At 42.3% G+C, this 144,179-nt stretch overlaps 1 non-coding gene across 1 annotated transcript; it reads right to left on the reverse strand.

The window, feature by feature from the left end:
- Positions 1-15,847: 15,847 nt before the first annotated feature.
- Trnar-acg (transfer RNA arginine (anticodon ACG)) lies at positions 15,848-15,920 on the reverse strand. The gene has a single exon. It is a non-coding gene; the product is annotated as a tRNA-Arg (tRNA).
- Between the last annotated feature and the right edge of the window lie 128,259 nt (positions 15,921-144,179).

Consider the following 144,179-nt stretch of genomic DNA (forward strand, 5'->3'; position numbering starts at 1 on the left):
CACTGTAAATCTAAGTCCAGTCCAGCCACAAATTAACGGAGGAAGCCAATTAAGAACGCATTCGCTTCTGAACACGTTTGACTAAAAAACCGTGTTTCAGATTTCTGTCAAGTGCGTTTGTTCTGTTGTTATAAGCAGGTGAAGTTAGGGATAGGAAATCATTAGCACTACCTGTGAAAGAAATACTCTAACTCGAAAACGAAAAAAGAAATCACAATTCGCAGACACGGTTTTTTAGAAAAACTATCTGACAGTAAGTTGGCCAAATTTCAGCCAAATTGGTTCACGGGTTGCCGACTTGGAGTTTAAAACGTACCCTCAACTTGTTCTGATTTTCATTTCGAGAAAACAGTGGAAAAAGATTTTTGGCGGCGTGTTACCCGCGACGAGATTATAACAGATTATAACACCAAAGCTGTCAATGTTGATGTATACCAGAGAAGGGACAACAATAGTGACAGCAGGAAAAGTTAAAAACGAAACCCGACAACAGATGAACAATTTGTTTCAAAGGCTCTGCTCTGTTCGATCCTTTCTGATGTCGAAAAAGCTTCATTAGTTATCTGCAACAGGCAGTTTTCATTTTCGCACCGGACAAGCCAAGTTGAGCCAAGCCCACTTTTACTCGATACATGTTTTAAAAGTTCGACACTTCCCTGGAAAAATCGACAACAAACCGCTTCCTGGAGTTATTCTTGAAGCTTCTTTCCCGCTACAATAGACTTTGAAAACAGTACTTCGTCCGATTTTTATATGGCGCGGGACCACTCGTGACTTCGTCTCTCGCTTGGCTGCTTCGTTGCCTAAAAAGCTCGCTCCGATCGCTAACGAACTCGTAAAACTAGATTCCGCGGTAGTTTCAATGGGTTTTTCAGGAGCTTTGCCATCTTTTAGCCATTTTTCTTGATTGTAGTAGGAGCCCTTGTCGCGCTCTGCTAATTTCGAAGCCCACTCTTTGGCGGCAAAACGATTTTATCGTCTTCTTTTGCCTTGGGGTCGAGGACGAAAACGGACAAGCTATTTTTTCTTCTTTCAAACTCCAGGGAAAAACAGTGACCAATATACTTGTAAACCACGATTTCTGTCAAATTGCGTGATTAGCTTGGTTCAACAGCGGCATGCGTATCAAGTATGACAGGACTTGTCAACGATCAATTAAAATAACTAGCGTAAAAAAAAATCTTGAATTCAGAATTTTGGAAATCTAGAATCTTGCTGTAAGTCATTTTATTCTAATCTTTGTAAGCGTGATCCTCTTAGCCCATCTGAAGACACGTTTAACTCTTTTTAAAATGATCCTGAAATGCCAAAACTCTCCGATAATGATGTTCAAATTTGCAAGGGAAAACCAACGGTTGAAGAGTGTTATAAAAGTCTTCAGCTGTTTGAAAGTAAGAAGTCACCAGGCAACGACGGACTGACAGTCCAATTTTAGAGGGCTTTTTGGGGCCTCTCAGGACAGCTATTAGTAGACAGCTTAAACTACTCTTATGATGATGGTGAGCCGTCAAACTCTCAGAAAGAAGCTATTATTACCCTAATAGAAAAGAAGGACAAAGACAAAAGGGACCTATCAAACTGGAGACCGATTTCGCCTTTTAATGTTGATGTTAAAATAGGTTCAAAAACCATTGCCAAGAGATTGCAGAATGTTTTACGAAACATCATACATTTCAATCAATGTGCATATGTGAAGGGTACAACCATTTTTGACGCGGTCAAAACCATAGAGGACGTTATGGAATTTTCAAAGAGATACAGTTTTGACGGAAGAATGGTTTGCTTAGATTTCAAAAAGGCTTTTGACACAGTTAGTCGGGACTTCTTATTTCGAACTTTATCCGTTTTTGGTTTTGGACCATCTTTTATCCAATGGATGCACACTTTTTACAAGAATGTCTCGAGTTGTGTCTTAAATAATGGCTTTGCAACTTCATCCTTTGCCGTTGAAAGAGGAGTAAGATAGGGAGACCCTCTCTCTCTTATTTATTATGGCATTAGAAGTTTTTTTGTGTTAACATACGTAACAGTAATGGCATTCGTGGTATTAAAGTCGATAATGAAGAGATCAAAGTAAGTCTTTTCGCAGATGACCTCACTAGTTTTTTAAACGATGATCTCTCTCTAACAAACTTCCTTAAACTTATAGAAGATTATGGAACCTGCCCTGGCCTAAAGGTTAACCACGAAAAGACACAGCTTTTGCTACTAGGTAACCAGCCGTAACCTGACCTGTACCGACAAGAAGCCGCTCTGAACAACATAAAAATTAAACGATCAGTTAAAATTTTAGGAGTACATTTTACTTATGACATTCACGAAAAGCAAAAGCGAAACATCAATGAATTAATCAGCTCCATTCAACTTAAGCTATGAATCTGGAGGTGGAGGGATCTGATTATCATAGGGAGAATTCAAATTGTCAAAACCTTTATTATCCCTATCCTCTTATATCGCACGAGCTTGATATCATTGGATAAAGATTTTGTGAAAGAAGCAAACAAAATTATCTTTGATTTTATCTGGAAAGGGAAGGATAAAGTTAAACGCTCTGCACTTATTAGTGATATCGAAGATGGAAGACTTAAAGCCCCACATTTAAGTTCCATAATTGAAACACAAAGAGTATTTTGCTGCAAGAAATTGGCAAATGATCCACCGAGTGGATGGAAAATAATCTTTTGTCATTGTCTGAAACCTGTTGGTGTTAAATTAGTCTTATGTTGGGACTTTGATTTGAAGAAATTGCCTATCAAATTACCAGCCTCTTATGAAGAATGCTTAAAATTTTTTGCAAAGTGCTCTGCTGTAAATAATTTAAATGCACTGGATTTAAATGGAAAAGACTTTTCAAAAGTAATCTTATGGTGACAAGTCTGTGTATTTTCGAAATTTCGCTGAGAAAGGGATCTTTCGAGTGGGTGATTAAATCTCGCATAAAAATGAATTTACAATCAAAAGCGAGTTGAGAGTCTTGAACCTTTCGCATTTGGATGGCTTTATGCTTGTCTCTTTAATAGACGCTCTACCAACTCAATGGCGTGAATCGTTGAAAACCTGCATCTCTACAGGTGACACACCATTCAATTTGCGTGATGACATTAAGTTACGCTTAAGTGGTCAAATTGTTTTACTTGAAAAAGCGTATTCGAAAATTGTTTATAAAGAACTTCGAAACAGAATCGTCACTCCACCAACTGCTTAACTTAAGTTTAATGCTCATTTTGTCAATGACACTTTGAATTGGAAAAAATTTATAGCTTGCCATATCGTGTTGCCTTGGATACAAAGACTCGTGAATTTCAGTATAAATTACTAAACAGATGCCTTGTGACAAATACCTTCCTATGCAAAATAGGTATTATGCCATCTCCAGCGTGCTCCTTATGTGGTGAATCGGACGAATCCCTCAAACATCTTTTCCTGTCTTGTCACTATACAAAGAATTTATGGTCAAAGGTTATAAAATGGCTTGTTGATCATATAGTCAAGATTGAAAATCTTTCAGACAAAGATATACTGAGTTGGACTCTAGGATGTGAGAACGAGATATTTGTAAATCATATTTTATTACTGGCAAAACAATGTCTATACTCTTGTGGACAGAACAAATATTCTCCCTCCATTAGAGTTGTTTATTCCAAAATTAATAATGTTTTCTTAATCCAGACAATGACCGCTTAGTCAAACAATAAGTTGAAGACCCACAATATGAAACGGAGCAAATATCAGATATATCAGATTAGCATACGATCGTTTCGCCGCTTACTTCATTTATTATTAATCTTTTTTTTTTTTACATGCAAATAGAAAATAAGGTACTGGGGTTTTTTGTTTCCTTTTTGTCAGTATGTAATTGTGTGTTAGTGTACAATGTATATATGTTTAGTTTTCTTTTCCATTTTTTGTATTTTTCCTACGTGTTCACATGTCAGTGTGTAAAAAAAGAAAGAGAGAAGTCAGCCAAAATCTTGAATTTATGATTTTGGAAAGCCAGAATCTCGAAGTTAACAAAAATCTTGAATTCAATGCTAAACTCTTGAAGTCAGCCAACATCTTGAACTCAGGATTTTGAAAAGCCAAAATCTTGAATTCACACTTTTGGAAAGCCAAAATCTTAAGGTCAGCCAAAATCTTGAATTCAGGATTTTGAAACGCTAAAATCTTGAGGTCAGCCAAACTCTTGAATTCAAGATTTTCGTAAGCCAAAATCTTGAAATGAGGATTTCGAAAAACCAAAATCTTGAACTCAGCAAAAATCTTCAATTAAGGATTTTGGAAATCTAAAATCTTAAAGTCAACCAAAATCTTGACTTCTGGACTTTAGAAAGCCAAAACCTTCAAGTCAACAAAAATCTTGAACTCTGGACTTTAGAAAGCGAAAACCTTCAAGTCAGCCAAAATCTTGAATTTATGAGTTTGGAAAGCCAAAATCTCGAAGTCAGCAAAAATCTTCAATTAAGGATTTTGGAAATCTAAAATCTTAAAGTCAACCAAAATCTTGACTTCTGGACTTTAGAAAGCCAAAACCTTCAAGTCAACCAAAATCTTGAACTCTGGACTTTAGAAAGCGAAAACCTTCAAGTCAGCCAAAATCTTGAATTTATGAGTTTGGAAAGCCAAAATCTCGAAGTCAGCAAAAATCTTGAATTCAAGATTTTAAAAGGCTAAAGTCTTGAAGTCAGCCAAAATCTTGAATTCACGATTTTGGAACGCTAAATTCTTGAAGTCAGCCCATTACGGAACGGCGCCTGTAGATCCGCGTCGCGAGCAAAATCGCGGGTCCCATGACTATTTTTGCGGTCACAAAGGAAGCCGACGCATGTCGCGTCCTTTGATTCAAGACTCAAATGTTAGCGTATTGTTTCCACGATACAAAGGTAATTTAACTTAAGAAAATCAATAGATCGAAGCTTTCGCGCTACTCTCTGTTTGATAAGGAAATGCAAACGGTCAACTTGATAAATATTCTGACTTCATAAAATGTTTTAACGATTTAGGCCAGTAAATGTATAAAATTTCAGAAAAACAATTCAGGAAGTCGAACAGTTTTGAACTGCGGTAGAAGTTGTTTTTATCAGTATGCAAATCACCTACCCAATCACTTACTTTCCATCGAACTGAAATATCCTGTCTTTTTTTACCACTTTTCGATTTGATTCGTTTCATTTTATATTATTTTGTGCAAGCTGAGTTCTTTCATGCGAATTTACGCTTTCAAAAGGAAAAACTTCGAGGAAACGTCGTGTTTACAACCACGGCAAATTGTATCTATTTCGCTTCACTTACGCTTATATGCAAATTACTGTTCATCTGCCGAATTTCGCTGGAGACAAAAATGTCGATTTTGAATTCCCAGATGCTTGCCTTTTTGGGCACCCTTTTTATTTTGGCTATCAAGATTTTAAAAGCGATCCTTCAGACTTTTCATGCCAACGTTTTAATGCAAGAAAGTTATGAGAAATGCTGCAACTGATTAAAGTCATGCAACACGCTTTAAGACCGCATAACTTGATCTTTCTTTTATCTTTTTTTCTTCTATTGTCTCCAAAAAAATAACGACGTTTCACCAATTTCCACATACAAATAATAAGAGACATTTGATTGACAAAAATTTGCATTTACTAGCGACGCCTTTCTACAGGCGCGATTCCGTAATGCAACATCTTAAATTCACGATTTTCAAAGTCTGAAATCTTGAAGTCAGCCAAAATCTAAAATTCACGATTTTGGAAACCCAAACCCTTGAGGTGAGCCAAACATCTTAAATTCAGGACTCTGGAACGCTACAATCTTAAAGTCAGGCAAAATGTAGAGTTCAGGATTCCGAAAAGCTACGACCTTGAAGTCAGCCAAAATCTTAATTCTCGATTTTCAAATCCAAAATCTTCCACTCAGCCAGAATCTTGTATTCATGATTTTCAAAAGCCCAAATCTTGAATTTAGGATTTTGGAACGCTGAAATCTTGAAGTTAGCAAAATTCTTAAAATCCGGATTTTGGAACATGAAAATTTTGAAGTCAGCCGAAGTCTTGAATTCAGGATTTTGGAACGCTAAAATCTTGAAGTTAGCCAAAATGTTGAATTCGGGATTTTGGAAAGCCAAAACCTTGAAGTTATCCAACATCTTAAATTCATGATTTTAGAAAGCCAGAATCTTTAAGTCAGACAAAATGTTGAATTCGGGATTTTGGAAACCTAAAATTTTAAATGTTAAAGTCAGGATTTTTTGACGCTAAAATCTTGAAATCAACAAAATCTTGAATTCATGATTTATGAAAACCAAAATCTCGAAGGAAGCCAAAATCATGATTTCGGGATTTTGGAAGGCTTAAATGTTGAAGTAAGCCAAAATCTTGAATTCAGGATTTTAGAAAGCCGAAATCTTCAAGTCAGCCAAAGTCTTAAATTCAGGATTGTGGAAAGCCAAAATCTTGAAGTCACCCAAAATAATGAATTCAGGATTTTGGATAGCGAAAATCTTGAATTGTGGCAAAATCGTGATATTAAGATTTTGAAACGCTAAAATCTTGCACACACGATTTTGGAAAGGCGAAATCTTAAAGTCAGCCAATATCTTCAATCTAAAATTGTGGAAAGCCAAAATCTTTAAGTCAGCTAAAATCTTTAATTCGGGTTTTTTTAAAGCCAAAATCTTAAAATAAGCCAAAAACCTTGAATTCAGAACTTTAAAAAGCCAAAATCTTGAAGTCACCAAAACCTGGAAGTGAGCCAACATCTTAAATTGACGATTTTGGGAGGATTAAATCTTGTGGAAAGGAAAACTCTTCCATTCACGATTGTGGAAAGAAAAAATATTGAAGAGAGCCAAAATCTTGAATTCAGGATTTTGGACAACCATAATCTTGAATTTAGATTTTGGAAAGCCAAAATCTTGAATTCAGGATTTTGGAAGGCAAAATGTTGATGTCAGCAAAAATCTTGAATTCAGAATTTTGGAAAGCTAAAATCTTGAAGCCACCAAAATCTTCAAGTGAGCCAACATCTTAAATTCAGGATTTTGGAAAGCCGAAATTCTGAAGTCAGCCGAAATTTTCAATTCAGGGGTTTAAAAAGCTAAGATCTTGAAGTCAATTTAAATCTTGATTTCACAATTTTGGAAAGCCGAAATCTTGAAATCAGCAAAAATCTTGAATTTAGGATTTTGTAAAGCCAAAATCTTGATTTCAGCCAAAATCTTAAATTCAGGATTTTTGGGAACAAATATCTTGAAGTATGCCAAAATGTTGAATTCATCTTTTTGGCAGGTAATATCTTAAAGTCAGCCAAAATCTTGAATTCAGGCTTTTTCTAAGACAAAATCTTGAATTTCCGATTTTGGAAAGCTAAAGTCTTGTAGTCACCCAAAAATTTCAATTAAGGACTTTGGAACGCTAAAATCTTGAAGTCGCCCAAAATCTTGAATTCGCGATTTTGGAAATGCAAAATCTTAAAGTCAGCCAAAATCTTGAATTCAGGATTTTGGATCGCTAACATCTTAAACTAAGCCGAAATCTTCAATTCAGGATTTAAGAACGCTAAAATCTTGCAGTCAGCAAAAATCTTGAATTCAGGATTTTGGAAATCCAAAATCTCGAAGTCAGCAAAAAACTTGAATTCAGGATTTTGGAAGGCTAAAATCTTCAAGTTAGCGAAAATCTTGAACTCAGAATTTTGGAAGGCTAAAATCTTGAAGTAAGCCCAAATCCTCAATTCATGATTGCGGGAAGCCAAAATCTTGAAGTCAGCCAAAATCATCAATTCAGGAGTTTGGAAAGCTATAACCTCGAAGTCAGCCAAAATCTTGGATCCAGGATTTTGAAAAGCAAAAACTTTGAAGTCCGCCAGACTCTTGAATTCAGGCTTTTTCTAAGACAAATCCTGAATTACCGATTTTGGAAAGACAAAGTCTTGTGGTCACCCAAAAACTTCAATTAAGGACTTTGGAACGCTAAAATCTAGAAGTCAACCAAAATCTTCAATTGAGGATTTTGGAAATCTAAAATCTTAAAGCCAGCCAAAATCTTGAATTGAAGATTTTAAAAAGCAAAGATCGTGAATTTATGATTATGTAAAGCAAAAATCTTGAATTCAGCATTTTGGAAGACCAAAATCTTTAAGGCACACAAAGTTTTGAATTCATTTTTTTGCAAAGCGAAAATTTTGAAGTCGGGCAAATCTTGTATTCAGGATTTTGGAACGCTAAACTCTTGAAGTCAACTAGAATCTTCAATTCCGGTTTTAAAGAGCTATAATCTTAAATCAGCCAAAATCTTGAATCCAGGTTATGGAAAGCCTTAATCTTTTATTAATTATTTTGGAAAGCCAAAATCTTGAAGTCAGAAAAAATCTTAAATTCAGTCGGCCAAAATCTTGGATTTACACTTTTCCAAAGCCAAAATGTTGAATTCAGTATTTTGAAAAGCCGAAATCTTGAAGTCAGCCAAAATTTTGACTTTATGATTTTGGTAAGCCAAAATCTTGAATTCAGAACTTTGGAAAGCCAAAATCTTGAAGTCAGCAAAACCTTGAAGTGAGCCAACATCTTAAAATCACGATTCTGGAAGGATGAAATCTTGAAGTCAGGCAAATCTTAAATTCAGCTAAAATCGTCCAGTCAGCCAAAATCGAAATTTTGAAGTCAGCCAAAATTTTCAATTCCGGGTTTTAAAAAGCTAAAATCTTGAAGTCAATTGAAATCTTGATTTCACAATTTTGGAAAGCCGAGATCTTGATTTCAGCTAAAATCTTAAGTTCAGGATTTTTGTGAGCAAATATCTTGAAGTCTGCCAAAATGTTGAATTCATCATTTTGGCAGGTAATAGCTTAAAGTCAGCTAAAATCTTGAATTTAGTAATTTGAAACACCAAAAGTCTTGAAGTCAGCCGAAATCTCGAATTCACAATTTTTGAAAGCCAAAATCTTAAAGAAACCTAAGTTGTTGAATTCAGGATGTTGGAAAACAAAAATCTTGAAGTTAACCAAACTCTTCAATTCAGAGTTTTCGATCAGCCAAAATCTTGAAATAAGGCTTTTGGAAAGCCAAAATGTTGAAATCAGCCAAAACCTTGAATTCATGATTTTGGAAAGCCAAAATCTTGAAGTCAGAAAAAATCTTAAATTCAGTCGGCCAAAATCTTGGATTTACACTTTTCCAAAGCCAAAATGTTGAATTCAGTATTTTGAAAAGCCGAAATCTTGAAGTCAGCCAAAATTTTGACTTTATGATTTTGGTAAGCCAAAATCTTGAATTCAGAACTTTGGAAAGCCAAAATCTTGAAGTCAGCAAAACCTTGAAGTCAGCCAAAATTTTGAATTCGGGATTTTGGAAACCCAAAATCTTAAAGTTATCCAAAATCTTGAATTCAAGATTTTGGAAACACAAAATCTTGAAGACAGCAAAAATGTGGAATTCAGGATTTTGGAAAGTTAAAATTTTAAAGTCAGCAAAAATCTTGAGGACAGGATTTTTTAACTCTAAAATCTTGAAGTCTGCCAAAATCTTAAATTTAGGATTTTGTAAAGGCAAAATCTTGAAATCAGGATTTTGGAAGGAAAAACATTGAAGTCAGCCAGAATCTTGAAATCGCGATTTTGTAAAGCCAAAATCTCGAGGTCTGGCAAAATGTTCAATTCAGGACTTCGAAAGCCAAAATCTTGAACTCACGATTTTGGAAAGCTAAAATCTTCAAGTCAGCCAACATCTTGAATTCAGGATTGTGGAAAGCCAAATCTTGAAGTCAGCCAAAATCTTGATTCAAGGATTTTGGAAAGCCAAAGTCTTGAAGTCAGAAAAAATCTTGAACTCAGGATTTTGGAACGCTAAAATCTTGAAGTCAGCTTAATCGTTGAATTTAGGATTTTTGAAAGCTAAAATCTTTAAGTCCGTCAAAATCTAAAATTCACGATTTTTGAAAGCCAAAGACTTGAAGTCACCCAAAATCTTGAATTGAGGATTTTGGATAGCCAAAATTTTGAAGTAGGCAAAAATGTGGAATTCAAAATTTTAGAAAGCTAAACTCTTGAAGTCAGCCAAAATGTAAAATTCGGGATTTTCCAAAGGTAATATCTTGAAATCAGCAAAAATCTTCAATTCAAGATTTTGGAACGCTAAAATCTTGAAGTTATCCAAAATCTTGAAGTCACCCAAAATCTTGAATTGAGGATTTTGGCAAGCTAAAATATTAAGGACAGCAAAAATCTTGAAGTCAGGATATTGGAACGCCAAAATTTTGAAGTCAGCCAAAATCTTGAATTTTGGATTTTTGAACGCAAAAATATTGAAGTCAGCCAAAATCTTAAATTCAGGATTTTGGAAATCCAAAATCTTGAAATCAACCAAAACCTTAAATCCACAAATTTCGAAATCCAAAATCTTGAGTTCATGATTTTGAAAAACCAAAATTTCCAAGTCAGGAAAAATCTCTATTTCAGGATTTTGGCAAGCCACAAACTTGAATTCATGATTTTGGAAAGCAAAAACCTGGAAGTCAGCGAAAAACCTCGAATTCAGGATTTTGGAAGGCTAAAATCTTGAAGTAAGCCAAAAAGTTGACTTCATGATTGTGGAACGCTAAAATCTTCAAGTCAGCCAAAATCTTCAATTGAGGATTTTGGAAATCTAAAATATTAAAGTTAGCCAAAATCTTGAATTCATGATTTTGTAAAGCCAAAATCTTAAAGTCAGGCAAAGTCTTGATTTGAGGATTTGGGAACGATAGAATCTAGATGTCAGCAAAAATCTTGAATTCAGGATTTTCGAAAGCCGATATCTTGAAGTCGGCCAAAATCTTGAAAGGAGGATTTTGAACAGCTAAAATTTTAATGTAAGCCAAAATCTTGATTTCAGGATTTGGGAAACCCAAAATCTTGAGGTTACCAAAACGTGAACTGAGCCAACATCTAAAATTTACGATTTTGGCACGCTAAAATCTTGAAGTAGGCCAAAATGATGAATTCATGATTTTGGAAAGCCAATATCTTGAATTCACGATTTTTGAAAGCCAAAATCTTAAAGTCAGCCAAATCTTGAATTCAAGATTTTGGAACGTTACCATTTTGATGTGAATTCAATTTTGATTGATTTCATGATTGTGTAAACCCAAAATCCCAAAGTTAGCACAACTCTTGCATTCAGGATTTTGAAAAGCCAAAATGTTAAAGGGAGCCAAAATCTTGAATTCAACATTTTGGAAACCCAAAAACTTGAAGTCAGCCAAAATGTTGAATTCAGGATTTTGAAACGCTGAAATCTTGTCGTCAGCCAAAATCTCGAATTCAAGAATTTGGAACGCGAAAATCTGGCGTTCAAGAATCTGGAACGCGCAAATCTTGAAGCCAGCCGAAATCTTGAATTAAGGATTTTGGAACACTAAAATCTTGAAGTCAGTAAAAATCTTGAATTCATGAATTTGGAACGCGAAAGTCTGGAAGTCAGCCGAAATCTTGAAGTTAGCCAAAATCTTGAATTCAAGAATTTGGAAACTCATGAATTCAGCCGAATCTTGAATTCAGGATTTTAGAACTCTGAAATCTTGAGGGCAGTCAAACCCTTGCATTCAGAATTTTGGAACGCTAAAATCTTTAAGTCAACCAAAATCTTGAATTTATGCTTTTGCAAAGCCAAACTCTTGAAGTCGGCCAAAATCGTGCATTCTTGATTGTGAAACGCTAAGATCTTGAAGTCAACCAGAATCTTTAATTCAGGATTTTGAAAGCTAAGATCTTGAAGTCAGCCAAAATCTTGAAATCATCATTTTGGAAAGCGATAATATGGAAGTCAGCAAAAATCTTGAATTCGGATTTCGGAAGGCTAAAATCTTAAAGTAAGCCAAAATCTTATATTTAAGATTTTGAAAAGCCAAAATCTTGAATTCACGATTTTGAAAACCCAAAATCTTGAATTCACTATTTTGGAAAGCCCAAAATCTTGAATTCACTATTTTGGAAAGCCCAAATCTTGAACTCAATCAAAATCATGAAGTCAACCAAAATTTTAAATTCATGATTTTGGTAAGCCAGAATCTTGAGTTGAGGATTTTGGAAAGCCAAAATCTTGAACTCAGCCAAAATGTTTCATTCAGGATTTTGAAAGGCTAAAATTTTGCAGTCAGACAAGATCTGATTTCAGGATTTTGGAAAGACAAAATCTCGAAGTCAGCAAAAATCTTGAATTCAAGGTTTGGGAGAGCAAAAATCCTAAAGTCAGTTAAAATCTTGAATTCAGGATTTTAGTTCGCTAAAATCTTGAGGTTGTCCAAAATGTTGAATTCAGGATTTTGAAAGCCAAAGTCTTAAAATTTGCCAAAATAGTGAGTTTAGAATTTGAAAACGCCAAAATCTTGAAGTCAGCTAAAATCTTGAATTCAGAATTTTTGAACGCTAAAATCTTGAAGGCGGCCAAAATCTTAAATTTACGATGTTGTATAGCCAAAATATTCAATGCAGGATTTTTCAACACTAAAATCTTAGTTAGCCAAAATCTTGAATTCACGATTTTGGAAATCCAAACTATTGAAGTCTGCCAAAATCTTTAATTCAGGACTTTGGAACGCTAAGATCTTGAACTCAGCGAAAATCTTTAATTCAGGATTTTAGAAATCTAACATCTGCACGTTTGCCAAAATCTTGAATTCAGGATTTTGGAAAGCGAAAATCTTCAATTCAAGAAACTCTAAAAAACTCTAAAAAGGAACTCTAAAATCATGAAGTCAGCCGAAATCTTGAATTCATGATTTTCGAAAACCAAAATCTTGAGGTCAGCTAAATTGTTGAATTTCGGAGTTCATGAAGTCAGCCAATATCTTGAATTCGGTATTTTTTAAAGCCAAAATCTTGAACTAAGCCAAAATGTAGATTTCAGGATTTTGTGACGCTAAAATCTTGAAGTTAGCAAACATCTTCAATTCAAGATTTTAGAACGCTATAATCTTGCAGTCAGCTAAAATCTTGAAATCAACACGTTGGAAGGCCAAAATTTTGTATTAAGGATTCTGGAACACTAAAATCTTGAAGTCAACAGAAATCTTGAATTCAGGTTTTTGAAAAGCCAGAATTCTGAGGTTAGCCAAAATCTTGATTTCAGGATTTTGGAACTCTAAAATCTTGAATTCAGGATTGTGGAAAACTAAAATCTTGAGGTCACCCACATTTTTAAATTCACGATTTTGAATAGCAAAAATCTTGAAGTCAGCCAAGATCTTGAATTTAGGACTATTTAAAGTAGACAGACTGCAAATTATCTTAGTTGCTAAAAAATATATATCTACGTGTCGCAACTTTTCATCAGTAGGATGCCTAAAATGCGTGCAATTCCACAATTGGTTTCGGCTCCATTAAATCGTATACCAATTGCAGAACATTTTAGGAGGAGCCACCCACCATGTTCGTTTATTAAAGTCTAAATTCTACTTTGCGTTATTTATAAGTGAGGAAAATAACGCAAAGTAAAATTAAGACGTTAATAAACGAACTACGATTTTGGATTTTGGAATACAAAATGCTAAGGTCGGCCACAATCTTTAATTCAGGATTTTAGAAAGCCAAATCTTCACGTCACCTAAAACCTTGAATTCAGGATTTTGGCACGCTAAAATTTTGATCTCAGCCAAAATCTTGATTTCAGGAGTTTGGTAAGCCAAATTCATAACGTCAGCCAAAATCTTGAAATCAGGACTTTGGAAGGCCAGAATCTTGAATTGAGGATTTTGGAATGCTAAGGTCTTAAGCTCATCAGAGATCTTGAATTCAGGGTTTTGAAAAGCCACAATTTTGATCTTAGCCAAAATCTTAAAATAAAAGTTTTGGAAAGCCAAAATGCTGAAGTTAGCCAAAATCTTGAATTCACGATTTTGGAAAACCAAAAACTTGAAGTAAGCTAGATTCTTGACTTCAGGATTTTGGACCGCTAAAATCTTGAAGGGAGGCAAAATCTTGAATTCAGGAATTTGGAACACTAAACTCTTCAAGTCAGGCAACATCAAAAATTCAAGATTTTAGAAAGCTAAAATCTTGAAGTTAGCTTAAATCTTGAATTCACGATTTTGGAACGCAAAAATCTTGAAGTAAGCCAAAATCTTCAATTCATAATTTTGGAATGCAAAAATCTTGAATACATATCTGAGCTACTTAATAAGCCTAAATATACCAGCAATCTTAAATCTCAGTCTCAACATCTGCTTAGTCTTCCTAAATCCAGAACTGTTACCTATGGCGATAGAGCATTTTCTGTATGTGCTCCTAAGCTATGGAATGAACTGCCTTTTCACTTGCGCATGTCGTAAAATATACAAGCATTTAAATAAGGACTGAATACAAAGCTTTTTAAAATGGCCTATCTTTAGATGGGCATTTGCTTTATTATTTTGCATATTATTATGTGTTTTCTTTTGTTTTCTATTTTTTTTTTGTAGTGTGTAAGATGTAATCAGTAATTGTTTTTTAATTATATATAATTGTAGAAATTAGAATAATAGGATGAAATTGTAAAGCGCTATGAATAAATGGTATTAATAGCGCTATATAAATGAATTATATTATTATTATTATTATTATTATATCTTAGTCTGCCAAAATCTTGAATTTTGGATTTTTGAAAGCCAAAAACTTCAATTCATCCAAAATATTGAATTCAGGCTTTTGGAACGCTAAAATCTTGAAGTCGGCCATAATCTTGATTTCAGGATTTTAGAAAGCCAAAATCTTAAAGTCAGCCAAATTCTTAAATTCAGGATTTTGGAACGCTCAAATCTAGAAGTCCGCCAAAATCGTGAATTCGGAATGTTTAAAAGCCAAAATCTTAAAGTAAGCTAAAATCTTGAATTTAGGATTTTGGAACGCTAAGTTCTTCAAGTCAGCCCAAATCTTGAATTAAGGCTTTTGAAAAGCCAAAATCTTGAAGTCAGGATTTTGAAACGCTAAAATCTTGAAGTCAGCCAAAATCTTGAGTTCAGGATTTTGTAAAGTCAAAATATTAAAGTCAGCCAAAATCGTAAATTGAGGATTTTGGAACGCTCAAATCAAGAAGTCAGCCAAAATACCGAATTCTGGATTTTTGAAAGTTAAAATCTTAAGGTAAGCCAACATCTTGAATTCGGGATTTTGGAACGCTGAAATCTTAAAGTTAGCCCAAATCTTCAATTCATGATTTTGCAACGTTTTAATCTTCCAGTCAGCCATAATCTTCAATTCAGGATTCCAGAAATATAAAATGTTAATGTCAGGCAAAATCTTGAAATCAGGATTTTGGCACTCCAAAATCTTGAACTCAGCCAAAATCTGGAAGTCAGGAGTAGTATTAGTTGCCCCTTTGGCACTTAAAGGATGCCACCGCCTGTCAATCAAAGAATCTAAGATGGCGGCCAATGAGGTCATTCAAAATGGTGGATGATATCATCGTAGGTTGCTAGGGAGATGACATCATCATAGTTACTAAGTAGGAGGGGTAAGATGAGTTTATGAGTTTTTACGCTGCTATGTGTCAACTCGCTATCGATCGTTCTATCGGTATTTTACTGTACGTGTATCGATCGTGACCTGTCTTGTCGTAGATAGAACTAGGGGAATAGTGAGGGCTGTGTATCTTAAAGGTTTAGCAGTTGAATTCAGGTGAATGGGGCTAGTGGTGTCACCACTACGTTCGTTTAGCTTAGAAAGAGGTTTCCTCTGCTGTCTGCTATAGTAAAATGTATGGGAAATTTACACACAAGTGACCTCAAGAAAAAACATTGAAAATAACATGAACGGGGAAATAGCTCAATCGGTAAAGCGCTCACTTTGCAAGCGAGAGGTTCAGAGATCGAAACTCTGTGGTTCCACTTTTTTCTTCGGGTTAAACCAGAAAAAGAGTCGACTCTACCAGGACTTAAACCTGGAATCTCCTGATTCGTAGTCAGGCGCCTTATCCATTCGACCATAGAGTCATTTTAATGTTAAAAGAAGGCAGAGCGCTACCGTGTCTTTTATGAAAGAGAACCTGAAAGAGAAACGAAAGGATTTGAACGGGTGAGCTTAGAATTTAAATAAAGTGACGCCCCTACTAATGTCAACGCTTTGCACTAAACAAGTTCGCCTCCAAAGAGGAAGGAAAAAATAAAATAAAAAAGCATGGCTGAAGTCTATGATCGATAGGAACATAAACCACAGCGGTGAAATCGCCTCCGCCGGGGATTGAACCCGGGTCTTCTGCTCGACAAACAGAGATACTAAACCACTATACTACCGAGACTTTCTGAGTATTGGGCATGACTTTTATTCAGGTGTTGGCTCCTAAAACAGCCGTTTGTTGTTTGGTTTTGAGTTCTTAAATTCAGAACTAATACCACGGTTTCCGCTTACTTAAAAAAACGTATGGTCAAGCGCGTAAAAGGGTACGTTCTCATAATTTCCCATTTATCACCCTCATGTTTTTCCGAGTAATAAATAGCGATATGTTTTGCGGGAAAACCTTCAGGGTCCCTCCAAATCGTCTCGTGGACAGCAAACACGTACAAGTAATAATGACCATGGCCTTCTTTCTATTCTTTCTTCTAAAAGTTAGACACCTTCATGGGTTTCCCAGGTTCGCTGCGACAAATCTGCCAAAGTTGACGATAAATTAAATGTCAACCAAAATTTCGGCGTTCGCGGATGTTTGGTAATGTAAACATGTCTCTCGTTAATATGGTCAGGTTGCTCTTGAGTCAGGGTCGTTTCGTCTGTTTCAAACGGGGTAGCCATGGTTGGAAATAAGAATTTTTTTAACATTTTCAAAACGGAAATTTCCAAAACATGAAACGTGAGGTCATGTTTCATCAAAGTCAAAAGGCAGCAAAGTAATTAACTTGAAGCCGACAATGAGGGAGCGAAAAGCCGCTAATTTGCAATTAGATTAATCCTACCTCCAACCACACCAATCACCGCTTATTGCGCGTCAAATCGTCACAGCAACAGACCGTGTTTAAGGTAAGACCTTACAGGTGCTTCTTTCTTTTCGACAACCTTCAGCAGAAGCAGAACCACTTTCCAGCACAACGATTTCCTGATGAAGACTCTGCAACAACTTGCCTTACAAGCCGTTCCTAATCCTAGACTGATGGCCCGAACCTTTTTAGTACCATGGCAGCCGCTTGCGAAGCAGCTTGAAGCTCGTGATAATGAAGAACAACGAAACAAGTTTCACAAAGAACATCGCGTCAACTTCAGGTATGTTTGCAAAGAATCTCGTTTTATTCAAGCATGGTATTCAGGCAAAAACAGTTACCCAAGCGATGTTACGTTTTTAGACAAGTATTGGATACACTGTTTTGGATCAAAGATGTAGAGTGGTTAAGTGTCAAGACCAAAGTGTATCTTATGTTGTTAGAATGAAAAACGTGTTTTTAGACACGCTTATTGAATGTTATTTTTTTCTTGTTTTAGAAATGTTGTAAACGGGCTCAAACAGTTAAAAGAGTTAACGTATTGCCGAAAAACAAAATAGATGTATGTGAGAAGAGACAATTCTACCTGTTTGCAATGTAAAAGAGTTACACGAAATCGTTAAACTTAGACGGATGGCGCTTTAAATTACAAGGAAAATTTGTAGACAAAAACGCCGAAGAACGCAAAATGATTGTATTGTATCCTTCGCGTGCTCACCGTCGTTTAAACTTTTAAGATTTCTAAGAGTAAAAAATGTTTTTTCTTGCACAGAAAAACGTTACAAGCACTAAAAACTCCCAAGTTGTGTCACTCTGCTTTGCGGGTTTCGTTTAGCGACAATCTACCTGTACACATTGCATGAGACTCACGGTGGAAGGTGTCACGATTGAAGGACAAACGAAGTTAGATAGAAATCAAGATGTAGATTTTGAATTAGAAAGACAAAAGTGTGTTGCGCAAAATTTTGTTTTTAGAAAAACGTATACTCGAATCATTAGCTGTTTCTTTTCTATTATAGAAAATGTTGCCGTGATATTCGAAGTTTACCTATCTGTGGCTTCACAGAATGGGCGTATTCTGCGGAGCACTGTACTTGTAGGACACGAATTGCTTTACTTCATGTAACGATTGATGATTTGTGTTTATTGCAACAACCGTTTATTGAAAACATCGAGGAAGTACTTAAAAGTTTTGAAGGCACGTATTCACATTTAAGAGTAGATATGCCGTTTTTGTTTCGCGATCATGAATTCTATGATTTTTTATTGTAGACGCTGTCTTGGTGTGATAAAGAAATCGGAAAAGTTCTAGCATTTAAGATACATTGGTTTGACGACTCGTTAGAGTTTTGACACGGTCATAGAAATGCCTTTACCAACTATGTCGACCGCCATGTTTGGGTCTGGGATAATTATACTTTTTTTGTTTGTGTTTTAAATCGTGTTTGGCTGAATTAGACCAAAGGCATTTTTGCACGTTTTCAAAGTGGGTGAATACCTATGATGATGAATTTTGGTGTTCGCATTGTTTAAGATTAGCATTGACTGAACTTCTTATTGATCATATCACAATTCAGGTTGTCAATTCGGCTGTCAACCGAAAGTTAGAAGAAAATGTATGGAAAAATTGCAGTCGAAGTCTGCATTTTAAAAAGTTAAGATGCCGTGTTTTCCTGCAACTAAGCTTAGTTGAAATGAATAGTACTGTGCACATTGTGTTGCATCCTTTGAACATAAAATTAGAAGAATCATTGCGTAAAAAGTCTGTATTTTAAAAAGTTAAGTCAACGTGTTTTACCGCACCTAAGAAAAAATCATAATCTGCGGACCTCTGAGAAAACAATAACAAACTTATAATTTGGGTGAAACGGGAACATTGCGTAAAAAGTCTGCATTTTAAAACAAAAATGTAGACAAAAACAACTGAAAAATGTCTTTCCTCTTTATTTCAGAGGATATGACGGAGTGGTCGGCTAGTCAAGGCGATGAGTTAATGACTAGTAGTCAAGAAGAAGCTTGTTTGATCGGTGCTCGTAGGGTGGAACAGCAAGGTGGGAACCCCTTGTTTGGTGTGGATGTGGAAAGGGTTGGGGCTCCGCGATCGTGGCGTGAAGGGACGGTGGTTCAGTATCAATTGCAGTTAAGGCTTCGTCAATTGAGAGTACCGGAGGAGGATTTGTTAGGCGAAGCAATTACCGAGGCGTTCAGACAAGGTTTCGTAACGCGGTACGCGAACGTGGTTATGCACTGGCGAATTATTCCATGCAGTTTGCTGTCCATCACAGCAGCTGTACTCATGTGTGGACTCGAAGTCCTATCATCACATTAACCGATTGGCTTGAAAGTAACCAGAGGTCAAGAGAGTGGTTGGAGAAAGTGGCCAAACAGTTGAATTCCACAGGGGATTTAGATGCAACCGGGGGTGAATTTTATGCCCAGATGACGTTTGTCAAAAATCCCGGGCCAGGTGCTGGTCGCAAAGGTAAAAAACACAATCCTGGACGGATGTCCTGTGAAGCTCTGCTGAAGAAAAAGAACTGCATCATTTAGATCAAGAACAAAGACGAACTTTGTTGCGCTGGCGCAATAGTCACCCTTAAGCACAGAGTGGATAATGATCCGCAGTATCGTAATATAGTGTAAGGTCGTGGCCTTCAAGGTTTTTTAGCTAGTAAATTACATCGAGAAGAGGGTGCAGCGCAAGGCGTCTGTGGTCGGGAAGAGTTGAAGCAGTTTCAGGAGTATCTGGGTTTAGAGTATCAGCTGATTGTGTTGGAAGGGTTGAAAGGGACGATTTTGTTTAAAGACAAACAGTATGATCAGGCGCCGAACGTGATTGCCCTGCTGAAACACAGAACCACTATCATGGCGTGACGAGTATTCCAGCCCTCCTGAATAGAAGCTATTTTTGTCGCCACTGCGAGAAGGCATACAGCAACGAGGACAGTACTCATCATAACTGCATGGGGCAGAACTGCTCCGCCTGTCGTCGAGGAAATAAGACCTATCCTAACTTTGCTACGTGGTTGACTCTGGAAGTGTGTTGTGAGAGGTGTCATGTGAAGTTTTATGGCCGTGAATGTTTTGAGGGCGCACTTGCAAAAACAGCGTGGTTAGAAAAGTGTATGTGAACGGTTTAGAAAGTGTTTGGAATGTTCTAAGGTGTATGAGGTGAAAGGCAAGAACAAACATGTATGTTACCAAGTGTCGCAACTGCGGAGAAGTCACAGATGTCAATCATGACTGTTACATTCAGCCTAATATATAGATTTAGCCAGGGCTAAAAGCGAAGCTCCCGTTAATAAATTCATAATTTAAATCAAACAATAAACTTGTAATCCACAGATTAGGGCACATTCATTTGACTTTTGAGGCAAAGGCTAGGTGATTTTAGAGAAAAATAATTTGACAGTCCAAGAGTGAAACAAGTTTTACATCGAGTTATTAAATAGTCTCATTTGTACACCCAAAAATATGTTCGATGTTCGATCACAGTAGATTGTATTTGCATTAGCTGTTGCATCATAATGTGGCATTCACCAGTCTCTCCTAAATTGCTCCGTTAGAGAGACTATGGATAATTGGACAGGTTCGACAAGTTTAGTTTACTAGTAAATCTTGGCGACGAATCTGGGAGCGTGTAAACCAGCCTTTTAAACATACTTTTTCTCATCACGTCTCAGGTAAACAGTACTCTGAGGCCCTTTTTTTATCATACAGAACTCGGACAGAATTTGTTCTTTTTTTGCCCTATTTAAACCTATAATTCTGCAGTTTTTCACAATTTTGCAAGAGAATTTGCACTCATTCAATATCCACGACGATCAAAGCACGCGTTTCCTTTGCACAACAAATTATAGCATTGAATTATAAAACGTTTTCATGAAGAGAATTCTCAGATAATGCCGGGACTTTTCAGTTAGAAAAATCTGGTCCTATGTGATATGCAGGGTAATAATTACGGGCTTTTAATGAAAACGATAAAAAGAATTCCCAAAATCACTTTTCGGCCAGCCGGACGGGTTCTCACTTTTGACAGGCACCAAATTTGCAGTGCGACTAATAGAGTTACCATTTACGTTTCAACATGATAGAGAAATTGTTATGTTTAGGTTTTATTTCCCTTTATTTATTAAACCGTGTATGGTTTTGTTATGTGTAATCTTTAAAAGCGAGTGATATTTACGCGCGGAATTTACGCGCGGCGTTTTGAGTATTCCTGCATGCGATGTTTATGCTCGACTGGAAACAACCGGTGCAGCGATAAAAATTGCGAGAGGGACTACTAACAATCAATAAAATAAATATAATTCGGTGAAACATGTACAGAGACAATAATTTTCATTCACGAAGAGACGTATTGGGAGTAAAGTGTCTCTGAAAATCACGAGTCAGGCAAGCATAAGCTTATTTATGTTTTAAGCCGGCTCCCGGTGTTTGCTCTTTTTCAAGGTGAACTCAAGACAAGAAAATCGCTCAGAGCTTTCTGTTTACAGCCAAAATCGTAACTAAATAATCTTCGGAACCTTTTCTGAATTTGCGGCTCTTTAGAAGACCACTTTTTAGAGATAAGGATTCCGTGGTTAAATAAAGTTATTACTTACTTACTTAGATCATTGCTCGTGTATAAACTTAAGCCGCATAAACCATACGCTCGACTTCAGGAAACCGAAAAAAAAACACATCAAAGACAATAATTGCTCAGGCTTACCAGTCGAGATGCTGCTTCTGAAGGTCATCAAGTGTTCCAGAATCGCTTGAGACTTTTCAACCCTCTTACGCCTCAAGCAAGGGCGATTGAGTAAGCTCTTTTATGAAAACGATGCCATCCGAAATCGGATTTCCAATTACTTTGACAAGCGGTGCATTTGTAAACAAAAAGCGCAATAAACAAACCAGCCATGAATTACAGAACAATCTTGATAGCAGCTGTATTTCATTTTGTACACCAAGTAGAAAAAGACAGTTTAAAGCATCATAAGATGACACAAAACTCTGTCAGCTCCAGCTATCAGTAAGCAAGTTTCCAGACGCTGCATAAATTTTCCGCATGAACTCACCTGTCAAATTTTGACCAATAAGAACATAAGAATTGGACGTAGAGCGTGATCAATGCGTGACAGTGAGAAAAGTCAAAAGGGATTGCCTTCCCTGCATGTAAATGTAATAACCGGTTGAATTTTCGCGTCCGAGGTCAGTTCGAAATCAACATTTTAAAAGTGCTGCTCATGAACACGACTTATTTCATATGCTTTTTAAAAAAATTGAACTTAAGCCTGCGATCATTTGAAAAGTATCAACTTGTCAGCGGATACCTTCAAAAAAACACTCGAACTCGGTGGGTCGATACCTGAGCCCGCGATACGGTCAGGCGATACTGGTTTAGCAGAAACACATTTTTGACAGGTTTCAATTAATCAAAACATGGATGTACAATATCAGGTTGCAGGCTCCTAGACTAGCTAGAAAGTGTGGGATTAAACATTGGTATGCCTGTGGTGAGGACGGACGGAAGGTCGGGTAGTCTGTGTACGGTCACGTGATTGCCGAATTCTCTAGGATGGATAGATTTTCTAAGCTATTGGGCTTCCAATTGAGCCGGTGATCAAATAAAATATCAGCGCAAAACTTTAAACACTACGTGACCTCAATGGATAGATAAATGAGCCCGCGATACACTCAGGTGATGATGGTCAGCGTATACTCTAGTTTGACAGCTGTTAATTAACCTTTATTAGAATGGCGAATATTCGAATTAACAGACTACGAGTGTGAGTAAGACATATCCGTCCGGCATGTAGTGGAAAATGCCAGATCGTGAACCTGAGCGAACCTGAGCCCACGTTATTAGTTTTCTGATAGTGGTCTGCACATGTCCCATTTTGACAGCGGTCAATTGAACTTAATTTGGCTTGCCAATATAACTTTAAACGACTGTCAGCCAACTGACAGCCTTGCCCGGCGTAGTTTCGTTTTTATGTTGAATTGGTAAGTGTGGCATATTGTATCAGCTTATATGTAGAGGCAAAACGACTGGTCTTTCATATGAGCCCGCGAGATGGTCATGTGATAATTGTCAGCGGATGTCCGATTTTGACAGCTGGCAATCTAAACGTACTCATACGGATGGCTTACATACTGAAAGGCTAGTCAAGTTGTGCAAGATCTATTGTGACATTTGACATCGCCTTACATGAAGTGTGTGTACGGGTGGGCGGCCGTACGCTACGTCATAACCAAAAAATTTCTCGGTTGGATAGTTTACCAAATTTTCTTACCCATGGTGCTCCGCTGCGCGCGCGCTTCGCACTCGCAAGAGCTCCGCTATTAAAAAAGACAAAGGACAAAACCAAGCAGATCTCCGTGTCATTGAAGAAGACTCAAAAGCCTATGAAGACTCAGACAGTGAAGAACAAAGCAGTCGCCCTTCCAAACTGAAACCTCTGCTGTGTTTTGTGAATTTAGAGTGTAATTTGAATGAGGAGAAGGTATTTGAGGTTCATAGACGATTCATATGACGATGATGATACGTTTTTGGAAGCAGACACAGTCGAACAGTTTCTCGAAGATGCTAATTAAAAAACAGTGGTAGACGGGCAAGAACGGCAAGTGGTAGTGGTGGCGCATAATATGCGAGGGTTTGATGGAATGTTTATTCAAGGTACGTTGTATGAACAGGGTTGTAGTTTGGAAAAGGTTTTAAGTCAAGGGGCTAAAAATGTTGCCGTTTGAATAAGGTAATCTGGTGTTCTGCGACTCATTGAATTTCTTCAACATGGCTTTGGAAAAGCTACCTGCGACCTTCAACCTCCGAGAGCTTCACAAGGGGTACTTTCCATACACATGGATCCGTCCAAAGTATTGCAGCTATCGTGGCCCGTACCCTCCAGCAGACGCCTAATCCAGATCGTATGTCTGAGAAGAAAAGAAAGGCATTCTCAACCTGGCACAGAGAGAAAGTGGAAAGCTGAGCCATCTTTGACTATCAGAAAGAACTGAGCGCGTACCCCAAAAGTGACGTTCAAGTGTTGAAAGAAGCGTGTCTGGCCTTTGTGAGGCAAGTGGAAGACCTGACTGGTGTCAATCCATTAACCAATTGCGTCACCATTGCCAGTACAGCCTCTCATGTATGGTGAAACCAGATCTGATTGATTTGGAACCCCGCAACGGATGGCGTAAAAACCAAGTGAATCAAAGTCAGGAACCTATTGAATGGTTGGAATTTGAAGATTCCAAGGTCGGTGGTATGAGACGCATTCAGCATGTAAGAAATTCTTTGAACGGTGAAGTTGAGGTCTTGACCCCGGCGCAGACGTTTTGTGTGGATGGGTATGATCAGGAAACTTGGACAGTGTACGAGTTTCAAGGATTTTGGTTTCACGGATGTAAGCGGTGTTTTCCAGACAAGCGAAATATCTCAAGAAACTTTCACCCGGATCGAACCGAGGAAGAAGTTTATGAAGCCACTGTGAGAAAAGTGCAGATGTTGCGAGCGGCAGGTTACACGCTCGTGGAAATGTGGGAATGCGAGTACCAAGAAGAAAAGAAAACGAATGCAGCCCTGAAAGCCTTCCTGAGTCAGTACGAAGCCGTACCACCCTTGGAACCTAGAGACGCGTTCTTTGGAGGACGAACTGGGGCTACTACATTGTACGCGAAAGCTAAACCAGGAGAGGGGATTCTCTTTAAAGATTTCACAAGTTTGTACCCGTGGGTAAATAAGTACTGTGAGTATCCTGTTGGCTTTCCCGTGGTGTACCTGAATCCCTCCAATCAAGATATCCACAGCTACTTTTGACTCGCGCTCGTCGATGTGATTGCGCCCGAACGATTGTTCCACCCGGTCCCGCCTGTCCGAGAAGTTGGTAAACTGACGTTGCCGCTCTGTGCTAGCTGTGTCAAAGAAGAGCAAGAAAAACCTTGGCTGGAGCGAAGCAACATGTGTGGTCACAGCACGAAAGAAAGAACTCTGCGCGGTACGTGGACAACCCTTGAATCCGGTAGAGACAGGGTGTCACATCATCAACATCCTTGAAGTGTGGCATTTTACCCCGGAAAACAGACGTGTCGGCGTGTTTAAAGACTATGTCAATACCTGGTTGAAACTCAAACAAGAAAGCGCGGGATGGACAGCAGACTGTGTGACACCTTAGCATAAAGAAGAGTACGTGAAAGCCTATGAACAGCGTGAAGGGATCAAACTGGAGAATGTAGAAGAAACTACTGGGCGGAAAGCGATTGCCAAAATGCTTTTGAACAGGTAAGTCTGCAATTAACTTGCTATTTTTTTACCGCAAGGAAGGAAAAATTATAATCTGCGGACCTCGGAGAAAACAATAACAAATTTATATGCGTAAAAAGTCTGCATTTAAGTAAATTAACTTGCAGTGTTTTCCTGCAACGAAACTTAGCTGAAATAAACAATATCGTGTTGTAGGGTATGCACACTAGCAACTAAGATTTACAAAGAAATGTATGGGGATGTTGCGTAAAATATCTGCAATTAAGAAAAATAACTTGCATTGCTTTCCTCCAAATAAGATTGTCTCAAATACATTAAACTCTGTCCTCACAAAACAACAATGTAAAAACATGTAGGTGACAGTGTTTTACCGCAACAAAGGGAAAATTTATAATCCACGGACCTCTTAGAAAACAATAACAAACGTATAATTTGGGTGAAACTGATCGTTTTTTCCGTTTTTCTTTCTTGCAGCCTATGGGGAAAATTTGGCGAACGCCGAAACAAACCGCAGACCCATGTGATTACATCGTCCCACCAGTTGTTTAACATTCTCGATGATCCTGCCTACGAGATTTCCGCCGTACGTATATAGACTGAAGACGTGATGGAGCTCGTCACTACGATGGCTAAAGAAGAATACGAACGCAGCTTTAAGACCAATGTGTTTATCGCAGCCTTCACGACCTCCCATGCACGATTAAAGCTGTACGATGCTATGGATGCGTTGAAAGAACGGGTGCTCTATTACGATACCGAAAGTGTGATCTACCGGTGCCAACCTTGACAAGTCAAGTTACCTCTGGGACGATTTTTAGGTGAATTTAAAGACGAATTTGGTGGGGACCCCATTGTGGAATTTGTCAGTGGAGGCGCGAAAAATTACGGCTACCTTACACGCAGTGGCAAAACCGAATGTAAAGTTATGCTGCGTTGCAGAAACTGAATTACAAGACCATGAAAGAGAACATTCTGAAAGAATTGGATGACCCACAAGATCAGCGCACAAACATTGACATTGTAACACCCGATTTCTTTGATCGTAACCAAACGACCAAGAAAATTCGCCTGATTGAGAGAGACAAAAAGTACGGACTGGTCTTTGACAAACGGTTCATTGATCGAGCCACCCGCGTCTCCACACCGTACGGTTACAACTGGTTTAGAAACGAAGCGGAACTCTTTCTTTCTTTGTAGTGTTTTTTCCTCTAAAACTAGGTTAGGATCAGGTTGCATGGTGGCGCCCATCAAAGAACTTTTTGCATGCTTTCTGAACAAATTAGGTATTGTAACGTTTCATTGACAGGGAGGTGAAATGACAGAATAAACTAAGTTGTGACTCAAAGTCTTGTGTGGTCTATGACTATAAATAGAGGGCGTCCTAAGGGGTAACGCTTATTCTTTATCGACATTATGTCGAATATTTACTTAACCCTCGTGAGCGACGTGACCAAAAGCTATGCTGGTAATGTGGTCAATCAATTTAAAGTCAAACCTCAGTTAATGTTACCGGGACAAGGATGGAAAGTGTCGATTGCCTCGGCGATTCTCCCTAAAATGGCTTAATTTAAAAACTTACAGAGTGCCAATGTGAATTTAATGGAATTATGGTCTGAGACTGAAAAAGCAGGCCAATCCGATGTTTGGCAAAATGGTTATGCCAATGCAGACGATTTACGTGAATGGGAGAAAGCAGGCGCCTGTCATGAAGGGGTGGATTTTTTTAATACGGTGAAACATAGAATAGAAGAAACAGCGCACGCTACTTTGGATGATGGGTTTTGGTTCAGTTCAGCCCGTTAGCATACCTTAGCGTGGAACAAAGATGGAGTGTAACCGGAACTCGTCTTAACTCATAGTCATACGGATAATTTAATTTATATCTACAAACCGTTCGCGAAAACATTTCATTGGATAAAATCACAGACCAATCAAGCCGATAGCATGAGACCGAATTTGGAACATAGCTACCCCAATCATACTAAAGAAGCCAGTTCCTTGGAAACGGGAAAACCCAACAAAATTCTTGGCAATTGGCTTCATTTAAGTACTCTCTCCGATTGGCATTTTATTAACCTCAATCAAAGTTTTGAACAAGCCTTAAACCTCTACCCCAGACCCCTGGAAGTCACAGCCAAAGTAACCGCCGACAGCGTGACCGTCACGCAATCACTGGGTCAAGTGTACCATGCCCTAAAGGAAGACAGCGCTATGCGTTTACTCCCGTTCAAGAAACCTTTCAAGAGGTAAAAGACAATCATTGGGCTGAAGTGGAAATCACTCTCAAAGAATTGGATGGCAATCTAGTTCAATTTCAATCGGTTAGTCAATGTGTGCTTCAGTTACATTTTACTAAAAATTAAGACACTGTAAGTTTAAGAAAAACATGTTTTATTCTATAAAAAAGGCATTACAATTTGAGTTTTCTCTTGGCTTGCATAATTTTCTTCACCATGTGTTCTGTCATGGTTTTCTTGCCGGGTAACTTGGTAATGGTTTGGATCATCTTGTCATCGGCTTTCCACTTATCTTGCAAATTTTTGGCCTTGCTATACGCAGTCATGTTTTTTGGCAATTTCGTCTAAGCGGTTGATGCCTTTATCACCGCGTTTTAATCTTTTCTGTAAATGTGTGCCAGGACCAGCATATCTGTAAGAAGGAATGTAAAACTCTATGCCAGTTTTTTCAATGGCTTTTTGAATATCGAACTTTCCCCCCCTCCGTCGTTGCTTACTGCGAGTTTTCGTACGTCTCCTCTTACCACTCTTTGCCATCAAGTTTACGTTTTGTGGGTGTGCCAAAGGGTTTCCAACGAGGGGCTGGTGTTAACTTTTTTAACGCTCTTGCTGTGGTTTGTTTTAACGCAGATTTTGCTAAACCGTCTTGTTTTCGTTTTTCACTCTGGGATTTGCGTGTACGTCTTCTTATGGCTCTGAGACTGTCTCTGGCTAATTCACTCGGACTTTTCCAAGGAGATTCGCCTACCTGATCCGAAAGAGGTAATTCTGAAGCTAATTCTTCTGAAGACTTTTCAGCTGTCTTGTAAGTAGGCGAACCAGATGACGGTTTCCTTCTGGGTGTTTCGCTTTTGGGAGTCTCGGGTAATAAACGCTTTCCTTTGGACCCAGTTTTAAAGGAAAACTTGGGTTTTTCCGCTGGGCGGAGTGTGGGGAGACTGTTTTAGAGCCAGTGGAATGGGTGTTTTCGGAGTAGCAGCCACTGCTTTCCTTTTTATACCTTTTTGAATTGTCGCGAGATTTCCCCTGAATTGTTGGAAAGGGCCTACGGCTAAATTATGTTCATAATCGTCGTCTGTGTCGTCCTCATCACTCCCTATAGCACGTGTCCCTCTAGGCTGAAGAATTTTTTTCGTCCATTGTCGTAATTGTCGGTTCACCGATTTTAAACGTGGTTCTTTCCAAGTGTCAGGGGCTGAACTTTCCAGCAACAGTTCTTGTTGAGCGGCTAACCCGGCTGCTTTGGTCAAACGATTATCCTCTAAGAGATCTGATTTATATCGATCACGTAACTTTAAAAATTGCACAGAGTTTTCGACCGGTGTACTGGATATCCCGTCCATCCTTCTAATGTGACCTCTCGGTTGCTAACAGGGGTACTTATAGGTTTTTGGGGCGACACCTCTCTTTTATTTTCTGCCTAAACTCTTTGATTGTTTCAGCCAAGAGAAGAAAGTGGTTTAACAGACACAGCAATCGTTGTAGCAACAGACGCTTCATGTCTAGTAGCGGTATTGAGTTTTAGCGCAGCGATAACAACGGTTTAATTCTTTCCAAGCACCTGCTCCTATCTGTTGACTCATCAATTGTCTGCGCCTTTTTATACTCTGACGAGGATTCGCAATGAGACGAAGGTTTGAGGGCATGCACTGTTTTTCGGCCTGGACGTATTGCCCCACGCAAGGTATTCATAACCAGTTCACTCACAGCATTAATTTGATCGGCATTGGCATAGCGCAATTTTTGTTGCCGTTTGTGTTGGTTTGCTTCCTTTAAGTCATCGTTTAAAAAGGGGCTTTGCCTTGTCATACGGTTTGCCATCTTTAGGTCTGTCTCTTTTTGGTACGACGTCGCCTTTTATACTTCTTTTTCTTTAAGGATTTTAAGGCTTTCATTGTTCCATAATTGGCGGCCGCACCTAATCCACCCTAGCGGCGGCTTTTCCTCCTGCCACTAAAGCAGGAATGGCTGCGGCTAAGAAGGGTGCAATGCCTCCGCGTTGTCTTCCCACACCGGGTTTTCGCTTTCTGGTGGTACCGTGTCGTGCTTTTTTCATTTTGAACTACGGGATGTACAAATAGACTGACTTTTTATATCCTCGTCAAACGTATGCAGCAGAGGTCTGCCCTCACGTTTGGTTAAGTGGCTCCAAATCCGAAAACGGTCATCGGAGGCCGGGTGTAAATCTAACTTAAAATAGCCAAAGGGACGAGTTGTGAGTTTTAAAAATAATCGAAGCACTCGACGCCATTTTTCAGGGTACACTTGCAACAGTAAATGACATATGCTTGTCTTTTTCCTCGGCGATTTAAAACAAATCACATAGTGAGCGTTGTGGTTAATGGTTTTAGCAAATTTGCCAGGTGGAAAGAGATCTTGCGTGAGATACAGGGCGGTAATCCCGCCGTGATGCGAATCTTTGGTAAATAAATCTAAGATACGTTTATCATCGCCTGACTCTGCCATTAAATCATCCAAAATGAGAATCCCAGAATCCTTGAGGAGGAGAGCCCTTTGTAAAAAAGAACCTTGGATTGCTTTTTCATGCGATCAAATCGTGGTTGCCATCGGTCGTAACAATACACGACTTTTTTCGATGGCGGATGAAACAAGGTTTTTTCTTTTAGGAGTTGTTCTACCAGTTCACTCTTGCCGCTGCCTGAAGGGCCGGCAGTGATCACGCTAGCAGGTTGTCGAATCATTTTCGCCGTCTGTAATGTTGCACATTATCTTTTATACCTTGTAAAGCCTGTTTGGCTAAAAACGCTCCCATCTTTGCTAAACTAGGGGAAGGACCTGATAGTCCCGTAGCCACCCCTTCGGCTATTTTATCCACAAGACGCGTTTTTCGTCGAAATCTTGCATCCCTTTTTGACCATTTCGCTACACTCTACGACGTGTTCGCCCTATAGTGTTAGATACAAACGCGGAGACACAGACTGAATAAGCGTTTGCATCTGTTCCCTTAAATATGTTTCCCCCATGGTGTCTATATGTTCTTTAGGTCCTCCCACCTGCTCGCTTGCGTTAAACATCGCACAAAATGCCAATGATACCCATCCCACATGATCAAGAGAGTGAATGACCCACTCATTGAAGTTGTCTTGCCAATAACACCATTCTTGCTCGGCTAAAGCTTTCAGTACGTTTTGCACATCAACCCGAGTTAACATGATTGAAATAAACCACACAGTGACCAGTGACACATTTTTATTGATAAAAATAGCAAAAGGTGCTGTGGCTTACATTGGATTGTTGACAACTCAAGTCGCTCCTAGTGAGCGCTGTTTTAATTAAACGTTGAATCTTTTCACCGACTCGTCTATCATTCAACACTAAACTGTGCGAATGCCATTGTGCTAAAAAATCTTGAAAAGAGACATTCCTGGCTTTGGCTTTTAAAAACAAAAGAGCATAATGCCCGCAGGTATAACTATCCATGGCTTGCAAGGTTTGATCGCTGGTAATCACTTCTTTCCATTGTTTAAACCAAGCTTGTAAGGTGGGGTTTTTGTAACTAGAGAGTGGTAAACCATAAGTGTCAAACACTTGAGACACTCGATTTCGTGTCCAAATCGCCAGCCAATGTTCCCCGGGTTCTCCGGCAGGATCGGTGTTGACAATGTAAACATCACTTAAAAGTCTCCACTTAGGCACCGTGGGTAACTTGTCTGCTGGAAACACACCACGAAAATAAGGTTTTAATTCTGGATCTTCTCTGGCTAAGTAGTTGAAGACCGTATCACTCAGAGGTACGAACTCCATCTTAACTGTTGATGGAATAAAGAATGCCACCCCACTGGTCTTTTTCATAGATATTTTCATACTCGCTCCAGATTACCACGGTAATATTGTGACCCACCGCTGCGCGGAAGTCAATTTCATAGGGCACATTGCCTGTGAGTCTGGGGTTTCTGTAAGTAGGGTCATCCGCATCTCCTGCTACATTATTAAACGTGTACAAGATGCAATTTTTGCCTTGTCCCTAATCCCCTGGTAGCAGCATGGGTACTCTGTGGTGTTTGTAAGCCCCTGAAGCGTTCAGGAAGCGGTCATACCCTACTAAATCTTCTGCGGAAGAATTGCCCGTGAGTTCCAAAGCTCTGTATGGGTCCTCTTCGCCGTCAATTGACTGTCGAACTCTTGCGACTCCAAACTTTTCATAGGCATAGGGGTAATGTTGCAGACTGCCATTGTAATTGGTGGAATGCATTAAACCAATAATGACCTTAATGGGAACCTTGTTCAAGAAAACATTGTCTTGTGACCATCGGGTGCTGATGCCATCAAAGAATAGGTTCGAATTTCACTGCGAACTACAGGATACTGGACTTTCTTGGTTTTACTCAGGGTGCGTTCTTTCTGAGGGTTGTCCAATACACCCGCAACGTAACGGTCCGTATTATCCATGTGTCGATCCGTACGGATCGAACGAATCGACCACAGGGATATACGTTCTGTAAAGTGTGTTTTACGGTCCTTAAATCGCATCTTATTAGTGGGACGTAGAATATTTTCATGGCAAGGGTGGTTATATACGGTTTGTCGATCCGTACGGATGAACGGATCGACAACAAGTGTATACGTTCTGTAAAGAGTGTTTTACGCTCCGTAAATCGCATCTCATTAGTGGGACTTAGAATATTTTCATGGCAAGAGTAGGTATTTACCATTTTTCGATCTGTAAGGACGGTACGGACCGACGAAAGGGGTATACGGTCTTTAAAGAGATCTCTTCGGTCCGTAAAGTGCGCGAGGTTCACGTTGGCGATCATTGGGTCCCTATAACTTAGGAGGTAAATTAGAAGATAGATATTCAGTACTATGATGCTGTAAACTCGAGATAGTCTAATTGCAAATATTATAATAATTTTACATTGGCTGTTATGTATACTCAGTGTCCTAACTGCAATATTTTACAATCTCTTGGCTAAAATTCTATCGTAACAATACTGCATTACAGTGCTCACTTTCTTTACTTTTTGCCCTTTTCAGCACTCGTTTTTTTTGTAGTATTATATCAAGATAGCGATTTGCCATAGTCGGTAAGTAATTTGAAGACGCTGTAAACGTGACTAGGGAACAGTGATGCTTCTGAAGGTTGAGATGGAAGCGTGGTTGAAGCGAAAGTTCCGTGCCGCTGTTTGATAGGCTGCAGTAAAATGAATACTTTTTATTGGTCGATACCACATATACTTTGTCCAGTGAGATTTTTTTATTATTATTTTATTTCATTTGCTATTCCAAAGTACAACAATTACAATTATTATCACAAAGCATACATGCACAAACAGACTACACACCTAAGCACACGTGCAATTCCACAATCACCACACAAGGTATGCCTACTGTTATTTTACAAGTGCTATTCAAAAAAGAAGAAACTAATCATTTTTGTAAAAGAAGAAAAACTAACTAGATTACAAAGTCCATTTGTCCATTAATTTTTGTAAATTCTTATTCTTAGTGCAAATATATTTTTCTATTTCATATTTACCATTTATTCTAACTATAAAACTGTTTATGGTTGGGAGTAGTTCATTTCTTCTGCAACTCCATAAATATATTTTCCCTATAAGTATAAGATAATTAGGCAAGGGGCATTCAGAAGATAAACAGCCGATCCAAATTTCCTTTAATGTTAGGTGAACTAGTTGTTTTCGCAACACAAAATAATATGATTCAGTACATTTCCAGAATGAATTCGAATAAGGGCAGTCCCAAAAGAAATGTCTAGTAGTTTCTGATTCCCTTTCGCAAAAAGTGCACGAGTTGTCTGTCCTGTACCCAATCTTGAACAACTTTGAGTTGGTAAAAAGTATAGAATTACGTATTTTAAACTGGAAGGCTTTGACATAAGGTTCAAACGTGACAGGATGGGGCATGAGAAATGCCTTTCTGAGATCATAATGCATAATTTGGGAGAAAAGCCTTCTTTTTGAACAAAAAAGGATAATAATCTTTTGATTTCTTTTTTGCTATGTCGAAAACGCCGCCATTGATTTTAAAGGAAGGTATTACATTAAAGGTACTCGAATCCGAGCGATTAAGAACTTTTAAGTTGGTTGGTATTGAATGTCTCATACTAGTCCATTCAAGGAAGTTTGTCTTCTTAACATTTTTTGCGATCTGCTCGTAGGATTCCGTATTGCTGAGATCAAAATGTAAGTCTCCTATTTCCCAGATACCAATGTCGTAATATTTCTTGTAGAAAAAGGGCTTGTCGTCTACTCTAAAGTCTTGATTATTCCAAATTACATAATGCCAATCGTTATTAAGAGCATAATCTTCTCGGAGTTCTGACCACCATTTAAGTAGTTCTAAATAAAAGGTAGAGGTAATTTGAAGATCCTTAACATTATGATTGCATTTAAAAAGCATTAGACCTCCAGAATCTTTCAAGATGTATTCAGGGTAGTTTTTCCACGCGCCTGAGTTGTCACTAAATATTCGTTTAAGCCAGGAAAGACGGAGACATTTTATCAAACTTTCAATATCCACCATTTTGATGCCTCCTTCTTCATAATTATTTATTGTTGACGCTCTTGTTACTTTATCTTTACCTTTCCATAAAAACTTATATAATATATGATTTAAATCCTTGACAATGTGTTCCGGAGTAGGTAACAAAGAGGAGGTGTAAACGATCTTAGGTATAAGAAGTGATTTGATTAGAGTAACCTTTCCGTAGACAGAAAGCCCCCTTGAGGACCAGATATTGATTAGTTTTTTAATGTCGACGATTTTCTCTGAGAAATTCTTTGAGTGAGACAACTTATGGTCATAGGTAAAAAGGACACCAAGGGCTTTCATTGGCTCTGTGGGCCATTTGATTCCTAGAGGTTTATTTTCGCTGTTCTTCAGTGATCCTATCCACATTCCTTCTGTCTTTGAACTATTTACCTTTAAGCCAGAAAGCTCCTTGAACTTATCAAGCAGTTGGAAGAGTTTTTGAGCTGATTCTAAATAAGCGAGTACAGCAGTAGTGTCATCAGCGTATTGAAGAAGTTTGGTCTCTTCTTGATTTATTACTATTCTTTTTATTTCTTCGTTAGCTCTGATGGCGATCGCTAAGGTTTCCACGGCCAAAAGAAAGAGAGAGAGGGTCGCCCTGCCTGACGCCACGTGTCAGTTCAAAATAGTCTGAACGCAACCCATTATTTACCACACAACTTTTAATATTTGCGTAAAAAGTGTTGATCTAGCGCTTAAAATTTCGACCAAAATTAAAGACATCTAGACAATTATACAGGAAGTTCCATTCTAAAGAATCAAACGCTTTTTCAAAATCAATAAATATCAACAGACCAGGCATATTTTCCTTCTCTGTTAAATCCATGATATCGAAGATCGACCTAACCGTTTCACCAATATAGCGTTCTTTTACGTAACCAGTTTGGTTATGGTGGATTATAGAAGGAAGTACATCTTTTAATACTGTTGGCAATCACTTTTGATATTATCTTAGCGTCAACATTGACAAGTGATATGGGCCTCCAATTTTCTATTAATGTAATGTCCTGTGAGATTAATATACGGTCATTGTTCATTTATTCTATAACAAACTTTATTGTTTGGCGTAATATGAGATGTCAGTGATTGTAAACAAGAAAGAAAGTTATGATGGTAAGGCCTTTAAGAAGATGAGGGGTTTTTGTTGATCCGCCGATTCCACGTTGAAAATGACGTTTTGCTAGCCAGATTGTGCGCAAGAAAATGATGCGTAACAATGATAAGAGATGATGTGAGAAAAAATAAAATGTGAATAATAAATGCCCCGATGATATCTTAACAATGAGATGTGAAAAAATTATAAAGAAACAGAAAGGTGTGACAAGATCAAATGCTTAAAATTAGTAAACAGTCTATGGTGATTGGTTGCTACTATCGCACATATAGATTAACGCGTGGTTTCAAAAAACCATTTTCCCACTGTTGAATAATACTGAGAAACCATAACTCTGCTACTGTGGGAAGATGTCTTGGGTCAACGAATATAGAGAGACCATCAGATATCTGTCAAAGGCAGAAGTAATTGCAGAAAAAAGAGAACTTTGTGGCATCATCAATCGAGACGCCCTCTTCCCTCTAAGTAGCTGGCCGAGAGATTTGAGGTTGGCGTTCTGGAAAAAGCCCATCGGCGACAGAGAAACCTTTAAACTTATGCTGTTTTGCTTGGGCAATGGTTGCTCCCCGCCCTTGATATGCAGATGGATCCTCCTTTCTCAGACGTGGGCCCCTAAGAAAGCGGAGAAGAGGGCAAGGCAGCTAGACTTCGTCTTAAATAATGCAGAGGCAAAGAGAGGAACATGGTTCTACTTTGACCTAGACCACAACAAACTTTTGTATTTAATTGGAGTGACCGAAACAGTAATCCCAGCACCAACAAGATCCAGCAGAAAAACCTTGAAAATCCAAGAAAAATCATAAAAGAACAAAAAACCCTGCTCTACAGGACACAAAAAAGGGCTCTTTTAGGAGCCACCAAAACAATAAAAGTCTCTAACCAATGAGAGTACTTTTTAAGTAGTATTTGACGACTACACTTTGTTGTCAAAATATGTTTGCATCAACATTGCTATTTCATAAACATCAGACGATTGTTCTTACAGTTTTACTGTAGAAAAGTTACATAAGTACGCTTGCTTTTGTTTTTGGCGAATAGAAAGAGGAAACTTCAATTGATATAGAACATGTTTATCTTGGTTATACAAAGTACTGCGTGCTCATTGTGAAAAATTTCACAGCTTCTATAAAATGAGGCGATTGTTACATTTGAAGCGCGCGTGCCCTCGTTTGTGACATTGGAACGAGGAGCAGTTTTATAATGAATATTACATTTGTTTTGTGCAACAAACGTAGTAAGAAAAGCAAGCGGAGAACATTTGCATTTAAAGTGCGCTTGCTTTTGTTTTTGGCGTATAGAGAAGGAACATTAAATTTATATAGAGCATGCTTATCTCGGTTAGATGAAAAAAATACTACGTTTGAATATTACATTTTTGGTGCTTGCTTATCTTGCCTTTACATTCGGTGCGTGCTTATATTAATTAGTATATACACACTCAGTGATCTTGGTGATTTAAGCAATCTGATTGGTTCGCTATCTCGGACTATTCTACAATATTCACCTCCTAGCGAGTGGATAATGTGTGAGCTCGGTGTTTTTCACATTTTTTTAGAGAACGATCTTTTAAAAGTGGACAAAATCCTAGGGCTGACTTTTTTAAGGCAAGTACAGTCTTGGAAGGATTCAATACGCGATATTGTACGGCGTTTTTCAATTTACTGGAGCTGAGTTTTGTGCTCGATGGATTGTTTACAACTCCCGTGCATTCGCGTATAAGAAGCCGTTTCGTGAACTCAGCGTTTTCTAACAAGAAAATTTGGGCTCAAAAATCGAAGTTCATTTATGACAAACAAATTTAAAAGGAAACGTTTGCAGAAATTCTACGTTTCAAGTAAACAGGAAAAAGAATGATACAGGAAGACGACGTCTTACCTCGAGCAACCGAGCCACCATTTTTGTCAGCACTTCACGCGAAGAACGACACAACAAACCCTTTTGGTTATAAACTTGGCGTGTCAACAGAAAACAACAAAGCTCTACTTTTCTTCTCAGGTAAGGAAACAGTTCAAACTTTTAGCGTTTCCATTTAAGCCATTAAGCTGTTGTTTGCGAAATGATAAACTTGTGAATTGCCATGTTTGAAAATTCTGCAAAGATCTATTCTTAACCTTACGCGTGATTTGATCTGTCAATCAAATTGTACTTTTAAATGGTTTCCTCTCTGATTTTGTTGAGATCACTTCGTGTGTGTATACTAAAACAATTATTCTTTTTCAATCTCGGTGAATAGTGGCCTTAAGAATATTTACCTCGCCGCTTTCGCGGCTCGGTAAATATTTTGCCACTATTCACCTTGATTTCAAAGAATAATTGTTAATTATAAACTTATTGACACAAGCATAAAACTTAGAGCATGCATACCATGGTTTTTGGGTTGTTTTGATTTACAGAAGAAGGAAAATTACATTTGGAACGTGCCTTTCTTGGTTTTTGCGCTTGTGTTGGTTTATAGTTTATAGAACGAGGAATCTTACAGTTGGAGTGTGCCTTTCTTGGTTTTTGCACTTGTGTTTGTTTTTGGTTTATAGAACGAGGAATATTACATTTGGAGTGCGCCTTTCTTGGTTTTTGCACTTGTGTTGATTTATGGTTTATAGAACGAGGAATATTACATTTGGAGCGCAACTTTCTTGGTTTTTTGCGCTTGTGTTGGTTTATGGTTTTTAGAACGAGGAATATTACATTTGGAGTGCGCTTTTCTTGGTTTTTGCGCTTGTGTTAGTTTATAGTTTATAGAACGAGGAATGTTACAGTTGGAGTGTGCCTTTCTTGGTTTTTGCACTTGTTTTTGTTTTTGGTTTATAGAACAAGGAATATTACATTTGGAGTGCGCCTTTCTTGGTTTTCGCGCTTGTGTTGGTTTATGGTTTATAGAAAGAGGAATATTACATTTGGAGTGCTCTTTTCTTGGTTTTTGCGCTTGTGTTGGTTTATGGTTTATAGAACGAGGAATATTACATCTGGAGTGCGCCTTTCTTGCCATACGGACCGTACGGATCGAACGAACCTTATCGCATTGTGCCCTGATGTAATAATAAGATGCACGCTCCGTATGTCTACGGACCGTACGGATCAAACAAACCGTAACGCATTGTGCCATGATGTAATAATGAGATGCACGCTCCGTATGTCTACGGACCGTACGGATCGAACGAACCGTAACGCATTGTGAACTCATGTAATAATGAGATGCATGCTCCGTATGTGCTCAGCATACGGACCGTGAGTAATAGTTACGGTTTGTGCAGAACGTACGCTCCGTCAACTGCTCTTAACGGTCCGTAACAGTGCGGCAGTATTGGACATGACTGTTCTTTCTGCAGTCTAGAATTCACGGAGGCATTCAGGGTCACTTTTTTCATCCACACCGCACCAACCAATTCATTCTCTCCTAGGGTAGGAATCTTTTTGTTGACAGAGGTGGTGGTGTCTGGCGTACCAAAGAGAAACATGTTGCTGTCATTGAAATACAATTCCAAATCAATTTGCACTCCAGGTACAAGACATTTGCCTGTTCTGAACACAGCGATATGAGGTTTGATGCGTCTTTCCCAGCAAGCGACTGGTTAACGGTTTGAGCCCTGTTTTTCCATTCCAGTAATTAGGATTGGGTGTATCATCATCAGCAGCATTGGTCGGGGTCAGTGAATCACGTATATTCAATTCATTGACCCATCCTTGAGCAGCCAAGGTCGTTTCTCCTTCTTGGCGATTATAATTCTGCAGGGTTTCTAGGTAAGCTTTCTGGTGATACGCATTGTTTTCTTCTGTCTTCAAGACCCCATTGAAGGACGCATTCATTTGATTGAAGAGAGAATGAGCAAAATTGTTGACACAATACACGTATTTGGTGTTATTACCATCCGAGGCACCTGTTTCATTGGCGGAAAGGCCATTGGTGCCTGCTGTGTTCATACGTACTTTCACTTCCAGCTTGGTTTCATTGAGATCATAATAATCATCGCTGGAGGGAACCGTAAAGAGAATAGGGCGTCTTCCGGTATTGGCAGGTTTGAAAGGAATCCACCGTTTGGCTTCATACCTAAAGTCAATGCCAGGAACGTCAAACAGATTCAAAGAAATGTTGACAGACTGATAGCTTACACTCGTGTGCGTCGCTTTTTATACGTTTTCGGCCTTTTATCATCCAAGGATAGGTAACTTTATGCACTTTCCCTCCTTTTCGTTTTGCTCTTTGTCTAAGGGAACAAAGTATCATGGGGTCTACTCCATAAGGCTGATAGGAGGTCACAGCCCATGGATTCCTAGGGCTGAAAATAGTGCCCCCTCGCTGATAGGGTGAGTTGTGACGACCAATACATCGCTGATGTCTTACACGGAATTGAGGTTTTGAAAATGCCAATCCACATAACAGGATGAGAGAGAGATAGGATTGCCCATTCTCTATTTTGACTTTGAATAACGCGTTCCCTCCTAATACATCGCGTGGTGTAATACCGACAAAATGGTCTCCAAGCCACTGATACCGTTGATTGCTTCTGGTCGGTGGGGTGCGATCTGAATAGCTCACCTTGGGGAAGACATAGTCTAAATTCGGTCCTAATTGGTATTGGTTGGGTTTGTCTTTGAATAAGAGTCCAAACTTTTCGGCCAAATCCACATGAAAACCTACAGAGGATAAAGGTTGGACATTTAACTGGGCATCACGGGCAAACACATCTTCATGAGGCACCCCTTTCAAAATAAGCGTGTCTTCTTTCCATTCAAAGGTCGGTTTCCAAGTGGATTTCAAGGAGATGGTGGCTGCATTATTTCTGGAGGCTTTCCAGGCCGTCGAGGAAGCATTTAAATCTTCCATCATGGTTTGTTCCATATGAGTCACAATATTGTGCCATAATTGAATGCCTGAGGTGACAGGATACGAGGTTCCCATCTTTTTTTTGAGGGTCACGGTTTTGCCTTTGGCTTGAAAACCAATCAACCAATCATTCGAAGTGTCCTGATAACGTGAGGTAAGGGTGTAGCGATATTTCAGTAACGTGACGTCGTTATTGGTGTTAATGACGGCTGGACTTTGACCCACATCCGCGACAGACAAACTCCACAAACTGGCTTGCCATTGGTTGCCTTCTAAATTCAGTAGAACGGGTAAACGTACTTTAAAATTGTTGTTTTTATTGTGGGGGTATTTATCCGTGGGATCACTGATCAACGTGATACGAAATTCCTTCATAGCACTTGCAAATCTTTTTTCCACACCCAACTATTGCACTTTTTTGGCCACCCTTTCCAAGACACAAATACTTGTTTGCCTTTGCGTTTTAACACTTGATCAATGCGAAATAACAAATCATCCGGCAACGAGACTTTTTGAACATCCTCTTCGTAAATGTGCCTTTTATAGGGGTCCCGTTCCATTCCGTCGATTTATACGTGACCACAGGTTGGGTGGTATAAATATGTTGCACTAAGAACACTTCTTCGGTCCACACAGGCAAGTAGCCTTTCTAAAACGGACGAAATTTTTTATTCAATCTTACTTTATCTCCTACTTGACATTTGGGTTTTTTCACTTGCGTACCCTTTTTTGTACCATACAAACGATACCAAATCTCATGTTCGTTTTTAGCAGTGACATTGACCGGTTTCTCTTGACTACAACGATGAAACGAACGATTGTAAGTTTTGACGAGAGCGGGTAACACATTGAAATAGTTCAAAATGTTTTTCGCCGTAAAATAGCGAAACATTTTCGTTTTCAACGTTCGATTCCAATGTTCAACCACTGAGCCATGTGGGTCACCATGTGTAGAAAAATGATTCACACCCTGTTTCTTGAACAACGCTTTCACTTTTGCGTTATAAAATTCACCGCCAGAATCCGTCCGGCGAGGAGCTAACCTTGTCCATAGTCTTTCTAAGGCTTCGACCAAGGCGGTGGCACTTTTACTCTTTAACGGTTCAACCCACGCGTATTTGGAGAACACATCAATTACGGTGAGTAAATATTTGTAGCCCTTGTTGTATTTGGCTAATTTTTGAAAATCGACCAAGTCCATAACAAATTGTTGATTGATGCTAAAGACCTTGGTGGGTAAGGTAGGAAAACGTCGACGTCGAGGCTTATGCAGCGTATAACTCAGAAGCTGTTCCAGTTGTTGTTGTGCTTGGGCTTGGGGTATCTTGTGGGCTTTGGCGAACGCATTCACGCCTCCTAACGATCCTGGTTCTGAGGGATCGACATAGGCTGTTGATTGTTTTTGCGACATGATACAATAGATATTGCCCGACTAAATATGGAAATGAATACATCCAGACGGGATAGTGAGTCTTTAAATAGCGAAACACGATACAACGTTGGGAAGGAAACTGTTGGTCCAACCAGGTCATGTAAATCGCATAACGACCCCAACACGCTTGTTGGTTCATCATACATGTAAATAAAGGAACAGGAGGAAAAATGTTTTGAGGGATGACAGAGTCTTGACAAAATTGCAGGCAGATCCACACATGGCTTCTATATTGTAGATTACCCATGGTTGTATGACTGACTTTAAAACAAATCATCCCTTTATACATGAATACGATGACGTCAACATCTAAAAATAGACCTAACCCCTAACCCTACACCAAGAAATATAACCAATTTGCGATTTGTAAAACGTTTTAATTTCCACTAAAAATGAAAAGATCTTATGGTAGCTCCTTGTTTGAGTCCTTCTAGAAATTGTTCATGACAATTAGGCAGTTCAGGTTCATGATGCACATTCACTAATTGGGCAAAAAATCGTTCCAGGGCTGCGGTTAAAAGACAACCCTCCTGTTTTCTTTTACGGCAATAGGAGTCTAAACTGCAGACTTTTTCAGGCAAGTCGCCTAAAGGCCAAGGACCATAGACAGATTTAGCGATAGCTGCTTCGTTCTTCTCAAACTTTTCCGCTCCTGGGGGAGGTTTCCACTCGTCATGTTTCTGACTATTCACACATGCTTGAAACTCGTGGTTGGCAATACTCTGAACCTCTTTCCACCCTTCGGTTTTCTTGTAGGCTTTGGCAATTTCTGGACTCCAAAAAAAGGTACTTGGCAAGGTGTTCTTCCACGGATTACTTGGCTTTGTCTAAGCTTCGCATTGTTCGTTTTGCTTTTGGGTGGATTCAGCAAACTGATTCAGCCATTCTTGTTGGTCTTTCCACTTTTCCACGTTCTTCTCGGCTTGTTGTAACCACTCAGTTTGGGTCTGTTTCGTAGCAAACCTGAGCTGCTGAATGGGTTTCCTGTCAATAAAGAGTGGTGTGTGGATCCACTGAAAGTACTTACAGCGAGAATCTGCCGTAGCGGAAGCTCCACAGGTTAAGAAGACTTTCTTCGGGTTCCTTGCGGTTTTACTGAGTCGCATTTTAGGAATCAGCGAGCAATGACATTTTAACTGTCCCCATTTGGCATGCACTTCTTGATGAATAGTTTCTTTTAAGGCATGATAGACTTTCTTCTTATCCTTGATCTTGCCATAAAATCGAGGGCATGGATTGTTTCCTTCGATAAACAGAAACTGGGTGGTTAAAGGGTCCTCAGGAATAAAACAACCTGCGTTGACCATCTCAAGATCTCTGTTGAAACCTTCAGAACCCATGGTAGCGAATACTATGGATAATAAAAATACAACGACATTTATAAGAGAGTATTAAGTCCCCAGGGAGTTGAACATGTTGAGGTAATGACGTCATACTAGATCCCTAGGGGTCTTGGGCAAATCAAGACAAGTCTAATGAACTCACGTAGTCATGTTTTAATTTTCAAAAAACAATTTTACAGCACTTTAAGCAAACTTCTTAAGGAAACATAAATCCTCCAATGGTTTCCTCCACTTTAGGACGTTTCTGCATTCTTTCTTGTACCACATCATTCAAGCGTTTCTTTTAAGCAGAACGGGTGGCTGTTTTAGGGACATAGTTGGGTTTGCGTGGTTGATAAACCCACTGAAAATAACCACATCGCGTCTCCCTGGTCTTGGGACAGCTTAGGAACACTTTGTTCAGGTTTCTGCGAGTTTGACTCAGTTTCAGGATAGGGACTAATCCACAGTGACAGGCTAAGGTTCCCCACTGATTTAGTACTTTGGTATGAATCTCATTGCATAAGGCGTCTAAAACGTTCTGCTGGTTTTCCAAACTGCCAAAGTACACAACGTTGATGTCAGAGCACAAAAAAGGGCTGATGGCAGGGCAAAAAACCTACCCCACCCCCGTAGGTAAGATTTAAACCATTTCGGGGCGTCTTAGGGCATGTGGATCCTTGTTGAGAAAGGACAAAGTGGGTGTGCAGTGGTTTGCTTGCATCAAACAGGTACTCTTGCAAAGTCACTTGCTCCAAGTCTGCTGAAATGTCCAAGTCTGGCTGGGTTTCCATGGAACTAGGTCCACATTCAAGCGTGTCTTGAAACATCATCTCTTCATACGTTGGGAGCCACTCTGAACCACTCTGTCCTTTTAAGGATGGACCAGGCCTGGCAAGGTTTGTGGGTTCAGTTTTCAACTTCTCATAGGGAAATGAAAACTGGTTGGCTATCTGCACCATGGTGTCAATTTCGGAAGGGGTGTACATGAAACCAGCGTGTTCTTCCTCTGGGTTGATCTGTTTGACTGGAGCTTCCTCTAGCGTTTTAGTCACTTAGATTCCTGTAGAGGGAGTCTTTTTCTGCTTTTTCGCTTTCTTGTTCTTGACTTCACCCGTCAGTCTTTTTTTTAATTTCTCCATTTTGTCAGGTTCTGACATCAGAGACTGTGAAATCTTCAATGGTTTCACAGGCAGTTCTTGCAACTTGCACATACTGACTGATCTGATCATCAACGAGCTCGTTTATAGCCAACTCAAGTTCTTAGGGAATTGGACATGTCTGGACAATGATGTCAGTCCTATCACGTTCTTTCTAGGCAGGGTATAAAAAGAGTGGGTTACGTCATACGCTATTTTATTCAACACAATGTCTCAGCCAAGCGAATCCTCGTTTTATGTTACCCTTAATAGGAGTAAAACGCAGGAATTTCCTGACAATTCACCTTCCCATTTTCATTACCGTCTCCCTCAGACGTTATGGTTACCAGGCAAATGGAAAGTAGGGTTAGCGAGTTTGTTTTTACCTGGGACTCCCAACCCTATTCCTCATGTCGTTATTTCTCATACAACCGTGCGTCATGAAGCAGAACAACGCACCACCAAACCTTTTTCTTACCCATCTTTACTTCATCTCTACAAAGGCAGCTTTACCGACGTTTTATTTCAACAATATGCCAAAGCGTTCGGCATCAATTAATCGCAAGAGATTTTGTCCAAACTCAGAAAATCGGATTTGCAAGATGCATCGAGTGGTTTTGAATTTATATGTAGTCTTTCGCTGGATGGAGCAAGATTAAAACCAACAATTACCCACGGGCTATGCTTATACAAGCCCTAATGACGTCTGGTGAATGACGATTACCGCTGAAGACAATTACACAACATAGTTACTACGTTTTACGAAAATAGACACCACGAACCAAAAAAGTGTCCCCTATTTCGCCATCAATCTTCTACTAGCTCAACGGATTGGTTGGATCAAAGAAACAGCCGGTAATGTGTATGATGTAGGCTCCAATTTAATCATGGAACTTCAAAATAATTAAACCTCCACCAAACCTGATCCGGCGACCAGTAAGAATAGTAAATTTACGTTCACTAAACCCATTCATGCGGCAGATGGATTGGTCTATCTTTTCTCTACCTTTCTTTGGCAGTTTGTGAATTTAAATGAGGTTTTTGACAAAGCAATTCATCAACCCTATGAAACCCCTAAAACAGAAAACAATGTCTTCAAACCCTTGGATGACCAATGTCAAGTTATGGAAAACAGCCTCTGGACTGGACTTGGATGACTCCTTTGTGGACCTCCCTGTGTCTCCCCATTATTGGAAACCCACGACTCTCAGTGCGTCATTGTTAGAAGGGGTCAAGATTGTGGATGGGGTGTCGAACGGCGAATACAATGGAGAACTGGAGATGGATATGAGCTCCTTAACCCAAAACAACACCTATACTGTGGCTTTAGAATTGTATCAAAAAGATGAATGGTTTTTTAATCGTTCCAACTTCTCGGCTGAAGGAACGGGTTTGGATCAGTCAGTTATTTGACGGTTCAAAAACATACTCATGAGCAGAACAAAACGCATTTGATTTATTATCATACACTGAAGATTCAATTTACGAAATCTGTCAGAGGCAATGCCACCCTCAATGTTAAATTTGAAATTGGGTATCTACTGCTTGCTAAATACCCGGATGAATTGAAAGGACAACACTTTTTTAGTTCTGCATGGGGTGGAAGGTCATGTGGAACAAGTCCCTGATGTGTACGATGATCACCCAGTGATACACACCACCCACAAAGGACAGAGACCATTACCACCAGTACAGGAGACAAGAAGGCTGCCATCCCCCCAAAAATCATGGACAAGTCAACACACGTCCTCTGATTCTGTATTGTAATTTAACCAAAAGTGTATATGGCAACAACACTATCATGAAGGCTGACGCTTATAATAACGAAAAAACATTGATTGAATGTAACCCACTTCAATGTTATTCTCTGCGAAGTCATTTGGTTGTCATTTTGGAAGTCACCTTGACAGAATGGAATAAAAGTATACCGGACTTTAATCAAGATAGTCCCGTTATTGTGACCCCGTTTTTTAAAAAGAAACTGGAAGAGCCCCAAAGAAAATACATTAGGATTGAAGAGTCAGTGGACCATGACCTGTCTATTTAAGCTGAAGACAAGGATCATGTCTAATCAGAATGAGTGAGGTCGAGTGGATCAGTGTGGCTGGCAAATCACTTCTCTATTGCGCTGAACTTTTAGACAACATCAAACGTCTCAAAGAGTTATTGGAGAACACGCAGAGGGAAGTCACTAGACTCAAGATAGTGGTAAAAGAACCGCAGGATCAACATGGCTACGACACGATCCACTAAATTGGAAGTGTTGTTACGAAACATGGATCCTGGCCAATTTTCTTCCTACAAAGAATTTATGCGTGCTTTGCTGATTGAGGCCTTGACCAACACGAACTTTACCTTTGATGAACTAAATTACGACCTGTATGCTTTGAACAAAGAAATATTTAATCAACTGAACAGAGAAACCACAGACTTTTTTCGCTTAGTTTCAAACTGTAATTGACTATTATGCTCTTTGTAGGGTTTCTTTAAGAAGACTCGCTTGCTCCTGTTTCTGGGCTTCTGTTTTCGGATAGAAAAACGCATCCACCTTAGCAGTGTTCGTCCACCATCTTGGATCCCCCTAAATCGATATGATTCATCATCGATTGAGTGCGTTATAAAATAAAGACCATTTTTTTGTAACTACCGTCTTTTTGTTACTGCGCATGCGTTCTGCACGCTCGGTTTTCACTCCCCAATCGATCTATGTTCCCTAGAGAACGTTTCAAAACATTTTTACACAAGTTTGCCTACTGCGCATGCGTATTACCCAATTGATCATGGGACATCCCACATGTCTGACACTACACCTTCATACACCTATATAAACTCATCTTATCCCTTCTACTAATAACGAACATCACCCGAACCCGAAAAGTAAAAGGAAAAAGTAAAAGAAGGTGGAGCTGCTCGAGGCGCCGTTGCGTTACATTGTTACTCTAACTGTTATTTTATGACTTCCTCTCCCGCAGTGTCTCCCGTTCGAAAAAAACCTCCTTCAAAAGAAAATTTCAAGGAAAATGTCCCTACCTATTTTAGATATACCGGAGGCGAATTTACGATGATACAAATGGATGCTAATACAAGGAAGTTAGGAAAAGAAACGAGAGACATGGGATATAGTTTACATAATAATTCGGTGCTTTCATATAACGCTTCTTCGAGGTCGTTTTTTATTTTTTATTTTTTTTGTGAACGGTTAATTACTCGGATATTTTAACATAAACGTTATCAAAAGACATTTTCTTACTTCGTGATGTTTCCGAACATTACATAATGACCTTTAATTGAAGCAAAACCGGCGGCTGCAACATTTCTCCAAAAATTTGACTTATGCAAATTTCTGACATTTTTCCACTGGTGGTCACGAAACTTTTTATTTTGTAAAGGCGAATCCTGGGTACCCAGATTTTTTATTTCATATTCTCTTAATATCAGAGCTGAACTTTGTCCTAGCATACATTTTGGCTAGGTATCCCACATAGCGAGGTGAGTTTTTTGCCTCTAAAGTTGCTCTGTTTTTATCCATTTTAAAAAGTGCCATTGATGGTAGTTTTTAAAAAGCCATAAAAAATTCAAAATTAAGTTTATGGTTTAAAAATTACCATGGATAGAAAGAAAAGATAAAATTCTTTTAAACAAAAATATTTCTGTTTTATAGCTTTGAATCTTGCCTCGGTGCAGACGCGATAAAGTAGGTCATTTTTACTCTCATTTTTGCATAATTAATTGGGTAAAAACCACTATTTTCGTTTTTCCTCATTTTCTCGAAAACTATAGATTTTTCAAAGATAGTTCCCCAAAGGGGTTTTTCTAACAAATTATCAGAATTTTCGATTTTTTTGGCCTGGCCAGAGATTCTCGATATCTACAGTCATGGGCTCTTAAGTGAGGCAAAATCTAAAATTGACCAATTTTGAAACCTAAATTCTTAAGGTCATCCAAAATCTTGAATTCAGTAAACATCTTAAATTCATGATTTTGGAAATCCAAAACCTTGAAGTCAGCGAAAATCTTGAATTCATGATTCTGGAACGCCAAAATCTCGAAGGCAGCAAAAATCTTCAATTAAATATTCTAGAAGGCTATAATCTTGAAGACAGCCAGAGTCTTGCGTTCAGGATTTTGGAAAGCCAAAATTATGAGGTCAGCCAATATCTTGATTTCAGGATTTTGTAACGCTGAAATCTTGAAATCAGCCAAAATCTTCAAATCAAGACTTTAGAAGGCCAAAATTTTGAATTGAGGATTTTGGAATGCTAAAATATTTAACTCAGCAGAAATCTTGAATTCAGGGTTTTGAAAAGCCAAAATTTTGATCTTAGCCAAAATCTTGAAGTCAAATTTTTGGAAAGCCAAAATGCTGAAGTTAGCCACAATCTTAAATTAGCGATTTTAGAAAATCAAAAGCTCGAAGTCAGCGAAAATCTTGAAGTCAGAGAAAATCTTGAATTCAGGATTTTAAAACCCTAAAATCTTCAAGTCAGGTAAAATTTTGAATTCACGATTTTGGAAAGCCAAAATCTTGAATTCAGGATTTTGGAAGGCTAAAATTTTGAATGAGCCAGAATCTATATTTCAGGATTTTAGAAAGCTAAAATCTTCAAGTCAGCAAAAATCTTCAATTCACCCTTGTTGAAAGCCAAAATCTTGAGGTCGGGGAAAATCTTAAATTCAGGATTTTGGAGCGTTGAAATCTAGAAGTCAGCCAAAATCGTGAATTCAGAATTTTTGAAAGCCAAAATCTTAAAGTAAGCCAAAATGTTAAATTCAGGATTGTTGGAAGCCAAAATCTTAAAGTAAGCCAAAATCTTGAATTCATGATTTTCGAAAGCCAATCTTCAATTCACGTTTCTGGAGCGCTAAAATCTTGAAGTCATGGAAAATCTTCTATTGAGGAATTTGGAAATCTAAAATAAAGACGTCAGCCAAGATGCTTAATTCAGGATTTTAGAACGCTAAAATCTGAAAGTCAGCCAAAATCTTAACTTCAAGATTTTGGAACGCTAAAATCTTGAGGTCACCCAAAATCTTAAATTCAGGATTTCGGAAAGCCAAAATCTTGAAGTTAGCCAAAGGCTTGAATTTAAGATTTTGGAAAGCCAAACTCTTAAAACTACCAAAAATCTTAAATTCCCTTTTTTGGAAAGCCATAATCTTGAATTAAGAAGTTTGGAAAGCGAAAATCTTGAAGTCAGCCAAAATCTTTAGTTCCAGATTTTGGAACGCTAAACTCTTGAGGTCAGCAAAATCTTGAATTCAAAATTTTGGAACGCTTAAATCTTAAAGTGAGCCAAAATGTTGAATTCAGGATTTTGAAAAGCTAAAATCTTGAAATCAAGCAAAATCTTCAATTCATGATTGCGGAACGCTAAAATATTGAAGTCAGCCAAAATCTTCAATTCGTCTGTTTGAAACGCTAAGATCTTGAAGTCAGCCGAAATCTTCAAATCAGGATTTTGGAACGCTTAAATCTTGAAGTCAGCCAAAATCTTCAATTCAGCCGTTTGAAACGCTAAAATCTTGAAGTCATGCAAAATCTTGTAATCAGGATTTTGGAAAGCCAAAATTTTGAAATCAGCCACAATCTTGAAGTCAGCCAAAATCTTAAATTCAAGATTTTGGAAAGCCAAAATGACGATGTCAGACAAAATCTTAAAGTCAGGATTTTGGAAGCCAAAATCTTTAAGTCAGAGAAAATCTTCAATTGAGGATTTTGGGAAGCTAAAATGTTGAGCACTGCCAAAATCTTGAATTCAGCGAAAATCTTGAATTGAGGATTTTTGTATGCTAAAATCTTGAAGTCAGCCAAAATCTTTAATCATCGCACCTTCTTATTATAGCAATGCTTGTCTGGTGTATATTTAGGCTAATTATGCTATATTCTTCAGACGGCCTAGGATCAGGCGTTACAGATGTCCTTGTGCATATTTTTCGAACACGTCGGTATCCTTTTATCCATTACTAATTGGTGATTTTTTATTTCCATTGAATCCTGGACCCAATAGAATACCGGTGATTGTGTCAACACGCAGTAATCATAACCGTGAAACTCAACTGTCATCTTCGTCGCGGAATATTAGCAATTTAATTAGCGTTCGTCGTTATTCTGCCTTGACTCCGATTGTTGCAGTCAAACACTTGTCGCTGTATTTGCTTAATGCTCGTTCTGTTAAAAATAAGACCGCTGGCGATTTTGATTATGTAAGCGACTGCAAGGCTGACCTTGTTGCGATCACTCACACTTGGCTAACTACTGACGACACTGCTGTTAGAGCTAAATTGTTCTCGGTCGGATACAAAATTTCTGATCGCCCACATACTGGTCGTCGTGGTGGCGGAGTGGGCTTGATATACCGTGATTTGCTATCTGTCAGAAGGATTGATGCTGGCGAGAAAGAATCCTTTGAATACTCCGAAAGGACCATCTCATCACCTTCGCTCAATCTTCGGCTTGTTTTTCTTTATCGTCCACCTTTTTCAGGTGACCACAGAGTCTCAGCTAATGATTTCTCCACGGAGTTCTCTACCTACCTTGAAACCAGACTTCTCTCCAAAGAGCATTTTGTGATTGCTGTTGACTTTAATATCCACGTCGATGTCCCCCACGATCATGACTCACTCAAACTTTTAGATCTTTTACAGTCTGTCGGCCTACGCAAATTCAGGGTCACACACTTGATGTCGTTATCACCCGTTGCAGTGATGACATCTTAAATAAGGTCTCTGTTGTTGACCGCTTTATCTCTTACCTCGCATTTGTTTATTGTACACTTCTGCCAGAAAGACCTTGCGTGACTGCTAAGAACGTTGTCTACAGAAAGCTGAAATCTTTTGCTCTGACATCTCTTAAGCGGGACTTACCTGACTCCTCGTTATGCAGTGATCCACCGAATTTGCACGTGCATCTTCACTCAAAAGATCCACGTGACCTAGATGCTGTACCCAGCTACAACACTACACTTTCCAAACTCATTGATTGTCACGCTCCTCTTAAGACTAAGACTCTTAAAGTTAGTCCTGCCGTACCTTGGTACAACGACGAGATAAAGGCCGCTAAATGCTTGAGACGTAAGGCTGAGAGAACCTGGAGAACGAGATCTCTGTCTGGCTTCAATATATTCAAGTCTTACAGAAACCCAGTGACTTACCTCATGAACCAGGCCAGGCTGGCATTTTACACTAACTTTATTGATGAGAATAGCACAGACATAAAACGTTATTCAGAGGTACCGAACAACTCCTTGCTAGGAAAGAGGAGTTTTCGTTTCCCGATTATCAGGACAAATCAAAACTAACCAATTACATCGGCAGTTTTTTCGTTCGAAAGATAGATAGAAGTCAATCTTATAGTGATGCGGTAGACATCGATCCAAGCACGCGGAATGCGCTACCTCCTGATCAGGAAGTAGATGTTGCGCATGCTTTTCATTCCCTTCGACCTGTCTCGAAAAACGACGTCTCTGCACTCATCCGTAAGTCTGCTGTGACGTCCTGCCCGTTAGAGCCGATGTCGACTTCTGTGGTTGCTGGCTGCCTGAACGTGCTGTTGACTGTTGTTTCATGAATTATACATCTTTGGCTATCATACGGCCATTTCTCTGAGGAATGGAAAGCAGCTCTGGTTACTCCGATTTTTAAGAAACCTGGCCTAGACCCGACGCAGTTGAATAAGCTCCGCCCTGTCAGTAACTTGCACTTTAAATCAAAACTGACAAAGCGTGCTGTTTTCGACCAAATTCAGTCATATGAGTCGATTCGCCTTTTAACCAACCTCACAATCCGCTTACCGAGAGGGTCACAGCACAGAAACAGCGCTCCTGTAGGTACAGAATGATATTCTCACGAATATGAATTGCAAGCATGTAACCCTTCTAGTTCTCCTAGATTTGAGCGCAACAATTGACACTGTTGACCACAACATCCTACTCTGAATTGGTTAACGTCTTACCTTAACAACAGGTCGCAAGGAGTCTCGCTAAATGGCTTTACATCTGACAGTTTTAAGCTTCCTCATGACGTTCCACAAGGATTGGGTCTGGGGACATTGTTGTTTACCGTTTATTCCAGCAAACTCTTTGAAGTCATTAAATACTATCTACCTGCAGCATATGCCTATACTGATGACACTCAGCTTTACCTGCCGTTTAGTCCTGACTCGGCCACTAATCAGGATGGTCGTTGCCATGAAACGCCGTATATCGGACATTCGTACGTGGATGCTTACGGATAAGATCAAACTTAATAATGACAAAACCGAATTCATGTTGATTGGTACAAAACAGCAACTTTCCCAAGTAAATATTGATAGCCATTGACATTGCTCCTGCCACTGTGGGAAGAAATTCAGGGACACGGTTTGATTCTAACTTGAATCTCCAGGAACACATCCACAAAACCTGCAAATCTAGGTTTTTCTATTTATACAATATTGAGCGTATCCGAAAGTATTTGTCCCAGGAATGTACAAATGACAAAAATGAATGTACACGCATTTTGGTCCAGGATTTTATCATTGGTCGTATAGATTACTGCAAAGGCCTTTTATTTGGTTTACCCTCTGTTCATCGACGTAAACTGCAACGCTTGCAGAATGCAGCTCCTCGGCTTATATCTAATGTTCCTCGCTACAGTCAAAAAGCACTAGTACTAAGTTCGTTACATTGGCTTCCTGTCAATTTTCCTACTGATTTAAAAATACTTCTTGTTACTTTTAAAGCTATCTACGGTCATTCGCCTCGTTACCTGATCGATTTGATTACTATTAAAGAACAGCCGTGATATAATCTCGGTTCAGCTAGGGGTCTGAAAAAGACTTTAGAAGATCTTGCTTTGTCATGTGCTGCCCCTAATTTATGGAACAATCTGCCCCTTCACATCCGTCTTGAGAACAGTTTTGAACGTTTCAAATCTTTCCTTAAAACGCATCATTTTAGACTAGCTTTGATATGTAATGTTTTTAACCTACTATGTAATATATTTAGTGTTTTTATCTTTATTAGCGTTGTTTACTTTTAGCCTTAATTAATATGCTTATTTTAGTTTTTCTTTCTTTTTCTTTTAACCTGTACCTTTTGTTACGCGCTTTCAATTATATTTGGATGGAAAAGGCGCGTTATATATTTCTAATTGTTAGTCTTAGTCTGTTTACCATCAAAGCGAGATTTCGCAGCTCTTACGGTGAAATTCTCACTTAACCCCACAACGACTCGAAAGATGCACAAATTTTCAAAATAAAGTCGCACGTCTTTGAATCATCGTATTTAGTTAGTCTCACTCTGCTTATCATCAGAGCGACATTGTGGAGCTTTTACGGTGAAACTCTCACCTAACCCCATCTGGACTAAAAAGCTGACCACTTTGCAAAACTGCTGTGAGACGTCTAAAAATCATCGCTTACCGCTGGCCTTACTGAGCTTATCATCAGAGCGTCATTTTGGAGCTCTTACGGTGAAATGCTCACTTAACTCCACTACGACCCAAGAGATAGCCAGTTTTCAAATCACTGTCAGACGCCTCCAATCACCGTTTTTAGCTATTCTCACAGTGCTTATCATTATGGCCACGTTTCTGCGTTCTTAATGAGAAATATTCACTTAACCACATTAAAACTGAAAAGATGGCTAATTTGCAAGATACTGTCAGACGCTTCCAAATCATCGTTTTCATCTAGTCTCACAGTGCTAAACGTTAGAGAAGCATTTCCGAGTTCTTACAGTAAAATCCTCACTTAATCCCATTACGACCAAAAAGATAACCAATTTGCAAAATACTGTCACACGTCTCTAAATCATCGTTTTCAGCTAATCGTATGGTGCATATCATCAGAGCGACAGTTTGAAGCCCTTACGGTAAACTCCTCAATTAACTCTATTATGGCTAAAAAGGTGGCCAGTTTACAAAATACTATCACTTGCCTCTGAATCATTATTTCTAGGTAGTCTTTCTGTGCGCATCACGAGAGCGATATTTTAAAGCCCTTCCATTAAATTTATCACTTAACTCAATTACTACTCAAAAGGTTTCCAATTTGAAAAATGTCAGATGTCTCAAAATCATAGTTTTCAGCTAGTCTGACAGTGCTTCTCATCAGAGCGACTTTTTAAGGCTTTTACGATGAAATTCTCACTTAACCTCATTGCGACCCAAAAGATGGCCAATTTGCAAAATACTGTCACACAACTCTTTTATAGAGTCTTTATTGATATCAATTAGGCTGATACGTAATTACATTTCTGGAATAGCAAATGCTTTGATGATCAGTATTCTACGAATCAAAGTAAGGCCTCTCCAGCTCCAACTCTGTAGCGAGCCTCCAACATTTTGGTAGTTTTCCCGAAATTTCGATAAATGTAAGTCGTCGATAAACAACTTTCCCCAGTGCCCTAGCACTTCTTAAATCGAGGTTCTGCTGTACACATGTTTGTCAACAGCGATTTGTTCTAAGTGCGGGAGAAGTCATTCTCAGGCTGTTCAAAGACATTCACAAGTCGATTTCTTAGGTGCAAAGAAGAAACAACTTACAGACAACTTATTATTTTTAGGCCAAACGATTCGTTTCTTGCTGAGCCCGAAAATCGCATTAAAAAAGGGAAAGACGACGTAAAAGAGCGAGAGCGAGGTAAATTTCACTATATGTATAACCTCGACTCGGGGCTCTTTTCCCTGGCTTTCGAGAAAAGCCCCCTGGGGACGAGGTTGCTATATGTACTGTTCAGCGATTTTTTACCGGTATTCTTTATTTGCCTTGAATCATAGTTTATTAGTTGCAGAAATCTCCTCATATTTAAACTGAGACATCGTCAATATAAGCAGCGAACGTCACATCTTCGGAGACCCCGGCGAGTCGAAAGACTCCATTGGGAATCCTGTATAGTTTCTAGATCAGCCTGAGGAGACCTCTGGGATTTCCTGCTTAACATCCTAAATCAAAAAGGAGAGATGAAAAAAAAAAAATGTGAAATTATTTTCCACCAATAAAAAAGGAATACGATAACAGGTGACATTTGAAAGATTGCGAATTCCCCATTCCAGATTCCAGATTCCTTACCTTCCACAAACCCTCCAAAAATATGGCAGATATGAAATAATGTCTATGCTTCACCGCTTTCTCCCTTCTTCGCTAGATTAAAACCGGAGCCACATGGAAAGCAGTGATTGAAAGCATGCAGTCATTGGGAATGGACAATTTTCGAGTGACATATACCTGATTTTTTGCATTCTATTCTGGTAATCCCTCTGGACATTCGCGATGGAGAAACGCTGGCGAAATGGCCAAGTAAGGCAAGTTTCGCCATTTACCCCTCGACCGAAACTGAATGGCGGCCAAAACGTTTAACACTATTCAGTACACAAAATGATATGCTAGAGAGCTGGTAAGTGTGAGCCACTTTTTCTGACCTTTGAGATTTCATCCACTGAATTTGGCTAAAATCGCATGTCTCGCTAAACGGGTCAAAGTGTGTTTCCTCCGATTTTCTATACAAAAAAGTGTCGATGATTCTGACCTGTATTATTTTAAAGATAAAGGTTAAGTTAAAATAGCTAGCACATTGCAAGCTTTGGCACGCACTCTTTATCCTGAGCGATCGGTTGAATTTTGACAAAATTCGCGTATTTCACAAGCATCTCAGGTCCTTATGTGGTGGCGAAAGAAAATTCGCCAAAAAAATTTACAGAAGCGAATTTCTCCAGTCTAGCTTCATATTTGTTATGTACTTGTTAACAGAGGTCTACAGAAAAATTTTGCGTGAAGCCTATTGTGAACAAAACTCGATATGAGGATCTTACAGGGGATAGGCTCTCAATAGCTGAGTTTCTTAGGTAAAAGACTGAACATGAGAGACATTCTTAAATAATTGTCTCTTAAGAGCCAATGTCTGTAATTTTCGAAAATCGGTTGACAGTCGTGAATTTTTGAATTTCTTGATATTTTGCCCAAATAATCTCTATAGTACACTTAATTTGGAAATCACGTTAAAACTTGTAACGGTTTTTAATTTTTTCATTAATTGGGCAAAGTTTGAAAAACGCGAAATCGGCGCTCTTTCGAGTATGAAATTAGCCAAAATTAAGCATTTTCTCCGCGCTCGTACATAAAAACGGGATAACATCTCTAAATGAAATCAAGACACAAAATAAACACAGACTTGTACTTCATAATTCAACAATTACCTTTAGATAAGTTGTTGAAATGTGACTGCGTGGGCACATTACGGGAACCTCTTAAAATCTTTTGAAAAATGCTTTTCAATTTCATAGTTATAAAAAAGAACTAAGCAGATTAACACTTCACTTAAAAGTCAACGCTGTTAAGTTCTTGTAGTGTAAATATTGACCTTGAGTTTCTGCACCTAAAATAACGCCACTAGAAACGGCGTGCTAGCTCTGAATGGGACACTAGATCTATAAGCATTCACACTTACCACGGTCATTTCAACTGCAAGTGGCCGCAGTTTACTGAAATGCCCCGTCGTTAAGCCTCGTGATGAAAGCCTCGTGTGTGATTTGAGTCTGGTCACGCAACTGTACAGAAAAGGAAAAATCATCGCACAAGTCAACAAGAAAAAATAAAAAGACAATTACAACTGTTCTTTTTTTACAAGTTTTATAACGACTTCCCAATTCACATGTTGAACTAAACTTGATTTTAAGATATACGAGCCGAAACTCAAACCGAGAAAGAAAACAAATAGAGTAAGCATGGTCTGCAAAACTTTTCACACTAATTTAATTTTCTTTTATTTACACTTAGCCTTTGCTTGTAATAAACTAATCTTAACCCCGCTAGGCGTATAGACTTCTCTATCGCTTACCTCAGTATGAATTAAGGGATTTAGTTATACACGTACACCATTTGCAACATGAAGGTAGAGCAGGGAAATGGAAGCGAGTAAAACTGTTTAAAGAAAATGTATTGGCCAATGCTCCGCAAAAGAACATTCATGAAAAGAATAAGAAGTGTAAGGCTTGGACTTTCGTCGCTCAGAAAACGTCTGCGTATATCATTTTCTTCAGGCCACACAGAGTCATCAATCAATGTGCCTTTACAGACCCCTTTATGAGCAGCCAGGAGGCTGTTCTGAAACGCTACAACGTAATTGTGCTCCACCATCCGGAACCAAACATTTAGCGGAGGTGAGGAAAAACTTTTTTTTTCATGCGCCAATTTTTTGGATCAAACAAAGTCTGCTAGCTGTAAATGTAGTGACAGACGTGAATTATTGTACGTTAACTTTATTTATTTTTTTAACTTTATTTATTTAAATTTGGAAATATAACAAAAAAACAAATACATTGAGACTGGCCTGCAGTTAGCTAGGCTATTCGAGGCAGGCCAGGCTACATTATTGACTACAAACTAGACAAATACAAAGAAATTAGACGTTATATGAGTAAATATATTTACAGTAAATAAATACTATTCTACTTGAATACAAGGACAATATTTAAGTGAAATTTTAGAAATAAAGTAAAATGAAAATAAAGGACAAGAGAATTACTTTTTCATTTTCACAATAATCGTATCTACATCAATATAAGAGTCTTCAGTTTGAATGTTATCGAGTAGCATTGCTTTTAGTGATCTTTTAAAAGTTTTTTGGGGTCTTTCTTTAAGAATTTGACGTATCCCATTCCAAATTTTGACCCCAACACGCGAAAAAGCATTTCGTTTGACATTGAGTCGACATTCTTTGTATAAAAATGTTCAGAGGTCGAGGCACGAGTATTGTAAGTATGAACACTAGAAATTCGAGAGAAGAGTTTCAAAATATTATCCGGAGCAGTCTTTTTATTTACATGTATAGGGTTGATCCTACTGGAGAACCCAATGCCAACCAACCCACCCATCTCCTCCTCCTGCCCTAAACTTAAACAAGTTAAGTAGGCTTTTCGTGACGTTGGCATAGTCACCTGAGACCTCTTGTGATGTTTACTAAAATAATAGCCACCACCTTCGTAGCCTGTTCACAGGCCCTCTACTTTTTCTTTAGAGATCGTCGATCTATTTTCTCTTTGGAGATCGTCGATTTGGCGTATGAAAATAAAAACCGCGGAGGATTTATCGACCACTAGCGAAAGGGGCGCTCACTCGCGCGCTCGCTTTGCTCGCGTACTCGTCTATTTTCAAAAAACAAAGAAGTGTAAAAGCTGCACCTTCGTCGCTCAGAAAACGTCTAAGTATATCATTTTCTTCAGGCCATACGGAGTCATCAATCAATGTGCCTTTATACACCCCTTTATGAGCAGCCAGCAGGCTCTTCTGAAACGGCACCACGTGATTTGTTGCACCTCCACCCGGAAGCAAACATTTAGCGGTGGTGAGGAAACTCTTATTTTCATGCGCCAATTTTGTGGATCAAACAAAGACACCTAAAGTAAACGCAGAAACCTTACTTTTATCATTAGCATGATACGGTTGACGTTTGCTCATTGCCCTACCTAGTCACGGGACTTAAAAGTGAGCATACCAAGTGACTCACGACATCTTTTCTATAATCGCAATACATTCAGCATTACGGGGGCACAGGCGTCACCAACGAAGTTTGAATATATTTGAGATGCTATACGAACATACAACAAAGATTTGTAAACAGTTATACCGTAAAATAGTTATACCAGGAAAAATACTGTCACATTCGTCTGAATCATCGTTTCTAGGTAGCCTAACGGTGCTTATTACAAAAGCGACATTTTGGAGCCCTTACAAAGAAATGTCTCACTTAGCCTCACTAAGTCCAAAAACGTGGGCAATTTGCAAAATACTGTCACGCGTCTGAATAATCGTTTTCAGCTCGTCATATGGTGCTTATCATTAAAGCGACATTTTGGAGCTCCTACAGAGAAATCATAAGTTAACCGTATTACAACTCAAAAGATTGCCAATTTGCAAGATAATGTCAGACACCTCCAAATCATCATTTTCAGCTAATCTTACGGTACTTATCATCAGAAAGACATTTTGGACTTCTTACGGTGAAACCTTAACTAAACCCAATTACGACTCAAAAGATGGCCAATTTCCAAGATACTTCCAAGACACAGTCAGACGCCTCCAAATTATCGTTTCAGCTAGTCCTACGATGGTTATCATCAGTACGATACTTCGGAGCTCTTACGGTGAAATGTTCACTTACCAACATTACGACCGAAAACATGGCAAATTTGCAAATACTGTCATACGCTTCCAAAGAATCGTTTTTGGCCAGTTTCACAGTGTTTATCATAAGAGTGACATTTTGGAGCTCTTACGGTGAAATGCTCACTTTTGTGACCCCAAAGATGGCTAATTTGCAATATACTGTCACACGTATCTTTAGCCAGTCTTATGGTGCTTATCATAAGAGGGACACTTTGGAACTCTTACGGTGAAATCCTCGCTTAACCCTATTATGCCTCAAGAGATAGCCAATTTGCAAAATACTTTTCCGCCTCTAAAACATCGTTTTCTGCTAGCCTTATGGTGCTTTTCATTCGAGAAACATTTCGACCCAAAAGATTGTTACACGGCAAGAAACTGAGGTCATCGTTTTCAGCTTATCTTACTGTGTTTACCATCACCTTATCATTACAGCGATAATTTGAAGCTCTTACGATGAAATGCTCAATTAACGCCGTTACTAAACCAAAAGAAGGCCAATTTGAAAAATACTCTCACATGTCTCTAAATTATTGTTTCCAGATAGTCTTACTGTGCTTGTCACCAGAGCGACATTTTGGAGCTCTAACGGTGAAATGCTCACTTAACTTCATTTCGACCGAAACAATGGCAATTTTACCAAATACTATCACATGCCTCTGAATCACCGTTTCCAGGTAGTTTTACTGTCTGTATCACAATAGCGACATTTTGGAACCCTTAGATGAAATGCTCACTTAACCCTATTACAAACCAAAAGTAGGAAAATTTGAAAAATTCTCTCATCGTTTCTAGGTACTCTTTCTGTCCTTATCAGCAGAACAACATTTTGGAGCTCCAAAAATGCTCACTTAACCTCATTACGACTCAAGAGATGGGCAATTTGCAAAATACTGTCGCATGCCTCTGAATCATCGTTTCCAGATAGTCTTACTGTGCTTATCACCAGAGCGACATTTTGGAGCTCTTACGATGAAATGTTTAATTAAGCCTACTACAAAGCAAAAAAAGGTTCATTTGAAAAATACTCTTACATGCCTCAAATCGTCGTTTCTAGGTACTTATCACCAAATCATCGTTACTAGGTACTGTCACTGTCCCTATCACAAGAGCGACATTTTCGAGCTCTTACGGCGAAGTGCTCACTTTACCTCATTACAAAACAATAGATGGTCAATTGGAAAATACTTTCACACGCGTCTGAATAATTTTTTAAGTCAGCGAGTCTGCAGTTTACCCACGTATGAAAAATTTGCATCCTAAAATACAAATAAAGGAAGTAATTTTATTTGGCTGATTCAGCAAATGTCAATCAATCAAAAGAGTGAGCGGCAGACGTTCGTAGAAGGTTTGTATCAGGCTCTTTTTTCGTTTCGCCTTGCCCGCTGGAATGTTATTTACAAAGCCAGAATGTTATTTACAAAGCGAAACGAAAACTGAGCCTTAACCGTTTCATCACTGCAAAGATTGCCAATTTGGAATATACTGTCAGACGCCTCCAAATCATCGTTTTCAACTAGTCTTTCGATGGTTATCAGAGCTAAATTTTGGAGCTCTTACGGTAAAATGCTCACTTACCAACATTACGACGGAAGAGATGGCTAATTTGCAAGATACTATCAGACGCCTCCAAATCATTGTTTTCATTTAGTCTCACGGTGGCTATTATCAGAGCGACGACATTTTGGACCTCTTACGTTCAAATCCTCACTTTACCGCATTACCACTCAAGAAACCACCTAAAAGATGGCCAAAATGCAAGATACTTGTCGGACGCGTCTTGATAATCATTTTCATGCAGTTTGATGGTGCTTATCATGAGAGCGACATTTTGGACTCCTTAAGGTGAAATCTTAACTTAACCCTATTAAAACTCAAAAGATGGCCAATTTGCAAGATACTGTCATATGCTTCCAAAGAAGCGTTCTTAGCCAGTTTCACAGTGTTTATCATGAGACAGACATTTTGAAGCTCCTACGGTGAAATGCCCACATAAACTCATTGCGACCCAAAAGATAGCCAATTTACAGTATACTGTCACACGTGTCTTTAGCCAGTCTTATGGTGCTTATCATAAAAGGGACACTTCGGAACTCGTACGGAGAAATTCTCGCTTAACCTTATTACCCCTCAAGAGATGGCCAATTTGCAAAATACTTTTCCGCCTCTAAAACATCGTTTTCAGCTAGCCTTATAATGCTTTTCATTCGAGAAACAAATTGGAACTCTTCCGGTGAAATGCTCACTTGGCCACATTACGGTCCAAAAGATGGCTAACGGCAACTTACTGTCACAAGCCTTCAAGTCATCGTTTTTAGCTTATCTTACTGTGTTTATCATCAGCTTATCATAACAGTTATAATTTGGAGCTCATACGATGAAATGTTCACTTAACGCAATTTAAACCAAAGGGAGGCCGATTTGAAAATACTCTTAAATGCCCCTAAATCATTGTCGCTAGGTAGTCTTACTGTGCTTATCACCAGAGCAACATTTTGGACCTCTCACGATGAAATGCTCACTTAATCTCATTACGACCAAGGAGATGACCAATATGCAAAATACATTCGCACGCCTCTGAATCACCGTTTTTAGATAGTCTTACTGTGCTTATCACCAGAGCGACATTTCCGAGCTCTTACGGCAAAATGCTCACTTTACCTCATTACGAAATAATAGATGGTCAATTTGGAAAATACTGTCGCACGCGTCTGAATAACTGTCAAAAGGTAAAACTATTTTTTAAGTCGGCGAGAATGCAGTTTCCCCACGTATGAAAAATTTGTGTACTAAAAAAACAAATAACGGGCGTAATTTTGATTGGCCGATTCAGCAATTGTCAATCAATCAAAAAAGGGACGGGCAGACATTTCGTAAAAGATTTGTATAAGGATGTCTTTTTCGTTCCGCCGTGCCTGCCGGAATGTTATTTACAAGGGGAAACGAAAATTGAGCCTGATATTTGGTTAATCATTTTATGACTGCTGTGGGATACTTCGACGAGAAGATCACACTCGGCACAAATTACTAGTCCACGCGTCGTAGGTAAATCCTGTTTAATCCACCGTTTCCTTTCGCCGCTCCTTCACGAGCAAATACAAATTCATCGACGATACTCGATACTTGAAAAAACTTGTTCATGCAACCGCATCAAACTGAACTATCGAGCTACAAAGAAGAAAATAGAATCCACGCGAAAACATCGACGCTTAGGCTCTAAATTTTGTGACCGACTGCATTACAACTATGTCACGTGCTCGAAAACAAAGAAAATACATTAACATAATTAAAATTCGCGGGAAAAAGACACGACAACTACAAAGATTGCCAATTTGCAAGATACTGTCAGACGTTTCCAAATCATCGTTTTCAGCTAGTCTTTCGATGGTTATCAGAACTACATTTTGGAGCTCTTCCGGTGAAATGTTCATTTACCAACATTAGGACCGAAAAGATGGCCAATTTGCAAGATACTATTAGAGGCCTCCAAATCATTGCTTTCATTTTGTCCTACGGTGGCTATTATCAGAGCGACGACATTTTCGAGCTCTTACTTTCAAATCCTCACTTAACCCTATTGCCACCCAAGAGATGGCCAATTTGTAAAATAGGGTCACACGTCTCTGAATCAACGTTTTCAACAACTCTTAAGGTGCCTATCATCACAGCGATATAACCAAGCTGTTTCGGTGAAATCCTCACTAAACCGAGAAACGACCTAAAATATGGCCAAAATGCAAGATGCTTGTCGGACGCGTCTTAATAATCGTTTTCATGCAGTTTGATGGTCCTTATCATTAGAGCGACATTTTGGACCTCTTAAAGGGAAATCTTAACTTAATGCTATTACAACTCAAAAGATGGCCAATTTGCAAGATACTGTCAGACGCCTCCAACTCATCGTTTTCAGCTAGTCTTTCGACGGTTATCATCAGAGCGACATTTTGGGGCTCCTACGGTAAAATTCCCATTTAACACTATTACGACCCACGAAAGGGCCATTTTTCAAAGTACTTTCACACGCCTCTGAATTATCGTTTTTCTTATGGTGCTTCTCATCAAAGAGACGTTTTAACGTTTTGACGTTTCAATCTCATAACGAGCCAAAAGATGGCCAGTTGGAAAAATACTATCACATGCCCCTGAATCATCGTTCCTAGGTAGTCTAACCGTGCTTATTACAAAAGCGTTATTTTGAACCTCTTACCAAGAAAAGTCTCACTTAGCCTCATTAACTCCCAAAACGTGGGCAATTTGCAAAATACTGTCACGCGTCTAAATAATCGTTGTCAGCTGGTCAAATGGTTCTTATCATCAGGGCGACATTGTAAACCTCTTACGGTGAAATCTTAACTTAACCCTATTAACACTCACAAGACGGGCAATTTGCAAGATGCTGTCAGACGCCTCCAAATTATCGTTTAAGCTAGTCTTGCGATGCTTATATTCAGTGAGATATTTTGCAGCTCTAACGGTGAAATGCTCACTTACCAACATTACAACCAGAAAGATGGCCAGTTTGCAAGATACTGTGATACGCTTCCAAAGAATCGTTTTTAGCCAGTTTGACATTGCTTATCATGAGACTGACATGCTGGAGCTCTTGCGGTGAAATGCTCACTTAACTTGATTGCGACCCAAAAGTTAGCCAATTTACAATATACAGTCACACGCGTCTTTAGCCAGTCTTATGGTTGTTGTCATAACAGGGGCACTTGGAACTCTTACGGTGAAATACTCGCTTAACCTTATTACGCCTCAAGAGACGGCCAAATTGCAAAATACTTTTCCGCCACTAAAATATCGTTTTCAGCTAGCCTTTTTGTGCTTTTCATTCGAGAAAAAATTGAAACTCTTCTGGTGAAATGCTCAGTTGGCCACATTACGGCCCAAAAGATGGCTAATCGGCAAGATACTGTCACAAGCCTTCAAGTCATCATTTTTAGCTTATCTTACTGTTTATCATCAGCTTATCATTACAGCGACAATTTGGAGCTTTTCCGATGAAACATTCACTTAACGCAATTACAAACCAAAACAAGGCCAATTTGAAAAATACTCTCACATCCCTCTAAATCATGGTTTCTAAGTAGTCTTACTGTGCTTATCACCAGGGCGACAATTTGAAGCTCTAACGCCGGTGAAATGCTCACTTAGTTTCATTTCGACCCAAACGATGGCAATTTTACAAAATAGTGTCACATGCTTCTGTATCAGCGTTTCCAGGTAGTTTTTACTGTCCTTGTCACCAAAGCGACATTTTGGAGCTCTTAGGATGAAATGCTCACTTGACCCTATTACAAACCAAAAGTAGGCCAATTTGAAAAATATCCTTACATGCCCCTACATCATCGTCTCTAGGTAGTCTTACTGTGCTTATCACCAGAGCAACATTTTGGAGATCTTACGATGAAATCCTCACTTAACCTTATTACGACCCAAGACATGGCCAAGTTGCAAAATACACTCGCATGCCTCTGAATTACCGTTTATAGATAGTCTTACTGTGCTTATCACCAGGGCGATATTTTCGAGCTCTTAGGGCGAAATGCTTACCTTACCTCATTACGAAACAATAGATGGTCAATTTGGAAAATACTGTCACACGTGTCTGAATAACTGTCAAAAGGTAAAACCTTTTTTTAGGTCAGCGAGACTGCAGTTTTTCGACGTATGAAAAATTTGCATACTAAAGAAAACAAATAACAGAAGTAATTTTGGTTGGCCGATTCAGCCATTATCAATCAATCAAAAAGAGGGCGGCAGACATTTCGTCGAAGGTTTGTATCAGGCTGTTTTTTCGTTTTGCCTTGCCCGCCGGAAAGTTTTTTTTTAAAAGCAAAACTAATATTGAGCCTGATCTCAAGGTAATCATTTTATGACAGCAAAGATGGCCAATTTGCAAGATAGCCAGTTTGACATTGCCTATCATGAGACTGACATGTTGGAGCTCTTACGGTGAAATGCTCACTTAACTTCATTGCGAGTTAAAAGATGGCCAATCTTACAATATAATGTCACACGCGTGTTTAGCCAGTCTTATGGTTGTTATCACAAGAGGGACACTTGGAACTCTTACGGTGAGATACTCACTTAACCTTATTACGCCTCAAGAAACGGCCAAATTGCAAAATACTTTCCCGTCTCTAAAACATCGTTTTCAGCTAGCCTTATAGTGCTTTTCATTCGAGAAACAAATTGGAACTCTTCCGGTGAAATGCTCACTTGGCCACATTACGGCCCAAAAGATGGCTAATCGGCAAGATTCTGTCACAAGCCTTCAAGTCATCATTTTTAGCTTATCTTACTGTTTATCATCAGCTTATCATTACAGCGATAATTTGGAGCTCTTACGATGAAATGCTCAATTAACGCAATTACAAACCAAAGGAAGGCCAATTTGAAAAATATTCTCACATGCCTCTGAATCATCGTTTCTAGATAGTCTTACTGTGCTTATCACATTTTGAGGCTCTAACGGTGAAATGCTCATTTAGCTTCATTTCGACCCAAACGATGGCAATTTTACAAAATAGTGTCACATACCTCTGAATCATCGTTTGCAAGTGGTTTTACTGTCCGTATTACCACAGCGATGTTTTGGCGCTCTTAAAATGCTCACTTAAAAATATTACAAACCAGAACAAGGCCAATTTGAAAAATACTCCCACATGCCTTTAAATCATCGTTTCTACGTAGTCTTACTGTGCTTATCACCAGAGCAACATTTTGGAGCTCTTACGATGAAATGCTCACTTAACCTCATTACGACGCAAGAGATGGCCGATTTGCAAAATACCGTCGCATGCCTCTGAATCATCGTTTTTAGATAGTCTTACTGTGCTTATCACCAGAGCGACATTTTCGAGCTCTTACTGCAAAACCGTAACTTAACCCTATTACGAGTCCAAAGATGGTCAATTTGCAAGATACTGTCAGATGCCTTTAATTCTAAATTTTCAGCCAGTCTTATAATGGTGATCACGAGAGCGACATTTAAGATCTCTTATGGTTAACAGGCAGTCTCCCTAAAAGCGGTCCACTCGATTTCGCGACAAAAAATACTTGTCCTTTATTTTTTATCGATGAAGAAGGTTTAGTAGGTATATACTAAAATCGCTAGTTTTGCTGTCAAATTCTCATACTTAGCTCTGCCACAAGCCAAAAACGAATTGAGTCCGTCTCGGCTTCTCAGAGAGTGTTTCAAAGACTAAAATTGATGGATTTTGAAAAGCGTGTTGCAAACAAACGAATGGCCGCACAAAAAATCTGTTCAATTCAGTTTTTTAGTTAACGTTCGATAGTTCACAGGCTAAATAAAAATTTCTTTGATCAAAACACGTTCAAGTTACAGTGGTTCAAAGAATACCTATTTTGCAGGCTTAATCCAAACCCTGAAAGTAAAGTAGAGTTGAGGGAAAGTATCTCAAAAGTTGCGGCCTAAATCTGGTTTAAAAAACATATCCAAGTAAAGTTTTAGGCTTATTTTTTTTAGTATATAGGCTCAGACTTGCGGGTATCTTCTGTTTTTGCAACCAACAGTAGATTATAATCTGCCATTTTGTGTATTTGCATAATTACTGGCCATGTTAGATGTCATGATTGTACAGGTTAAAAGTTCCATGAAATAGCCTTTTTCGAAGCTTGAATTCGTCTCCGGCCTCTAAAAGAAAGTAATTAAGCTTCTTTAAGTACTTTTGAATCGAAAGAGATATATTAACAGGGATGGTCGTGCATGTTATTGATTACCACGATCAACTGGCGGGCGCCGTCGTCTTGTAACTACCTGCACTGAACAGTAAACAATGTTTTTAATAGAATTTTCTAGATCAGAAGTTGATCCAAGCTCTCTAAGTAATGAAAATAAATATCACTACCCCGGGACACAAAACATGTACAAGAAAGGCAACGTAGAATTTTAAGTTCTTTCCGCAATTTCAGAGTGAATTTCACCACGGTGCATAAATTATTGTAATAATCAGGCTGTTTAAAAACGTTTGGCACACAACAAAAACAATTACAGTTGACTCCCGATAACTCGAACCCTCGCTAACTCCAACCTCGCGCTAACTCGAACCAAAATCGATTTCCCCTGGATTTCCGCCATACATTTACTGTAATTTTACCCTCGGTAACTTCAACCCTCGATAACTCGAACTCCCGCTAATTCGAACCAATTTTCGTTTCCCCTCAGTTCATTTTCTATAAAATTTTACCCTCGAAAACTCGTACCATGTTTTGAGCGCTTAAAAAGTCGGGAAAAACAGTGTACTAGCGTCCGAAACATTGGATTTTGAAGTCCCATTGACGTGTTGCAGATATAGTTCACTAGTGGAGACTGATGTTGTTTCTCACAAATCTAACGTGAAACAGCTTTACTTCTCAAAACAGTAAAACGCAGGCTCTATTTAGACTATGTTTTGTTACGTTATACGTTGTGATTTATAATCTGAAAGTATCTTTCCAATTTCACTTATCATTTCTACAATAAAATTTGATTAAAATGTTCACTGTATAGTAAAAACTGTTTTTCAACTTACTTCCGGCTATTTTCTTCGAGCTCCCGATAACTCGAACTCCCGACAACTCGAACTTTTTTCAATTTCGCTTGAAGGGTCGAGTTATCGGGAGTCGACTGTAGTCATTTACCGTTTTATCTGTTCTCGGTAAATAAGACGCTTACTTTTACTTTAGATTCTTGATGGAAGAAGTCTATCTAGCCAGCTGAAGTTATGCAGTTTCGTTAATTTTCAAAATCAAATCATAGCGTGATTTGTCATGTAATGTTAAGGTCACGAGGCTACGTAACCCGTCGGCGGCCAAAATCTTCGTAATAAACGAAATTTCTGTTTCTCTCCAGAAAAAAATTCCCTTATTGAATGAGTTTTTCCCCCTTAATTTGCACAAATTGCGTATCACACCGAGGAATTTGTATTGGTTATGGATCATTCTACGGCATGGTACCACTGGCCTTATTAATCTTAGCCCACCCACGCTTTTTAACGCGCGACCCGATGAGGAGAGGCAGGCAACCTCTCCCTTGGAATCTCTTTTTGACTTGCCCCAACTCTCGGTCAGTCGAAAGTTCAGATCGATCGCACAGCAAAATACGCCTTGCATGCTATATTAATCCCTTCCTTTAAAACGTTTTCTAAAAACCAAGTAAGCAGAAGGCCAGCGAGCTGTAAGGTTGGCTTTAGGTGCTTTTTTCGAACCCTGTTTTATCCGTTCATTTCAAACCAGTTTTTTGTGATGACTATTTTGGCCTCTTATATGGTACATTTATAAAATCCATGCACAGTATAAAGGATTAGGGAGTTGACCTACCAACGCTTTTGCCCCAACCTGCCAGGTCGCTAATTGAAATTGGTGCACATGAGAATTCATTTCTCGGGCTTGACAAATTTGATTCTTGTTTTTCAAGTTTGTTGCTTAAAGAAGTGAAATCGCCAGTGCAACCATTTAGATTAGGAACCTGGTGGGATGGCCTGTGATGCCTGGTCTTTAATCTCTTATGCTGTCAACTTAGAATGACCCATATAAGAGGCCAAAATAGTTAGTACGACAAAAACGTTTCCAAAGAACGGATGCAATAATAGTCTTTAAAAAATGCACCTACAGGGAGTCTTGTAGTTTCCATGTATAGTATTTTAATGTGTCATCTTGTTGACATCCCGGTGACGTGATTTTGACGTTCTAAAGTAGAGAGGCCTGGCCGGGGGTTTTAGCTTTTCAGGTATCCGGGCTCACTTTTGTTCAGGTTTACGGAATTTTCGTGCCACGATAAGGATATAAATTATCTTTTTTTTCTAAATTTTTGATATTAAGACAATTTTTTTATGTAAATGTACGTTGTCATAGTGATCGAAATATGCTGACCAAAAGTTCGCATGGGCTGGCAAAAGAGGGAATCTGCCGGATTAGACTTGCATGACCGAATTGCAATGAACCGAAAGTTATACAGTTTATCTGGGTGTGTTGTTTCTCAGCAAACTGTTTCATAATCCCAATTTCTTCCAAACTGCACCAATATTGCTTGATGAAGCGTGTATGAAGTACCGTTCTTCCAGTTCAAGTAGCTTTCAGCGTGACAAAACTGGAGAATATATTCCAGTACTTGTTATAGGATCTGATGAGACACCTAAGCCCAAAAAAAATTAAGAAGTGCCCCTGTCAATTTCCATCTGCGTCCCCAAATTTTTCTTGATGAAGCTTAAAGCTAAAAAGTGTAAAGAGCCACGGCTGTGTTTCGTAAAACGACCCTCAGCTACCCCCTTTACGAATTGATCAACAAGCACTCAAAACAGTTCGTTCCCGGGGGCGGAGGTGTCTCCCCAGGAAATCGGTGCAGTGGACCTTGCGGCTATCTGCGTCGCTCTCCTACGTTCCGTCCTACAGTACAATGTTGCGTGGCTTGATATAACGCCCTTCCTGCCCATCTGGCTAGTTCAATAGAGCGGGTCCAAATGCGAGCTTTAAGGATAATATACCTTCGGAAGCTTTACAATTTGCTAGAGTCGTTAGAGAACAGGCGCAGTGGGCTCTGTATGAGCACTATAAGCAAAGGCAGGACCTTGTCAACCTGTGATGGTGTTGAAGGGCGGAGTCCATGCCGTGAAAGTAATGATTCATTCCCAATACAAATTCCTCGGTGTGATACGCATTTTGTGCAATTTAAGGAGGAAAAACTTATCAATTAGGGCTTTTTTTCTGGAGAGAAACGGAAATTTTGTTTATCACAAAGATTTTGACCGCCGACGGCGCCCGCCAGTTGATCGTGGCATGACCATCCCTGTTAATATATCTCTTTCGATTCAAAAGTACTCAAAGAAGCTTGATTACTTTCTTTTAGAGGCCGGAGACGAATTCAAGTGTCAAAAGAGGCAATTTCGTGGAACGTTTAACCTGTACAATCATTACACCTGACACGGCCAGTAATTATAAAAATACGCAAAATGGCAGATTATAATCTACTGTTGGTTGCAATCTCAGAAGATACCCCCAAGCCTGAGCCTATAAACCAAAAAAATAAGCTTAGAACTTTACTTTGATATGATTTTAAAACCAGATTTAGGCCGCAACTTTTGAGATATTTTTCCTTAATCTTCCTTACTTTCAGGGTTTTGAATTAAGCCTGCAAAATAGGTATTCTTTGAACCACTGTAACTTGAACATGTTTTGATCAAAGATATTTTTATTCTCCTGTGAACTATCGAATGTTAACTAAAAAAACTGAAATGAACAGATTTTTTGTGGGGGCATTCGTTTGTTTGTAAAGCTTTTTTGAAAATCCATCAATTTTAGTCTTTGAAACACTCTCTGAGAAGCTGAGACGGACTCAATTCTTTTTTGGTTTGTAGCAGAGCTAAGAATAAGAAATTGACAGCAAAAATAGCGATTTTAGTATATACCTACTAAAATCTTCACCGACAAAAAATAAAGGAAAAGTATATTTTGTCGCGAAATCGAGTGAACTGCTTTTAGGGAGACTGCCTCTTCAATGCTCACTTACCAACATTACTGTTTGACGTCTTCAAAGGATTGTTTTCAGCATGTTTCACAATCATTAGAGCGACAATTTTCTGAGGTCTTACTGTGAAATTCTTACTTAACACCATTACGACTTAAAAGATCGCCAGTTTTCAAAATACTGTCGCGCGCCTCTGTATCATCGTTCGGGGCACTCTAACAGTTCTTATCACCAGAGCGACATAATAGAGCCTCTCCGTTGAAATTCTCAATTAAGCGCGTTACTACTTAAAAGATGGCCAGTGCTCCTCTACGTCTCCAAATTATTGTTTTCACCTAGTCTTATGGTGGTTTTTATTAGAGCAACATTAATGAGCTCTTACCGAGAAATCCTTATTTTACGTTTTTTCAAAACCTGGCAAATTTGCAAAATAATGCCACGGGTCTTAATAATCGTTTCCAACCAGTCTTATGGTGCTTATCTATATTCTTTATTCTCAAAGACGGCAATCTTGAATAAGGAGCCAATAACAGACCATTGTCTTTTCCAACTGTTGCATCCAAAATGTGAGAAAATTATTTTGAGTCAATTCAATATCTACCTTAAAGACAACAAACGCCTTACGTCCCACCAAAGCACACTCTACAGAGACCTTAAATATCCAGCTCACGAATAGTGTATTTGAAGCAATGGACAAAAAGCAGATTACTGCTCTAGTCATACTAGACCTCTCGAAAGCTTTCGAGGGCATTGACCATGCAAGACTACTTCACAAACTCTCCATCGTAGGAGCCTCGCCCTCGACTGTCAACCGGATACTCTGCCAATCACCCATGAAGTTCCTACGTTGATGATTCGAAGTTATTCCTGTCTCTTCTGCTGACAGAACTGGATGCAGCTATTGAAAACCTGGAAGAAGATCTTCTCAGCGTAGCCCAGTGGCGCTGTGAGAATCACTTACTCTTAAACCTAGATAAAACCAAGCTCCTCTTCCTTGGAACCCGACAGATGTTAAACAGGCTACCACAGAACGTCAGCGTGTCATTTCTCGGCGCGACATTAAAACCTGCCGCCTCAGTCAAGGAGTTAGGAGTCTTTTTAGATCCTCACTTGACTTACAACCATCATATTTCAAAAACAGTCTCTTCCTTGTTTTTTTACCTATATCAAATAAATAGAGTTAAAGAAAACTTTGACAAAGAGAAACTTAAGCTGTTGATTACATCATTAGTTTTTAGCCTGGTCCAATACTTCAACTCAAACTTGAACAAATTATTGTAAATTCAGAACTTTGCGAGCAAAATTGTAACGAATTCTGGGAAATTTGACCACGTTCTTCCTCTAGTCCGCCAACTTAACTGGTTTTTTGTCAAACAATTACTCTATTATAGGGACTCAGTGTTAACTTACAAATATTTCAAGAACCTCGCACCTAAACATGTGGTAGAGAAACTAACTAAAGCCTTCAGCATCTATGTTCGCTACACCCGCAAGCGTGATTTATTAGAGATATTATTGTATAGAACTGCCTCTGGCCAACGCACATAGAGGAACTAGTATTTGGAACAATTTAGACAATGACATAAAGCAATGCGTTTCCTTGCAGTCTTTCAAGCAAGCTATGAAAGTGCAACTTTTAGAGCAAGTTTTTTCACAAAATTATTATTTTCTTATATTTATCATTTCTAACTCAAGTAGTTTAGTATTTGATAAATTCATACCATTGTAATTGGCGTTTGAAAACCTTTTGAGGATGATTCTATTACAATTTTATTCTTGAGCTCTTACAATGAAACCATAACTTAACTGTATTACAACTCAAAAGTTGGCTAATTTCCAAGATAGTGTCAGTCTCCTCCAAATCATAGTTTTCAACTAGTCTTACGGTAGTTATCACCAGAGAGACATTTGGAGCTCTTACGGTAAAATCTTTACTTTCTCCCAAGAGATGGCGAATTTGTGAAATAGTGTCACACGTCTCTTAATCATCGTTTTCAAGTAGTCATAAGGTGCTTATCATCAGAGCGATATTTTCAAGCTGCTAAACCCCAAAACGACCAAAAAGATGGCCAAGATGCAAGATATTGTCGGACAACTCCAATTCATTGTTTTCAGCCAGTCTTACTGCGGTTATCAGCTTATTATGAGGGTGGTATTTTTTTTTAATTCAAAACATTGCCATACACCTTTGAATCATCGTTTTCAGCTAGTCTTGTGGTCCTTATCATTAGAACGACTTTTTAGATTTCTTACGTTGAAATCTTCAGTTAAACTTATTACCACTCAAATAAAGGACAATTTGCATAATGCTGTCAGACGCCTCCAAATGTTGGTTTTTAGCCAGTTTCAAAGTACTTATGATTATATCCACATTTGTGGCTCTAACCGTGAAATGGTCACTTAACGCCATATGGACCCAAAAGATAACCAATATGCTAGAATACTCTCAGATGGCTCCAGTCTAACAGTATTTTTCATTAGAGCGACATTTTGAAGGTTCACCTGTGAAATTGCATCTTAAACTCATAAAGACTGAAACGATGGCTAATTTGCAAGATGCTCTAAGACGTCTTCGAATAATTGTTTTAAGCTAGTATTATCAAAGTGACATTTTGGAGCTCTTCTATTGAAATTCTCATTTAACTGCATTGCTCGAAAAGATGGCCAATTTGGAAAGTGCTCTCAGACGTGTGCGACCGATTTTTTTCAGCTAGTTTCACAGCTCATCAGATTGACATTTTTCCGTGGTCTTACAGTGAAATTCTCAGGTAGTCCCATTACGACTTAAGAGATGGGCAATTTTCAAAACACCTTCGCACACCTCTGAATTATGGTTTCGAGTTACTCTTACTGGGCTTATCAGTAAGTAACATTTTTGAGCTCCTCCATTAAAATTCTTTCTTAAGGGCGTTACTACTCAAACGATTGCCAATGCTACTCTATGTTTATAAATTATTGTTTTCAGCTACTGTAGTCTTATTGTACTTCTCATTGGACCGACAGTTTTGAGCTCTTACTATGAAATACTCACTTGAGCCCATTACGACCAATAATATAGCCAGTTGCAAATAGGGTCCTGACGCCTCCAAATCATCGTTTTGAGCTAGTATTGCTGTGCTCAGCTTATTATCAGACTGATATTTTGCAGCTCTTACGGTGAAATGCTCACTAAACCCTGTTACGACCCAAAAGATTGTCATTTTGCAAAATACTGTCACACACCTCTAAATCATTGTTTTGAGCTAGTCTTATGGTTCTTATCATTAGAGCGACACTTTGGAGCACCACGGTGAAATCTTTACATAACCTCATTACCACTCAAGACATGGCCAATTTACAAAATGAAGTCAAACACCCCCAAATTATTGTTTTCAGCCAGTCTCACAGTATTTATCATTAGCGCGACATTTTAAGGCTGTTACCGTGAAATCCTCACGTAACCCATAACGACCCAAGAGATGGCCAATTTACAAGACAGTGTCATATGCCTCCAAACATCGTTTTTGGGTATTTTCACAGTTTTTCTCAACAAAGCGACATTTTAAAGCTATTTTTGAAAAATCCTCAGTTAACCTCATAACGACTCAGAAAATGCTGCCAGGCGTTTTCAAATCATCGTTTTCAGCTAGTCTCACAGTGCTTATCATCACAGTGAAATCTTTGAGCTCGTACGGTAAAATCCTCACTTAACCTTATTACGTCCCAAGAGATGCTCAATTTGCAAAATACTGTCGCACACCTTTGAATCATCGTTTTCAGCTAGCCTTATGGTTCCTCTTATCACAGAAACATTTTTGAGGTCACACCGTGAAGTGCTCACTTTGCTCAATTACGACCCTCTGCTATCCTGTCAGTCAGTGTGATGACCAGCCACTGACCCTTCATCTCTACCAATGTGTGGCTAGTCGGGTTGACCTCCAACTCTTCTAGCCTTTCAGAAAATGTGTCCATCAGCACCAGGAATTCCTCTTTGGCCAATGTGTCGGGAACTATCTACTTCCTCCACCAAAGCCAGCCTGTCAGCCAGTGTGTTGCAAAGGAGTCTCGACCCCCACCTCTGCTAGCCTCTCAACGACAGTGTCGACTTTGTCTCTGTCCAATTGTATCGGCCTCCGCCTCTGGTGGACTGTAATCGAGAATGTCCCCAAGTGTCTCAGCCCTTAGATTACCCAGTGTGTCACCAAGAGTCTCCACCTTCGCCTCTGCTGAATTCTCAAACAGCGTGTCGACCAATGCCTGGACCTGCACATAGCCCAATGTGTCCACAAATGTCTTGGCCTCTGCCTCTGCTTGCGTGTGATCTAGCGTCTTGATCGGTAGGTTGGCCTCCACATCGCCCATTTTGTCGCAAAGTGTCTCGGCCTCCGTCTCTGTAAGCTTGTCTGCCACAGCGTCGACCAGTGTTTCGGCTTCTTCATTAATCAGTGTGTCACCAAGAGTCTTGACGTCCACCTCCACCGCCGCTAGTAAGTCAGCCAGTGTGTCGACCAGTGCATAATGCTCCACATCCCCCAGTGTGTAGTGAAATGCTCGGACTTTGCCTTTGCTAGAGTGATACCCAGCGTGTCGACCAGTGCCTTGGCCTGCACATCGCCCAGTGTGGGACCGAGAGTCTCGGCCTCCGCCCCTGCTAGTTTGTTACCCATCTGTCGACTAGTGCCTCAGTGTCCACATGGCCAAGTGTGTCCGCAATAGTCCTGGCCTCCACTACTGCTACCATGTCAGTCAGTGTGTCACCAAGTGCCTCGCTCTTCCCGTGTGCTAGAGTGTCAACCGGCGTGTCGACCAGTGCCTCGGCCTCCACCTTGCCCAATGTTTCGCCAAGTTTCTTGGCTTTCGCCTCTGCTAGCGCGTCAGCTACCTTTTGACTAGCCCCCTGGCGTCTACATCACCCAGTGTGGCGAAAAGTCTTTCAAACTCTGCCTCTGTTAGTGTGTCAGCCTCCAGATCGAAGGTGTCTCGGGTTGTACCTCTGCGAGCGTCTGCAAGCGTGTCAGGAAGCTTGTCGACCAGTGCCTCAGCCCCTACATCCATCAGTATTTCGACCAGTGAGTCTTCGACCACAACGCTAACTGTGTCGCCGAGTGTCTTTGCTTTCGCCTCCTCTAGCGTGTCGGGCAGCGTGTCCACTAGTGCCTCGGCGATCACATCTACTTGTGTGTCGGCAAGTGTCACGGCCTTCGCCTCTGCTGATTTTATAGCAAGCATGTCGACCATTGTCTCGGCCCTCACATCGCCCATTGTGTCGGAAGGTGTTCAGCCTCCCGCCTCTTCTAGCTCGGCAGCCAGCGTGTCGACCAGTGCCTTGCACTGCACATCGCTTAGTGTGTCGCCAAGTGCCTCTGCCTCCACCTCTAGTAGCTTGTTAGTCAGCGAGTTACCAATTGCCTCTGCGGCCACATCGCCTAGTATTTAGCCCAGTGTCTTGGCTTTCGCCTTGGCTAGCTTATCAGGTAGCCTCGCCTAAAGTAACCAGTGCTTGCCCCTACATCGCCCAAAGTGTTGCCAAGTTTCTCGGCCTCTTCCTCCGCAAAAGTGTAAGCCAGTCTGTGGACCAATAACTCAGTTTTCGCGACGCCCGGTGTGACGCAAAATGTCGCAGCCTTCTTCTGTGCTAGCGTGTCAGCCAGCTGTTGGACCAGTGCATCGCCCTTCACATGGCCCAGTTTTTCGCCGCGTTTCTCGGCCTCCGCCTATGCTTCCGTCTCATTCAGCGCGAAGATTAGTACCTCGGCCACCACATTGCCCATTGTGTATTAAAGAGTTTGTGTCTCTTTCAGCGTGTTAGCCAGCGTCTCGACCATCTCCTGTGCCTTCACTTCACCCAGTGTGTATGCTAAGTGTCGTAACCTTGGCCTCTTGTAGCGTCACAGCCAAGGAGTCGATTAGTGCCTTGGCCTCACAATCGCCCGGTTTGTTGTCAAGTGTCTTGGCCGCTACCTCTGCTACAGTGTTAGCCAGCGTGTCGAGCAGTGCCTTGGTCCACCACAACGCCCAGTGTTCGGACGAGTGACTCGTCGACCACATCGCCCAGTTTGCCGCCCAGAGTCTAGCCTCTGCTAGGGTGTTAGCCTGCCTTCGATTAGTGCTTCGACGGTTCTCTCCCCCAGTGTTTCGGCAAGAGTGCCGACCTCCGCCTCTGTCAGCCTGTGACCCAGCGTGTCGACTAGTGTCTCGTCCTTTACTTTGCCTATGGCCTCGCCCATTGTTTCAGCCTGTGCATCTGCTACTCTTCACCGCCTAGTGTGTCGAGAAGAGTTTCGTTTTTCGACAAAATACTCGGCGTCTGCTCATCGCCGAGTCTGTCGCAAATCGTCTCAACCTTTGCATCACCTACCATGTAAGTAATGTTGACAAGTGTATCGGCTTCCCTATTCCCCAGTGTGTAACAGCGTATCAACCAGACTCTCGAGCAATGCATCGGCCACCACCTTACCAAGTGTGTTGCCAAGAGTCGCAACCTCCGTCTCTAGTAACGTGTGAGGCTGTGCGTCGACTAATGCCTCTTCTTCCTGATGGCCTAGTGTGTCTCCAAGTAACGCATTCCGCGTCTTCACTCGTGTCAACCGGCGTGTCCCCTAGTGCCTCAGCGTTCGCATTACCTAGTGTGTCGCCAAGACTCTCGGCCTCCTCCTTTGCTAACGTGTCACCCAGCTTGTTGACCAATCCTTCGAATTTAACATCTCTCAGTTTGTCGCCAACAATTGTAGCCTCTGCCTTTGCTTGCGTGTCAGCCAGAGCGTCGACCACCTGCTCAGCCACCACACCGCCTACTATACCACCAATTGTCTCGGTTTCCATCTTTGCTAGAGTGTCAGCCAGCGTGTCGACTAGTGCTTGAGGCCCCCTCATCGCTCAGTGTGTCGCACAGTGTCTCGACGTTTGCCCCTATTAGTTTATCAGCCAGCTCTCGACTAGCGAGCGTCCACATCGCAAAGTGTGTCGGCAAGACTTCTAGCCTCGACTTGCGCTGCGGTGTCCGCCAGTGTGTTAACCAGTGCCTTGGCTTCTACATTGTCCATTGTACCTCTATCTTCTACTATGATAAAGTGTGAACCTGGGTGTCGAGATGCTTCTCCGTTTCAACCTTGGCCAATGTTTCGCCAGGTTTCTCGGCTTTCGCTTCCTGCTAGCGTGTCGACTAGCCTTTGACTAGTGCCTTCGCATCCACATTGTCTGGTGTGGCGAAAAGTCTCATGGCTTCCATCTGTTCGTGACAGGCAGTGCGTCGACTTTTACATCGCAGAGTGTGTGGCCAAGTTTCTTTGCCACCGAAACTGCTACCGTGTCAGCGAGCGTGTCGATCAGCGCCTCGCCCTATACATCGCCAAGTATGTTGGCAAGTGTCGTGGCCTTCACCTCTGGTAGCGTTTGACCCGTGGTGTTGACCAGTGCCTAGGCCAGCTTATCACCCAGTGTGCCGACAAGTGACTGGTCGAACACAGCCAACGTGTCAACCAGTGCTTTGGCACTATACTTACAAGTGTGTGACCAGGTGTCTCGCTTCCGCCTCCGCGAGATTGTCAGCCAACGTGTCGACCAGTACCATGAACCGCACATCGCCTAGTGTTTCGACCAGAGATTCGTCGACCACATCATCTAGTGTGTTACAAGGTGCCTCAACCTTGCTCTCTCCAATCGTGCCTTCTGGGGAGTCGACAAGTGTCTTGGCCCCCACATCGCCCAGTTTGTCGAGCAGTGAGTGGTCGACTACATCTCTCAGTGTGTCAGCAAGTTCGTTGGTCTTTACTGCTGCTAGCGTGTGAGGCAGCGTGTCGATTAAACTTTACAAATATGGTGTCCATGGAGACTTGCTAAATTGATGTAGAGATTATTCAACAGAACGTCAACAGCGTGTTGTAGTGAAAGAAGAGGCTTCCGACTGGTTATTTGTAACCTCTGGTGTCCCTAAAGGTTCTTTGTTGGGACCATTATTCTTCATAGTCTACATCAACGATACCGGGGGTAATTAGTAAGGACAGTTCAATTGCTCTGTATGCTGATGACAGTAAGATGTATAGGGTTATTAGTACTCAAGAAGATCTGTCTACTTTTCAAAGTGACATACACAAAATTTCAGATTGGTGTAAGATGAATAAGATGAGAATTAATACCAAGAAATATAAGATCATGCGAATAACCAGAAAAAAAGTCACCCTCAGTTGGGGAGTATAATATCGAAGGTCAACCTTTGGAAAGTGTTGACGTGTATAAAGATTTAGGATTATTTACTGCTAGTAATCTTTCATGGAAACAACACGTACATAAAATAACTGCTAAGGCTAATAGGGTTTTAGGGTTGGTTAAGAGGACTTTTAGGGACTTAAAGGATATTGATACCATGAACACACTTTATTGTAGTCTTGTGAGACCCTTATTAGAATGTTCATGCGAAACTTGGAACCCTCATACTAAACGTAACATTGATAAACTGGAGGCTGTTCAGCGAAGAGCTACCAGATGGATCGCTAGGTCTGATGATGATTATGATACTAGACTATCTAAGCTAAAATTGTTGTCATTATCTAATAGGAGGTTCACTAGAGATGTGACATTTTTTAAATGTAATTAATGGACATTATGATATTGACATTTCAAATAAGCTCATATTTTGTAAGGACAGAAATACAGGTTATAACTTGAGGAAAAATGACACACAGCACCTTGTTCCAAATTTTACTAGAACTGATGGTTTTAAATATAATTTTTTTTAACGTGTTGTAGATAAATGGGATGGTTTACCCAATCATATTAGAGAATCAAAAAGTATTGCAACTTTTAAAAGAAATGTTTTAAGCTTTATTAAGGATAACTAGAACATTTATATTTCTATATGTATATATTTTTCCTATATGTTAATTAGTGGGGGCATCCGTAGTATGGCGCATTGGTGCTTTTGGTTGTCTCCTTCTCCAAAACTTTTTTTTCTTTCTTTTTTCTTATAGTAGTGTTAGCTTATTTCATTTCATTATTTGCTTGTAATGCAGTGGAGTGAATCTGTAATAAATAAATTAGCCACCTCTGGTAGCTTGTCACCCAACCTGTCAAACATTGCTCCGGCCCCCACATCGCTAAACTATCGTCAGTTATATCGGCCTTTCGCCTTTGCTAGAGTCTGAGCCAGTGTGTCAGCTATCTACTTGGCCTTCACTATGCCAATGTGTCGTTAAGTGTCTCGGTCTCCTCTTCTGCCAACCTCTAAGCCCGCGTGACGACCAGTGGATATGCTTCCATATGCAATCGAAGTTGACCAAGTGTCTCGGCCTACGCCTCTCCTAAAAGTGTCAGCCAGTCTCTTGATAACTGCCTCGTGCCCTTTTTCTGTTCAAGTGTCAACAAGTCTTTCCACTAATGACTTGGCCTCCGTAACCTCCAGTGTGTTGATAAATTTACAATGGAGGACAAAAATCCTAGAAACGGTTATGGAAAACCTTCCTTCCACATCCTTAACTTATCAAATGTTCAGATGTAGCATAATGTACACTTCTCTAACCACTTGGATACCGCGTCTGGCCCTCCCCTTCCCCCTCCAAACAATGTTGGGATGAAGAAACAATTTTAGGACAGGGTAAAGTGTATAGGGGTGCACAAACTACAACATTGCTTAGGGGAGAGGGGGAAAGGGGGAAAAATTAAGGCAGATCGTGTTAATTGTCCTAAGAATTTTGTTCTCCATTGTCTGAATACTGCCTAACGCACAAAAGTGCTATTAACGTTTTGAAAAATAGAAAATAAACACCATAATAAGACAAGGAATTGTTATTTACAATGTGAAAGGATATATGGCGTGACCAAAAGTAATGTTTGCGCGAGCTTTAGCAGAGTTCGAAAACGGTATCGAGTGTGACGTTGTTCAACTTTCCATGAAAAATTACTCTTCGTCTGGTTTGGGAATAATTGCATGTACACGCAAGTATGGTTTTTACCCAACAAATCGCAGCCGAGAAAAGGGCTTTTGCCTGGTACCTGAGAACATACAGTAAATTTTCTTACCGAAGAATCGCTGACGAATGTGGAATATCAAAATCATCTGCGCACCGAATTTGCAGTAATGAGTTTCAACATGGAAGTTTGACGAGGATGCCAAGTGACAATAAGCAGGGAAGACCACGAAATGTAAGCGAAAGAAATATGCGTTTACTGATTCGTACCTTAAAGTCTTTTAGACGGAATAATGTACACGTTACTGTGAGAAGTTTAGTTGAAGAGAGTGGTCTTAGTTTTCAAGTGGCCAGTAGGAGGACGTATTCGCGCTATTTGAATGAACTTGGATACTATTATTTTTCGGCTCGGAGAAAGGGGATTCTTATTGACAATGATAAAAAGGTGCGACTGCAATTTTCACGTAAGATGAAGCAAGAGCTGATTAGAAATCCTGATTTCTGGAAAAATGAAATTTCCTTTTACTTGGACGGGGTATCGTTTGTTCACAAGTATAACCCGAAAAGTGGTGCGGCCTCTAACAGAGCCAGGATGTGGCGAAAACGAGAGGAAGGGCTTCAACTTACAACCAAGGGATGTAAAGATTTAGCGGGTGGACGGCGTTTGCATGTTATCGTCGCCATAGCATACGGAAAAGGAGTCATCTTAAAAGTGCCGTACGAGAAAATGACAGGTGAATTTTTTGCAACATTTATTCGGGAACATCTCAACCTTACTTTTGCAAAAGCTGGTCCAAAAGCAGATGGTCGACGCTTATTTGTTATGGACAACGACCCCTCACAGACCAGTCGGGCCGCGAAACTCGCCCTTGAAGATATTGAGGGAAGCTTTCATGAAATCCCACCCCGGTCACCAGATCTGAATCCCATAGAGAATATTTTCCATCTTGTTAAGCGCTACTTAGATCAGGAGGCAATCTCCAGAAACATTGTGAGGGAATCCTTTGATGAATTTAACGGTCGAGTTTTGGAAGCATTTGGGAATATTCCCGTTGAAACTATAGATAAGAGTATCTCTAGTATGAACCGAAGGATTACAGCTATTCTCGCCTCCAAGGGCGAAAGAATAAAATATTAATCACGCAATTGAATGTCACCTTTATACTATTTTTCTTATACTAAAACAATGAAGTCTCATTTTTCCGAACCACAGCTACTTTGATTGATAATCATGAATGAATGAACTTTTTACCTTACAAAATAGTTGCCACTTGTATTAAATCATAATGTGTTTTTGGAAAAGAGCACAGAATTGCGTTACATTGAGTCGGTGCTTTTTTTTAACATATAACATTTCTCGGACACAGTTCTCGGCTACATTATGTGAAATATCGCGCTAAAGAATGTTGATATATGATCCAGCTGTATAAAAACAGTAATAAAATGTTTCATTGCCACTGAATGTTGTACAAGTAATGTATAAAGCACATGGGTTTTGCGATTTACAACAGTTCTCGGGTTAAACATTTATAAAGAGATTGTTAACGTTTCATTTCTTTATTAGTTTAAGGCGAGAACTTTTGCCAAAATCGTTGTCCGCGTATAATTCCTTATCTAAAACCAATATTTACAGGGGGAACTCGAGCAAAAATAATTACAAGTACATAACTGGATTGGACGGGCCGTCAAAACAACGTAAAAAAAGTTTTTTAGCCCGAGAACTGTGACAACAGTTGTCTTTCGAATGACAAGTTTTAGTCACGCACGGTAAAAAGGGGTCACATCAGCCACGCAGTTCACGCAAAATAAATTTTGCGAGGCAAAATCTACACGGGGGAATATCCTCCTGTTCTGCATGTGGTATTTGCTTGCAGAAATTGAAAAAAACCCATCGGCAGCTCATCATTTCTGTATTCACGCGGTCGATCGCACCCCCTTTCACTAGCACCAACGGGGCATCTGAGGTCGCAAAAAACGGGGTATCTTTTGATAGCTCAATATCTTTGCTACATAAGTAAGTAAGTAAGTAAGTAAGTGAACTGTATCCCCTTCTAGAGCTTGCGGAAAATCGGCCCAGGCGATGATCTTAGGATGCCACCGAAAATCATTAAGATATATAATCTCGGCCTCTTCAGCACCTATCCAGGCAAATGAACCCGTTGCGGGATTCGAGAAAGCCTGGTAAATAACTTTTAGTGGCGATACAATAAACGATTTCCCGCAATTTGCAGGACCATGTATATAAACATTGCGATACTTCCCTCTACCTTTTTCCAGTGCACTGTAAATTGCATTGCAAAATGAACGCTTTTCGATCTCGTGGCGCTGGAGTAACTCTTCCGCAGCTGTAAGCCATCTCCCTTCACAACCCTCAATGCAGTCCCCGGTCAGCTCCTCTTCTAGCAGTTCAATGCAGGTTTTTTTAGACCGATTTAAAGGTGTTTCGGCCTCGGCAAATTCCTTCGCTAACTGAATCGCCTCATCGACCGCTTTACTTCCCCGGTTGGCAATAAATTCGGCCAACGCGGTTTTCCCTTCTCTAACTTGAGCCGCCGCTAAAGACACAAGCTCTAAGCGTGAGCTTATGGATTTGGCTTGCACCAGCTGACACACGTCAAAAGTGCTCAGGCGATCACCTCCTCTTTTCTTAGACTTACGGCGCTGTTGCTTAGCCTTCGCTTTCCTCTTTTTCGTGGCAACAGCAGATTCGGTTTGAGGAGGAACGTCCGTTGAATCTGGATAGCAAGGCGAGTGCAAAGCGTCCTTGTCTTCTTTCGTGACGTAACGGTACGCGCTGTAGTAGGTGGTGTGATTATCGCTGAAGTTCACCTTTATCCCGAAGTTCTCGTCTAAATACTTTCGTACTTGAAACCACCGGACCCTCTTTTCCAGTTTTATAGCCATGTGATAATAGTATAGATTCATCTCCTGCCCAGTTTCGGCATTATCTGTGTTGCGATGAGCCTCAATACACGTTACCCACTATTCAACTCTAACGCCAAAATTCTGCCAAGCTTGTAATACAGCATTGGAAAAACTTTCTTTAGAAAGAAACTTAACAGCATCTGCTCGACTATATGTAATTAAATACACAACGCGTTGTCTCCCAGCTTGCAGATATTCCATTTTTACTCTGCGATGGCGAATATCACGCTCTCGACAAAGACCGTTAGAATAATGCGCTAAGCCTGGGAACGAATTTCGAAGCACATGCCCCCTCCCCACCCACTTTTAGCCCTTTGGATACAATAACTAGATTTCAGGCATGAAAACCAGACAATCTCAGACTGTGAATTTAAATCACTCTCTTTTGCATTGACAAGGATGGTTTTAAGACATAAAAAACGAATAGATAATAATAATATAATGAAACGAAAAGACTCTTTGTATCATATATCACACCATGGTGTTCCCCTACCTGCCCCCATCTCCGACTCGTTTTCAAAACAGGCACACAATAAGGTACCTGCCATAGCCTACTTCTAAAAATGGAAACAGAGAATACTGGTCTCCCAACTTTTGACTATAAAATTCCTTCCAAATTTCATATATACCACCTGGAATGTTGTTCACACAATGGAGGAAAAAAATCCTTGGAACGGTTATGGAAAACCTTCCTTCCACATCCTTAACTTATCAAATGTTCAGATGTAGCATAATGTACACTTCTCTAACCACTTGGATACCGCGTCTGGCCCTCCCCTTCCCCCTCCAAACAATGTTGGGATGAAGAAACAATTTTAGGACAGGGTAAAGTGTATAGGGGTGCACAAACTACAACATTGCTTAGGGGAGAGGGGGAAAGGGAGAAAAATTAAGGCAGATCGTGTTAATTGTTCTAAGAATTTTGTCTTCCATTCTAGCATCTTTCCCTTCTGCTTGCTTGACTGCCAGAGTTTCAACCAGTGCTGCGACGTCCATTTAGCCTAGTTTGTCACCAATGTCTTGGCGTCTGCATTTGCTTACGTTTCAGCCAACGTGTCGACCTGTGCCGGGGCCTGCCGAGTGGCGCGTGTGTCGCCAGATGTCTCGGCCTTCGCATCTGCTAGCATGGCAGTATTGTCGACCACTACAATGGAGTACCTAGAGTGTCAGCTTTCTTTTCCATTACTACCTTGGCTTACACATCGCCCAGTTTTTCACCAGGTGTCCCGCCCTACACCTCCTCTACTACTGCTTCCGCCTTCACATCGCCCAGCTTGTTGCCAAGTGTCGCAGCCTCAACCTCTGCTAGCGTCTCACCCAGCTTCTCGACCTATGAAAAGGGCCTCTACGTTGCTTAGTTCCCGCATCGTTCATTGTGCAATTGTTTCTGTTTCCGCCAACTGCCGCGGCCTTCGCCTCTTGCAGGGTGTCAGGCAACGTGTTGTCCAGTGTACTTGCTTCTACATCGATGAGTGTGTTGCAAAGTGTCGCGGCCTCAGCTTCTGCTAGCGTGTCCGTCAGCTTCGATCACTGCGTCAACCTCTACATCGTTCATTGTGTCAAGTATCTCGGCCAACGCTCATGGAACCTTTATCACTCAGCTTGTCGAGCGTGCGTCAATCTCCACTTTGCCCATTGTGTTGAGAAGTATCTTGGTCTTCGCCGCTGCTTACGTGTCAGCCATCGTGTGAACTAGTGCCTTGGCCTCTAATTCGACCATTGTGTTGCAAGGTATCTCTGCCTGCCCGTTTGCTAAAGTGTCCTCTTACGTATCAACCAATGCCTCTTGCTTCACATTTCTTAGCGTGTCGCCAAGTCTCTCATGCTGCACATCGCTTATTGTGTCCCAAAGTTTTTCGACTTGTTTCTCTGCCAGCGGGGCAGCTACCGTGTCAACAAGTGCCTTGGCCTCGGGTACCTTCACCTCCGACTCTTCTAAAGTGTTGGCTAGTGTGTCGATTAGTTTGTAGGCCTTTACATCGCCCAGTGTGTTGCCAAATATCGCGTCTTCTAGCGTGGCGACTAGTGCCCCTACTTCACATAGTGTGTTGTTAAGTGTAAATTCCGTCGTGTCTGCAAGCTTTTCGACAGGGGTCTCTTCTTCCACATCACTTACTGTGTAGCAGGGTTTCCCGCCCTCCGCCCAGGCTAACGTGTCTGCCAGCGTGTCAACCAGTGCCTCTCCCCCCAGGTCGCCCAGTTTGTCGCCAAATGTTTCGGACTTAGCCTCTGCTATTCTGGCAGCCAACCTGTTGACTAATTTCTTTGCGTTGTGTCGTCACCTGTCCTACCGTCCGACCAGGGACTCGCCTTTCACATCGCGCACTGTATCGCAAGTTACCCGGCTTCGGCCTTTGTAGCGTCAAAGCTACAAGCTTTCGACTACTGGGTAGGCGTCCACATCGGCGAGTGTGTTGTTAAGTGTCGCGGCCATCTCCTTTTGTAGAGTGTAAGCCGGCGTGTCGTCCAATGGGTTGGCTCCCACAGCGCTCATTGTGACGCAAAGTTTCTCAGCCTCCGCCTCTGCTAGTTTTACACCCATTGTTTCGTCCATGCCCCTATATCGCCCAGTGTGTCGCAAAATGTGCCGGCCTTTGTCTCACCTAGCTTGTTACCCAGCGTGTCAACCAGTGCCTTGGCCTTGAAATTGACCAGTGTGTTGCCAAGTTTCTCGGCCTTTCTCTCTGCTATCTGTGTCACTCAGCGTGTGAAATAGAGCCTGTTCCTCCACATGGCCCAGTGTATTGCAAAGAGTCGCGGCCTTAGCTTCTCCCAGCTTGGTTGTCAGATGGTCGACCAGCGCCTCGCACTTCAGATCGCCCACTTTGTCAAAAATTTCAACCGCCTTTGTCTCTGCTTCCGTGTTAGCCAGCGTGTCAACTAATACCTCGGCGTGCTCATCGCTCAATATGTCCCCAATGGTGCCGGCTTCCGCTTCTTCTAGCGTGTCAGCATACTGTTCGATACTTGCCTCTGCCTCCAGATGTCCCAGAACTGGCCATGCGTCTCGGCCTACGCTTTTGCGAGAGTGTCAGCCAGTGCTTGGCCTCCATATCGCCCAGGGTTTCGCCAACTGTCTTGGTATCAGCCTCTTCTTTCGTCTCAGCTAGCGTGTCAACTAGTGTCCCGGCGTCTTTATCACCCAGTTTTTCGACAATTCTCTTGGCCCTCTGGTAGCCAGTCTACTAGCTTGTCGACCGGTGCCTTGGCCTCCACTTTGCTTAATGTGTCGCCAAGAGTCCCTGCCTCCGCCTCTGCTATCGTGTGAGGCAGCGATGGACTAGTGCTTTGGCGACCACTTTACACGGTGTTTTGCGAACTATCTTGGCCTTTGCCTTTGCTATAGTTTTAGCCACCGTGTTCACTACTGCCTCGACGTCTGCATCACCCAGTGTCTCGATAGTTTATCTCCCCCCGCCTCTGCTTGCGTGTCAGCCACCGTGTGGACTAGTGCCTTGGCCTCCACTTTGCTTACGTTGTGGGCTAGAGTGTGGGCATCTCGACCAGTTGCAGCCTTCGCCTCTTCATTTTTTACCAGCCTGGGCACAAACTGTGTATGGTTAAGACTGAAGCGCTCGTGAACACACTAGCTTACAGGGTAAGAGAGGTGGATTTCCAGGCCCTATGCTACACACTTGCCGAGCGTCTGCACTAGTTTTTCGACTAGTTCCTCGCCCTTCACATCAACCAGTGTGTTGCCAAGTGCCTTGGCTACCATATCTTTTTTTTTTTTAATTTTATTTCTTTTGCTATTCCAAAGTACAACAATTACAACAATTACAATTATTATCACAAAGCATACATGCACAAACTTACTACACACCTAAGCACACGTGCAATTCCGCAATTACACACAAGGTAATGCCTACTGTTATTTACAAGTGCTATTCAAAAAAGAAGAAAGTAAGCATTTTTTCAAAAGAAGAAAAACTACCTAGATTACAAAGTCCATTTGTCCATTAATTTTTGTAAATTCTTATTCTTAGTGAAAATATATTTTTCTATTTCATATTTACCGTTTATTCTAACTATTAAACTGTTTATGGTTGGGAGTAGTTCATTTCTTCTGCAACTCCATAAATATATTTTCCCTATAAGTATAAGATAATTAAGCAAGGGGCATTCAGAAGATAAAAAGCCGATCCAAATTTCCTTTAATGTTAGGTGAACTAGTTGTTTTCGCAACCCAAAATAATATGATTCAACACATTTCCAAAATGAATTCGAATAAGGGCAATCCCAAAAGAAATGTCTAATAGTTTCTGATTCCCTTTTGCAAAAAGAACACAAGTTGTCTGTCCTGTACCCAATCTTGAACAACTTTGAGTCGGTAAAAAGTATAGAATTACGTATTTTAAATTGAAAGGCTTTGACATAAGGTTCAAACGCGATAGAATGGGGCAAGAGAAATGCCTTTCTGAGATCGTCATTAGATAGATTAAAATCCAACTTCAGTTTTTGTGCATAATTTGGGAGACAAGCCTTCTTTTTTATCAAAAGAGGATAATAATCTTTTGATTTCTTTTTTGCTATGTCGAAAACGCCGCCATTGATTTTAAAAGAAGGTATTGCATTAAAGGTACTCGAATCCGAGCGATTAAGAACTCTTAAAGTGGTTGGTATTGAACGTCTCATACTAGTCCATTCAAGGAAGTTTGTCTTTTTAACATTTTTTGCAATCTATTCGTAGGATTCCGTATTGCTGAGATCAAAATGTAGGTCTCCTATTTCCCAGATACCAATGTCGTAATATTTCTTGTAGAAAAAGGGCTTGTCGTCTATTCTAAAGTCTCGATTATTCCAAATTACATAATGCCAATCGTTATTAAGAGCATTATCTTCTCGGAGTTCCGACCACCATTTAAGTAGTTCTAAATAAAAGGTAGAGGTAATTTGAAGATCCTTAACATTATAATTGCATTTAAAAAGCATTAGACCTCATTAGACCAGCATTAGATATCGCCAAGTGTGTCGCCACCTGTCTCGAGCTTCGACTCTGCTATCGTGTCAACCAGCCTGTCGACTAGTGTTTCGGCTTCCAGATTACCCGGTGTATTACTAAGTCTCCCAACCTTCGCCTCCGCTGACATATGAGCCAGTGTGTGGATCAGTATGCCCACCTCCACATCCTCCACTATGTGGCCAAGTGTCTTGGATCTTGCTCTGTGTCAATGTCAGCCAGTTTGGGAACAAGATCCTCGGCCTCCACATTCCCTAATGTGTCGAAAAGTGTTTTGGTCTTCAACTCTCCTAGCCTGTCAGCAAACCTGCCTCCCCTCGGCTCCATCTGGCCCACTTTGTGTCAAAGTGTCTATTAATCTGCCTCTGCTAGACTGTCAGCCAAAGCGATAATCGAAGCACTGGTTAATAAAAGGCAAGCAAAGGTGGAAAACAAGACACTTGGCGAAAGACTGGCTGAAGTGGAGGCCAAGTCCACACTGGAGGACAGGCTGGTAGGAGTAAAGCTCGACACACTTGGGAACAAACTGTCCACTGATGCGCTGGTGGACACACTTGCTTACAGGGTAAAAGAAGTGGATGTCTAGGCTCTATGCTACACATTTGACAAGGTGGACGCCGAGACGCTTATATACGCACTGGCTGACAGGCTACCAGTGGTGGAGGAAGAAAAAGTTGGCAACACGGAGGCCAAAGTGGAGTGCAAAGCGGTTCTTGACACACTGGCAGCCACAGAAACAGAGCTTAAGGTCCACACACTTGGCGACACACTGTCCGAGCTAAAGGGCATAGAAACGTTACACACATTGAGTGACACGGTAGCAAAGAATGAGGTCAAGTCACTTGGCGACACACAGCTTGAGGTAGACGCCAAGGCGCTTGACTACCCAATGGCTGACGGGCAAGCAGAAGTTTGAGAAACTTGGCGACACTAGCCAACGCCGAAAATGATGCACTGGTGAACACACCGGCTGACAGGCTAGCAGAGGTGGAGGTCGAGATACTTGGCGAAGGACAGGCCAAGCAGGAGGTCGAGGCACAAGTAGACACACTGGCTGAAAATGTAACAGATGAGCAAGTCCACACATTTGGCGACTTACTGTCCATGGTGGAGGCTGACGCCCAACCGAGACATTAGCCTGCAGGCTTGCGAAGGAAGAGGTCCACACACTTGGCTAAACATTAGGCGAGGTGAAGACCTAGTCTTTGGACTACACATTAACTGACAGGCCACAGAGTTGAAGGTCGGGACACTTGACACCCCCGTGGCTGAGGCAGAGGCTGACGTGCTGGTCGACGGACTGACTCACAGGCTAGCAGTTGCGAAAGTCGAGACACTTGCTTACACTCTGGCGAACTGAAAACGCAAGCCACTCGTAGACACACTGGCTGTCAGGCTAGCAGAAGTTTAGTTCCAGGCACTTGGCAAAAGACTGGCCGAGGTACAGGCCCAGAGGCTGGTCAAACAACTGGCTGACAAGCTAGCCGAGGTGTAGCTCGACACTCTACGCCAGACACTGGCCAAAGTAAAGTCTTAGGCGCTTGTAAACACACACGATAATAGTCTAGCAGACGTATGGGTCGGGGCACTTAGCGACAAACTGAGCTAGGTCTCTACCTAGTTAAGAGGCTAGTCGACACACTAACTAATAGCCTAACAGAGTTAGAGGTAGGACACTAAGCAACACCCTAGCTAAGGGGTAGGCCTAGGCGTAAGTCGACATAATGGCTGACAGGCTAGCAGAAATGGAGGTCAGGACACTAAGCTACACACTTGCCGTGTTGGATGCAAACGCCCTGGTCGTCACCCTAATTGAGAGGCTTGAAGAGGTTGTGGTAAACACAATTGGCAACAAATATTTCCAAGTTGGAGGCTGACGCGCTGGTGGAGATACTGTCTGGATAGCTAGAAAAAGACTGGCCTAGGGGGAAGCTAAAGCGCAGGTAGACACACTGGCTGAAGGGCTAGCGGAGGCGGAGGTCAAGGCACTCCGCGACACCCTCGTTAAGGTAGGATCCTAAGGAAAGGCTGGTCAAACAACAAGAGCACAAGCTAGCAGAGTTCTACAGGAAGTCCAAACTTTGCGAGACACTGACATAGGTGCAGACCAAGAGACTGGTCGACACTCCCTCTAAGAGCCTACCAAAGTTGAAGGTCAAGACACTTGTCCACACACTGACATGCTAAATAAGGTAGCAGTTGGGACACTTGGCTTCACACTGACAAAGAAGCAGGTCAAGGCGCTAGTCAACACACTGGCCAGCAGTCAAAGAGAGGTGGACTTCGAGACACTGAGGAACACATTAATCAAGGTGCAGCCCTTGCTTAGGTCTAACCACGTGTACACACGCTGCAAGCGACTCTTCAACAAATCGGATTATTTGCTCAAAATAGTACGTTCAACGATGGAAAATTCTACGCTAAGGGATTGTTTATCATATGATAGTACTTTAAATTACTTGCTTTGGTCAAGTAATGTTGACTCACTCAAGATTTTGGTGTCGGAAATTTTGAAGAACACGGCGATTGCTTCAGCCGAGGTGAACGAAGTTAAACATCACAAAATACTCTCGTTGAAGGCCGCGGACTGCACAATTAAATTGTACACTACTACAAAGAAGATCATTATTCAAGGTTCTGGCAGTGCAAGTTTTACAAAGGCATTCTCCGACTTTTTGAACGTTAAAGACGACGGAGATGAAGCAATGAATAGTAATAATGGCGGTCAGCAAAGCGAAGCTTCGGCAGCAGATGAACATATTGAGACGTATGCAATAGAACAGTTAGATCCGACGGATGCTTTGACTACTACAAGTCAGGATGAGGTAAAATCTGATTTACAACTAATAAAAGAGGAAATAAAGAGGATGAAAAATGATATCTCGTATATTTTGAATAATGGCGGGAAAATTAACATATCTTCTGCTGGTGCTTCTGAAAATCTGAATTTCAAATTACAGGAAGAGAATAATCTACTTCGTAATCAACTGAAAGTCGCGAAAGATAATCTAGCCGAGCTGAAGGAAGTGATAGGAACCCTTGAAAGCGAAAAACCAACTCTTATTTCTACGATAAGAATTCTCCAACGAAATGATTTAAAGCTTAGTCAAGAAGAGGCATATAATTTTACGGCTGTTGACAAAAGCTGTCACGCCATCAGAAGCAATCACGCAAACAAGTATCTCTGTTGTTAGGCCTGCAAAGACAACCAATCAAAACGGCAAAAAGAACCACAGCTAGAAGAAGAACTAGAAAGGCAGTGGCAACAGAAAAGATAAGAAAAAAGAGCAGGAACAGGGCCCGCAGAATACATTGTTAGAATCAAGTAACTCACGGCCCGGCACAATTAGCTTCAATCGGCAATCTGAGCAACAAGATTCAGAAAATCGGGTAGTTATTCTTGGCGATTCTACTGTGAAGGGATTACAATGGTGGAAAATGTCAAAAAATAACACTAAAGTTTAGATGAGGTGTTTCCCCGGTGCTACAATGAGCGATATGGAAAGCTATGCCATCCCAACTGTTTGTACCGACCCAAGTGAGATCATACTACATGTTGGCACGAACGATCTTCGCAACAGATCTCCTCGTGAAGTCGCAGAAGATATTATAAATCTGTGCGAAGACATATCGCAGAATACCACAGCTAGTGTAACCATTTCAGGCCTCACTCATAGAACAGACGAGCCAAGCATGGGGGACAAAGTAACAGAAACGAACAGGATTATCAAGTCATTTGTAAGTGGCCGTTACTTAAGTTTTATCGACAACAGCAAAATAGGAAGCAGCATGCTGAACAGTAGTGGCCTGCACCTAAATCAGAAAGGTAGCGCAGCACTTGCCAAGAATATTTTGAATCATATTAGTAATTGTTATTGATTTAAAGAAGTCAACAGTTTTTTTGCCTGAATGTGAACCAAATTGTTATGATAATATGACCTCTGCCTTGAAAGTAAGGGGCTTTAAAATTGCGAGTATTAATGTTGCAAGTCACCCGCTACATATTAAAGAGCTTCGACAAATTATGGCTGATCAGTGTCTTGATCTGCTAGCTGTTAATGGGACTAGACTCGATTCTACAATAACTGACAACTTGGTTCATATTGACGGGTATTCGATCCTAAGAGAGGATCGAAACCGTAATGGCGGCGGCGTGTGCATTTATCTTCGATCGAATATTAATTATTGCCTCAGAAATGAAATAATTCCCAATAACGAGTATGAAATGTTAAGTGTTGAAATAAAAAAGCCTAATATTAAAGCTTTTAACGTAACTGCGGCCTACAGGCCCCCTAGCTGTACGGTTGGCTTCTTTAAAACTTTAGAAGCTATTGTTCGCATTATTGACTTGGAATCTAAGGAATAAATTATCTTAGGCGATTTAAATTGTAACTATCTATCGAATAGAAATAACATGCACCTGTCTCAGTTGAAACAATTAAGTGCATCCGTCACAAAAAACTGACCACTCATGTATGGGGGCCATGAAATTCGAAATCCTTCATTCTCACGATTTTTTGTGGAATGATAGCATTACATGTACTGATTACACAGAAAATAAAAGTTTGGCAAGCTGCTCTTAATAAGCCAAGAAATTGGGCAGCCTTTTTTTCCGTAATTCGAGGACTAAATTTTATCATCAAAAATAACAAAAATGGGGCACATTTCATTCTATTTTTTCTACATAGTTAAAAGAAGATGACATCCTTCCTTGGCAATATATGGAAATGGCGTCGTATATGCTCCAAGGCAATATCATTAAAATCACCTACCGTATAAAGGTAAAAAATTCAGAGGTGATCAAAAGTGATTATCTATGTTAATTTTCAGATCCCAACATTTTCCACTTTTTTTTAAAATGCCACAACTATATGTTCCAGTAATTCAGAGGTTTTACTTATATATGGGTTTAAAGTAGATGGCCCCAGCTTCCGAAAGGTACCAAGAACTTAATGGGCAATAGCATATTATATGTCTCATGAGCTGCGTCTTCTACCTCTATTTTGTAAACTAAAGGAAAAAAGGTGTATTTTAATGTCTTAACAACTTGTCGTCCTTGAGAAGTTTTAAGAGATTTAAAACATCCTAAACGTTTGAGAAGACGTTTCCTGTCACAATCACATTTTTTGTTGTTGTTTCTATTACTTTTTTTTGCAGATAATATAAAAAACTAAGTTTTTGGAATTTATTAGACGAGGGGAAGTGGGGTGGGGGGAAGGCAGAAAGTGTCTCTTTACCTCCAAAAGTACATATGCTATTGAGGAGCAACCTTTTTGAAATGTTAAGTGCCCTGAACCTCTTAAGTTCATTATAGCAACGTTTTAGCCGTCACGTCATATTACGTCACATGACGTCATCAACTTCAAAATCCGCCCTTTCGAAATTTTAGATTGTGACAAAATTTCCAACAACTGGCAAAAAAGGATTAAAAATTAAGAATAAGTCTTAAATAGTTGAGAAATGAAATTTTGTCGTTGCCATCGTACGTCTCTTAAATGATACTTAACTAGTTGAACTTAACTTTAAGCTGTTTAGACAGAATGTGGCCAAAATAGTCCAGTATCATGTTACATATTTCAGTGCCCTATGGGCTACTTCTTATTGCAAGTACAACTGCTTAACACATTTGTTAAAACATCTTTATACGGAGCTTTACGGCGCTTAAAGTCCTCAGTTTCAATGTCAAGTGAGTCACAGATGTCTTTTAGATCAGCAATGCTAAATTTCTTTGTTAATTTCCCGTCTGCAGCTAACTTGCACAGGTTGTAGGACTTGTAGGTGATTGGATGCTCCAACTGCAGATTGCTGAATACCACCTTCTTTCTAAGTGAAATGTCCTCTTCGTGTTCCTGCATTTGTTCTTCAGCCAAACATTCTTCTACCTCCTCCGAACTGGCAGCTGCGTTTAAAGAACCGTGTTTCTTTTTTTGTTGCTGCAAGACGAGAAAAGTATGCTGCAATCTGTTGATAACTGAGACAGTGCCTCCAACAAATAGACGATTACCCTTATCATCTCGTACTCTGTGCATTTCCCGAGCAACTTGAGTTGGCGATGCCTTATTTCCCGTTTCCTCGCCAATAAGGAATTTGTCATTAACAGCTGTAGAAAAACGTGTAGACTTGTGCTTTTTTAATGCCCATCTCATGGTGATATTGCTAACCCTCTTTCCACTCTGCTCAGACTCACTTGGATAATTAGCCCCGAAAAGTGGCTTTGATAGTTCGTCATTTACCAAATCAGCATAGCGACGCCTTATGTAGTCAAACTGAGACTCTCTGTGTAAGCGACGGACGTGATTTCCGACATCCAGGTGCCTTTGGCGCTCTGTTTCAGAATCAAAAGAGCAAGTGCACCCGTCAGTAGGGCACTCAAATAATGCATCACTTTCAACGTTTTCAGTATCTGTAGGTGTGGCCTTTTCCTCTTCATTGTGTTTGGAACTCCTTGCAATTGTTCCGCTGGAAAAGCATGCTTCCGGAAAGGCCCGTACTACCTTAACCTTTGGAATTTCAGCTGACGGCATATTGTCTTGTACCACGCGTTTTCCTTTTCCAATATCAAATGCTTTCCAAAAGCGTATACAACGCTTACTCGGCATCCCTTTACTCCACCATTACTTTCCAGGGCCTTTTTTAGATCACACGCTGTCAGAATGTCGGTCTTCGTCTCTGCCACAAAGCGCCTTGCATGTTGCTTCATTGTTGCTGTCTTTCGATCACATATGTCTTTGCCATGTTGAGCTTCGCTGAAGTCATAGCCAATGACTCTGATCCCAGTTTCATGACCAATACTGGGGAGGCTAGTCAAAAGATATCCTCCGTGATAACATCCGGCATTGTCTGATCTAAAATAAACTCCTGTTAGCTCTGCGTACAGTTTTCTAAGTGTGGACAGTGTGTTCTGGGTAATTGAAGCCACTGCGATCTGGTCCTGATCGCAGCTGTCGAAGACATGGACAAAAACTTCTACTGATAAAGAGGATTCTGGCGTTTTTCTTATCACTGCTGTGACGTGCCAGTTTATACCACGCTTTCCACAAAACTCGGCTGATTTTTCCCTGAAGTGCAGTGGCAAAAATTTCATCGCCCAATCGTCCACCAAAAGGGCTTCAGTAGGTTCTAACTTATCGAGGACTTCTTTCCCTCTTCTTGATTCACACTTTTCAAAATGTGAGCTTTCCATTGTTCTATCTTGTCTTTACTGTCATCCATCAGGAAACGAAGATCACATATGCCGTCACTAGCCATGGGGCACCGCTCAGAAATCTTTCCTATTTCCTCCTCTAAAGAGAGAAATAGATCACGTAGTTCCTGGCATCTATCACACTCGATTAAGTGGCTATGTAAACAGCTCTGCATAACTTGTTCTTCCTTGGAGTCACTTAGTGCAAAGAATCGACGATGGTCAGGAGACGCAGAGGAAATGTCACTCGTTGAATCGTTCACGACATGTGTGCTGTAGTCCTGCTTTAGGTAACGTTTGCAGGACAAGGCCATTGAACGCAGCCTGTCAGCCTTACTATCGGGCATCCCTCCGTCATAGAGCTTGCTGATAATTTCTTCTAAATTTTCGAATGCCTCTGATCCGTCTGCCGTGTAGTTGTCCAGACCTTGAAGAGATTTTCTTGTCGAAGCTGGGCAGACTTCAAGAATTCTGAACAAAGTTCTTGTACTGGCCGGTTTAAAACCACTTTCGTCACAAATCGTTAAGTACTGTGCGATGATTCGAGATGGGATCAATTTTCGTATTGGCTTTGGAATCACTAGTTCCACTCCACTTTCGAGTTTCATTTTGGAAGTACCGTATGCTGTGTCTTGTGAAATCATGTCGCTTGTTATGAACCTTAAAAAGTGGTCAGCTTTGTCTTCACTGAGAAAGAACCTGTGAACTGGAGCTGTAGGCACTGCAGTGCCTGGTCCATGTTCTTTACAATGCTTCCTAGCCTCCTTTATACGAAAATCTGTCAGACCAGGAATTAGGTCTTTCAACTGCTTTCTCTTAAAATTTTGAGCAAATATTGACAAAATTTCTTTTCTCGATTTTGAAGACTGTGCATTGTTATAGGCATCAATAAGATTTCGTAAAGTGTTGTCCGAGAAGGTGTTAGGGGAGAATTTCTTCATCTTCATCACAGTCGTTATCGCTGTTGCCAAGACCCGTTATTGAACTGTTTTTCAAGTAATTCCAAAGCTCGTCACCTTGGCCAGGGGCAATTGATTCCAACACTGGTCTAACTTCTTGTTTAGCGAACGACGCATAATAATGTTTAGTACGAGGATGCAAGTCTTTCCACTCTTTCATCAGAACAGAATCTAGATGTCTAAATGGCTCACTTCATGTTATTTGTACACATACTGGTTGTAGGCAGTTTTTGCACTCGCTGGTGTAAGTGGTTGTTTGTAATCTTCATCACTAATTAAGGAATTGTTCATACCAGAAGGGCTGCTAAACATCTCAGGTGGAATAGGGAACCTTTTACGGGGTGGGTTGCTCTTAGCTGCAATATTCTCTGAAGTTGGCTGCGGTGAAGACTGAAGTTGTTTCAGATGCCAAGCGTGCTTTTCCCGACACTGACGGCACACACGTAATATGCATACAAATTACGTGTAAAAGATTCATACTTCATATTAACAGACCAAAAAGCCATAAGGGTAGCGGTACATGCTTCGTTGACGCTACCTTTTATTCAGTGAATAATAGCACACTTTCATGAGAAACCTTATTTTCAGTAATGTTATCTCCTCGCGCGATCTGTACTGTTTGCATGACCGGGCCAACAAACGAACAAATAAACAGCTCAGTAATGAGTTCAGATTACCCTTTCCCACTCATTTTGACGAACATAGGCAAACCCCTAAAATTCTAAACAAACCGAACGCACGAACAAAACCAATTGCTCAAAATTGCCAAGAAAGTGGGGGAAGGAATGAAAACCTCTTTTAACAGCTAAGATTCTGACAAATAAGAAAGAGCATCATATCCCTCTCCTTCTCCCTTCCATACCTATTCATACTAAATATTGCACATCCTGTAATAACATGTAAATATTTTTATAAATAATATCAGTACTCACGTAGGTAAAACCCAAGGAGGAATTGTAAAAGGTTTGGGTTGGGGTGCTTTGCTGGGGGTCTAGTAACCAGGAATGCAAAACCAGATGAGATACGACTTGTTATATTTCTATGTGGTCTCACGTTCAGACCAAGTTCCCTAGCAGATAACACGACTTCTCACCGCCCTTACTGGAGATCAGAAACCGCATAACATCTCCTTGCTTCCATAGGAGATAAGAGTCAAAATGCCAAACAAACATTGAAAAAGGCAGACTGTCAGATTGTGACGGCTAGACCATGTGGTCTCATGTTTGACCCCAGTCCCAGGCAGAAGTGTTTATACCCAGCCGCTACCCTATTCCCCTTACAGACCACGGCAACATCCAGTGGAAAACACCCTTATAGCATAAATTTATAAAAAGTAGTGCCCTCTCTCCACCCATTATGTGTGTGAAGAATGTAGCTGAAGAAAGAAAGTAAGTTAGAGGAAGGCGTCGTGCTGTGAGTGTACTGACAGTAATCAGTGTGAGGGCAAAGGAAAGTATTTGATCTGTTTCCCCCTGGGTGCTGGTTTATGGTGTGCAACTTTTAGGCACTATAGCACGAGGCAATTTTTCTTGCAACTTGACTCGCACTGAAGTGAACATGACGTCGACTGACGACTGGAACATTTCTCGGTTTTATAGCAAGCCTTGCACGAAGCAGAATCAAGGCCTCTTTTTTTGCAACAAATGGCAACGCTGTAACAATATTTTACGTGTCGTCCGGGGATGTTACACTAAGTAACGTCTCCTGTAACTTGTCGCAACGGCGCAACAAGAATGCGGGACACGTTACACGAAACATTGGCAAGTGTATCAGCGCCGAACAAATATAAACAGATTAATGACAAGATATTACTTGAAACACTTACGAGATCCAATAATACGGTGTAAACTTTTCATTAACATGATTTCTTTTGCCATATCTGGTGTGATGTATCTATCAGGAATTGAAGCCTTTCGCTTCTGAGTACTTTGAGTGTGTTCGGGATGACAGCAAGCGGTGGATGGTCTCCAGTGTTGGGCAAGCTCGAAGCGGTGTGCCGGACATATTGTCATGACATTTTTTTGTTCATCATTTACATCTTGAATTCCTAAAATTATGTGTTAATAGTGATGCTTATTTCGCATATAATGCAATTCATTAGGCATGTTATGTTTAAACAGTTACCTGCTCTGTTTAGAAGTAAATCTTTTTCCTGAATTTTCCATATTTCATATTGAGGGGTTATAGTCTCCAGCGAAGTCAGCAGAAGTTTGCTGTTTTCTTCTCTCACTTGTCGATTGCCACAAGGAATTGAGCTTGCCGCTCGCGCAAATGAACAAAACAGATCTTTCCTGCATTCACCGAGGCATCGTTGAAAAATATATAGATCTAAATAATTTCTCGTCCATATGCTACTGCTCCGTTAGAAAATATCTTACAAATGGCTTCAAGTAACATCTCCCTTTTATCAAATGTGCCATTCGGCCGTAGCCAATAAGAGATCTCTGTTCCCACGCTCTATAACCGCGGCTCACGCGCGCTTAGTCTGCAATGTTAGCCGGTTACAAGGAGGATTCATACCATTCCTGGATCCATCCTTAGTAAATATGCACAATTGATTGATTCCACAGTCAAAAAGCGTACGATTCATGTCTACTTTCTTCTCTACACGTGGCTGAAGAAACCCGCGAAGTTTGTTTGTTTTGGAAACACGGCCTTGAGCCCGCGAACTAAATTCTTGTGTTTTGAGCCCACGGTTTGTCCCTGTAATAAAGTTTTCCCAGACCGACGTATTGGTCAGCGGTCAATACGCGCCGCCACTGAATGCCCGCCATCTTTATCGTGATCTTGAGGAAAATCAAAAGGAAAATTTGTCTTTCAAACTTACTTTAATTGAAGACCGGAAACCTGATTATGTTTGAAATGTATGTAGAAGCTACTGTGCGAGGCTACCATGCATATCTTGATAATGCATCTGTTCGGATTAGTGAAATATTGGCATGCGAAATGGAGCTCGACAATTCTCACTACAAATATGCTGTGGCGATCAAAAACCAAGATGGAAACCTGGTTGGACATGTACCAAAGGAATTATCGAGGCTTTTTCATAAGTTCCTAAATGATTTTGGAGAACTTGAGGCAGAATGCATTGGAAATAGGCTCAATGTAGGGAAAGGAAAAGGAGTTGAAATCCCTGTGGACTACAGACTTGTAGTCAATAATTCATATCTGGGAAAGCTCAAGAGGAAATTATCTAAGAAGGACTTTGCTGATGACATCAATATCAGTGAACTTCAGCGAATCACAGAAAACTCAACAAGATAAAAAACGCTCATTGTTCATATATCTATCTATCAGCCACAAGCAAAAACAAATATTGATATGCTGTATGTAAAGGATCTACGACTTTAAATGACCTCACATTGACTTGAGAAGCTGAGGTATTGCCCATTGGGAGCTTTCGTTGTTTTGATATTTTGCAATTATTTATTTCATTGGGATATATTTTGATACTTTACATTTCAAATTTTGTGATTTTCACAGAGTTGGAGATGGTCAGAAAGCTTTCTTTGACCCTGAAGTAGAGTACACTACTTGCAAATACTTGGGGAATTATTTGAATGGCAAACACAATAGACATACAACATGGTACAGATAGATAGATAGATAGCTTTATTAAAAATCCATTGCAGCCCAAGGGCTGGATTACGGACTGTACAATACGTTGAATACTAAGACTAACTATTATAAATAAATAACAGTAAATAAATAAAACAAAGGAACAAAGTACTACGTCATGAAATTTAAGAAAATAGCCGCGAATTTACAATAAAACCATTAGAAAATAGCCGCGTTATGCATGATAAAACTATTCATTAGTCTATTTGTTCTACAAAGAGGTACGTTAAAAGCGCGCTTTCTCCTCAGGGCTACAGTACTAAGATTACGTGGCGGCAAAAGGCCATGTAATTTGTGGAGGCTGTTGTCCTTGATCTCATTGAATAGGCGCTCTGTCAGCCATTGGCGCCGTTGGTGGAGGGTGGCAATATTGCACTCTTTTAGAGCCTCTTGATAGCCTAAATCTGGGAAAATAATTCTAAGTACACGGCGCTGAATTTTCTCTAGCTCTTCAGAGAGATACTCAGGCAGACCATTGTGGAAAACTTGGCAGGCATATTCAGACATGGGCCGGATACACGAAGTATAGAAACAAAGTAGCTGCGCAGGATCTCCTTTTGCACGCTTAAGCTGCCTTAAAAGATATAGCCTAGAGGCTCCTTTTTTGATAACATTCTCTATGTGAGCGTTCCACTTTAGATTGTTTGAAATTGTGAGACCAAGAAGTTTTGCGCTAGTTACAACCTCAATTGGTTTGTTGTTAATAGTAACTGTTTCGAAAGGATCTACAGATCTTGAGAAACTTATCTGCAACTCTTTACACTTGGTCTCATTCAATTGGAACTTATCTATTTCGGCTTGCCTAACTAGGTCGTCTACAGTAAATTGGATTCCACTTGGTTGGCCCTTGTGGACTGTCTCGGCCATCGATGTGTCATCGACGTACTTCCAAAGGTTGACGCCATTGACATTGATGTCATTTATCATTACCAGGAAGAGCCAGGGCCCCAATTTGGTGCCCTGCGGGACACCTGCCCTGACCGATCCCCAATCCGAGTAGCAATCGTGGGCGAGTTTCACTCGTTACTTCCTGTCAGTAAGAAAATCTGCAATCCAGTCCAGCACCCAAGGTGGTAGCGCATAGGGCTTAAGCTTGAAAGAAAAAAAATTATGTCAAGTTACTTTTAAATAGATGATGATCTTAACTCAGCAGTTACAGCAGTTACAGCATCCCCGCTGATAAGAACCTAACTTAAAATTTTAGCCTAAATAGGTTCTTATGTGGAGGGGGCTTAAAATGAAAATTTTAGCCTAACATGTTTTTAAAACCCAGGTTCTTATACGCGGGCTATTACTGTATTAACAAAACAGCCATCTATCCGGGCTAAATATAGAAAAGAAAGAAATAGAATAAATAACGAGATTAAAATGGCAAAAGCGAATTATTATAAATCAAAAGTGGGGTAACCCGAAGGAAATATGGAGGACAATCACTGAGTTAACATATCGTAAGTGCACTAGTAACTCTACAATAAGTGAACTAAAAAGTGGTGATAATTCCTTCACAAAACCCGCAGAAATGTGTGATTTTAAATGACCATTTTCTATCTGTCGGTCCAAACCTAGCCTCAACACTGCCTAGTGGAAATACAAGTTTTGACTCTTACATAGAGCCTGTTTCCGCGACGTTTAATGTACAACATACCTCTATCACTGAAGTTTTAAAGTTATTAGGTAAATTATCTCCGAACAATGCCACTGGCCTTGATTACATCTCATGTCGGCTTCTAAAAGAAGCTGGCCCAATTATTGCCACTTCTTTAACCTGTATCATAAACAAAGCCATAGATACTGGCCTCGTTCCTTCACGGTGGAAAATGGCTAAAGTATTTCCTTTGTATAAAAAGAATGATCGCACAGATGCACAAAACTATAGACCAATATCTGTCTTGCCAGCCATTTCTAAGATTTGTGAAATGGTAGTCTACGATCAACTATACGGGTACTTAAATTCAAATGGCCTGTTGACAAAAAACCAGTCTGGATTTCGTTTCCTTCACTCTACAGTGACAGCGCTATTACATTTAACAAATAATTGGTATCTTTACATTGACAAAGGCATGACCAATTTGATTGTGCTTCTCGATCTTGCGAAAGCCTTTGATACCGTTTCACATAATATTTTATTAAAAACGCTTGAGCTCTATGATCTGAAGGGTGTAACGTTCGACTGGTTTTCATTGTACTTATCAGATAGGCAACAGTAGTGTGTAGTAGAGGGGTGTGTATCTAAGCCCCAGTTGATAAGTTGTGGAGTTCCACAGGGTTCAATTTTAGGCCCTTTGTTTTTAATATATATCAATGATCTCCCTGGATGTCTTCTCCATATCAAAGCACACATGTATGCCGATGATACCACGATATATGCGTCCTCTGCATCCACTGCTGAATAAATGCCAAAGTAAATAATGACCTAACTCGCGTTGGGGAGTGGCTTCATGCAAATAAGTTAAGCTTAAATGTCACTAAAACGGAGTATATGTTCTTAACAACTACCTTGAAATTATCTAACTTAGGAAGAGACTTTCCAGTTAAGATTGGCAACAATCATGTTAAAAGAGTCCAAACAACAAAATATTTAGCAATTCACTTAGATGAAAATCTTAAATGGAATGAGCATGTTGACAAACTTTGTTCAAAAGTCAATCGATCCATCAGTTGTCTAAAACAGGCACGTGATTATGTACCATTAGATGTTCTAAATACTATTTACAAATCTCTTATCCAGCCTGTGTTCGACGACTGCGACGTTGTTTGGGACAATTTAGACCAGGGACTTGCACTGGGATCCAGAAATTACAAAATTGTGCCGCACGCATAATAACCTTTCAAGGTTATGACGTTCGTTCAGCACAAAGACGAAAACAACTAAACTGGGAAGAGCTTGCCTCAAGGCGTCAAAGGCACTTAAGTCGAATGTCTGTGAGAACAACCCTTATAAGTCTATGCTAACAGATACGGAATATAATGTTTTAATAGACCACGTTCCAAAAATAGAATATTATAAGGGGCCTTTCTCACACCGAGGAGGAATGCTGTGGAATTCATTACCAAATGACATAAAAGCGTCCGAATCTAAAGCTATCTTTAAAAGAAAACTGGCTAGTAGGCAGGCAAACTGTTGACTACATTTTACTATATTCTATTATTTGTACATATTTTTAGTGTAGTTGTACAGTATTTACTTCTGTTTCTATACGGCTTTCAAGTAAAGAAGTTATGTAACTTATGAAATTACCGTATTCAAATAAAAGTGAATCAATCAATCAACACTAACTGAAAGGTTAGTAGTATTGGAGGTGGAGACACTTAGCAAAAGACTGGCCGAGGCAGAAGCCAGGGGGCTGGTTGACCTACTGGCTGACAGGCTAGCAGAAATGCAAGTTGACACACTTGACGAAACACTAGCCGAGGTTAGGCTTTGCACTTCAGACTAACTAATAGGCTATCATAGGTAAAGCTTGAATAACTTCTCTACACACTGTCCGAGTTCGAGAGGCTAGGCGACTCACTGGCCGGGCTGAAAGCCATGGCGATGCAGTGGTGAAGCAGTGGTGAAGATCGAAACAGTCGGCTGCAGACTGCCAAAGTAAAGTACCAGACGCTGGTAAACAAACTGTCTGCAAGACTAGCAGAGGTGGAATTTAATACTATTAACCATAAATTGGTGTAGGTCACGGCAATCAACACATTGGCTGACATGTTAACTGTCTAAGAGAGATTGCCTTTGAGACACTAGGCTACCGACTAGCCGCGGCGCAGACCTTGGCGCAGGTCTACACACTGGCTGACAGGCGAGCAGAGTGGGAGGTCGAGACATTTAGCGTCACAGTGACCGAGCTGGAGGCTGAGAAGCTGCTGCATACACTAGGTGACAGTCAAGCAGAAATGCAAGTTGAGACGACACGCGAACAAAGAGGCTACTGCAAGTGAAGGTCAGCACAGTTTGCGAGATACTGTAAGAGGTGAAGGCTAAAGCGATAATCGAGGCACTGGTTAAAAGGCAAGCAAAGGTGGAGAACAAGACACTGAAGACTAGATGAAGTGGAGGCCAAGGCCACACTGGCGGACATGCTGTTAGCGGTAGAGGTCGACACACTTGGGGACAAACTGTACCTGGTAAAGAATAAAGCGCTAGTGGAAAAACTTGATTACAGAGTGATAGAGGTGGATGTCCAGGCGCTATGCTACACGCTTCGACACTAGGCTACAGGCTTGCGGAGAAAGAGGTTCACACATCTCGCCAAAACATTAGGCGAGGTGAAGAGTTAGTTTTTGGACTACACATTGACTGACAGGCTACCAAAGTTGAAGGTCGAAACAGTTGACAACACCGATTAACTTGCTGACAGGCTAGCAGTTGCCAAAGCCGACACACTTGCTTAAACACTGGCCAACTGAAAACGGTAGTTACAGTGGCCGTCAGGCTAGCAGAAGTTTAGTTCCAGACACTCGGCGCAAGACTGGCCGAAGTACAGGCCCTCGAGCTGGTTAAACAACTGGCTGACAAGCTAGAAGAGGTGTAGCTCGACACTCTTTCCCAGACCCCGGCAAATGTAAAATCTTGGGCGCTTGTGAAGAAACTCGATTATAGGCTAGGAGACGTGGGGGTCGAGGCACTTAGCAAAACACTGACCTAGGTAGAGGCTAAGAGGCTAGTCGACAAACCATGTAATAGCATTACAGAGTTAAAGGTTAGACACTAAGCAACACACTTGTTAAGAGGCAGGCCTAGGGATAAGCCGACATACTGGCTGAAAGGCTAGCAGGAATAGAGGTCAGAAAAGAAAGCGACACACTGGCCGTGTTGGATGCAAACGCAATTGTCGACACCCTAACTAAGATGCTTTGAGAGTCAAGGTTGAGGCTGACGTGCTAAAAGAGATACTATCTGCATAGCTAGCAAAGGTGGACATAAAAAAATTACCAAAAGAATGGCGTAGATGTAAGCCAAATCGCTTGTAGACAAACTTGCTTAAGGGCTAGCGAGGCCAGTTCAAGACACTCCGCGGCGCCCTCGTGAAAGTAGAGTCCTAGGGAGAGGCTGGTCAAAACACAAGAGCACAAGCTAGCAGAGTTGTAAAGAAAGTCGACAGACTTGGCGAGACACTGGCCTAGGTGAAGGCGGAGAGGCTGCTTGACACTCTCTATAAGCCTTCCAAAGTTGGGGGTCAAGGCACTTGTCCACACACTGATTGACATGCTAAAAGAGGGGGAGTTGGGGAACTTGGCTTCACACTGACAAAGAAGGAAGCCAAAGCGCTAGTCAAAACACTGGCCAACAGACAAAGAGAGGTGGACTTCGAGACACTGAGCAACACACTAATCAAGGTGCAGGCCTTGCCTAGGTCAAGACACTACCCGAAAGGTTAGTAGTATTGAAGGTTGAGACACTTAGCAAAAGACCGGCCGAGTTGGAGGCCAGAGGCTGGTTGATGTGCTGGCTTACAGGCTGGCAGAGGAGCAAGTTGACACACTTGAGAAAACTAGAGCTTGCATAACTTCTCTACACAATGTCCGAGTTCGAGACGCTAGGCAAGGCCGGGCTAAAGTTCATGGCGATGCTTTATGCTGTATGCTTAACATATTTGGCGAAACACTGTCTGAGGTGGAGATTGACACGCTGGATGAAACTCTGGTTGAGAGGCAAGCAAGGATGCAGGTAGGATCACTTGAAAACACACTAGCGAAAACGGAGAAATCGGCGCTGCTCGACAAATTGGTTGCTAGGCTATTAGGAGTGTAGGTTGAAAAACCTTGCGAGTCACTGGCCGAGGTGGAGTTTCAGGCGCTGGTCCACACGCTGTCTCGAAGGGAAAAATAGGTAGAGGTCAAAACACTTTAGAACACATTGTTCGAGGTGGGGACCAAGACACTGGTCGAGACACTGGCTGACAGGCTAGCAGTGGTGAAATTCGTAGCAGTCGGCTAGACACTGGTCAAAGTAAAGTACCAAGAGGTATTACACAAACTGTCAGTGGCTTGCAGAGCTAGATTTTGATACTATTAACAATACAGTAGTGTAGGTGGCGGAATTCAACACATTGGCTAGCATGGTAATTGTCTAAGAGTGATTGTCTTTGAGGCACTAAGCAACACACTAGCCGAAGTGCAGACCTTGGCTTAGGTCGACACACCAGCTGACAGGGGAGCAGAAGTGGGGATCGAGACACTAAGCGACACAGTGGGCGAGCTAAAGAGCATGGAAACGTTACACACACTAAAGGACACGGTAGCAGAGAATGAGATCCAGTCACTTGGCGACACACAGCTTGAGGAAAACCTCAAGGCGCTGCACTACCAAATTATTGCTAGGCAAGCAGAAGTAAAGTGCGAGAAACTTGGCGACACTAGCCAACGCCGAAAATGATGCTTTTGTAAACACACCGGGTGACAGGCTAGCAAACGTAAAGGTCGAGACACTTGGCGAAGAAAAAGCCAAAAAGTAGGGCGACGCACAAGTAGGCACACTGGCTGAAAGACGAGTAGAGCTGCAGTTCGAGAAACTAAGCGACACAGTAGCCGACCTAGAGGCCAAGAAGCTGGTGCATACACTGAGTAACAGGCTAGCAGAAATGCAAGTTGAGACGACGCACGAACAATGACGCTAGTCCAAGAGCAGGTCAACAGAGTTTGCGAGACACTGTACGAGGTAGAGGAAAAAGCGATAATCGAGGCACCTTTTAAAAGCCAAGCAAAGGTGGAGAACAAGACACTTTGCAAAAGACTTGGTGAAGCGAAAGCCAAGGCCACACTGGCAGACATGCTGGTAGCAGTAAAGGTCGACACACTTTGCGACAAACTTATCATGGTAAAGACCTAAAGCGGTGGTGGACACTCTTGCTTACAGGGTAAGACAGGTGGATGTCTAGGCACTGTGCTACCCACTTGTCAAGGTAGATGCCGAGACGCTTTTATACGCACTGACTGACTGGCTACCAGTGGTGGAGAAAAATAAAGTTGGCAACTTGCCAGCCAAGGAAGAGTGCAAAGCGGTGCTTGACACACCCGCAGACAGAAAATCAGAGGTTGAGGTCCACTCACTTGGCGACACACTGTCCGAGCTGAAGGGTATGCAAACGTTACACACATTGACTGTCACAGTAGCAGAAATTGAGGTCGAGTTACTTGGCGACACACAGCTTGAGGTAAACACCTAGGCGCTTGGCTACCGAATAACTGATAGGGAAGCAGAAGCAAAGGTCGAGAAACTTGGCGACACCAGCCAATGCCGAAAATGATGCACTGGTAAACGCACTGGGTGACAGGGCAGCAGAGGTGGAGGTCGAGACACTTGGCGTAGGAAAAGCCAAGAAGAAGGCCGAGGCAAAGTAGACACACTGGCTCAAAAGGTAACAGAGTGGCAAGTCAACACATTTAGCCACTTACTGTTCTTGGTGGAAGCTGACACCCAACTGAGACACCAGCCTACAGGCTTGCGGAGAAAGAGGTTTACACACTTGGCCAAACATTAGGCGGGGTGGAGACCTAGTTTTGGGACAAAGATAGAGGTCAGGACACTAAGCGACACAGTGACCGTGTTGGATGCAAAGGCACTGGTCCACACCCTAATTAAGACGCTTGTAGAGGTGGAGATAAGCACTCTTACCAACATATTTTGGAATGTCGAGGCTGACGCTCTGGTGGAGACACTATCTGCATAGCTAACAAAGGTGGACATCAAGAAAATTACCAAAATAATCGACTAGATGGAAGCCAAAGCGCTTATAGACACACTGGCTGAAGGGCTAGCGAAGGCGGAGGTCAAGACACTCCACGACACCCTCGTGAAAGTAGAGTCCTAGGGAGAGGCTGGTCAAAACACAAGAGCACAAGCTAGCAGAGTTGTAAAGAAAGTCGACAGACTTGGCGAGACACTGGCCTAGGTGAAGGCGGAGAGGCTGCTTGACACTCTCTATAAGACTTCCAAAGTTGGGGGTCAAGGCACTTGTCCACACACTGACTGACATGCTAAAAGAGGGGGAGTTGGGGAACTTGGCTTCACACTGACAAAGAAGGAAGCCAAAGCGCTAGTCAAAACACTGGCCAACAGACAAAGAGAGGTGGACTTCGAGACACTGAGCAACACACTAATCAAGGTGCAGGCCTTGCCTAGGTCAAGACACTACCCGAAAGGTTAGTAGTATTGAAGGTTGAGACACTTAGCAAAAGACCGGCCGAGTTGGAGGCCAGAGGCTGGTTGATGTGCTGGCTTACAGGCTGGCAGAGGAGCAAGTTGACACACTTGAGAAAACTAGAGCTTGCATAACTTCTCTACACACTGTCCGAGTTCGAGACGCTAGGCAAGGCCGGGCTAAAGTTCATGGCGATGCTTTATGCTGTATGCTTAACATATTTGGCGAAACACTGTCTGAGGTGGAGATTGACACGCTGGATGAAACTCTGGTTGAGAGGCAAGCAAGGATGCAGGTAGGATCACTTGAAAACACACTAGCGAAAACGGAGAAATCGGCGCTGCTCGACAAATTGGTTGCTAGGCTATTAGGAGTGTAGGTTGAAAAACCTTGCGAGTCACTGGCCGAGGTGGAGTTTCAGGCGCTGGTCCACACGCTGTCTCGAAGGGAAAAATAGGTAGAGGTCAAAACACTTTAGAACACATTGTTCGAGGTGGGGACCAAGACACTGGTCGAGAGACTGGCTGACAGGCTATCAGTGGTGAAATTCGTAACAGTCGGCTAGACACTGGTCAAAGTAAAGTACCAAGAGGTATTACACAAACTGTCAGTGGCTTGCAGAGCTAGATTTTGATACTGTTAACAATACAGTAGTGTAGGTGGCGGAATTCAACACATTGGCTAGCATGGTAATTGTCTAAGAGTGATTGTCTTTGAGGCACTAAGCAACACACTAGCCGAAGTGCAGACCTTGGCTTAGGTCGATACACCAGCTGACAGGGGAGCAGAAGTGGGGATCGAGACACTAAGCGACACAGTGGGCGAGCTAAAGAGCATGGAAACGTTACACACACTAAAGGACACGGTAGCAGAGAATGAGATCCAGTCACTTGGCGACACACAGCTTGAGGAAAACCTCAAGGCGCTGCACTACCAAATTCTTGCTAGGCAAGCAGAAGTAAAGTGCGAGAAACTTGGCGACACTAGCCAACGTCGAAAATGATGCATTAGTAAACACACCGGGTGACAGGCTAGCAAACGTAAAGGTCGAGACACTTGGCGAAGAAAAAGCCAAAAAGTAGGGCGACGCACAAGTAGGCACACTGGCTGAAAGACGAGTAGAGCTGCAGTTCGAGAAACTAAGCGACACAGTAGCCGACCTAGAGGCCAAGAAGCTGGTGCATACACTGAGTAACAGGCTAGCAGAAATGCAAGTTGAGACGACGCACGAACAATGACGCTAGTCCAAGAGCAGGTCAACAGAGTTTGCGAAACACTGTACATGGTACAAGAAAAAGCGATAATCGAGGCACCTTTTAAAAGCCAAGCAAAGGTGGAGAACAAGACACTTTGCAAAAGACTTGCTGAAGCGAAAGCCAAGGCCACACTGGCAGACATGCTGGTAGCAGTATAGGTCGACACACTTTGCGACAAACTTATCATGGTAAAGACCTAAAGCGGTGGTGGACACACTTGCTTACAGGGTACGACAGGTAGATGTCCAGGCACTAAACTACCCACTTGTCAAGGTAGACGCGAAGACGCTTATATACGCACTGACTGACTGGCTACCAGTGGTGGAGAAAAATAAAGTTGGCAACTTGGCAGCCAAGATAGAGTGCAAAGCGGTGCTTGACGCACCCGCAGACAGAAAATCAGAGGTTGAGGTCCACTCACTTGGCGACACACTGTCCGAGCTGAAGGGTATGGAAACTTTACACACATTGACTGTCACAGTAGCAGAAAATGAGGTCGAGTTTCTTGGCGACACACAGCTTGAGGTAAACACCAAGGCACCTGGCTACCGAATAACTGATAGGGAAGCAGAAGCAAAGGTCGAGAAACTTGGCGACACCAGCCAACGCCAAAAATGATGTACTGGTAAAGACACTGGGTGACAGGGCAGCAGAGGTGGAGGTCGAGACACGTGGCGTAGGAAAAGCCAAGAAGTAGGCCGAGGCAAAGTATACACACTGGCTGAAAAAATAACAGAGTGGCAAGTCAACACATTTGGCCACTTACTGTTCGTGGTGGAAGCTGACACACAACTCAGACACTGGCCTACAGCCTTGCGGAGAAAGAGGTTTACACACTTGGCCAAACATTAGGCGGGGTGGAGACCTAGTTTTGGGACAAAGATAGAGGTCAGGACACTAAGCGACACACTGACCGTGTTGGATGCAAATGCACTGGTCTACACCCTAATTAGGAGGCTTGCAGAGGTGAAGATAAGCACTCTTACCTACATATTTTGCAATGTGGAGGCTGACGCTCTGGTGGAGACACTATCTGCATAGCTAGCAAAGGTGGACATCAAGAAAATTACAAAAATAATCGCCTAGATGGAAACCAATGCGCTTGTAGTCACACTGGCTGAAGGGCTAGTGATGGCCGAGGTCAAGACACTCTACGACACCCTAGTGAAGGTAGAGTCCTAGGGAGAGGCTTGTCAAACAACAAAAGCACGAGCTAGCAAAGTTGTAACGAAAGTTGACAAACTTCGCGAGACACTGGCCTAGGTGGAGACGGAGAGGCTGGTCGACTCTCTCTCTATGAGCTTACCAAAGGTGGAGGTCAAGACACTTGCCCACACACTGACTAATAGCCTATAATAGGTAAAGCTCGAATACCTTCTTTACACACTGTCCAGTTAAGAGACGCTAAGCGCCTCACTGGCCTGGCTAAAGGACATTGCGATGCTTGATGCTGTATGCTTAACAAACTTGGCGGCACAGTGTCTGAGGTGGAGATTGACACGCTTGTTGACACTCTAGTTCAGAGACATGCAAGAATGCAGGTGAAGTAACTTGAAAACACACTAGCAAAAACTCAAAAAGCCGGGCTGATTGACACATTGGTTGGTAGGTTATCAGAGGTGTAATTTGAAAAACCTTGCGAGTCACTGGCCGAGGTGGATTTCCAGGCGCTGGTTGACATGCTGCCTGAAAGAGAAAAACGGGTAGAGGTCAAGACAGTTTAGAACACATTGTTTGAGATGGGGAGCAAGATACTGGTCGACACACTGGCTGACAGGCTATCACTGGTGAAAGTGGAAACAGTCGGCTACACACTGACGAAAGTAAAGTACCAAGAGGTGTTAAACAAACTGTCAGCGGCAAGCAAGGGTAAAATTTGATACTATTAACCATACAGTGGTGTAGGTGCGGCAGTCATTACATTTGCTGACATGCTAATTGTCTAAGAGTTATTGTCTTTGAGACACTAACAAACAGACTAGCCGAGGTGCTCACCTTTGCGTAGGTCAACAAAACTGGCTGTCAGGCGAGCAGAAGTGTCACTTAGTGTCTCAGTGGCCGAGCTGGAGCCCAAGAAACTGGTGCATACACTGAATGACAGGCTAGCAGAAATGCAATTTGAGACGACACACCAACAAAGAGGCCCAAGTGAAGGTTAACACAGTTTGCGAGATACATTACGAGATACAGGCAAAAGCGATAATCGAGGCACTGGTTAAAAGCCAAGCAAAGGTAGAGAACAAGACACTTGGCGAAAGACTAGCTGAAGTGGAGGGCTTGTCCACACTGGCGGACACGCTAGTAGCGGTAGAGGTCGACACACTGGGGGAGAAACTGTCCATGGTAAACACTAAAGCGCTGGTGGACACACTTGCTTATAGACTAAAATAGGTGACAGGCTAGCAGAGGTGGAGGTCGAGACACTTTGCGAAGGACAGGCCAAGAAGATGGCCAAGGCAAAGTAGACACACTGGCTGAAAAGGTAACTGAGTGGCAAGTCAACACAGTTGGCGAATTACTGTTCGTTGTGGAGACTGACGCCCAACTGCGACACTAGGCTACAGGCTTGCGGCGAAAGAGGTTGACACATCTCGCCAAACATTAGGCGAGGTGAAGAGTTAGTTTTTGGACTACACATTAACTGACAGGCTTCCAACTAGTTGCGGCGCAGCTAATGGCGCAGGTCTACACACTGGCTGACAGGCGAGCAGAGTGCGAGGTCGTGACATTTAGCGTCACAGTGACCGAGCTGGAGGCCGAGAAGCTGCTGCATACACTAGGTGACAGTCAAGCAGAAATGCAAGTTGAGACGACACGCGAACAAAGAGGCTCTTGCAAATGAAGGTCAGCACAGTTTGCGAGATACTGTAAGATTTGAAGGTTAAAGCGATAATCGAGGCACTTGTTAAAAGGCAAGCAAAGGTGGAGAACAAGACACTGAAGACTAGATGAAGTGGAGGCCAAGGCAACACTGGCGGACATGCTGTTAGCGGTAGAGGTCGACGCACTTGGGGACAAACTGTACCTGGTAAAGAATAAAGCGTTGGTGGACAAACTTGATTACAGAGTGATAGAGGTGGATGTCCAGGCGCTATGCTACACGCTTTCCGAAGTGGACGCCGAGACGCTTATATACGCACTGACTGAAAGACTACCAGTGCTGGAGGAATATAAAGTTGGCAACATGCCGGTCAAGGTAGAGTGCAAAGCGGTGATTGACACACCCGCAGACACAAAAACAGAGGTCAAGGTCCACAGACTCGCCGACACACTGTCCGAGCTGAAGTGTATGGAAACGTTACACTCATTAAGTGACACGGTAGCAGAGAATGAGGTCCAGTCACTTGGCGACACACAGCTTGAGGTAAACGCCAAGGCGTTGCAGTACCAAATGGTTGCAAGGTAAGCAGAAGTAAAGGTCAAGAAACTTGGCAACACCAGCGAATGCGAAAATGATGAACTGGTAAACAAACTAGCTGAGTGGCTAGAAGACGTGGAGGTCGAGACACTTGGCGAAAGAAGCTGCTGAATACACTGAGTGAAAGGCTAGCAGAAATGCAAGTTGAGACAACACCCTAACAAAGACGGTACTCCAAGTGGAGGTCAACACATTTTGCCAGATACTGTACAAAGTAAAGGCTAAAGCGATAATCGAGGCACGAGTTAAAAGGCAAAAAAAGGTGTAGAACAAGATACTTGGCGAAAGAGTAGCTTATTTGGAGGCCAAGGCCACACTGGTAACTGGTAAAAAATAAAGCGTTGGTGGAAAAACTTGATTACAGAGTGATAGAGGTGGATGTCCAGGTGCTATGCTACACGCTTTCCGAGGTGGACGTCGAGACGCTTATATACGCACTGACTGACAGACTACCAGTGCTGGAGGAATATAAAGTTGGCAACATGCCGGTCAAGGTAAAGTGCAAAGCGGTGCTTAACACACTAGCAGCCAGAGAAACAGAGGTTAAGGTCCACACATTTGGCAACACACTGTCCGAGCCAAAGGGCATGGAAACATTACAAATATTGAACAACACGGTAGCAGAGAATGAGATCCAGTCACTTGCGACACACAGCTTGGGGAAAACGCTAAGGCGCTGCACTACCAAATGGTTGCTAGGCAAGCAGATGTAAAGGTCGAGAAACTTGGTGACACTAGCCAACGCCGAAAATGATGCTTTTGTAAACACACCGGGTGACAGGCTAGCAAACGTAAAGGTCGAGACACTTGGCGAAGAAAAAGCCAAAAAGTAGGGCGACGCACAAGTAGGCACACTGGCTGAAAGACGAGTAGAGCTTCAGTTCGAGAAACTAAGCGACAAAGTAGCCGACCTAGAGGCCAAAAAGCTGGTGCATACACTGAGTAACAGGCTAGCAGAAATGCAAGTTGACACGACGCACGAACAATAACGCTAGTCCAAGTGCAGGTCAACAGAGTTTGCAAGACACTGTACGAGGTACAGGAAAAAGCGATAATCGAGGCACCGCTTAAAAGCCAAGCAAAGGTGGAGAACAAGACACTTCGTAAAAGACTTGCTGAAGTGAAAGCCAAGGCCACACTGGAAGACACGCTGGTAGTAGTAGAGGTCGACACACTTTGGGACAAACTTATCATGGTAAAGACCTAAAGCGGTGGTGGACACACTTGCTTACAGGGTAAGACAGGTGGACGTCTAGGTACTATACTACCCACTCTTCAAGGTAGACGCGAAGACGCTTATATACGCACTGACTGACAGGCTACCAGTGGTGAAGAAAAATAAAGTTAGCAACTCTCCAGCCAAAATAGAGTGCAAAGCGGTGCTTGACACACCCGCAGACAGAAAATCAGAGGTTGAGGTCCACTCACTTGGCGACACACTGTCCGAGCTGAAGGGTATGTAAACGTTACACACATTGACTGTCACAGTAGCAGAAAATGAGGTCGAGTTACTTGGCGACACACAGCTTGAGGTAAACACCAAGGCGCTTGGCTACCGAATAACTGATAGGGAAGCAGAAGCAAAGGTCGAGAAACTTGGCGACACCAGTCAACGCCAAAAATGATGCACTGGTAAACACACTGGGTGACAGGGCAGCAGAGGTGGAGGTCGAGACACGTAGCGTAGGAAAAGCCAAGAAGTAGGCCGAGGCAAAGTATACACACTGGCTGAAAAAATAACAGAGTGGCAAGTCAACACATTTGGCCACTTACTGTTCGTGGTGGAAGCTGACACACAACTCAGACACTAGCCTACAGCCCTGCGGAGAAAGAGGTTTACACACTTGGCCAACATTAGGCGGGGTGGAGACCTAGTTTTGGGACAAAGATAGAGGTCAGGACACTAAGCGACACACTGACCGTGTTGGACGCAAACGCACTGGTCCACACCCTAATGAGGAGGCTTGCAGAGGTGAAGATAAGCACTCTTACCAACATATTTTGCAATGTGGAGGCTGACGCTCTGGTGGAGACACTATCTGCATAGCTAGCAAAGGTGGACATCAAGAAAATTACAAAAATAATCGCCTAGATGGAAACCAATGCGCTTGTAGACACACTGAATGAAGGGCTAGTGATGGCCGAGGTCAAGACACTCTACGACACCCTAGTGAAGGTAGAGTCCTAGGGAGAGGCTGGTCAAACAACAAAAGCACGAGCTAGCAAAGTTGTAACGAAAGTTGACAAACTTCGCGAGACACTGGCCTAGGTGGAGACGGAGAGGCTGGTCGACTCTCTCTCTATGAGCTTACCAAAGTTGGAGGTCAAGACACTTGCCCAAACACTGACTAATAGCCTATAATAGGTAAAGCTCGAATACCTTCTTTACACACTGTCCAATTCCGAGACGCTAAGCGTCTCACTGGCCTGGCTAAAGGCCATTGCGATGCTTGATGCTGTATGCTTAACAAACGTGGCGGCATAGTGTCTGAGGTGGAGATTGACACACTTGTTGACACTCTAGTTCAGAGGCATGCAAGAATGCAGGTAAAGTAAATGAAAACACAGTAGCAAAAACTCAAAAAGCCGGGCTGATTGACACATTGGTTGCTAGGCTATCAGCGGAGTAATTTGAAAAATCTTGCGAGTACCTGGCCGAGGTGGATTTCCAGGCGCTGGTCGACATGCTGCCTGAAAGAGAAAAACGGGTAGAGGTCAAGACAGTTTAGTACACATTGTTTGAGATGGGGAGCAAGATACTGATCGACACACTGGCTGACAGGCTATCAGTGGTGAAAGTGGAAACAGTCGGCTACACACTGGCGAAAATAAAGTACCAAGAGGTGGTAAACAAACTGTCAGCGGCAAGCAAGGGTAAAATTTGATACTATTAACCATACAGTGGTGTAGGTGCGGCAGTCATTACATTTGCTGACATGCTAATTGTCTAAGAATTATTGTCTTTGAGACACTAACAAACAGACTAGCCGATGTGCACACCTTTGCGTAGGTCAACAAAACTGGCTGTCAGGCGAGCAGAAGTGGAGGTCAAGACACTTAGTGTCTCAGTGGCCGAGCTGGAGCCCAAGAAACTGGTGCATACACTGAATGACAGGCTAGCAGAAATGCAAGTTGAGACGACACACCAACAAAGAGGCCCAAGTGAAGGTTAACACAGTTTGCGAGATACATTACGAGATACAGGCAAAAGCGATAATCGAGGCACTGGTTAAAAGCCAAGCAAAGGTAGAGAACAAGACACTTGGCGAAAGACTAGCTGAAGTGGAGGGCTTGTCCACACTGGCGGACACGCTAGTAGCGGTAGAGGTCGACACATTGGGGGAGAAACTGTTCATGGTAAACACTAAAGCGCTGGTGGACACACTTGCTTATAGACTAAAATAGCTGACAGGCTAGCAGAGGTGGAGGTCGAGACACTTTGCGAAGGACAGGGCAAGAAGAAGGCAGAGACAAAGTAAACACACTGGCTTAAAAGATAACTGAGTGGCAAGTCAACACAGTTGGCGAATTACTATTCGTGGTGGAGACCTGACGCCCAACTGCGACACTAGGCTACATGCTTGCGGAGAAAGAGGTTGACACATCTCGCCAAACATTAGGCGAGGTGAGGAGTTAGTTTTCGGACTACACATTAAGTGAAAGGCTACCAAAGTTGAAGGTCGAGACACTTGACATTCCGTTGCTAAAAGAAAGGCTGACTTGCTTGCCGATTAACTTGCTGACAGGCTAGCAGTTGCCAAAGCCGACAAACTTGCTTAAACACTGGCCAACTGAAAACGGAAGTTACAGTGACTGTTAGGCTAGCAGAGGTTTAGTTGGAGACACGGCGCAAGACTGGCCGAACTACAGGCCCAGAAGCTGGTTAAAAAACTGGCTGACAAGCTAGGAGAGGTGTAGCTCGACACTCTTTTCCAGATTCCGGCCAAAGTAACGTCTTAAAGTAAAGTCTAAGGTAAGCGCACACTGGCCATGTTGGATGCGCTGGTCGACACCCTAACTAAGATGCTTGTAAAGCCAAGGTCGAGGCTGACGCACTAATAGAGATACTATCTGCATAGCTAGCAAAAGTGGACATTAAGAAAATTACCAAAAGAATGGCGTAGATGTAGGCCAAATCGCTTGTAGACAAACTTGCTAAAGGGTTAGCAAGGCCAGTTCAAGACACTCTGCGGCGCCCGCGTGAAGGCAGAGTCGTAGGGAGAGGCTGGTCAAAACACAAGAGCACAAGCTAGCAGAGTTATAAAGAAAGGCGACAAACTTGGCGAGACACTGGCCTAGGTGAAGGCGGAGAGGCTGGTTGACACTCTCTATAAACCTACTAAAGCTGGATGTCAAGACACTTGACAACACAGTGACTTAAATGCTAAAAGAGGTGGAGTTGGGGAACATTGCTCCACTGACAAAGAAGCAAGCCACAGCGCTAGTCAACACACTGGCAAACAGACAAAGAAACGTGGACTTCGAGACACTAAGCAACACACTAATCAAGGTGCAAGCCTTGCCTAGGTCAAGACACTACCCGAAAGGTTAGTAGTATTGAAGGTTGAGACATTTGGCAAAAGACAGGCCAAGTTAGAGGCCAGAGGCTGGTTGCCGTGCTGGCTTACAGGCCAGCAGAAGAGCAAGTTGACACACTTGAGAAAACTAGAGCTTGAATAACTTCTCTACACACTGTCCAAGTTCGAGACGCTAGGCAAGGTTGGGCTAAAGTTCATGGCGATGCTTTATTCCGTGTGCCTAACATATTTGGCGAAACACTGTCTGAGGTGGAGATTGCCACGCTGGATGAAACTTCAGAGGTAAGCAAGGATGCAGGTAGGATCACTTGAAAACACACTAGCGAAAACGGAAAAATCGGCGCTGCTCGACAAATTGGTTGATAGGCTATTAGGAGTGTAGGTTAAAAAACCTTGCGAGTCAATGGTCGAGGTGGAGTTCTAGGCGTGGTCCACACGCTGTCTGGAAGGGATAAATAGGTAGAGGTCAAAACACTTTAGAACACATTGTTCGAGGTGGGGACCAAGAGACTGGTCGACACACTGGCTGACAGGCTATCAGTGGTTAAATTCGAAGAAGTCGCCTAGACACTGGCCAAAGTAAAGTAGCTAGCGGTGTTACACAAACTGTCAGCGGCTAGCAGAGGTATATTTTCATACTATTAACAATACAGTGGTGTAGTTGACGGAATTCAACACATTGGGCAGCATGGAAATTGTGTAAGAGTGATTGTCTTTGAGGCAATAAGCAACACACCAGCCGAGGTGCAGACCTTGGCTTAGGTCAACACACCAGCTGACAGGGGTGTAGAGGTAGGGGTCGAGATACTAAGCGATACAGTGGGCAAACTAGAGAACATGGAAACGTTACACACACTAAAGAATACGGTAGCAGAGAATAAGATCCATTCACTTGGCGATACACAGCTAGATGGAAACGCTAAGGCGCTCTACTATCAAATTGTTGCTAGCCAAGCGGAATTAAACTGCGAGAAACTAGTTGACACAAGATAACGCCGAAATTGATACAATTGTTAACACACCGGCTGACAGGCTAGCAAATGTAAAGGTCGGGACACTCGGCACAGAAAAAGCCAAATAGTAGGGCGACGCACAAGTAGGGAAACTGGCTGAAAGATGAGTAGAGCTGCAGTTCGAGAAACTAAGCGACACAGTAGCCGACCTACAGGCCAAAAAGCTGGTGCATAGCTAGCAAAAGTGGACATTAAGAAAATTACCAAAAGAATGGCTTAGATGTAAGCCAAAGCGCTTGTAGACAAACTTGCTGAATGGCTAGCGAGGCCAGTTCAAGACACTCCTCGGCGCCCTCGTTAACGTAGAGTGCTAGGGAAAGGCTGGTCAAAACACAAGAGCACAAGCTAGCAGAGTTGTAAAGAAAGTCGACAATCTTGGCGAGACACTGGCCTTGGTGAAGGCGGAGAGGCTGGTTGACAATCTCTATAAACCTACTAAAGCTGGAGGTCAAGGCACTCTTCCACACACTGACTAACATCCTAAAAGAGGTGGAGTTGGCAACATGGCCTCACTGACAAAGAAGAAAGCCAAAGCACTAGTCAACACATTGGCAAACAGACAAAGACAGGTGGACTTCGAGACACTGAGCAACACACTAATCAAGGTGCAGGCCTTGCCTAGGTCAAGACACTACCCGAAAGGTTAGTAGTATTGAAGGTTGAGACACTTAGAAAAACAAAAGCCGACGTTGACGCCAGAGGCTGGTGGGCGTGCTGGCTGACAAGCTAGCGAAGGAGCAAGTTGACGCACTCGACAAAACTCTAGGTAAGATCTCATCTCTACACACTCTTCAAGTTCGAGACCTTAGGCAAGGCCAGGCTGAAGTGCATGGCGATGCTTTATTCTGTATGCTTAACATATTTGGCGAAACACTGTCTGAGGTGCAGATTGACACGCTGGCTAATACTGTGGTTGAGAAGCAAGCAAAGATGCAGGTAGGGTCACTTAAAAACAAACTAGCAAAAACGAAGAGATCGGCGCTGCTAGACAGATTGGTTGCTAGGCTATTAGGGGTTTAGGTTAAAAAACTTTGAGAGTCACTGGCCGAGATGGAGTTTCGGGCGCTGGTCGACACACTGCCTTGAAGAGAAAAATTGGTAGAGGTCAAAACACTTTAGAACACATTGTTTGGTCGACACACTGGCTGACAGACTTTCAGTGGTAAAAGTCGAAGCAGTTGGCTACACACAGGCCAAGATAAAGTACCAGACGGTGTTAAAAAAACTGTCAGCGGCTAGCAGAGGTAGATTTTGATACTTCTAAATCAACACATTGACTGACATGGTAATTGTCTAGGAGTGATTGTCTTTAAAGCACTAAGCAACAGACTAGCCGAGGTGCAGACCTTTTCGTAGGTCGACACAGCAGCTGACAGGCGAGTAGATAGGAGGTCGAGACACAGGAGGCAAAGAAGCGGCTTGAAAAACTAGCTGACAGGCTAGCACAAATCCAAGTTCCGACGACACAGTAACAAAAAGGCCTGTCAAACTGCAGGTCTCTTGTCGACACACAGCTTGATGGAAACGCTAAGGCGCTGCACTACCAAATTTTTGCTGGGCAAGCCGAAGTAAAGTGCGAGAAACTTGGCGACACTAGACAACGCCAAAAAAGATGCATTTGTAAACACACCAGCTGACAGGATAGCAAGCAAAAAGGTCGCGACACGGCGACGAAAAAGCCAAAAAGTAGGGCGACGCACAAGTAGTCACACTGGCTGAAAGACGAGTAGAGCTGCAGTTCGAGAAACTAAGCGACAAAGTAGCCGACCTAGAGGCCAAGAAGCTGGTGCATACACTGAGTGACAGGCTAGCAGAAATGCAAGTTGACACGACGCACGAACAATGACGCTAGTCCAAGTGCAGGTCAACACAGGTAGATGTCCAGACACTATACTTCCCACTTGTCAAGGTAGACGCCGAGACGCTTATATACGCACTGACTGACAGGCTATCTGTGGTGAAGAAAAAAAAAGTTGGCAACTTGCCAGCCAAGGTACAGTGCAAAGAGGTGCTTGACATATCCGCAGACAGAAAATCAGAGGTTGAGGTCCACTCACTTGGTGACACACTGTCCGAGCTGAAGGGTATGCATACGTTACACACATTGAGTGTAACAGTAGCAGAAAATGAGGTCGAGTTACTTGGCGACACACAGCTTGAGGTAAACACCAAGGCACTTGGCTACCGAATAACTGATAGGAAAGCAGAAGTAGAGGTCAAGAAACTTGGCGACACCAGCCAACGCCGAAAATGATGCACTGGTAAACACACTGGAAGACAGGGCAGCAGAGGTGGAGGTCGAGACACTTGGCGTAGGAAAAGCAGAGACGTAGGCCGCGGCAAAGTAGGCACACTGGCTGAAAAGGTAACAGAGTGGCAAGTCAACACATTTGGCCACTTACTGTTCGAGATAGATGCTCACACCCAACTGAGACACTAGCGAAGAACCTTGCGGAGAAAGAGGTTCAGACACTTGGCCAAACATTAGACGGAGTGGAGACCTAGTTTTGAGACAAAGATGGAGGTCAAGACACAAAGCGACACATGTTGGATGCAAACGCACTGGTCCACACTCTAATTAAGAGGCTTGCAGAGGTGGAGATAAGCACTCTTAGCAACATATTATCTTATGTCGAGGCTCACGCTCTCGTGGAGACACTATCTGCATAGGAAGCAAAGGTGGACATCAAGAAAATTACCAAAATAATCGCCTAGATGGAAGACAAAGCGCTTATAGACACACTGGCTGAAGGGCTAGCGAAGGCGGAGGTAAAGACACTCTACGACAGCTTCCTGAAGGTAGAGTCCTAGGGAGAGGCAGGTCAAAACACAAGAGCACAAGCTAGCAGAGTTGTAAAGAAAGTCGACAAACTTGGCGAGACACTGGCCAAGAAAAAGGCAGAGAGGCTGGTTGACATTCTCTATAAGCATACCAAAGTTGGAGGTCAAGACACTTGTGCACACACTGACTGACATGCTAAAAGAGGTGGAGTTGGGAAACTTGGCTTTACACTGACAAAGAAGCAAGCCAAAGCGCTATTTAAGATAGACAAATAGACAAAGAGAGGTGGACTTCGAGACACTGAGCAACACACTAATCAAGGTGCAGGCCTTGCCTAGGTCAAGACACTACCCGAAAGGTTAGTAGTATTGAAAATTGAGACACTTAGCACAAGGCTGGCAGAGGCGGTGGCCAGAGGCTGATTGACATACTGGCTTACAGGCTAGACGAAGAGCAAGTTGACACACTTGAGAAAAGTAGAGCTTGAATAACTTCTCTACACACTGTTCGAGTTCGAGACGCTAGGCAAGGCCGGGCTTAAGTTCATGATGATGCTTTATGCTGTATGCTTAACATATATGGCGAAACACTGTCTGAAGTGGAGATTGACACGCTGGATGAAACTCTGGTTGAGAGGCAAGCAAGGATACAGGTAGGATCGAAAACACACTAACGAAAAAAGAAATATCGGCGCTGCTCGATACATTGGTTGCTAGAGTATTATTAGTGTAGGTTGAAAAACCTTGCGAGTCACTGGGCGAGGTTGAGTTCCAGGCGCTGGTCCACACGCTGTCTGGAAGGGAAAAATAGGTAGAGGTCAAAACACTTCAGAACACATTGTTCGAGGTAAGGACCATTACACTGGTCGATACACTGGCTGACAGGCTATCAGTGGTAAAGGTGGAAACAGTCGGCTATACACTGGCGAAAGTAAAGTACTAAGAGGTGTTAAACAAACTGTCAGCGGCAAGCAAGGGAAAAATATGATACTATTAACCATACATTTGTGTAGGTGCCGCTGTCATTACATTTGCTGACATGCTAATTGTCTAAGAGTTATTGTCTTTGAGACAGTAACAAACAGACTAGCCGAGGTACAGACCTTTGCGTAGGTCAACAAAACTGGCTGTCAGTCGAGCAGAAGTGTCTCAGTGGCCGAGCTGAAGCCCAAGAAACTGGAGCATACACTGAATGACAGGCTAGCAGAAATGCAAGTTGAGACGACACACGAAGAAAGAGGCTAATCCAACTGAAGGTTAACAGAGTTTGCGAGACACATTACGAGATACAGGCAAAAGCGATAATCGAGGCACTGGTTAAAAGTCAAGCAAAGGTGGAGAACAAGACTCCAAACGAAAGACTAGCTGAAGTGGAGGGCTTGTCCACACTAGCGGACATGCTTGTGGCAGTAGAGGTCGACACACTGGGGGAGAAACTGTTCATGGTAAACACTAAAGCGTTGGTGGAAACACTTGCTTATAGACTAAAAGAGCTGACAGCGTAGCAGAGGTGGAGTTCGACATACTTTGCGTAGGACAGGCCAAGAAGAAGGCCGAGGCAAAGTAGACACACTGGCTGAAAAGGTAACTGAGGGCAAGTCAACACAGTTGGCGAATTACTGTTCTTGGTGGCCAACTGCGACACTAGGCTACATGCTTGCGGAGAAAGAGGTTGACACATCTCGCCAAACATTAGGCGAGGTGAAGAGTTAGTTTTTGGACTACACATTAACTGACAGGCTACCAACTAGCTGCGGCGCAGCTAATGGCGCAGGTCTACACACTGGCTGACAGGCGAGCAGAGTGGGAGGTCGAGACATTTAGCGTCACAGTAACCGAGCTGGAGGCCGAGAAGCTGCTGCATACACTAGGTGACAATCAAGCAGAAATGCAAGTTGAGACGACACGCGAACAAAGAGGCTAATGCAAGTGAAGGTCAGCACATTTTGCGAAATACTGTAAGAGGTGAAGGCTAAAGCGATAATCGAGGCACTGGTTAAAAGGCAAGCAAAGGTGGAGAACAAGACACTGAAGACTAGCTGAAGTGGAGGTCAAGGCCACACTGCCGGACATGCTGTTAGCGGTAGAGGTCGACACACTTGGGGACAAACTGTACCTGGTAAAGAATAAAGCGTTGGTGGAAAAACTTGATTACACAGCGATAGAGGTGGATGTCCAGGAGCTATGCTCCACGGTTTCCGAAGTGGACGCCGAGACGCTTATATACGCACTGACTGACAGACTACCAGTGCTGGAGGAATATAAAGTTGGCAACATGCCGTTCAAGGTACAGTGCAAAGCGGTGATTGACACACTGGCAGACACAAAAACAGAGGTCAAGGTCCACACACTCGCCGACACACTGTCCGAGCTGAAGTGTATGGAAACGTTACACACATTAAGTGACAAGGTAGCAGAGAATGAGGTCCAGTCACCTGGCGACACGCAGCTTGAGGTAAACGCCAAGGCGCTGCACTACCAAATGGTTGCAAGGTAAGCAGAAGTAAAGGTCAAGAAACTTGGCGACACCAGTTAATGCGAAAATGATTCACTGGTAAATAAACTGGCTGAGTGGCTAGCAGACGTGGAGGTCGAGACACTTGGTGAAAGAAAAACCAACTAGGACACCGAGGCAAAGGTAGGCACACTGACTGACAGGCGATCAGAGGTGGAGGTCGAGACACTTAGCTACACAGTGGCCGAGCTGTAGGCCAAGAGGCTGCTGAATACACTAAGTGAAAGGCTAGCAGAAATGCAAGTTGAGACAACACCCTAACAAAGACGCTACTCCAAGCGGTGGTCAACACATTTTGCGAGATACTGTACAAAGTAAAGGCTAAAGCGATAATCGAGGCACGAGTTAAAAGGCAAGAAAAGGTGTAGAACAAGACACTTGGCGAGAGAGTAGCTTAAATGGGGGCCAAGGCCACACTGGCAGACATGTTGGTAGCAATAGAGGTCGACACAATTAAGGACAAACTGTTCGTAGTAAAAAATAAAGCGTTGGTTCACACTTGCTTACAGAGTGAAAGAGGTGGATGTCCAGGCGCTATGTTAAACAGATGCCGAGGTGGACGCCGAGACGCAAAGCAAAAAGGTGCTTAACACAATAGTAGGCAGAGAAACAGAGGTTAAGGTCCACACATTTGGCAACACACTGTCCAAGCTAAAGGGCATGGAAACGTTACACACATTAAAGAACACGGTAGCAGAGAATGAGATCCAGTCACTTGCGACAAACAGCTTGAGGAAAACGCCAAGGCGCGGCACTACCAAATGGTTGCTAGGCAAGAGGAGTAAAGGTCGAGAAACTTGGCGACACCAGCCAACGCCAAAAATGATGCACTGGTAAACACACTGGGTGACAAGGCAGCAGAGGTGGAGGTCGAGACACGTGGCGTAGGAAAAGCCAAGAGGTAGGCCAAGGCAAAGTAGACACACTGGCTGAAAAGGTAACAGAGTGGCAAGACAACACATTTGGCCACTTACTGTTCGTGATGGAAGCTGACACACACCAGAGACACTAGCCTACAGCCTTGCAGAGAAAGAGGTTCACACACTTGGCCAAACATTAGGCGCGGTGGAGACCTAGTTTTGGGATAAAGATAGAGGTCAGGACACTAACCGACACACTGACCGTGTTGGATGCAAACGCACTGTTCCACACCCTAATTAAGAGGCTTACAGAGGTGGAGATAAGCACTCTTACCAACATATTTTGGAATGTCGAGGCTGACGCTCTGGTGGAGACACTATCTGCATAGCTAGTAAAGGTGGACATCAAGAAAATTAAAAAAATAATCGCCTAGATGGAAACCAAAGCGCTTGTAGACACACTGGCTGAAGAGCTAGCGATGGCCGAGGTCAAGACACTCTACGACACCCTCGTGAAGATAGAGTCCTAGGGAGAGGCTAGTCAAACAACAAAAGTACGAGCTAGCAAAGTTGTAACGAAAGTCGACAAACTTGACGAGACACTGGCCTACGTGGAGACGGAGAGGCTGGTCGTCTCTCTCTATGAGCTTACCAAAGTTGGAGGTCAAGACACTTGCTTACACACTGACTAATAGCCTATCATAGGTAAAGCTCGAATACCTTCTTTACACACTGTCCAATTCCGAGACGCTAAGCGCCTCACTGGCCTGGCTAAAGGCCATGGATGCTTGATGCTGTATGCTTAACAAATTTTCCGGCACAGTGTCTGAGGTAGAGATTGACACGATGGTTGACACTCTAGTTCAGAGGCATGCAAGAATGCAGGTGAAGTAACTTGAAAACACACTAGCGAAAACTCAAAAAGCGGGGCTGATGGACAGATTGTTTGCTAGGCTATTAGTGGTGTAATTTGAAAAACCTTGCGAGTCACTGGCCGAGGTGGATTTCCAGCCGCTGGTGGACATGCTGCCTGAAAGAAAAAAACGGGTACAGGTCATGACAGTTTAGAACACATTGTTTGAGATGGGGAGCAAGATGCTGGTCGATACACTGGCTGACAGGCTATCAGTGGTGAAAGTGGAAACAGTCGGCTACACACTGGCGAAAGTAAAGTACCAATACGTGTTAAACAAACTGTCAGCGGCTAGAAAGGGTAAAATTTGACGCTATTAACCATGCATTTGTGTAGGTGCCGCTGTCATTACATTTGCTGACATGCTAATTGTCTAAGAGTTATTGTCTTTGAGACACTAACAAACAGACTAGCCGAGGTACAGACCTTTGCGTAGGTCAACAAAACTGGCTGTCAGTCGAGCAGAAGTGAAGGTCAAGACACTTAGTGTCTCAGTGGCCGAGCTGGAGCCCAAGAAACTGGAGCATACACTGAATGACAGGCTAGCAGAAATGCAAGTTGAGACGACACACGAACAAAGAGGCTAATCAAAGTGAAGGTTAACACAGTTTGCGAGATACATTACGAGATACAGGCAAAAGCGATAATCGAGGCACTGGTTAAAAGCCAAGCAAAGGTAGAGAACAAGACACTTGGCGAAAGACTAGCTGAAGTGGAGGGCTTGTCCACACTGGCGGACATGCTGGTAGCGGTAGAGGTCGACAAACTGGGGGAGAAACTGTTCATGGTAAACACTAAAGCGCTGGTGGACAAACTTGCTTATACAGTAAAAGAGCTGACAGGCTAGCAGAGGTGGAGGTCGACACACTTTGCGAAGAACAGGCCAAGAAGAAGGCCGAGGCAAAGTAGACACACTGGCTGAAAAGGTAACTGAGTGGCAAGTCAACACAGTTGGCGAATTACTGTTCGTGGTGGATATTGACGCCCAACTGCGACACTAGGCTACAGGCTTGAAGAGAAAGAGGTTGACACATCTTGCCAAACATAAGGCGAGGTGAAGAGTTAGTTTTTGGACTACACATTAACTGACAGGCTACAAAAGTTGAAGGTCGAGACACTTGACACCACCGTAGCTAAAAGAAAGGCTGACCTACTTGTCCGATTAATTTGCTGACAGACTAGCAGTTGCCAAAGCCGACAAACTTGCCTAAACACTGGCCAACATAAAGCGGAAGTTACAGTGGCTGTCAGGCTAGCAGAGGTTTAGTTGCAGACACGGCGCAAGACTGGCCGAAGTACAGGCCCAGAAGCTGGTTAAAAAACTGTCTGCCAAGCTAGGAGAGGTGTAGCTCCACACTCTTTTCCAGACCATGGCCAAAGTAAAGTCTTAAAGTAAAGTCTAAAGTAAGCGACACACTGGCCGTGTTGGATGCGCTGGTCGACACCCTAACTAAGATGCTTGTAAAGCCAAGGTCGAGGCTGACGCGCTAATAGAGATACTATCTGCATAGCTAGCAAAAGTGGACATTAAGAAAATTACCAAAAGAATGGCGTAGATGTAAGCCAAAGCGCTTGTAGACAAACTTGCTGACGGGCTAGCGAGGCCAGTTTGAGACACTCCGCGGCGCCCTCGGGAAGGCAGAGTCGTAGGGAGGGGCTGGTCAAAACACAAGAGCACAAGCTAGCAGAGTTTTAAAAAAAGTTGACAAACTTGGCGAGACACTGGCCTAGGTAAAGTCGGACAGGCTGGTTGACAATCTCTATAAACCTACTAAAGGTTGAGGTCAAGACACTTGTCCACACACTGACTGACATGCTAAAAGAGGTGGAGTTGGGGAACATGGCTTCACTGACAAAGAAGGAAACCAAAGCGCTAGTCAACACACTGGCAAACAGACAAAGAGAGGTAGACTTCGAGACACTGAGCAACACACTAATCAAGGTGCAGGCCTTGCCTAGGTCGAGACACTAACCGAAAGGTTAGTAGAATGGAAAGTTGAGACAAAGGATGAAACTCTGGTTGAGAGTCTGTTGACTTGGTGGTCTTGCCAACTTGCCGATGGGCAAGCAGTTGCTAAAGCCGAGACACTTGCTTAAACACTGGCCAACTGAAAACGGTAGACACACTGGCTGCCAGTCTAGGAGAAGTTTAGTTCCAGACACTCAGTGCAGGACTGGGCGACGTAAAGGCCCAGACGCTAAATAAACAACTGGCTGACAAGCTAAGAGACGTGTAGCTCAACACTTTTTCCCAGACAGTGGCCAAAGAAAAGTCTTGGACGATTGTAAAAGCAGTCGGTTATAGGCTAGCAGACGTGGGAGTCGGGGCACTTAGCAAAACAATAACCTAGGTAGAGGCTAAGAGGCTAGTCGACACACCAAGTAATAGCATTAACGAGTTAGAGGTAAGGTACTAAGCAACACACTAGATAAGAGGCAGGCCTAGCGGTAAGCCGACATACTGGCTAAAAGGCTAGCAGGAATAGATGTCAGGAATGTAAGCGACACACTGGCCTCGTTGGATAGAACGCGCTGGTGGACACCCTAACTAAGATGCTTACAGAGCCAAGGTCGAGGCTGAAGCCCAAATAGAGATACTATCTGCATAGGTAGCAAACGTGGACATCAAGAAAATTACAAAAAGAATGGCGTAGATGTAAGCCAAAGCGCTTCTACACACACTTGCTAGGGAGAGGCTGGTCAAAACACAAGAGCACAAGGTAGCACAGTTCTAAAGAAAGTCGACAAACTTGGCGAGCCACTGGCCTAGGTGATGGCAGAGAATTGGTTGACACTCTCAATGAGCCTACCAAAGTTGGATGTCAAGACACTTGTCAACACACTGACTGACATGCTAAAAGAGGTGGAGTTGGGAAACTTGGCTTCACACTGACAAAGAAGCAGGCCAGGGCGCTAGTCAACACACTGGCCAACAGACAAAGAGAGGTGGACTTCAAGGCACTAAGCAACACACTAATCAAGCTGCAGGCCTTGCCTACGTCAAGACACTACCTAAAAGGTTAGTAGTATTGAACGTTGACACACTTAGCAAAACACAAGCCGAGGTGGACTCCAGAGGCTGGTGGGCGTGCTGGCTGACAAGCTAGCGAAGGAGCAAGTTGACGCACTCGACGAAACTCTAGCTCGAATACCTTCTCTACACACTCTTGAACTATGAGACGTTAGGCAAGGCCAGGCTGAAGTTCATGGCGATGCTTTATTCTGTATGCTTAACATATTTGGCGAAACACTGTCTAAGGTGGAGATTGACACGCTGGCTGATACTGTGGTTGAGAAGCAAGCAAGGATGCAGGTAGGGTCACTTAAAAACAAACTAGCGAAAACAAAGAGATCGGCGCTGCTCGACAAATTGGTTGCTGGGCTATTAGGGGTTTAGGTTAAAAAAGTTTGAGATTCACTTGCCGAGTTGGAGTTTCGGGCGCTGGTCGACACGCTGCCTTGAAGAGAAAAATGGGTAGAGGTCAAAACACTTTAGAACACATTGTTTGGTCGACACACTGGCAGACAGACTTTCAGTGGTAAAAGTCGAAGCAGTTGGCTACACACAGGCACACGGTGTAAAAAAAACTGTCAGCTGCTAGCAGAGGTAGATTTTGATACTTTTAAATCAACACATTGGCTGACCTGGTAATTGTCTAAGAGTGATTGTCTTTAAGGCACTAAGCAACAGACTAGCTGAGGGGCAGACCTTGCCTTAGGTCGACACTGCAGCTGACAGACGAGCAGATAGAAGGTCGAGACACTTAGCGACACAGTGGCCGAGCAGGAGGCTAAGAAGCTGTTCGAAACATTATGTGACAGGCTACCACAAATTCAAGTTGCGAGGACACAGTAACAAAAAGGCTAGTCAAACTCCAGGTCAACAGAAATTGCCACATATTGTACGAGGTACAGGCCACACCGATAATCGAGGCACTGGTTGAAATGCAAACAAAGGTGAAAAAGAAGGCACTTGGCAAAAGACTAGCTGAAGTGGAAGCCAAGGCCCTAGTGGCGAAAATGCTGGTAGCGGTAGAAGTCGACATACTTTCTGACAAAATGTCTGTGGTAAAAACTAAAGCGCATGTTGGAAGAGTATAAAAGGTGGATGTCTAGACGCTATGGTACAGACTTGCCGATGTGGACGCCAAGACGCTTATATACGCACTGACTGACAGGCTATAAGTGGTAGAGGAAAATAAAAAAGGGAACATGCCTGCCAAGGTGGAGTGCAAAGCGGTGCTTGACACACTGGTAAGCAGAGAAACAGAGGTTAAGGTCTACAGACTGGACGAGACACTGTTCGAGCTAAAGTGTATGGAAACTTTACGCACATAGAGTGACTGGGTAGCAGATATTGAGGTGAAGGCACTTGACGAAACAGGTTAACGTAAGCGCCAAGAAGCTGGACTACCAAATTGCTGATAGGCAAGCAAAAGCAAAGGTAGGGAAACTTGGTGACACCAACCAACGGAAAAAATAATGCGCTGGTAAAGACACTGACTGACAGCCTAGAAAACGTAAAGATCGAGTCATTTAGCGTAGAAAGAGCCAAAAACTAGGGCGACGCTCAAGTAGGCACACTGGCTGAAAGGCGAGTAGAGCTGCAGTCCGAGATACTAAGCGACACAGTAGCCAACATAGAGGACAAGAAGCTGGTGCATAGAGTGAGTGACAGGCTAGCAGAAATGCAAGTTGAGGCGAGGCACAATCAATGACGCTAGTCCAAGTGCTGGTCAACAGAGTTTGCGAGACACTGTACAAGGTAGAGGAAAAAGCGATAATCGAGGCGCTGGTTAAAAGCCAAGCAAAGGTGGAGAACAAGACACTTCGTAAAGGACTTGCTGAAGTGAAAGTCAAGGCCACACTGGCAGACATGCTGGTAGTAGTAGAGGTCGACACACTTTGGGACAAACTTATCTTGGTAAAGACCTAAAGCGGTGGTGGACACACTTGCTTACAGGGTAAGACAGGTAGATGTCTAGACACTATACTACCCTCTTGTCAAGGTAGACGCCGAGACGCTTATATACGCACTGAATGACAGGCTAAGGCACAAACAATGACGCTAGTCCAAGTGCAGGTCAACAGAGTTTGCGAGACACTGTACGAGGTAGAGGGAAAAGCGATAATCGAGGCACCTGTTAAAAGCCAAGCAAAGGTGGAGAACAAGACACTTCGTAAACGACTTGCTGAAGTGAAAGTTAGGGCCACACTGGCAGACATGCTGGTAGTAGTAGAGGTCGACATACTTTGGCACAAACTCTCCATGGTAAAGACCTTAAGCGGTGGTGGACACACTTGCTTACAGGGTAACACAGGTGGATGTCCAGGCACTAAAACACACTGACTGACAGGTTGGCAGAGGTGAAGGTCGAGGCACTTAGCGTCACAGTGGCCGAACTGGAGGCCAAGAAGCTGCTCGATACACTAGGTGCCAGGATAGAACAAATGCAACTTGCGAAGACACACTAACAAACAGGCTAGTCCAAGTGCAAGTCAACACAGTTTGCGAGATACTTTACGAAGTAAAGGCTAAAGCGATAATCGAGGCAATGGTTTTAAGGTAAGCAAAGGTGGAAAAGAAGACACTTGACGAAAGACTACCTTAACTGTAGGCCAAGGCTACACTGGCGGACATCCTGACAGCAGTAGAGAGTCGACACACTTAAAGACAAACTGTCTAAAGTACAGACTAAATCGCTGGTCTACACAGTTCCTTAATGAGTAAAGAAGTGGATTTCGAGGCGCTATGCTACTTATTTCAAAAAGGTGGACGCTGAGACGCTTACATACGAACTGACTGACAGGCTACCGATGGTAAAGAAAGAGAAAGTTGGCAACAACCCAGCCAAAGTGGAGTGCGAAGCGGTGCTGCGAGTGTGTTAAGCACCGGTTTGCACTGCACGTTGGCCGGCATGTTGGCCACTTTTTTTTTTCTACCACTTGCTGCCTGTCAGCCTGTGCGTATATAAGAGCCTCGGCATCCAACTCGGCAATTGTATAGCATACGGTCAGGTCACCCACCTGTTTTATCCTGTAAGCAAGTGTAACTACTAGGGCTTCGGTCTTTACCATTGACAGTTTGTCTCCAACTGGGTCGACATCTATCACTACCAGCCTATCCGCTGCTCTGGTGTTGGCCTCCACTTTAGCTAGTCTTTCGCCAAGTTTCTCGTTCTCAACCTTTGTTTACCTTTCCACTAGTGCGTCGATTATCGCTTTAGCCTTCACCTCTCACAGTATCTCAAAAACTGTGCTGACCTCCACTTGGAATGGCCTCTTTGTTTGTGTGCCGTGTGAACTTGCATTTCTGCAAGCTTTTCAGGCAGTGTCTCCGGTAATTTCCGGGCCTTTCGCTTAACCACTGATTCGCCAATGGTCTCGAGCTTTACCTCTTCTTGCCCTTCAGCCGGTTTGTCGACCTGCACCAAGGTCGCCGCCTCAATTGGAGTGTTGCTTAGTATCTTAAAGACAATCCCTCCTAGAAAGTTACTATGGCAGCCAATGTTTTGACTGCCTTGACCTACACTACTATATGGTTAAAAGCATTAAATTCCACCTAAGCTTGCCTTGCAGACAGTTTGTTTACAAGCGCCTGCTTCTTTACTTTGGCCAGTGTCCAGCCAACTGTGTCGATTTTTACCACTGCAAGCCTAACAGCCAGCGTGTCGACCAGCGCCTGGACCTCCTTTTTAGCTAGTGACTAGCAAGGTTTCTTAACCTACACCTCGGATATTCTAGCAGCCAATGTGCCGAGCAGCGCGTCTTTTTCCTTTTTTACTAGTGTGTTTTCAAGTTACCTTACCTCTAGCGTTGCTTGATTGTCAACCAGAGTGTCATCAGGCGTGTCAATCTTCACCTCAGACAGTATGTCGCCAAGTATGTTGAGCATACAACACTTAGCATCTAGCATCGGCATGGCCTTCACCTAGGCCAGTGTGTCGCCTTGCGTCTCGATCTCGGACAGTATCTAGAGAGGCTTTTTGACTTTAACTTATGATAGCGTATTAGTTAGTGTGAAGTGCTTTGTGAAGTACGTCAATTTGCTTTTCTTATAGCCTGTCATCCACTTTGGCAACCAGCCTTTTGGTCTCCACCTTGGTCAGTGTTTTACTAAGTGTCTTAGCCTCCAAGACCACTAACCTTTCAGTTAGATTTTCTGATCTAGACAAGACCTATACCTCTATTAATGTATTCCCTAGTGTCTCGATGTTCACTTCTTTTAAATTGTTGCCCAGTGTGTTGACAAGCGCCTTGCATTTGTTGTTTGTTAATGTGAGGCCAAGTTGCGTCGGTCTTCTCTTTGGACTGTCCTTGGCTAAGTGTCTCGACCACCACCTTCTCTAGCCTGTCAGCCAGTGTGTCTACCAACGCATCATTTTCTACACCAACTAGTGTCACTAAGTTTCTTGAACAGCACGTCTGGTAGCCTATTGTCGAGTTTGTTCAGAAGCGCGTAAGACTTTACTTTGGCCGGTGTCTGGCAAAGACTGTCGAACTACACCTCTGCTAGTTTGTCAGCCAGTTGTGTGACCAGTCTCTGGACCTGTACCTCGCTCAGTCTCGCTATTGTCTGGAAAAAATTTTCTGCTAGCCTGACAGCCAGTGTGTCTACCAGTGCTTTGCGTTTTCAGTTGGTCAGAGTGTAAGCAAATATTTGGACTTTCGCAACTCGTAGCCTGTCAGTCAGTTCGACGACCGGCACGTCGGTCTCTGCCTTAGCCACGGTGGTGTCAACTGTGTTGATCCTTAAATGTAATAGCCTGTGAGTTAATGTGTAGTCTAAAGTCTATGTCTTAACCTCGCCTAACATTTAGCCAAGGGTTTCGACCTTTTCTCCGCGAGCCTGCAGGGTAGTGTCTAAGTTGGCCATCAGAATTTACCACCGAGAGTAATTCGCCAAATGTCTGCCACTCTTTCCACTCTGCTGCGTTTCAAGCCAGTAGGTATACCTGTGCTTCGGCCTTCTTCTTTGCCTGATCCTCGCCAAGTGTTTCGCCGTGCACCTCTGCTTATCCATGAGCCAATGTATTTAGCAGTGCATTATTTTTTTGGCGTTGGCCGGTGTCCTCAAGTTTTTCGACCTTTACTTCTACTTTATTGTCAGCCTTTTGGTAGTCCAGCCTCTTACCATTTACTTTAGCCTGTGTGTCGCCAAGTGACTCGACCTCATTTACTGCTACCGTGTCGCTCAATGTATCTAACATTTTCATGCACTTTAGCTCGAACAGTGTGTCGACAAGTGTGTGGACCTTAATCTTTTTTTCTCTGGCTGCCAGTGTGTTAAGCATTGCTTTGCACTCCACCTTGGCCGGCGTTTTACCAATCTTTTCTTTCTCCACCACTAGTAACCTTTCAGCCAGTGTGTATATAAGCCTCTCGGCGTACACCTCGGCAAGTTTTAAGCATAGAGTCAGTATCTCGCAAACTCTCCATTTGCACTAGCTTCTTTGTTAGTGTCTCTTGTCAACTTGCATTTCTCCTAGCCTGTCACCTAGTGTATTCAGTTGCTTCTCGGCCTCCAGCTCCGTTACTGTGTCGCTAAGTTTCTCGACCTCCAACTCTGCTCGCATGTCAGGTGGTGTGTTGACCTGAGCGATAATCTGCGCCTCGGCTAGTGTGTTGCTTAGTGTCTCAAAGGCAATCGCTCAAAGAGATTTAGCATGACGGCCAAGGTGTTGGCTGCCTAAACCCATTCACCCCTGAACTACCCATTACTGCGCGTTTGGATCAAGTTCCTTTCTACCCTTTGTGACATCATCAGTTTTAAACAGTCAAGGACAATTTTATTTGCTAACTTGTGCAGAATAAAGAACCATACCAAACCATGTCAAACCATACCAGGATGAGCACAATTCAGTCAAGGACACTGAAGAAAGAAGCAAAAAAACACGTGACATTGACCTGAAAATCTTTGTGAAAATCTTGATCCATTGCTAACCTACCTTTCCTTTCATCTAATCTTAAGATCCTAAAAGCTTTCCTAAAAACTCTTCTCACCAAAATAAATCCTTCTTCATGCCCAGCAATAGAAAAGAAAACGACTAAAAAAGAACCGAAAAGCAAAGGAAGCAGAGAAAGCGAAAAGTAAAAGTCAAGACTGCTGTGTCACTTTAAAACCAAAGAACTATCTCGATATTTTGCTTTCTGTGCATGCCCGAACTTTGCAAGCTGATATTTTGCATCTGGATCAGAAGGCCACGAAGTGCACGACCTGTAAACCAGTTTTAGGTAAGTTTTATCTCTTTTTAGCCCGACAATGACCAGAAAACCACTCGACTAGCTTCATAACGCTCCAAGAGCAAAAGGGTTAAACAACACTAGTGTATTGTAAAGATTATTAAATGCCATCTCTGCTAACGTTGCAGACAGTTTGCTTACCAGCACCTAGTACTACACTGGCCGTGTTGGATGAAAACGCGCTGGTCGAGTTGCCTAAGTTCTTAAGGACACCTTTCTACCATGGTATTAGAGGCAGAGCCTGCAACACTTCGCATAACACAAGGTTACGTAGCACACGCCAAGACAGTAGACAAGAAACTGGAAGACATGATAGCAATAGCGAAGACAACACGCTACTAGATGTGCAGACAGAAGAACAAGTCGACTCTCTGGCTCACAGCAAGATTAGTTAAAGGTTGACACTCTTGGAGACTATCGTGGTAATGTGAATGCCCAGCCCGCTGGTCGACACGCTGGCTAACATGCCTTTAGGGACGGCGACCATACTCTAGCCGACACAGTAAGCGTTGTATTTTGCTAGTCACTAGTTGAAATGCGGCATTACACTTAAGCAGACGTAAAGCCAGAGACACTTTCTAAAACACTGGGCGATCTGGAGTCTTCAGCACTAATAGACACGCTGTTTCACACGGTACCAAAGGAGAAGCCCGAGAAACTAGAAGAAACACTGAGCAACTATGTCGGTAAAGCACATTGCGACACACTGGCTAACAAACGAGAAGTGAGAGTAGCTGAGGCTTTTGGCAACATACTGGGCGAGGTGAAGGCCAACACACTATGCGACTCGCTTGCCACCACGCAAGCAGACCCAGGAGCTGCAACAATCCGCAACAGACATGGGTAATACGTAGAGAAGACGCTAGTAAACAAATTTATTGACACCTAATGAAAGCCAAAGGCCCAAAACCTTGTTGAATTACTGGGCGATAAGCAGGCATTGGCCTTGGTAGACACTTTGGGTCACACGAAGGTACAGGCGAAGGACAAAACACCTGCAAATAATCTGGGCAGTATGCAAGTTAAGGATTAATCAAAACGCTGCCTGAAAGAACAGACAATTGTCAACACGATAAAAGGTGCCAACGCTGAGAGATTTGTTTGACACGTTGGCTGACACTATAGAGAAGGCCTAGGCTTTAATACTTGGCAAGACACTAGGCGAAGAAGAGGCCCAGAAAGTAAATGACACTGACTCATACTTTTACGCTACCATACTTAGAGGCCAAGACACTTGGCGACAAAGAGGGTATATGCACGGTAAGGCACTCGTCGACACGGTAGCGAACACCCTAGCAGAAACGAAAGCCGTGATACTTGATTTAACAATGGGTGAAAGCATTTCTCGATACGCCAGCTGACAAAGTAAATAAGACAAAGAGAGGAACACATTCCAACACGCGAGACAATCTGGACGTTAAAGCACTAGTTGACACGCTGCGTGACAGGCGATGTAAAGGCTTAGACACTAAAGGGCTCGATCACTGACACGTTACCAGAGGCAAAGGTCTACACACTTGTGACAGACTAAGCGACATAGATATTAAGGCACCAGTTAAAACGCCGCCTGAAACACTATCAGAGCTCGAGGCCGCAACACTTTGCAACACACTCCGCAAAGTGGGGACTGCCGCACCTCTCCACGTAGTGGCTGAAATTTAAGCAGGGATGAAGACTAGGACCACTGGCCACATCCTGGGCAGTGTGTAAGCCACGACAAAGATTGACACTCTGGCTGGCAAGCTACAAGAAGAGAAGGCCGGGACTGTGTTCGAAAATCTGGACGGCGTGGACGCCTAAGCACTACTCAACAACAGGCTGAAACGCTAGCAAACGCGGAGGCCAAGACATTTTAAGATAGACAATAGCATGTGGCGATCAGGGCACTAAAGAAAATGCTGTGTTACACGGTAGCAGACGCGAACGCCAGAAGAACTGGCGACACACTAGGTAAGGTAAAGCTTGTGACACAAGTTGGCTGGCTAGCTCACACGCTTTTGGAGAGGCAGAGAAGTTGGTGAAGCACTAGTAGATGTGGGGGCCGAGCAACTACTCAAGACGTTTTCTTAGACCCTAGCAGGTTGCGACCACACTTAGCCATGTGAAGGTTAAGGCACTACTTGAAATTTTAGCTCATAAGCTTGCAAAGGCGAAGGCCAGAATACACTGTGTCTCGACCTCCATCTCTGCTCAACTTTCAGCTGGTGTGTCAACCTGCATTAAGGACACCGTCTCGGCTAGTGTTTTGCTTAGTGTCTTAAAGGCAATCTCTCTGACACAGCACTAGTTAACACGCTGGGTGAAAGGCGATGTAAGGGCTGAGACACTAAGGGACACCATCACTAACACGTTACCAGAGGCAAAGGTCGACACACTTGTGACAGACTAAGCGATATAGATATTAAGCCACAGGTTAAAACGCCGGTTGAAACACTATCAGAGCACGAGGCCGCAACACTTTGCGACAAACCCGGCAAAGTGGGGACTTCTCCACATAGTGGCCGAAATTTTAGCCATGATGGCGGCTAAGACCTCTGGCCACGTCCTGGGCAGTTTGCAAGCCACGACAAAGAATGACACAACGGCTGACAAGCTAAGATTAGAGAAGGCCGGGACTATGTTCGAAAATCTGGGCGACGTGGACGCCTAAGCACTAGTCAAGATCAGGCTGACACTAAAGCAGAAGCGGTGGCTTACACATTTCAAGATACTCTGTAGCATTTAGCGATTAAAGCACTAAAGAGGATGCTGTGTGACACGGTAGCAAACGCGAACGCCAGAAAAACTTGCGACACAATACTCAAGGTGAAGCTTGAGACACAAGCTGGCTGGCTAGCTGACACGCTTTAGCCTAACTTTAGCTAGTGTTTTGTCAAGTCTGTCAACTCGCTCCTCTGCTAGCCTGTCAGGCAGCAGGTCAACCAGCCTTCTGGCCTGAACCTCGGCCAGTCTTTTGCTAACTGTCTCAATCTCCAATACTTTAAACCTTTCAGTTACTGTCTCGATCTTGGCAAGGCCTTCACCTCGAGTAAAGTTTTTCTCAGTGTCTACACGTCCACGTCGCTTTGACTCTTCGCCAGTGTTTTGATTAAAGCCTCGGCCTGCTTTTTTTTTAATGTAAAGGCAATTGTCTTGTTATTATTGTCTTGACTGCTATTACATTTAGCATGTCTGTCAGTGTGGAGAAGTGTCTTGACCTCCAGCTTTAGTAGGCTCTTACAGAGAGTGTTGACTAGCCTCCTAACCTTCACGTAGGCCAGTGTCTCGCCAAGTTTTTCGACTTTCTCTACAACTCTGGTAGCTTGTCTTATTCTTGTTTGACCGGCCTCTTCCGAGGCTTCTACCTTTACGAGGGTGTTGCCGAGCGTCCTAACCTTCGCCTCCGCTTGCCCTTCAGCAAGTGTGTCTTACAGCGCTTTAACTTCCACTAGGCCAGTCTTTTGCCAATTTCCTTCTTATACCAGCATCTACGCCTGTACCTCGCCAAGTGCCTGGAACAACTAAACTTTCGCTAGCGTCACAGACAGTGTGTCTACCAGTGCCTTGCGTTTTCAGTTGGTCTGAGTGTAGGCAAGTCTCTCTACTTTCGCAAGCCTTTTAGTCAGTTCGCTGACGAGCACGTCAGTCTCTGCCAAAGCCACGGTGGTGTCAACTGTTTTGATGTTTAACTGTGGTAGCCTGTCAGTTAAAGTGTTTTCCAAAGTCTAGGTCTTTACCTCCCCTAACATTTGGCCAAGTGAGTGGACCGTTTTCTCCGCTAGCCTGTAGGATGGTGTCTTGGTTGGGCGTGAGCCCTCAAAACCTACAGTAAGTCGCCAAATGTGTTGACTTGCCACTTTGTTACGTTTCCAGCCCTTTTGTCTACTTGTGCTTCGGCTTTCTTCTTCGGCTGTTCTTTGCCTAGTTCGTCACCCTCAACCTCTGCTAGCCTGTCAGCCAGTTAATTCTCCAGTTCATCATTTTTAGCTTTGGCTTAGTGTCGCTCAGTTTGTCGACATTTACTTCTGCTTCCATGTCGGCCATGTGGTAGTCCAGCGTTTTCGTGTTTACTTTAACCTGTTTGTCGCCAGGTGACTAGAAATCATTGATTGCTAACGTGTCATTCAGTGTGTGCAACATTTCATTTTTGCGTATATAAGCGTCTCGGCATCCACCTCAGCAAGTGCGTCAAATAGACTTTGGACATCAACCTGTTTTACCTTGTAAGCAACTGTAGCCACAAGCCCTTCAGTCTTTACCATGCACACATCGTCCGCAAGTACGTCGACCTCTAACGCTACCAGCCTGTCCGCCAGTAATGATTTGGCCTCCATTTTAGCTAGTCTTTCGCCAAGTTTCCTGTTCTTCACCTTTGCTTGCCTTTTAACCATTGCCTTGATTATCACCTCTCCTCCTACTAGCCTCTTTGTTAGTGTGTCGTCTCAATTTAAATTTTTCCTTGTCCGTTACCCATTGATCCAACAGCTTGTTTCTCGGCAATTTTGAAAGCTAGTGTTTTTGTTGGGCGTCGGCCTCCACCACGGACAGTAAGACGCCAAATGTGTTGACTTGCGACCCTGTTACGTTTGCATCCAGTGTGTCTACTTATGCCTTGGCCTCCTCCTCGGCCTTTTCTTCTCCAATTGTCTTGACCTCTACCTCGGCTAGCCTGTCAGCCAGTGTGATCAGCAATGCATCATTTTCGGCGTTGGCTAGTGTCACCAAGTTTTTTGACCTTTACTTCTGCTTGCCTGTAAGCGTTTAGGCAGTCTAGCGCCTTCGCATTTACCTTAACTTGTGTGTCGCTAAGTCACTAGACCTTATTCTCTTCAACCGTGTCAAACAATTTGTCTAACGTTTCTATGCCCCTTAGCTCGAACAGCGTGTCGCCAAGTGTATGGAATTTAATCTCTGTTTTTCTGGCTGAAGTGTGTCAAGCACCACTTTGCACTCCGCCTTAAACTTCGTGCTGCCAACTTTTTCTTTCTCCACCACTGCTGGCCTGTCAGCCAGTACGTATATAAGCGTCTCGGAGTCTATCTCAACATGTGTGTAGCATAGGGTCTGGACACCCACCTCCTTTACCACGCAAGCAACTGCGTCCACCAGCGCTTTAGTCTTTAGCACCAGTGCGAACATAGTCTTTACTTCAGCCAGGCCTTCGCCAAGTGTCCTTTTCTTCACCTTTTTTTTTTTTTACACCAGTGCCGCAATTATCGCTTTAGCCTTTACTTTGTACGGTTTCTCGCAAAATGTGTTGACCTTCACTTCGGCTAGCCTCTTTGTTAGTGTGTCGTCTCTGCTTGCTTTCTGCTAGCTTGTCACCCAGTGTATCCAGCAGCTACTTGGTCTCCAGCTCGGCTACTCTGTCGCTAAGTGTCTCGACCTCTACCTGTTTTTCTCTTCCAGGCTGCGTTACGACCAGCGCCTGACCCTGCACCTAAGCCAGTGTCTCGCAAGGTGTTTCAACCTTCACCTCTGATGTCCTAGCAGCCAAGTTGTCGTGCGGCGCCTCTTTTTTTGTTTTTTTATTGTGTTTTCAAGTGACTTTAACTCCACCCTCGCTTGCCTCTTAAGTAGAGTGTCAACCAGCATGTCAATATCCACCTAAGAATGTGTGTTGCGAAGTATTTTGAGCATACAGTATACAGTTTTTGGCGTCGCCATGGCCTCTAGTTGGGCTTGTAAGTCGCCTAGTGTCTCGAACTCGGACAGCGTGTAGTAAAGTTATTCCAACTTTACTTTTGATAGCCTATTAGTTAATGTAAAGCGCAAAGCCTTACCCCCACTGGTGTTTCGTGAAGTGTGTCAACTTCCTCCTCTGCTAGCCTGTCAGCCAGTAGGTCAAGCAGCCTCGTTGGCTCCACCTCAGCCAGCCTTTTGCTAAGTGTCTCAACCTCCAATACTAATAACCTTTCAGTTAGTGTCTTAACCTAGGCTAGGCATGCACCTCGATTAATGTGTTGCTTAGTGTCTCGACGTCCACCTCTTTTTGACTGTTGGCCAATTTGTTAACCAACGCGTTGGCCTTTTTCTTTGTCAGTGTGAAGCCAAGAGTGTCGACTCCTTCCTCTTTAAGCATGTCAGTCAGTGTTTAGAGTTGTGTCTTGATCCCCAACTACTAACGTCTTGCTTAGGCAAATTGCTTAAAGGCAATTTCTCTTAGACAGTTACCATGTCAGCCAGTGTTGACTGCCTTGACCTACTCCACTGGATGGTTTAGCTTGGCCACTGTTTCGCTCAGTGTCCCGACCTACACCTCTGCTCGCCGGTCAGCCGAAGATTCGACTTGCACCAAGGATGGCGTCTCGGCTAGTGTGTTGTTTAGCGTCTAAAAATGGATCTTTTTTAGAGAGGTAGCATGTAAGCCAAGATGTTGACTTCCGTCACCTACACCACTGTATGGTTAAGAGTATCATATTCTGCTTCTGTTAGCTTTGCAGACAGTTTGTTTAGGAGCGCCTACTAACTCCACTTTGGGTGGTGTGTAGCCAACTGTCTCGACCTTTACCACTTGTAGCCTGTCAGCCAGTGTGTCTACCAGCATCGCAGCCACTACCTCGAAGTATGTCTTTTAAACTATCTCGACGTCTACCTATTTCTCCCTTTCGGCCAGCGTGTAGACCGGAGCCTGGAACTCCATCTCAGCCAGTGACTCATAACGTCTCTCAAATTTCACCTCTGATAGCCTAGTCGCCAATTTCTCGAGCACCGCAGCTTTCTCTTTTTTCGCCAGTATTTTTTCGAGTGATTTTATCTGCATCCTTGCTTCTGTCTCAAGAAGAGTGTCAACCAGCCTGTCAATCTCTACCTCAAACAGTGTGTCGCCAAGTATAATAAGCACACAGTTCCAGCATCCATTACCGCCATAGCCTTAACCTGGGCCAGTAACTCATCTAGCGTTTTGAACTTGGACACTGTCTGATGAAGTTATTCGACCTTTACCTATTATAGCCTATTAGTGCGAAGAGCAAAGCCTAACCTTGGTAGTGTTTTCTAAAATGTGTTAACTAGTTTCTCTGCTAACCTGTCAGTCAGTAAGTCAACAAGCCTCCTGGCATCCACTTCCGCCAGTCTTTTGCCAGATGTCTCACCTTCAATACTATTAAGTTTTTAGTTATTCGCATCCACCTAGGCCAGTGTTTCGCCAAGTCTCGACTTTCTCTACAACTCTGCTACCTTGGCCTCTTCGTAATTGACAAGCGTCTTTCTAGGCACCTGCCCTCACCAGTCTGTTGCCGAGTTTCCAGACCTCCGCCTCCGCTTTCACTTCAGCCAATGTGTCTACCAGCGCTTTTTCTTCTGCTTATGCCAGTCTTTTGCCAATTCCCTAGATCTCCACCTTTGCTAGTTATCTTGAAGGTATCTCTACCATTGCGTCAGCCTCGACATTTGAAAAATATCTTGCCGAGTGTGTTTACCTCCACCTTTGCAAGCCTCTCAGTTAGGATGTCGGCCAGCGTGTTTGAGTCCAGAAAGGCCAGTGTCTCGCTTAGTGTCGTGACCTCCATCTCTGCTAGGCTGTGCCCATTATGTTGATTTACGCCTAAGCCTGACTCTTAGCTAGTGTTTCGCTTAGTGTCTTACCTGTAACTCTGTTAGGCTATTAATTAGTGTGCCGACTAGCCTCTCAGCATCTACCTGCGTCCGTGTAATGCTATTTGCCTCGAACCGCTCCTTTGGTAAACTATAGTTGAGATTTTCCACAAGCACCTAAGACTTTACTTTGGCCAGTGTCGCGCGAACAGTGTCAAACTACACCTCTGCTAGCTTTTCAGCCAGTTGCTTAACCAGCCTCTTGGCTTGTACCTCGCACAGTCTCTCGCCAATGTCTCGAACTAAACCTCTGCTAGCTTGACAGCCAGTGTGTCTAACTGCGCCTTGAGTTTTCAGTGGTCAGAGTGTAAGCAAGTGTCTCTACTTTTGCAACTGGTAGTCTGTCAGTCATTTCGTTCACCAGCACGTCGTCGTCTGCCTTTTCCGACGGTGGTGTTAACTGTGTTGATATTTATGTGTGGCAGCCTGTAAGATAATTTGTAGTCTAAAGTCTAGGTCTTTACCAGGCCTAAAACTTGGCGAAGTGTGTGGATCTCTTCCTCCACAAGATTGTAAGCTAGTGTCTCGGTTAGCCGTCAGCCTTTACCACCAAGAGTAATTCGCCAAATGTGATCACTTGCCACTCTGTTACGTTTCCAACCAGTATCTCTACTTGTGCTTCGGCCTTCTTTCTGGCCTGTTGCTTGCCAAGTGTCTCGCCCTCCACCTCTGCTACCCGTCAGCCAGTGTGTTTCCAAGTGAATCATTTTTTGTTGTTGCCTAGTCTCACCAAGTTTGTCGACCTTTACTTCTGCTTCCCTATCACTTACTTGGTAAACAAGCGTCTTGGTGTTTACTTTAACTTCCGTGTCACCAAGTGACTCGAACACATTCAATGCTACCTTGTCGCTCAATGTGTCTAACATTTTCATGCCCTTTAGCTCGGACAGTGTGTAGCCAAGTGTGTGGTCCTTAACTTCTGTTTCTTTGGCTACCAGTGTAGCAAGCACCGCTTTCCACTCCACCTTGGCCGGCATGTTGCCAACTATTTCTTCTTCAGTACTAGTAGCCTGTAAGCCTGTGCGTATATAAGCGTCTCGACGTCCAACCCGTCAATTGTATAGCATACCGTCTGGAAATCTACCTCTTTTACCCTGTAAGCATGTGTGTCCAATAGCGCTTCAGTCTTTACCATGGACAGTTTGTCTCCAAGTGTGTTGACGTCTATCGCTACTAACCTGTCCGCTGGTCTTAATTTGGCCCTTGCTTCAGCTAGTCTTACGCTAAGTGTCTTGTTTCCTACGTTTGCTTGCCTTTCCACCAGTGCCTCGATTATCGCTTTAGTTATCAAATCGTACAGTATGTTTTGATCTCCACTTCAACCAGCCTCTCTGTTAGTGTCCGTTGTCAACTTGTCTTTCTGTCAGCCAATAATCTAGTGTATCCAGCTGCTTCTTGGCCTAAAGCTCGACCACTGTGTTGCCAAGTTTGTCGACGTTCACCTCTGCTCGCCTGTCAGCCGGTTCGTCGACCTGCGCAAAGGTCTGCGCCTCGGCTAGTGTGTTGCTTGGTGTCTCAAAGGCAATATCTCTTAGAGAATTAGCATGAAAGTTAATGTCTTGACTGCCTTAAAAAGTATACCAGTGTTAAGTGTACTAAATTTTATAACTGCTAGCCTTGCAGACAGTTTGTTGACCAGCGCCAGGTACTCCACTTTGGCCAGTGTGTAGCCAACTGTCTCGACCTTGACCACTACTAGTGTTTCTGCAAGTGTGTCTACCAGTGCTTGCGTTTTCAATTGCTTAGTGTGTAGGCAAGTGTTTCAACTGTCGCAACTGCCAGCCTGTGCGTTAGCCACGGTGGTTTCAACGGTTTTGATCTTTAACTGTGGTAGTCTGCCAGTTAATTTGTAGTGCAAATTTCCCGTTCTTACCACGCCTAATGTTTGGCCAAGTGTTTAAATCTTTTCCTCCGCAATCCTGCAGGCTGGTGTGTCGGTTAGGGGTCAGCCCATACCACCGGGAGTATGTCCCCAAATGTGTTGCCTTGCCACTCTGTTACGTTTTCGTGTCTACTTGTGCTTCGGCCTTTTTCTTGGGCTGTTCTTTGGCTAGTGTCTCGCCCTCCCCCTGTGGCAG

Source organism: Porites lutea, chromosome 2, assembly GCF_958299795.1.
Source record: "Porites lutea chromosome 2, jaPorLute2.1, whole genome shotgun sequence".
Taxonomy (NCBI): Eukaryota; Metazoa; Cnidaria; class Anthozoa; order Scleractinia; family Poritidae; genus Porites; species Porites lutea.